Source organism: Schistocerca cancellata, chromosome 1 (assembly GCF_023864275.1).
Source record: "Schistocerca cancellata isolate TAMUIC-IGC-003103 chromosome 1, iqSchCanc2.1, whole genome shotgun sequence".
NCBI lineage: Eukaryota > Metazoa > Arthropoda > Insecta > Orthoptera > Acrididae > Schistocerca > Schistocerca cancellata.
Genome location: NC_064626.1, coordinates 1046697063 through 1046841241, shown reverse-complemented (window position 1 = coordinate 1046841241; position 144179 = coordinate 1046697063). Strand labels below are relative to the sequence as shown.

Here is a 144179-nt window from a genome sequence, read left to right as displayed (position 1 = left end):
AGGCTGTGGTGATGCAGTTGATACCCGTCATGCTGTGAAAAGTACTCCAGCCAGCTATAGTGGGGACAATAAGATCAACACTGTCAAAAACATTTTGACAGCATGTTACACTTCAGACAGGCTCTTCAGTGTGTTAAGCAGTAGACAGCTCCAGCTATTGAGCTTTTTCATGTAATGGCTCACTTATCTGCTGCATTTACATACCCACTTAATAACCAAAAATAGCTCCACTATATATGTATGGGCTAAGAACTGAAAAGGAAATGCTGGGAAGGTATAGTATGTCTGTAAACTAGAAAGCAAGCAGTGCTCATGGTGGATTAAGTTGTCTATCTCAGAAGAACATTGGAGCTGCCGTGTATGATGACTGAGGCTTGATTTCCCCTCTAGCAGTGTAGAACAGTGTCTGTCCGTATGCATTTCTTGCATTGGTATTATTGGTGACTACTATATGCCTTCCATGTAGTGTTAACACACTTTGTGGAAAATAAACATTGCCCAGGCATGTCTGTGCACTGTGTCACCAGGTAGGTATGATTTTGTGAAGGACCCTGTAGATACGTTTTGTAATGTACAGAGACAGATAGAATGGGGAATCACCAGCTTACTCTTCAGCTTGCCGACATATAAAGGAGGAAAGTGCATGGCAATAATTCAATGACCAACCCTCCAAGCTCCTTCCCCCTGTCGCACTGCCAGAACACAATTTATTCCTTAATATGGCTCCATTGCTCTTAGATATTGTATACATATTTAATATTTGTTTTAACATACTTCTGGGGCGTTGATAGGTCACATCAACCACACAAATTACTATCTTTGGGACATTAACTGCTCTGACGAGCTGCCATGTTTAATTCAGTCTGCCTTTGTACTTCATGCAGTGTTCATGTGTATCAGTCTTTATGGTAAAAAATATGTGTATATAGAATACTTGCGAACTGTTTATTATGTATATTATGATCTGTATCCAGAATCCCATATTGGTGACCTCGGACAAAAAGTTCTACGTCTTCCGCGACTTCCACACTGGTTGTATAGCATTAACAGATTTCACATTCAACGCCATGGCTGCATCACCGAAAATTCTTTACAAAGATTTGGAGGCCCAGCTCTTACGACCAGGCCAACACAACCCTCCGCTGTCGGTTATTTCACATCTAATGGGCAATGATCTACGATCTTCGATGAGGATAACCTCTACTTTAGCAACTCCACAATGACCGAGTGTTATGGGCTCAGGCTTTGTTTCGCTGAATTACACACAACAACAAGTGAAAAGTGAAGTGGACGATCTACTAAATAGTGTGACGATTGATCATCGTACAAAGTTCAAAGCGACCGAAATTCGCCACATGCTTTGATCCTCTATGTGCCATGACGTTGGTTACAGTAGTGCCGTGTGCAACACCACCATTTGTGCAAAATGCACACGCAGTTAACTATTACCAAGCTACACCAGCCTCGCCTTCCTCACAAATCAGTAACAAACATTTTTATGCATCCAGTTCGCCAGAACAAACCACCAGATTGGTGGCCCAGTTTCGCGACCACGTGGGTACGAGTGCACCCAACATAGCCTCTTCACCCATCAATGTTGTACTATGACAGTGCGACCACCAACAGGTTTCACCAGTGTTTTATGGTCCTACCACGAAGGGTGCATGGCCAGTGTGTGCAGGAAACTCTCGTTGTTGCCACTTTAAGCTCCAGGTCACTCCCCCCCTCTACCCCCCTCACCCACGGGGGGGCCTCGAGTCTGACCATGCAACCACTTGCTCCCTCCGCAGTACCATCTGCATCTGCTGCGTCGGCCTTCCAAGTCATTTCTGAGTTGGACAATGTCAGTGCTATTCCTGCAATTTCCGGTCCAGTTTAAGGGCCCTTATTACATGCCGCTTGCCCATTCGCTCCCACAGTAGTGACCGTGTCTGCCGCGTCGTGTTTTTGGGCATCTTCAGAGACATTACAACCAGCCATTTTTCCGAATGTGTGTGCTAGTAACATTTCCACTCTAGTGATGCCAGATCCTAGCATGAACTCTTGTGCAGCAGGACTGCAGGCCTTCCAAGACACACCGATGCCACCTTCTTCTCCACCTCCAAGGCCACCTACCCAAGCTACCTCCCCTATATGAGGACAATCCAGTTTCATGGTTCACACTCGTGGAGCAGCTCTTTGAGCTGCTGACTGATGACAACTCTAAGTTCCTATGTTTGGTCACACACATTCACGACCACTCGGATTTAATTTGTGATCTACTTTTGCCGCCACCACTACCAAAGTACAAGTTCGCCAAGAAATAGATATTGGACCGACTTGCCTGCTCGCCACAGGAATTGATAATCAAGATTCTGTATGAGGAGCACCTGCGGGACCACACTCTGTCACAACTTTGGCACCGCTGCAGGTTACTCGTGAGTGAACACACAATGCCAGATGTCACTCTTTGGGCGGTATGGTCTGCCAATTTACCTACCGACCTACAGATACATCTACAGCCGTACTCTTTCAAGTCTATCGGTTCTCGCCTATGTATCACAGATCAGCTGTATGCGCTCCTGCACCAGAAACATCCAGCTCATCCCCCATTGCTGTGTGACACTACACCTCCTGTTTACCGGATGTCTGCAGGCAGGAGCAGGGCCCATTCCGCTGCCACGACTTCTACACCGCCAGGCAGTACTCGTTCGCTCTCTCCTCTTTCTGAGCACTCAAGACTCACCCACACTCCATACGTCCCAGTTTATATCCCAGAACAGATCAACGAGGACAAGCCTCCCCCGCTATCACAGTCACCGTCACATCCGGTTCATCTGTACTGTTGGTATCACAAGATTTTTGGGGCTGAGGCCAAGAAGTGCAGGTTACCTTGCCAACACCCAAATGCCGACCACAGGAACTAAGTGACACCGAGTCCTGCGGGGAACTTAACAGGCATCCCCTAACATTGCACTCCATCCACTAGTCTCCTTGGCTGAGCGGTCATTTATACGTGACAGAAATTTCAGTGCAGTTTGTCTACTTAACTGACACTGGTGCTGACGTGTCTATCATACCTCGATCATTGGCTCCTACCGACTTTTCAGCGACAAAGTCTCTCCTATGAGCTGTCAACGCATCGACATTACAAACTGTCAGTTCTGTGAAAGTGATGGTGTACCAATCCCCCTCTCTGCGTTTCCTGTGGACCTTCTACATCACCGACATTGACGAACCAATTCTCGGTATGGATTTTTTGTCCCATTACAAGCTCTCCCTGAATGCACTCCAGTGTTCAGTGTTACACCACCCATCTAACAGTCAGATACAGTGCTCCGGCACCCATACTCCTCTTTCCGTTTCCGCCGCAACATGGGATTTGGTTCGCAAGTGTTCTGCCCTCATGGGCTAGATTGTGACCTGCATCACTAACCTATTTTCAGAATATGACTCAGTGGTGCACCTCCACCAGGAGAATGACGAGCTGAAACAATGGATTGCTCACACTTACAATGAGCTTGCTGCGGCCCGCAGCTCACTGTCGAAACTGCAATCCGCAGTTCCTTCACTGGATCAAACTTCATCACGAAGCATCAGTTCAAACACTCATCAGGTTAGTTCAAAACCATTCATTGCGTGTGATGATTCGTGTTCAGTGACCTCTGCACCGTTCAAGCGCCCGCTATGCACAGTGCCTCATGTTTTAAACAGTGTCTCTAATAACAGTCACTCGCGCAGCACGACCATGCCCACTACACAGACATAAACATTCCCCCTCTCCCGCACGCCAGCCAAGCAACTTGGTGGCCATAGCTGTCCCTTGAGCGACGCCAGCGCCTCTCTCGCCTGCGCCTGTTACCCAAGGCAAAGTTAACAACAGACTGTCATTGCACGCCCCACTCTGCTCTGTGCTGTGCGTGCAGCTGATCTCTACAAACAAGTGCATGCCGTGCTCGCATAATAAGCATGTGACTTTCATGCTGCCTTTTCCCACTCGCACTAGCGGCTATGCCTCATCGCGCCCATCTCATCGCAAACCTCCAAGGCAGAACATTACTCAGCCTCGTGTGCAGTTCTTAGTCTCTTCCATCACTGACGGAATGACACACAAGATAATTACCACTGCCGGCCCTCCTATTAGACGCCTCAACCCCATTATGTTGGGCGCAGCCCGGCAGCAAATTAGCGAACTTCTGGAGGCAGGCATTCTACAGCCATCAGGCAGCAACTGGTCTTCACCAATCCACCTCATCACCAAACATGACGGTTCTTTTCAAATGTGTGGTGATAAACATTTAAATGCTCGCACTGTCAAGGACAATTACCTCATGCCAAACATAAAAGATTTCACTCATATGTTATTGCACGCCACAATCTTCAGTGTGATTGACTGCAAATGTGCCTATCACGAGATTCCTGTAGCGCCAGAAGACATTCCAAAGAATGCGATCATCACGCCACTCGGTTTGTTCCAGTACAACTTCATGCCATTCAGTTTAAAGAATGTGGCACAAACGTGGCAACGTTTCATTGATTCAGTCTTATGACAATTTGAGTTCTGCTTCGCATACCTGGATGACATACTCATTTTCAGCAAATCGGCTGAAGACCACGAAGATTATTTATCCCAGGTCCTCCAGACTTTGGCATACAATGGTGTAAAAGTCAACAAAGTAAAATTCCAATTACGTCAGCCTTCTGTGACATTTCTGTACTCGCCCACCCTGATCCATCTGCCAATCTGTTCATCACTACGGACGCCAGCAACATTGTGGTCAGGGCAGTATTACAACACAGCAAAGGCAACACAGTTTCACCACTTCATTTCTTCTCCAAAACTGTCTACAGCACAAAAGAAATATTCCGCTTATGATAGAGAGCTTATGGCAGTGTACGAGGCTGTCAAACATTTCCGCACTTTAGAAAAAAAAAGTGTGTTCAAAATGTGTGTGAAATCTTATGGGACTTAACTGCGAAGGTCATCAGTTCCTAAGCTTACACACTACTTAACCTAAATTAGCCTGCACTGCAGTGTACCACCTGACCGCGTCAACAACATGTCGATTATGGTGTTAGATAATCGTGTGCTTGTACTGCTCACCGACAGCACAGACCCAACCCTCACTGAGGAATTCAACATCAAGATAGTGCACAGCTTGTCCCTCCCACAAGAGTGTGCCCCGTCATGCATTCGAGCTTTCATTTCTTCGGATGGCTCAGTCTGCATTCACGGATGGCACACTCACACACCGTCTCCTCTCCCATCATACCGCTACTCTCGAGTTGGCTGACACATCATTTGCAGAATGCACTGACATTATCCTTCTGAGTGGTGAAGCCCATGGTAATGGAAGAGCTGCTTGTTGCATTTATCAAAATTATTCTCCACAATGACCAACTCTGCGGCATACCCTTTTCACCACAATTACACAATGGCTTCAAGGTAAGATATCTTATCTGTCAGCAGGCGTGACTGGTGCTCCAAGGAGACACCACAAAACAAAATCTGAGGAGGCCGTACTGCATCATGGTCAAGGGAACCTGTCAATGAATACATGAGCAATTTCTTGGGCTGTTAATGAGTGAAACTGTAAAACAAATAATGTACCGGGTCATGCCTAACCAGTTACTTGTAAATGTGGTCACATTACAAACATGTTTTCAAATGGTTGCAGTAAGGAAACAGTACATTTGCAGACATGGGTTCCAATTCGATATAATCTACTCACTCCGTTCTAAAAGTCCTAGGAGTTTGTAATGGGAATTTATGAACACCTGTATACTGAATAACCTGAATGCTGGTCACTTCACTGCCTACATTATACAATCATTTACTGATACATGCATGTAAATGATAGTTATTGGACACCTAAGACTAAAAGACACTTTAATATTAATATGATTAGAGCATGGACAATACACTATAAAAGACATAATCTACTTCTTGTGGTGATCAACAAGATAGATATATTGACTCAGGGACTGACCACTACTGCTGAATGAAATAACCTATTCAATGAAATATTTGCACATTTATGTTTCGTGAAGAAGAGGCGGACATTTATATATCTATATGCCTAGACTGTATGTGTGAACAGTCTGTTACAATGTTTGAAGTGACAAGTATTATTTTCTTACATATTTTTCCAGTACTCCTGGATAAGATGAGACAAGGACGACATGGCTTCATTACCAATTATTTGTAAATATCTAACATGTTATTTTATTACTTGTCAGAGGTGAAAAGTTTATTTAGTGATGATGATAATCAAAGCCATATAAGGAGGCTTTGAATGAGTACAATTATCCTAGCTCCTAGTGAGTTCTAAATAAGTTTTCTGCTCAGCTTTGAGTGTGTCTGTTGTCTTTCTCTTTGCTTTTCCAAGTTCCGTACCTGGTTATAGTTGAACACTCTACACAAAGGTTGATTTTTGTCTTATAAATAGACACTGTTAGCCTGGCCTGCACAAAATGTGGTTCTTTTACAATGCAGGATTTTGTAAAGCCAGGCAAGAGTCATAAAAGAAAACTATTTTCATGATTGTCAATTTAATTCTCTGTGTGAATTATATATGGAACTATGTCAATCGTGGGAAACAAAAATGCTTGGACACTTACTAAGTTTTATTCATAATAGCACCTCTCATAGAGGGAGTTTCCAGAAAGATTCATCCAGCTTCACAAGACTGTTTCTTCTTCATGAACAAAAACAGAAGCTCAGAGTGTATTTTAACTTAGGCGTCAAAACTAAGTTTATCTCGGCACCAGTTCATGTAGCTGCTGGTAGGGGTCTCCCTGGTATAGCTAGCTCAATCGTTCATTACCCTATGTGCATTGAGACAAGATGATGGTAACACAGCAATGAAAGATGCTTTGCGTTCTCTGTTTCAAAAGATGTGATGCAGTTTCAACTATGCAGTGTGCCTTTTTTTCCATAAGGGATGTACAGGTCTCACATTGCAGCACTGGCCTCCAAGGTTACCTTATATCACAATGTGTCTGAGCAGTGACAGTGAATCCAGTCACTTCAGACAGGCTTGCGAAATTAAGGGGTGAGTTTGACTCTCGTCTCGATATTTGCCATATGTCTGGCAGAGAACATATTGAACATTTGTGAAAGATAAATAAAAACTTTGGCCGAAATGTACCTGCAACAAGTACCCCAAAGTTGTGTGAGCAGGCATGTAAAGGACACAACTTTGTACTTTTGAGAGCAAAAAAATTTTAGTGCTATGTGCAACCTAAAATTTACTCCAAGCTTGCATCTTCATTCATGTAGTCTTATTAAACAGAATAATCTTTCTAAAAGATCCCTTCCATTTCAGTTATTAAAGCTGCTACAAGTCTATATATTTTAATAAATCTTTGTTGCAGGCCTATGGAATGATTAACGAAAGAACCTTCTTATAGCTTTAAATCATATCAGAAGGAGGCCGATCTTTGGATACATGACTTTGTGGCTGCACAACAACACGAAAAGACTACAGAGGGTACAACCAACAAAAAGAGCTATAGGAATACAAAGAGGGGGGGGGGGGGGGGACTAAGGGGGGAATGAGGAGGGGAGAAAAAAGAAGAGGAAGTTGATAGTGAAGAGGGAGAAAGGAATGGGGGGGAGAAGCTAAAGGAGTTTAAATGGCAGAGAGGATAGGGTGAGGGAGAAGGTCTGTATGGGGTAGGGGGAAGGAAGAGTGTTGAGATAAAACAGTGCATAATCTGGACAGAGAAGAAGTGTTGTGGACAGAAGAGAGGCAGGAAAAGGCAAGGAGAGGCAGTCGGGGACAGCTTAGTGGATGCTTCGGCCAGGGAGATTGCAAGAGTGGGGATTGTGTTGAGAAACAATACCCATCCGTGTAGTTCAAAGAAACTTATGCTTGAACATAGTATCCAAATAACCTGCATAATGAAGCAGGTTTTGAAGTCATTTGTGTTGTGGTGCGCAGTGTGTTCAGCAACTTGATGGTCAAATTTGCAGTTTCCCACAGTTTCGCAGTGGCCATTCATACGAGTAGACAGTTGATTACTAGTCATGTCCACATAGAAGGCTGTACAGTAACTGTAGCATAGTTGATATATAACGTGAACGAAGTAGGAAAAGATAGATTGCTACTTACCATAAGGAATATGTGTCAAGTTGCAGACAGGTGCAATTAAAAGAGACTTGCATTGTGCCTGTCTGCAACTGAATGTGTCTTTTTTAATGGTAAGCAGCAATCTATATGTTCCTACATTGTTGATACTGTTGAATAGAGTTTCCATTGTTTGATACATAACATGGATGCTTTCATAATGGCTCTGCCTTTTATTAGGTAGGAAATGCCTGTGATGACTGCAGTAGGAGCTGGTAGGGTTGTGTATGGGACAGGTCTTGTACCTGGGCCAACAACATCTGTGGGGTGTAGGATTGAGATGGGTGTAGGATTGGTATAGACACACACAAGAATATTCTGTAGGATGGTTGGGCTGTGGAACACTATTTTGGGGGATGTGATTAGGATATCCCTCATCAACAAGACAGTTATACTGTTGGTCAGTGGCTGGTTAATGGACTCACTGTTGTCAGAGGAGCAGATGGCATGGGAGATTTGTTGATGAATGAGCTGGATAGCATATTGTCTGTCAGTATACGTTCTAGTAAGGTTACCAGTATGTTTTGACAACTCCTGCTTTACACTGCAGATGTGGTGTCCACAGATGGCATAGCTGTAAGGAAGAAGCTTTTGGACATGGAATGGGAGACAGCTGTCAAACTGGAGGTACTATTGGTGGTTGGTACACTTGATATGGACAGACATATTTATGGAGCCATCTGAGGGTTGGAGATCAACACCTAAGATGGTGGCTCAATGAGTTTGGAAGCACCAGGTGAAGCTGATTTGGGAACACACACTGAGGTTTTGGAGGAAAGAGTAAAGGTTATCTTAGTCGTGAGTCCATTTCATGAAAATGTCATCAGTCAATCTGAATCACACAAGAGGTTGTTGGTGTTGACTGGATGGACAGGAATGGTTCCTCCAGATGGCCCATAAATAATTTGTACAGGATGGTATCATGAGCATATTCATGTCAGTACGCAAATCTGTTTATAGCTTTAGCCTTCGAAAGTGAAATAATTGCCAGGATGTAGTTGGCTAGGAGGAGGAGGAGGAGGATATTGGGAGAGGTAGTGTTCCATGGCTGTAAGATCATGGGCATGGGGGGATGTTTGTGTACAAGGATGTCGCATCCACAGTGACCATAAAGGAGTCTGCTGTTAATGGGACAGGAACTGCAGAGAAGTGGTGAAGGAAGTGAGCAGTGTCTTGAATGTCGAATAAGAGTTTATGGACAGTAGTTTGTAGGTGTTAGTCAATGACGACAGAGGTTCTTTGTATGGGAGTGTTGTATCTTGTCACACTAGGATGACCAATAGGGAGACCTGTGACATTGAGTTTGGGGAGTAGCTAAAAGGTAGCATTGCGGGGGACTGTTGGTGTGAGAATGGAGAGAGATTCAGTTGTCAAGTTTTGAGATTGATCTCAGGGCTCAAGGTCATTCTGCATTTCCGAGGTGGGATCATGTTTGTACTGGAACAGAAAAGGGAGGTAATGACAGTGGCACGAAAAGTGCCCTCCGCAACACATGGTTGGGTGGCTTGCGGAGTGTAAATGTAAATGTACATGGAGTTGGAAAGTTGGCGGAGACCCTCGGTGACATAGTCCCTATGATTCATGACCATTGCAGTGCACCTTTGTCTGTGGGAAGAATGATAAGATCTGGATTGTTTTTCAGGTTACAGACAGCAGTATGTTCCATAGGAGTGATGTTATACTCACAAGGCAGAGACTTAGGAAAGGAAGGTGATGTCATGTTAGAAATGAGGAATTCCTGAAAGATTACCAGAGGGTTACAGGGTGGAAGGAGGGGATGATCATGGTTGGAACTGTTGCAGACAAGGTTCTATATGTAGTTTATCTTGGCTGTTGTCAATTAGGGGTTGGAAGAAAGAAATGTTTCCACTGCAAAGAATGAGTAAAGGGAAAAACGTACTTTACAAGTCAGCATGGTTGAAATTTGGTTGGTTGGTTCAAATAGGGGGGAAGGGACCATCGATATTTGGTTTGGGGCTAATGTTGTAGCCTTTAGAAAGTACTGAGACTTCTGAAGGGGTCAGGAATTTTCTGAACTTCACATAGCTCTCTATATGGTAGCCACCATCTATTACCCTTGTAACACTTCAGCCATAAATTTTCACCTGCTTATTTTCCATCTTTTTTAACAAATTTTCAGTTACTCCTCTTGTCCCTTGACCATCTAACCATGAATACCTGTTCATTCCGACTTTGCCAAATCCAAAAACTCTTCTTTGCCCTTGCCAAACTCCAATCACCCACCTTATTTCTAAAATCCTGTCTGTCACGTGATATCCCATCACATGATATTTCACCTAATGGGCTTAACATAGAATGGAAAAGCAACTAGATTACTTAGTAGTGGAAAGGCATCAGGAGTAGATGAGATACCTGTAAGGTTCTACACATATTATATAAAAGAACTTGCTCCCTTCCTAGCAGCTGTTTATCATATATCACTGGAGTAACAAAAGGTACTGGGGAAAAAAGCAGGTCATTACCGTTTTCAAGGAGGGCCTTAGGATTGATGCCCTTAATTATAGGCCAATGTTGTTGAAATCTAACTGTTGTAAAATTATGGAACATGTTTTATGCTCAAGAACTATATGACGTCTATTGAGAAAAAAAATCTCCCCTATAAAAATCAACATGGATTCTGCGACTAGATATCTTGTACAATTCAGCACACACTGTTCCTCCATGAGATCCATAGCACTGTAGACAACAGTGCTCAGGTTAAAGCAATATTCCTTGACTTCAGGAAGGCATTTGACAGTGTCCCGCACTGCAGGTTAATGGGAAAAGAGAGAGAGAGAGAGAGAGAGAGAGAGAGAGAGAGAGAGAGAGAGAGAGAGCTTATCGAGTGCCAGATGAGATTTTGTTCTGGATTCAAGACTTCATTGCAGATAGAACTAAACAAGTAACTTTTGACGGAACGAAATCAACAGACATAAATGTAATTTCTGGAGTACTCCATGGAAGTGTGAGAGGACTGTTACTATTTACAGTGTACATACCTGTAAATGAGCTAGTAAAATGCTTTGAAAGCTCTTTAAGGCTGTTTTCAGTGGTTGTGGTTGTCTATAAGAAGGTAGCAACGGTGAGAGACAATATGGATTCGCAGAATTAGGCTCAGGCAGGTGACCCTGAACCTATTAAATATAAGATATTGCGAATACATGGGTGATAAACTCCACTGCTGTACAACTACTCTATTGATGTAAAACTGCTGGAAACAATACTTACCGCAAATTAACTAGGGGTGACTATTCAGAGCAACTGTAAGTGGAATGACTACATGTAACTCATCCACAAAGGAAGTGGCTTGTGGGGTTCAACTGATTCTTGAGTATTGTTCATCAATATGGGATCCTTACCAGGTAGGTCTAATAGGATAATAGAAGAGGGGGGTGGGAGGGGGAGGGAGGGAGGGAGAGAGGAGAAGGAGAAGAAGATCCAATGAAGAGCAGCATCTTTATTAAGGGACTGTTTATTCAACATGAGAGCAATACAGAGATGCTCAACAAACTCCAGTGGCAGACATTACAACAGAGGTGTTGTGCATCACAGAGACGTTTCCTACTGAAGTTTTGAGGGAGTGCTTTCCAAAGAGAGCTGGACAACAATTACTTCCTTCCCATACATCTTGCAAAATGAACACAAAGAGAAAATTAGATCTAATACAGAGGCTTATGACAATCATTCTTCCCATGCACCATTTGCAAGTGGAACAAGGTAGGAGGGACCAGTTCCTGGTACCAGAATGGCACTCTGCGGAGTATGATGTAAATGTAGATGTGGGTGTACCATCAAAAGTGGCATCTCAGGCTGTCATCCACACTACCACAAGATTCTTCTCCTTTTCCAGTTCTATCAGTCCCTCACCCTCACCAATCTGGTCTTTCATAATCATACAAACCATACTTGACAACATCTGCTCCTTTTGCAAAATCCTTTTACTCTGTGACTCCAGTTTCTGGAATTACTCTTGTCCTCCAACAGTTGGAACAGCAATCCCAGCTCCATCTGAGGAATCTGTCCCAGTTACTTCTGACTTGTGTCCAAATGGGGCAACCTATTGCCCAAAAAAAGGCTTACTACTCTGATCCAATCCACCATCAACCACTCATAGCTCTTCGATCATGCCTTGCTGACTTACTCTGCCATCCACATCCCCGAAAACTTCGTCCACCCTCCAGAAAACACACTATTGTCAATCTATTTCCCAAAATTGTGACCCTTGCAAAGAGTCAGTACTTTCTAAAGGCCTTACTGTTAGCTCCAAACCTAATTTCAACCATTCTGGACTAGTAAATGACCTCCTTTCCTCTACTCATTCTTTGCAGTCAAAACATTTCTTTGCCATGCAACCCACTGGCAACAGCCAACAGCCAACCTAGACCCCATATAGAACCTCTTTTAACACAGTTCCAACTACGATCCTCCTCCCCCTTCACGCAGTAATTCCCATGGCAATCTTTCAGGAATTCCTCAGTTCTAAGCTGGTCTCAACTCCCTTTCTCCCTGGGGAACCCAACATAACTCCTATGGAACACACTGTTATCTGAAACAGTAAAAACAATCTAGATGTTATCATTCTTCCATCAGATAAAGGTGCCACAGCAGTGGTCATGAATCATAGCAACTATGTCACTGAGGGTCTCCGCCAACTTTCCCACAACTCTGCATACAAACATGATCCCATCCCAGAAGGACCTGAGGTCAATCCCAAAACTTGACAACTGAATCTCTCTCCATTCTCACACCAGCAATCCCCTGCAATCCTACCTTTTGCCTACTCCCCAAAGTCAATGACACAGGTCTCCCTACTGGTTGTCCCATTGTGACTGGACATAACACCCCCAAACAACAGATCTCTGCCTTTGTTGGCTAACAACTACAAACTATTGTCTATAACTCTTGTCCTTGCAGCCATGGAACACTACCTTTCTCAATATCCTCCTCCTCCTAGCCAACCACATCCTGGCAATTATTTCACTCCTGAAGACCAAAGCTATAAACAAATCCGTGGTAATGACATGGATATGCCCATGGCACCATCCTATGCAACTTATGTATGGACCCTCTGGAGGAACCATTCCTATCCATCCAGTCAACACCTAGAACCTCTTGTCTGATTCAGAATCATTGGCAACATTTTCATGATGTGGACTCAACTGCAAGGGTAACCTTTATTCTTTCCTCCAAAACCTCAACATCTATTCCCAAATCTGATTCACCTGGATATTCCAAATTCATTGAACCACCTTCCTAGATGTTTATCTCAAACTCTCAGATGGCTCCATAAATATGTCTGTCCATATCATGTGCATCAACCACCAACAGTACCTCCAGTTTGACAGCTGTCACCCATTCCATGTCAAAAAGACTCTTCCTTACAGCTATGCCATCTGTAGACACCATATCTGCAGTGCAAAGCAGGAATTGTCCAAATATACTGATAACCCTATGAAAACATTTACTGACAGACAATATCCTATTCAGCTTGTCCTTCAACAAATCTTCCATGCCATCTGCTCCTCTGACAACAGGGAGTCTGTTAACCAGCCACTGGCCAGCACTCCTCTGATCACCCAGTACCACCCTGGACTTGCAAAGATCAACACTTCCTCTACCAGGGCTTTAACTATGTCTTCTTGTACTATGAGATGAGGGATATCAGACCCACATCCCCCAATGTAGTGTTCCACTGCTCACCAAACCTATAGAATATCCTTGCCCACCCATATTCCAATTGTATTGCATTGTGTGGGTGTGGTCAGCCTAGGTGCAAGACCAATCTCATGCATTCACCCACCAGCTCCTACAGCAGTCCAAGTCACTGGCTTTTTCTATCAAATGTGAAAGCAGCCGTAACCAAGTCTTTACTCACAAGAATGGTCACTGCCAAACTGCGGGAAACTGCAGACTTGACCATCCAGTTCTGAATGTGCTGCACACCACAACACAAATGACTTCAAAACCAACTTCATTTTTGGGCCATTCAGGTATTACCTTCAAGCATAAGGTCCTTTGAACTATGCAGATGGGTAGTGTTCCTCAACACATTCTGTGTTCTCGCAATCTCCCTGGTCTAAACTTTTGCTAACCTGTTCCCTCATCATGCACTGCTTTCTCCTACCACTCTCTCTCCTCCGCTGCCCCCCCCCCCCCCCCCAATCCCATGCAGACCTCTCCCTCTCTTCACTTTCACCTTCCTCCCTTTTCTCTACTCTCTCCATTCCCTCCTCAGTTACCTCCCTCTTTGTCCTACTACAGCTCTTTCTGTTGTATCCTCTGTACTCTTTTCATGTTGTGCAGCCATGACACTTGCCTCTTTCTCATTACTGCCTCCTTGCATCCTGTACTGCACACTCCCTTCTTCCATCAGATCAGGCAACAGTTTTCAATAATAGAGTATCACTAATAGGGCTTTCCATGGCTGTGGGAGTGTACATTTGGGAGTTTGTGTGGTTGTGTGCGTGTGTGTACTTTTGCTAGAAAAAGAACTAGTGCCAAAAGCTAGTGTGAATGTTGTTTTCTGTCATGTGTTACTGAGCCCCACACATCAACCACACCCTAAAACCCTCATACTACTAGGTTCAGTAAAGGATCATCTGGGCCTTCAAAAACCAGTGGTTTACCAAATCCAGTGCCAGTGCAGCAAAGCTTACATTGGGAAACTGTACACAACATAGAAGGAAGGTGCCACGAACATAGAGGCTAGAGTGAATTATGTCAGACCACCAAATTGGCCATGGCCAATCATAGTATAAAAACTGGTCATACTCTAGATTATAACACAAAAATACTGAGGCAGCCTTTCTTGACCCGGGACTGCGTGATTAAAGAGGCCATTGAAATTAGGGTTCAATATGGTTAAATTAACGAAGACCATGACTTACACCTGAGTAACGCAGCGATCCCTGCCCTGAGCCTAGGAAAAGAAATGCATTCCCATACAGTGAGGTCTGCATCCAATAGCGATAGTCCGGACACTGGAGGCCACAGTGCGGAGCTAGATGCCCCTACCCCCACGACAATGGACAACAATAGGAGTGGTGTGGTGGAGGATTCAACAGCCAGTGTATACAGGATGCTGACAAGAGAAGAGCAGCAGTCATAAGGGCCATAAAAATATGGCAACGAGTCAGTCTGTTCAAATATTGTGGAGGAATCATGAGGGACCCATGTGGACACCTGAGAATTCTACAAGTTAGAAATACGCCCGGAAAACATATTGCTTTGGATCTACGAGCCAGAGGCAGCATAGTAGTATACCTGTATGTGTTGTGTCAATAACTCTGGCCAATAAAGTATGAGAACAGCTCCTTCAAACCATTGCAGGACTTCAAGGCTTTATTATTTAAAGTAATTTTGTATAGAACTCAAATTGTATTAGTATTTCAATATGGTAAATGCCAACTTCCATGCAGAGGCATGCATCACACATGGCCAATCTGTTCTAGCCTGCCTCAGCCTGTGCACACTGTAGAGAGCTTGCAGTATTACTTGGCCATTAGCTGTACACAAGGTGCTGTAGGGGAGGGGACAGTAGAAGTGGTAGGGGGTCCCTTTCTGATGAGACGGCGTGGTAGGGGAGATGTAGCTCTTCACACAAACACGTACCTCATGGAATTCTTAAGCTACAGTTAGCAAATCTACAAATGATCATATTAACAGGTTATGTCAATATGACAAATAATTCAATGGGCCAACCAATTTTTATTATTATTAAAAACAAGACAAGTACAGGCTACCACTGAAATTGGGTCAAAGAAAGCGATTTACTGTCACCTGCCTTGTACACTTTTTTTCTTTCTCTTGTTGTCATGTTAAAATTAGCTTCTTTCCCCAAAACAAATTGATGTTTGCACAGTTCCATCTCACTAACATGCTAATGCAGCTTCAATTGTGGCAGAATACTGAAACTGTCTATTATTAATTGAACAATTGAGGACAAGTACAGGTCAACAGCTTAAGAAAGCTCATGCTTGGTATTAAAATGAATGTAAGACTCCTTCATTTGTGGTGTTATACAATCCACACTAATTCTCATTTCACCACCTATCAATATCCATTCAACGAATTAAATTATTTCATTGAAAAAATCTGTAGTCACTCGCATATTGCAGTAGACAAAAAAGTTTCGCATGTAAGTTATGTGGCAAAATACTCTCTGCTTTGCATGCTATAGTTTGCCAAGCATTTGTTTCAATATCTCAAACCATTTGTGACATCTGAAGGATGATACGACTATTCCACTTCTACTCTTGTTTCCACAGACAATCAGAAGTGAGTGAATTATGTATAATCCATATTCTTGAATTGGCAGTAATATAAATCTCATCTCAAGTTTAAAGAAAAATTCTATATGTTACCTCCATGCCATACACAGCAATATGTGGACTAACGTGCATCCAACAAACTCATAGCGAACCCAATTTTTCATTGCAAAGTATTAGAATTTAGCACAGTACATTACTAATTATAGAAATATCATTATAGCTATGACCATTAACAAAATGATAGCCAGTTCATCATGAAGCTGACAAATGACGCTATGAGGTGAGTGAGAATCAATTTTTTTACCCAACAGTTTCTTTACAATCATTTGAGAAAGTTAGCAGTGCAGCTGCCATTCCTTATTTGTGTATGCATTTTTGCTGTTTTGAATATTTAGTTTATTGTTGACAGTCAAAAGGTTGTGTGTGTTTTTGAGTGCACAGCGAATTTTTTCTTTCGAAAAAGATGGGTCAAAAAATGTGTATTGAATTTTGCATGAAAAATGGAATAAAGGGCAGCACTGAGATTTGAAATGTTGACTAAGGCTTTTGGTGAATCTACTATGAGTAAGACAAGAGCTTAGGGGTGATAGAAACATTTCATGAGAATCAAGAAGATGCTGAAGACGCCTACCACCCTGGATGCTTAGCACATCAATTACCGATGACAGTGTGGAAGAAGTAAAAACAATGGCTCTGGAAAATCGCCAAATCACCATCAGAGAAGTTATTGATGATGTTGGCACATCTTTTGACTCATGTCAAGCAACTTTTTCAGACGTTTTGGGCATGAAACATGTAGGAACAAAAGTTTGTTCCGAAATTGTTGAATTTCGAACAAAAATTACGTCAAATAGAAATCACTCAGAAACTACTAAATGAAGTCAACAACAATCCAACAATTCTAAAGAAGATTATAACATGTGATGAAATGTGTATGTAGTCGAAACTGAGGCTCAATCGTCCCTATGGAAACTGCCTGATGAGAAAAGACCAAAAAATTCGACAAGTTTGATCACATCTGAAGATTATTCTCACTGTTTTCTTTTACTACAATAGGATACTGCATTACAAGTTCCTGCCTTGTAGTAATACGGTCAACAAGTAATATTAAGAAGTTATGTGCCATTTGCATGAAGCATTACGAAGAAAATGACCAGAATTGTGGAAAAACTACTCGTGGAAATTGCATTACAATAATAATCCCGCTCATACCTCAATCCTCGTTTGTGATTTTTTAGCACAAAACAAATCTGTTATGGTACCACAGCCAATGTATTTGCTGGACACGGCCCCTGTGACTTCTTTCTATTCCCAAGGCTGAAAAGAACCATGAAAGGATGTGGCTTTTGACATCACTGATGAGATAAAAACAGAATTGCTTAAGAAGCTGAAGGCCAAATGAAAAACGAGTTCAAGAAGAGCTTTGCATGGAAAAAAAGAGCTGGTACAAGTGTATTGTATCTGAGGAGGATTTCTTGAAAGAGACAAAGTTGATGTTGATAAATAAAGATCCTTCAAGAAAAACAAAAATTCCCATTCTATCTTAGAATGGGAATGTGAAAAAGTACTCAGAGGACACAAATCAGGAATGAAAGATTTTTCAATGAAATGTTCTCAATTGACTTTTTGCATCAGATTAGAAAAAAATCTGAACTTTGCTGTTGTAATTCTTCTAACAGTCATTTGACAGTGATTTATTCTTTCCTTAGATGTGCAAAATGAAACTACATCATAGAATAAAAGCCCATCATCCAAGAAGAGCAGATTTGGAGAGTGGGCTTCTGAGAGTGAAACAACCGATTATGCAGTATTTGAAGATGAAATGAGACTGTACCTCACGACAAGCAATTCAGACAACAAAGACCCAAATATGCCATTTTACAGTTGGAAATTACGGCATAATTCTTTCAAACTTTTGTATGCTGGGACACAGGATTTCAGCCATTCATGTGGATAGTTTATTCTGAGAAATTAGTTCAGGATCTCACACAAAGTGTGAATGATGGTAATGAGATACTGCACCAGTTAGTGACAATCAATCCTGAGCAATGACAGATAAAAGAATTAGTGACGTGGTGGTTGTAGTTAGACTGAATACCACGTCATTCAAATACACCAAAAATAAACTCAAAACACACACTTTTAAAAAAAGATAAAAATTCTCTTGATGTCTTCCTAAGAGGTAGTACGCAGTCCTTACGTATTAAATATGGAACTGTCGACCAGATGTGGTTTAGATCCAAAGAAATAGTATTAACTGCAGTTGAGCATTTTATACAAAGCAAATTAATAACAAGACAGAACAAATCCTCTGTGGTATACAAAACAGATCCAGACACCATTACACAAACAATGAAACGTTCATGACACATTTAAAAAACATAAAATCCCCAAAATTGACAACAGTTTTCAGATGCTTGAAACTTAGTGCAGACTTCAATAGGAGATGCTTTTTTAGTTTCCATAATGAAACTCCGTCTCAAAATCTACCAGCAATTTTGAGAGATTCTGGTTGTACGTAAAGTACACCAGTGGCAAGGCACAATCAATACCTTCAGTGCGGGACTGCAGTGGTACTGTTACCAACTGTGCAACAAAAATGGAGTTACTACACAGTTTTTCAAAATTCCTTCACAAAATAAGTCACAATAAGTATTTCAGAATTCGAATCAAAAACAGCTGTCAACATGAATAATTTGTACCAGGGCAAGTCTTTTGGTCTAGACTGTAAACAAGTTAGGTTCCTTTTGTAGTACACTGCACACACACACACACACACACACACACACACACACACACACACACACACCACTGATATCAATTACTAGCACGATTTTGGAACATACACAGTGTTCCAACATTATGAAATACCTCAAAGAGAGCAATCTGTTGACACACAACCAGCACGGATTCTGAAACTGTAATTCTTCTGGAACAGAACTGGCTCTTTATTTACAAGAAGTAATGATGCTATTGTGAGGGGATCTCAAGTTGATTCCCTATTTCTAGATTTCCAGAAGGCTTTTGAAACCATTCCTCCCAAGTGGCTTCTAATCAAATTGCTTGTCTATGAATCATCGTTTTAGCTGCACGATTAGATTTGCGATATCCTGTCACAAAGACCATAGTTCAAATTAATGGACAGGTTGTGGATTCAACAAAATATGAATGGATTACAATTACAAACACCTTGAATTGGAACCATGACACAAAGTGTTATGAAGAAGATAAATCAAACACTGCATTTTACTGATGGAACATCTAAATGATGCAACAAATCTACTAAAGAGACTCTACACTATGCAGGCCCATTCGCTTCTGGATTACTGTTGTGTGGTATGGGATCCTTACTTAATTGGATAGATTCATGACATTGAAAAAGTTCGAAGATCATGTAATATGAGTTGGGGTGACGACCATTAAAACAAAGGCATTTTCTGCTATGATCCAATCTTTTCAAGAAATTTCAATTAACAGCTTTTCCCTCCAAATGCTGAAATACACAAAACAAAAAGAGTTTTTCACCTCCGTTCCGAGAGTTCCAGAACCTGTACAGAAAATTGGAATAGAGATCAATATAAATAGCATTTCCGCCCTTTTTATTGCTCATGTAAACCACACATTGCATGTTGTACCACCATACAGCGATACCTACAGAGGTGGTGTCCAGATTGCTGCACACCCCAGTACCTCTAATACCCAGTAGCACGTCCTCTTCCATTAATGCACGCCTGTATTTGTCGTGGCATACTATCCACAAGTTCATCAAGGCACTGTTGGTCCAGATTGTCCCACTCCTCAACAGCAATTTGGCGTAGATCCCTCAGAGTGGTTGGTGGGTCACGCCGTTCATAAACAGCCCTTTTCAATCTATCCCAGACATGTTCAATGGGGTTCATGTCTGGAGAACATGCTGGCCACTCAAGACAAGTGATGTCACTATCCTGAAGGAAGTCGTTCTCAATATGTGCGCGATGGGGGCATGAATTGTCATCCATGAACAAGAATGCCTCGCCAATATGCTGCTGGGACTTGGAAGAGCAGTTGACTGGAATGGACAGTGTCTTGAAAGGATGATATAAGATGAACATCAACAAAAGCAAAACGAGGATAATGGAATGTAGTCGAATTAAGTTGGGTGATGCTGAGGGGAATTAGATTAGGAAATGAGACACTTAAAGTAGTAAAGGAGTTTTGCTACTTGGAGAGCAAAATAACTGATGACGGTCAAAGTAGTGGAGACACAAACTGTAGGCTGACAATGGCAAGGAAAGAGTTTCTGAAGAAGAGAAATTCGTTAACATCGAGTATAGATTTAAGTGCCAGGAAGTCATTTCTGAAAATATTTGTATGGAGTGTAGCCATGTATGGAAGTGAAACATGGACGATAAATAGTTTGGACAAGAAGAGAATAGAAGCTTTGGAAATGTGGTGCTACAGAAGAATGCTGAAGATTAGATGGGTAGATCACATAATTAATGAGGAGGTATTGAATAGAATTGAGGAGAAGAGGAGTTTGTGGCACAACTTTACAAGAAGAAGGGACCGATTGGTAGGACATGTTCTGAAGTATCAAGGGATCACAAATTTAGCATTGGAGGGCAAAAATCGTAGAGGGAGACCAAGAGATGAATACACTAAGCAGATTCAGAAGTAAGTAGGTTGCAGTAAGTACTGGGAGATGAAGAAGCTTGCACAGGATAGGGTAGCATGGAGAGCTGCATCAAACCAGTCTCAGGACTGAAGACCACAACAACAACAACAACAACAACAACAACAACATGGTTGTATTATCGGTAGGAGGATGGCATTCACGTATCGTACAGCCATTACGGTGCCTTCCATGACCACCAGGGGCGTATGTCAGCCCCACATAACGCCACCCCAAAATATCATGGAAGCTCCACCTTGCTGCACTCACAGTGTGTCTAAGGCATTCAGCCTGACCGGGTTGCCTCCAAACACATCTCCGATGATTGTCTGGTTGAAGGCATGAATCTCCTCCATGTTCAAACAACATGACTTTGGTTCACCCTGAGACACTGGGCACCTCCCTTGATGAGAGCCCTTCCTGCCACAAAGTAACAATGCGTGTGCGATCGAACCGCGGTACTGACCGGGTGGAATTACTGGAACTGATTGGCTTTCGGACTCCCTCCGTCTAATAGGCACTGCTCATGCATGGTTTTTCACATCTTTGAGCGAGTTTAGTGACATCTCTGAACAGTCAAAGGGACTGTGTCTGTGATACAGTATCCACAATCAGGATTTCTGGGAACTGGGGTAATGCAATACTTTTTTTGATGTGTGTATTTTGTTGACTTCCACCTACCTAGGGAGAAATGACCATCACAATACAGTAGGGGAAATCCAAGATCGCACAAAAAGATTAAGGTGTCCTTTTTTCCCATATACTGTTTGAGACGGAATGGTGAGAAATAGTCTGAAAATGGTTTTATGAATCCTCTGCAAAACAGTGAAGTGTGAATTGCAGACTAAATGTAAATGTATATGTATGCAGATATATACGTAGTGCCTCAGCAGAAGATAATTTCAGCTAGACATGTCAAGCAATTTCTTTTCATGATACTGTCACATTTCAGAGAAAAGGACTGCAGTATATGCTTAAAATCTGAATAACATTCTACTTCTACAAACAATGGAAAATCCAGGTTGGAATGTAACAATATTATGGAAAGGAAAGTTGCTAATTACCGTATAGCAGAGATGCTGAGTTGCCTTTGTCAAAAGCACACACACACACACACACACACACACACACACACACACACACACACACACACACACACACAGAGAGAGAGAGAGAGAGAGAGAGAGAGAGAGAGAGAGAGACAGACAGACAGTTTGTGTGTGTGTGTGTGTGTGTGTGTGCGTGTGTGTTTGTGTGCGTGTGTGTGTTGTGTGCGTGTGTGTTTGTGTTGTGTGCGTGTGTGTTTGTGTTGTGTGCGTGTGTGTTTGTGTTTTTTGACGAAGGCCTTACTGGACAAAAGCTTTATTTGTGACAATCTTTCAGTTGTGTCTATCTGCGAATCAGCGTCTCCACTATATGGTGAGCAGCAACTTTCCTTTCCGTAATATTCTACTTATACACAATTATTTGTCATCACCAAAATTACTTACCGCGAAATTGGATAGTTTGTTTGCATGTAAGTATAGGATGAATAATTATTTCATGCTTATTTATTTATTTTTAATTTTCAAACTGGTTTTGGTGCAGAGAACTTACAACAAAGAAACTCTTCTTGTTTCTTGAGACTGTTACCTAGATGGGATAATCTTTGGTAGCTACATTTGTTATGGGTGATTTTTTAAATTATATTTTGTTAAATTCTTGTATGAAATGTAGAAGTACTTGTGACTGCTTATGCTATAGCAAGATAGCTCTTGCAGTGTTAGTTTATCCTACATTCTTGGCAAGATTACATACTTCAAGATGGAGACGATCACTGCAGACATAGTTCACACAGCGAGTGTTGCATGCTTCTGGGCCAATGGGCAGCCAGCCCAGATTGGCAGGCTGTAGTGAGCTAGCAGCCTGCAGTGAGCTAGCAGCCTGCAGTGAGCTAGCAGCCTGCAGTGTATGGCTGTGCTTCCAAGAGCTGTGTTAGTAATATACAGTGAAATAAAGCACCAACAGCTAACATTTTGATTTCATCTTCTTCTTTCAAGTCATAATCACTTGCAGATGACCGCATCCATGTACCTGATGTAAGTGTGATGTCAGCTGCTGTCGGATAGTCTTTATTGTGTACTTCTTTCACACAAATAAAGGACTACAGTATAAAAACTAAATCCATCACAGCAGCAGAAGGCATGTTGCTAATGTAATGAACTGTGTACAGAGCTATCTGAACTCTATTATGGTTTGATTAGAAAACAAATTTCATAAGTGGTACCTGTTGGTGTGTTAATCTGTCATCATACATAAATATGTACTAGCTTTTTTTTTTTTTTTTTTTTTTTAGTTCCTATGGGACCAAACTGCTGAGGTCATTGGTCCCTAAGCTTACACATTACTTACTGTAACTTTAACTTACCCAAGGACAACACGCAGATCCCAACCCGAGGGAGGACTCTAACCTGCAACGGGGAAAGCCATGCAAACCATGGCAATGTGCCTACAACCGTGCAGCTGTATTAGCTTCAACTGTAATGTACAGATACATATGTGCAAATATTTTAGACTGAGGACCAAGCTCCAGAGATGCATACAATGAATGAGAAGGTGTATACATTCATTCACAGCATTAAATATAAGGGATGCCACATGAATATTGTGTCTTCGTAACTCTTCAAATACTGAAAGCTATTTGTTGCCAATTTATGCAACAAGACCGTATGTACATAGGAGAATGAAGACAAATATGGACTAATCTTGGAAGTGACAAAGAATGAGACATCAGAATTAAAATAATTTAATGAAAAATTAAATAATTTGCTTTTTACACCACAATAATTGGAAACTTTAATGATTTGTATAATGTATCATAAATATACTAAATAAATCAACAATTCATATTTTTCTATATGTATATATTAGGTACTCTGTGAAAAATGGCAATGATGACTTTCAGTATAAAAAATTTAATGAAAATATTAATAAATAATATGTAAGAATCTGATTATAAAAAGGCAGTTAATATCATTGTACAATTTTTATAAACGGTCATCGAAAAAGTTACAAGTCACACACACAGCAATAATGGAAAAGCAGTCACACACAAACATTCACACATAATACTGGACATGCAACACAATGATATTCTTATGCACCTCACTTAGCTTTTTGTAATACGAGCATAAATATCAATGTTGCTATTAACACTACTTTCATAGTCATTATTTGAACTTCCATTATCAACTGCAGTACTGGATGTGTGTCTCACTTCTTCATAACCTGGTTCAGCATTTTGTTGTGAAACATAATTTGAGATTTGCTCACTCTGTGATGTACCAAGTGAGCTGTTGCAATGTAGTTTTACTTTCTCATAACCTGAAACAGTTTCACTATCAGAGTCTCTTGCTTCTTCATTATGGAGCCTTTCATATGGAGGCTCAACACTATTGACATCGAAGTAATTAACACTTTCATAGTTAGGATCATCCTGGTGAACAACTTCATAGGCTGAATCAGATTCTCCTCCTGATGTTCCTGAAACTACAGCATAGTTAGGTTCATGAGTATCACTGGTCATACTCTCATAATTTGGTTCATCAGTAGTTAATGTCATCTCTGGTAGATTTACACTCGTGAAGCCCATATGTAAATCTGTTCTCTTCTGTCCACTGTCTGTGCCTTTGTATTCATGTTTCATACCACCCTCCTCTCTGTTGTCTGTATTGTACTGATGAGGATCAGTTTTGCGCTGTGGCCGAAGCTGTTCATAATTCGGATCACAGTCTGAAGGATTACGCTGGACCTGATGTACAACCTCATAACCTGGGTCGTATGGCATAACTAAACTATTGGGCCCAACACTTTCATAACCAGGTTCCTGTTCTTTGAAATTTCCTTGCTTTGGGAGGTGTTCATATACAGCACTCTCATTTTGGATTTCAGTTTGCACTTGGGGTAATGCACATAAATCACTGCTACTGGCTTCTTCTACTGGGACAGCTTTGCTTGTTGTTACAGTACCAAAACTGTCACTAATTGGTTCAATCTGGGTAATACACTCATTTATAGCAGTAGCTTCTGCAAGCAGACTAGTGTCTCCCGACTGCTGAGGATGTCCAGCTAGTTCTGTGGGGGTCTCCACCTGACTAGCTGATTTGTGTTTCTTCTTCATCACCTTTGCATACATTTCTTCCAGACTTGTAACAGGTACAGTATATCTAAGCTCTGGACTGCCAACAGGTGGTGGAGGTAAGGGAGAATTTGCCTGACGCTTCTCTGGTTTTGGTGAACCCAAATTAATAACAGAGCTTGTTGCACTCGATGTTGATGCTGGAACAGATGAGCACTTATTTAGAAAGTATGATAAATGTATCTCTAAAACTAAATTCTATACTATGTAATCATTATTGTGTAAACAACAATCATCTTAACAATTTCAGCCACATCTGATTGCCTATTTGACATTTATTATTGAGAGAAATTCAGCTTTCCCTAGCCATTTTGTTATCACACTTTTTAACCTTCACACTTTCTAAAATCAATGCATTTCTTATGCAAAAGATCTTTTTTATTTGAGGAACACACACTATTTAATAGATCACTGCTCATTTCTTGATATTGAGATCTTCTGACATTGTACTCTGAAAGCTGTACAGGAAATTTCACAAATATGGTACTTAAATTTTACGAAAAGATTTTTCCTTGCTGTAAGTGTATTTCACTTCTAATAACATATATTACCAAATCACATTTGTACATAAATGTTAATATTTTCTTGCTCAAAATTTCATTACCATGTGCAAGCAATTGGACATAAAAGAGAAGCCATAAATGAAACTATATCCGTTATCAAAATGAAATGGTATAAATTTAATAGAATGAGCCAAACAGAAAGTGACGTATAATGTGACCTTGTCAAGTTAGTCCTATTTCTGAACTATTTTACCTTCAATGGCCGTGTATATGAACTATAAATGATCTAGCTATGGGGAACTTCCTATCAGGAGCTCTCTCATATATAGTTTAAGATCATGTCGAAAATGAATTTTTTGAACTTTGCAATGATCTGACTAAAATAGTTGCATATGAACATTACGTAGATAACACACTTATACTGGTGGATTGTGTACCTATTGTGTATACTTATGTTGACAACATCCGTACAATCCTGATTGTCCACAGAGGGATAAATAAATAACTAAATTGACATTCTTGATAAAGCAAACAGATGTTACCAATGGTTTAAATTGTTAGATAAAGATACCACTTTCACCACACAGCACGAGGTAACTGAAGTATTTTTATTTTGATCTGAAGTTTAAAAATGAAGTTGGTGACCACCTGTTCAATAGATTCTGAAAATCCATTACATCTGACTGCATACTTCAGATAGTTCTTGCCATCCATGACCCCTTAAAGCAGCATATTCCTGCTCAGTGATTGATAGGGTAGTCAAAATCCTTTAAGTGAGGTGAATATTAATGCTGAATTACCTACGCTGAAAAGGTAGCTTCTGAAAATAACATTGACCCAACACTATAATAGAAGAAACAAACTGGGAACAGAGATCAGGTCACATTACAGAGGAGTGAACAAAAGAAAAAAGATAGGCTTACAGTTTTTTTAACCATATTAGGGTCATATTTCCAACAAGATAAGTAATTTGTTTCAAAAAATTGGGCTGCAAATTGGCTTCAGGATAGAGAATACTTTATACATGACACAGATAAGTAATTATATGTAGTAATCTTTGCAAGTTTTACGCTGAGCAAACTGGGAGAAACTTCAAAATGAAGTTTAGAGAACATGTTAATGGTAGTGAATCCAATCCCTCTCAGCATTTAGTGGTCATTTAAGAGAGAGGAAGCATCCTGTTAATGATACTGCTAAAAGCATTCTTCATTAGGAATAAAATGTAGATTATCTAATGTCCTAGAAGAAATATAGTCACATGATGAAATATCAAATGTCCTTAATGAGCAGACAGAATTAAGAAATAAGATCTATACACATAAAACTTTGACAGTGTTTTAATCAGGTATGTTAGGATTAGAGTTTTCCCCATTTTCATGCATGTAGAATTAACTAAATCTGACAACATATGTTGGTCCCTTTCTGAGCTGAGAAACTCTTTATATGCTAGAGACAGATTTTGTTACCTTACCTCCACCTCCCTCAGTGTATTGTTCATGACAGTTAACATCAGCTTTTTTCCCTTTATATAGTCCACCATTATATACCTTATATATTCTAGCCTTGAATACTATCTGTCCACACACACACACACACACACACACACACACACACACACACACACACAATATCCTTATGTTACAGACACGTATGTATACATTTATTTGTTTGCCCTCTTTCAGATACCACTGATGATGGGATGTATGCTTGAATACTGGACTGGCAATTACACATTTTTACCTGCAGCTCATCACAGTGTACAGCAATATAACATTTAATGAAAATATAATAATAGTACTTCATGATGCACATAAGTCTGATAAGTCTGATGTACATCATTGGTATTTGACAAAAAGTGGGTCAACTGCTTTTGAATTAGCAATTAGTGGCATCTCAAAATAAATGTTCACATTTGGTTTACATCAACCCAAAAATATTGTTCACTCACAATACAGAACAGTAAGTATCAAAACATCTCTCCAAAGAGCTGTATCGGTGAAAAACTGCAAAACTAGACAACACACAGAAGCAGTAAGTAATAGAGCTATTAAAAAAAGTGAGAACATGTATATAAGAAATGCTTTATCAACTCGGAATGTGAGCTGAAACTGAAATGAGATTTCTGGTTTTGTGGGTGTGTAACACTTCTAAGTAGTATGATCTGTTGAGCATTTCATATGTCATTCATAATAAGCAATAACAGTAGTATCAGCATGAATATTTTAATTACATTGTAAATATAATAAAGGGAAACATTCCACGTGGGAAAAATATATCTAAAAACAAAGATGATGTGACTCACCAAACGAAAGTGCTGGCAGGTCGATAGACACACAAACAAACACAAACATACACACAAAATTCAAGCTTTCGCAACCAACGGTTGCTTCGTCAGGAAAGAGGGAAGGAGAGGGGAAGACGAAAGGATGTGGGTTTTAAGGGAGAGGGTAAGGAGTCATTCCAATCCCGGTAGCGGAAAGACTTACCTTAGGGGGAAAAAAGGACAGGTATACACTCGCGCGCGCACACACACACACACACACACACACACACACACACACACACACATATCCATCCGCACATACCAACATACCACATGTGTGCGGATGTGTGTGTGTGTGTATGTGTGTGTGTGTGTGTGTGTGTGTGTGTGTGTGTGTCTGTCCTTTTTCCCCCCTAAGGTAAGTCTTTCCGCTCCCGGGATTGGAATGACTCCTTACCCTCTCCCTTAAAACCCACATCCTTTCGTCTTCCCCTCTCCTTCCCTCTTTCCTGACGAAGCAACCGTTGGTTGCGAAAGCTTGAATTTTGTGTGTATGTTTGTGTGTCTATCGACCTGCCAGCACTTTCGTTTGGTAAGTCACATCATCTTTGTTTTTAGATATATTAATTACATTATAGCTTGATTTCGGAATGTTACACAAGATATTGAGCTCTACATGTCTTTTAGGCATTCCTCATACAGATGGTATTCATGTTCTTGCAATCAGCAGACAACTAATGATCAACCTGTTAGGCCTTTTCTTATAATGTGCTGTGAAACTTTTATTGAGCATCTGCCTGTAAACGTTATTCACAGCATTTTACCAGAGATGGTGTTCCTGTGAAAGGGCCATGGAATATTCATCCAACTTGCTCCTGAAAATTAGTCATGCTCATGCAATATGATATTTTCAATAAACAGCATTACAGCAGGGATTTAGATAATGCAAAGAATTGCAGAATGCGTCCTGGCTGCTGTGTTCAGCTCAAAATAGAGTGTGCTTGTAAGGCGGATTGAAATAGATTCGATATCTGCAATAAGAAGCTCTTTATAAAGTTCAGTTTGTAAAATATTAAAGGATCTATGAAGATGAATATGTGTCAGTTTCTATTAAGACTACTGTGATTTAAGTGAGCACAACAGACATACTTTTTCCATGCTTTGTGTATCAGTAATTCTAAAATAAAGTACTTTTTGACAAATACATAATAATGTAATATGCAGTTGCATTCTTATAGACTTATATGTTTAGTACAAGCCAAGACTGAGGAGATATTAAATTTGTTATACTTTTTTGTATCTTGGGAAAATAAAAACAGTTCCATAATCTTTGGAAGTGGCACAATAGCTGATATTAGACAACAAACAACATTTGAATTGTTAAAGAATTAGTTTGGAATTAATTTAAAGGGCTTTTTGTATGATCATTATTTCATCCACACAAATGCAAATGAACTCCACACAATAGATTGGAGGGAGCTACTCACCAACAAGGCAAGCCAACTTGCCATTATTTGTTACCCCCAACACATTCATAACAAACCTAAAAGTACACAGAAAAAGAAACTGAACAAGAAGTCTGGCAAAATGTGTTACAAGAAACAACACAGTAATGTTACTGAACATAGTAAAAAAAAATAATCCTTAGTCTCTGTGCCACTTCACTTCACTAGAACTATCTCGAGGAAAGACAGGAAAAAAATACAACAAAAAGCACAAATTTTTGCACAACAGAAATGGCTTCAGGCATTTTTACAATTTTGGTATTGGTCAGATGTAAACAAATACAGTTATGATGCTACTTCTGACAGAGATATACCTGTGGATCTGAAAGGTTTCCACTACTTAGCTAAAAACATGAAAGAAGAGAAAGAAACCTTTTTTTAAATATTAATAAAAAATGCAGTAACATGCGATTACTGCATCTTAACCTTTCAAAATTTTTTCTGCAGTATTAATGGTTAGTTGGAGTCAATACATGAAGGTATAAAAATTTTGTATTAAGTTATTTAACGACAAAAGTCACGTAATTACCTCAACAGTTCAGCTACAGCATTTTTCATATAATAAGGAATTTTGAGAGTGCTGAGTACTGTGGTATCCCTTTGAACAGATCTGTCTTTCCAGATTACAAAATCTAAATTTAAGAATGAGCCACCAGTGTTACTACACTGCACTATACTGTCACCGTATTAGCTGTGTTATGTGATATAATTAATGCTGCAATGTTTACACCATAGACTAAGTCCACCATTATGGTGTATCCATTTTACTTTGATATATGTTAACAAATAATAAATATTTAAATCAAAATAATATGATGTGCAGGTCATCCCGCCTGCCTTGGGTGTATCGGTAGTCTTTATTGCTCATTTTAAATTTTTTTCCACTTAGGCTTTCACTCTCAATAACCATGTACCAACTTCTGTGGACTATGTACCAAGTAGAATAGTCACCCTGCATTAAGTTGCTTGATACCCAAAAATGCTCTAGCTAAAAAGTCTCTATGCATCATGTCTAAGTGACCAACAGGGAGCATGGGAGGAAGATCATATGTTGGTTTGAGACACACGTTGGAGTGTCAAACAGGAGATTGACGCCCTCTCTGGCTCTGGTTCTCAGTGAAGTATGACATCTTTCCTCTCCTCACTGTCCTGATGGGTTTCCAACTTTGTTCCGCTACCACTCAACATCTGCTTGACTAACACGACAGGATGGAGGTCTTTTTTACAACCCAAGCACCCAACTGTACTTCACATTGTTGAATATAGTGAGAATATTGACCTTAAACCTTATGTTTTATTTAAAACATTCCCTATGGATACCAACTCTATTTGAAAGTCCTGAAGCAATCGCATTGCACCTGCACAGTTTATCTTGTAGGTAAGAATACAATTGCAAAGGACATGCTGAACAGCACTGGTCTAGAACTGATGGTACATAACAACAAACATTGTTTTTAAAATTTAACAAAAAGTTTTGTTCCATTCAATGTTTTGGACACATTTTCCATGTCTCATCATAAGTCTATACAGACCTCGAAACCATAGGTTTCATAAAAGAAGCCTTCCAGGATGAAGCTTTTATTTACCTTTGGGCAGGTGGTAGCATTTCAAAAATGCAACATGCACCATTCAAGCAAATCATAGTTTTGTAAACATGTGTTCTCTTTTACGACGAAGACAAAATTTCAGTTCAAAAGAGAAGTTAACAAAAGCTGTCAACACAAAAACTGGGACACTATGACTACACAAAAGCTGAATTAAATTTTCTATTATCTTATTTTGTTTGTGTAACATGGTTATGGGTAGTTGTTACTGTTATGTAACTACTCGGAGAATTCATTTTTTTAATTGAATTCCTCATACAATGCAGAAGACTTTCTCAAATGTAATAGTATGGCACATTCTATTTCTCATATTTGCATGTACTTGGCAGATCTAAGCAAAGATGAGGGCAAGAATTTCTTTTAGTAGTTAAAGAACAATGGCATAAGTCATGTAGTTATGATCTCTCTGAATTATAATATGAATTATAATAACCATTGTGAGCATTTTGCTGATATTTTTGGAAGGACATCTAGTGAATATGAAGACATCAGACATTTAATTGTTGATGGTTGTTGTTATATATAATGGACTAATAAACATAATTAATAGGTGTTACAAAAGCAAGAGAACTTGCAAATGTATGTGGCTGCATCTCAAAATATAATTCCAACTAAACAACAGTACATTATAGTGGACATATTAGAGTCACTACATATCCTCCCCCCCATGAACCATGGACCTTGCCGTTGGTGGGGAGGCTTGCGTGCCTCAGCAATACAGATAGCTGTACCATAGGTGCAACCACAACGGAGGTTGTTGAGAGGCCAGACAAACGTGTGAGTCCTGAAGAGGGGCAAGCAGCCTCTTCAGTAGTTGCTAGGGCAACAGTCTGGATGATTGACTGATCTGGTCTTGTAACACTAACCAAAACGGCCTTGCTGTGCTGGTACTGCGAACGGCTGAAAGCAAGGGGAAACTACAGCCGTAATTTTTCCCGAAGGCATGCAGCTTTACTGTACGGCATGGAGAGCTGCATCAAACCAGTCTCAGGACTGAAGACCACCACAACAACAACAACAACAACAACAACACATTCAATACGATAATCATCAACAATGGCACCTTGTACTCTGACACTGATCATCTTTGAGAAAATGTATTATTTGTACATCAAACATTTCCAGGTTAAGAATATACAGCGTACGAGAACATAAAGAAACATTTTCTAACAGCAGAACTTGTGAGGGGTGTTCAATAAGTAATGCAACACATTTTTTACCTTCAACCAATTTTGGTTGAGAAAATTTGGAATTTGTTGTGGGACATGGAATATTCCCACTTCAGCCCCTGTAGTTTCATGAAGTTCCAACAGGTGGTGGCATTATATGTAGCCTTCAAAATGGCATCTGTAGCAGAGGTGCATTCCTAGCAGAGAGCTGTCATCAAATTTCTTTTGGCAGAAAACCAGAGCATTGCAGATATTAATAGGTGCTTGCAGAATGTCTATGCTAACCTGGCAGTGAATAAAAGCATGGGGAGTTGTTGGGTGAGACGTCTGTAATCATCACAGCAAGTCGTGCAAACCTGTGTCATCTCTCACATGCTGGCTGGCTGCACACAGCTGTGATTCCTTCCTTCAATGCCGGAATGTAAGGGCACTCATTCAAGGTGATCGACAGATCACAATCAAACTCCTAGCTGCTCAGCTGGACATGTTGCTAGTACTGCTGACACACTCATCCATATTGGGGCACTCAAAGGTGTGTGCCCACTGGGTTCTTGTCGGCTAACAGAAGATCATAAAGAGCAATGAATGGCCATCTGAGTGGACTTGCTTGTGCGTTACGAGGCTGCCTGTAACAATTTTTTATCGAGCAGTGTCACAGTGATGAAGCATCAGTTCATCACTTTGAACCAGAAACAAAACTGCAATCCACCTCTCCTCTGGAGGAGAGAGAGAGAGAGAGAGAGAGAGAGAGAGAGAGAGAGAGAGAGAGAGAGAGAGAGAGAGAGAGAGAGGGGGGGGGGGGGGGGGGAGGGGGGGGGGGGGAGGGGTTCAAAGCTGCAAGGCCTCACAAAATCTGTGCACTTGAGAGGAACTCCAAACACTTCACTGGAATGTTTTTTCACCTACCCTACAGCTTGGATCTTGCACCATCCAACTTCTGTCTGTCAGCCCAACGAAGGGTGTGCTCCATGGGAAGTAGTACATGGATGATGTGGAGGTTATTGATGCAGCAAAACGTTACCTCCAACATCTACCAGTAGAGCAGTACCATGAGGGCATACAGGCACTCCCAGTAAAGTAGTGTACGGACATCACATTGAATGGAGTTTATGTTGAAAAATAGGGTTTTGTAATCAAAAGAGAGGACAATAATATGTTGTTGTTGTTGTTGTCTTCAGTCCTGAGACTGGTTTGATGCAGCTCTCCATGCTACTCTATCCTGTGCAAGCTTCTTCATCTTCCAGTACCTACTGCAACCTACATCCTTTTGAATCTGCTTAGTGTATTCATCTCTTGGTCTCCCTCTACAATTTTTACCCTCCATGCTGCCCTCCAATACTAAATTGGTGATCCTTTGATGCCTCAGAACATGTCCTACCAACCGATCCCTTCTTCTAGTCAAGTTGTGCCACAAACTTCTCTTCTCCCCAACTCTATTCAATACCTCCTCATTAGTTATGTGATCTACCCATCTAATCTTCAGCATTCTTCTGTAGCACCACATTTCGAAAGCTTATAGTGTACTGGAATCCCCAATAAAACCAACCTGCTTTCAGAAACAAAGGTGTTGCATTACTTACTGAACATCCCTTGTACAATTTAATCCGCATTTCAGTGATTTCTGCCAGAAATTTGCTCTCTATCAAGAAGACGGCCCAGTATATATTGTATCTGCGAAAGGCTGAGAAGATCCACTTTAATGAAACATGATGAGACTGCATGAATAATAATGTTGCAACTTGTCGAGTTTTCCAAACTGACTTACAAAGTGTGCTTCCATTTCCCATTACCAGCGACTTCAGTTGCTTATTAGAAGGACTATTATTGCTCCAATTTTGATTGCCGTGACTAGTCCTATGGCAAAACACTCATGTGTCTTTGGGACATAGGCTCATCATCCAAATTATTTCAAGAGATAGCTTCATGTAAGTAACAAAGGCACATATCTATTTACACTAATTTATGCACTGCACAAAACAATAATATAAATATGTGTATCACATGGGTGAAGTTAGTCATGCCGGCTGTTGGTTAGAAATGATATACCACAAATTTCTTATTTTCAGTCATTATTACCTGCTGAAAGACACAGATTTTAGAAATATTTACCTCCTCTGCCCTCTCTTTGTTTATCTTCCCCTCCTACCTGCCCCCCCCCCTCTCTCTCTCCCCCCCCTCCCTCCCCTCCCTCCCCCCCCTCTCTGTTCACCTCTTCTTTGCCCCTCTCTCTGACTTTGAGCCTTGTTTACGGATGTTGTAAAGGAAACTGTAATTGGAAGTTGAAGTAACTTAGAATGAATGGGTAAATCGGTTGGGATAATTGGCATACAGAGTATGAGAGAGACCTCTCCAGATGCTGGATCTATGAGCTATAGTGATTATTTTTTGAACGGTTTTAATCTCTAATAGGGGTACAATTACAAATTTTCAGATAATACAGATTCTGTAGATGTATTCTAATCATAAGCAAATACGCCATAAATAAAATTTTCCTGATTACTGTTAAAAATGACTGAAGAATGACACGAAACAGTACAATGTTGTGTATACAAATTTTGTTTAAAACTATACGTACAGAGAGATAATATATATTGGAGTAATGATCTGTTTAATGGTTTAAGTGCCTTGGTATTGTAGTTTAAGCTGACTGGGGGAAAGAAAACAATACATTTTCACTTTGCAGCACAGCATTGTTTTTTCTCAGTCAGTTTTAGCAGAAAACCAGGACAGTGTGGGTTAAAAAGAAATATAGCCTATGCCCATCTGAATGTTTGTTACCATATTGCGCAAAAATTTGAAATAAATCAATCGGAAACTTTTAAAAGATTTTTGCCAACAACATTTGCCTTTTTTACGTTACACATATTTTTAAAAAATCATATAGTTTATGGCCATTCAAATGTTATTACAGTATCGTGAGAAAACTTAAAGTGAACTGATGAAGAACTTTTTGAGATTTTTGGTGGCAACATTTCCTCTTAATACATTACACATGTATTTAAATATAATATATATTTACAAAGTATGTAATCTATCTCCATTTGAACACTTAACAGAACACTGTGTAAACATTTTAAATAAATTGGTCAAGAGCTTTAAGATATTTTTGATAACAATGTGTCCCCTTTACATAACGTATAGATGTTAACATAACGTGTGTATAAAAATGGAGTCTATGTCTGTCCGACCCCCCCATGAACCATGGACCTTGTCATTAGTGGGGAGGCTTGCATGCCTCAGCAATACAGATAGCTGCACCGTAGGTGCAACCACAACAGAGGGGTATCTGTTGAGAGGCCAGACAAACGTGTGGTTCCTGAAGAGGGGCAGCAGCCTTTTCAGTAGTTGCAGGGGCGGCAGTCTGCATGACTGACTGATCTGGCCGTGCAACTCTAATGAAAACGGCCTTGTTGTGCTGGTACTGGGAACAGCTGAAAGCAAGGGGAAACCACAGCCGTAATTTTTCCCGAGGGCATGCAGCTTTACTGTATCGTTAAATGATGATGGCATCCTCTTGGATAAAATATTCCGGAGGTAAAATAGTCCCCCTTTTGGATCTCTGGGCGGGGACTACTCAGGACGACGTTGTTATTAGGAGAAAGAAAACTGACATTCTACAGGTCAGAGAATGGAATGTCAGATCCCTTAATCGGGCATGTAGGTTAGAAAATTTAAAAAGGGAAATGGATAGGTTAAAGTTAGATATAGTGGGAATTAGTGAAGTTCGATGGCAGGAGGAACAGTACTTCAGGTCAGGTGAATACAGGGTTATAAATATCTATATCTACATACATACTCCGCAATCCACCATACGGTGTGTGGCGGAGGGTACCTTGTACCACAACTAGCATCTTCTCTCCCTGTTCCACTCCCAAAGAGAACGAGGGAAAAATGACTGCCTATATGCCTCTGTACGAGCCCTGATCTCTCTTATCTTTTCTTTGTGATCTTCCCGCGAAATTTAAGTTGGCAGCAGTAAAACTGCACTGTAGTCAGCCTCAAATGCAGGTTCTCTAAATTTCCTCAGTAGCGATTCACGAAAAGAACGCCTCCTTTCCTCTAGAGACTCCCACCCAAGTTCCTGAAGCATTTCCGTAACACTCGCATGATGATCAAACCTACCAGTAACAAATCTAGCAGCCCGCCTCTGAATTGCTTCTATGTCCTCCCTCAATCTGACCTGATAGAAATTCCAAACGCTCGAGCAGTACTCAAGAATAGGTCATATTAGTGTTTTATACATGGTCTCCTTTACAGATGAACCACATCTTCCCAAAATTCTACCAATGAACTGAAGACAATTGCCACTACATGCTTGTTCCACTTCATATCGCTCTGCAATGTTACGCCCAAATATTTAATCGACGTGACTGTGTAAAGTGCTACACTACTAATGAAGTATTCAAACATTACAGGATTCTTTTTCCTATTCATCTGCATTAATTTACATTTATCTATATTTAGAGTTAGCTGCCATTCTTTACACCAATCACAAATCCTGTCCAAGTCATCTTGTATCCTCCTATAGTCACTCAACGACGACACCTTCCTGTACACCACAGCACCATCAGCAAACAGCCGCACATTGCTATCCACCCTATCCAAAAGACCATTTATGCAGATAGAAAACAACAGCGGACCTACCACACTTCCCTGGGGCACTCCAGATGATACCCTCACCTCCGATAAACGCTCACCATCGAGGACGACGTACTGGGTTCTATTACTTAAGAAATCTTTTAGCCACTCACATACTTGGGAACCAATGACATATGCTCATATCTTAGTTAGGAGTCTGCAGTGGGGCACTGAGTCAAACACTTTCCGGAAGTCAAGGAATATGGCATCCGTCTGATACCCTTCATCCATGGTTCGCAAGATATCATGTGAAAAAAGGGCGAGTTGCGTTTCGCAGGACCGATGCTTTCTAAAGACGTGCTGATGCATGGACAGCAACTTCTATGTCTCAAGGAAATTCATTACATTCAAACTGAGAATATGTTCGAGAATCCTGCAACAAACTGATGTTAAGGATATTGGTCTGTAATTTTGAGGATCTGTCCTTCTACCCATCTTATGTAGGGAGGGAGGAGGGGGAGGGTGAGGGGGAAGAGAGAGGGAGAGGGGGAAGGGAGAGGGAGAGTGGGAGGGGGAGGGAGAGGGGAAGAGAGAGGGAGAGGGGGAAGAGAGAGGGAGAGTGGGAGGGGGATGGGGAGAGGGGGAGGGGGAGGGAGAGGGGGAGGGAGAGGGGGAGGGAGAGGGGGAGGGAGAGGGAGAGGGGGAGGGAGAGGGGGAGGGAGAGGGAGAGGGGGAGGGAGAGGGGGAGGGAGAGGGGGAGGGAGAGGGGGAGGGAGAGGGGGGAGAGAGAGGGGGAGGGAGAGGGGGAGTGAGAGGGAGAGGGAGAGGGGGAGGGAGAGGGGGAGGGGGAGGGAGAGGGAGAGGGGGAGGGGGAGGGGGAGGGGGAGGGAGAGGGGGAGGGAGAGGGGGAGGGAGAGGGGGAGGGAGAGGGGGAGGGAGAGGGGGAGGGAGAGGGGGAGGGAGAGGGGGAGGGGGAGGGGAGGGGGAGGGGAGGGGGAGGGGAGGGGAGGGGGAGGGGAGGGAGGGGAGGGGGAGAGTGCACTTTATGTACTGGTGTCTAACCAATTGTGGGTGGTTGAATGGTCTGTATAATAAACACACAGTAATGCAAGGTAGGACAACTGTGGGACCTAGCTTAGAACTAAAAAACGCACGTTTGTCTGTTACGTAAAGTTCGAAACCTGGTATAATGTGTACACTTTAGCATAGCAGTTTTAGGTTGCAGGTGTTCTGAACTGTGGTTGTACTGAAGACTGGTAGAGGACAGGCCTGAAGACACTCATTTACAGCACTGCCAACATGGCAAGCAACTTCACCATAGCTGTTAGCGAATGGTTTGTGTTGTATGTTGTTCATGGTTGTCGTTTCTTAGTTAGAAATGAGTATCACTGAGTTCAATTACGACCACCAAAACACCAGAAGGGAACGGTAATATCTACGAGTGTGTGTCAAGTTTTGCTTTTGCAAAAATATAGAATACAAGTGCCAGTTGACAGTCCTGCAAGAGGGCTTGTTTCCCAGCACTGCTCCACTCCACTCCACTCCACTCCACTCCACTCTGGCAGTTGATGTTGTAGTTTGTTTATGCTGCTGCCTACTTTATAATATCTGTACTATAATGTGACTGGAAAACATGACCTGTTAATGTATTCTGAGTACACTGAAAGTCTTCCCCTAATGTGTGAATAAAGTTGTTTTCAGTTCTATTTCAATTTCAAAGCACTAAGTCTTTGCCTTCAGGCAAATAGAATTATAATTTTTTTAAAATTTTTATGACTAATCATATTAAAAAAGATGTGAATTTTGTGAAATATAGATCTTATATTTCAGCTCCCTAGGTGTTACAATATATATTTTATCAGATAAGGAATTATACTCATATCTTACCTTGACGTGAATGTGCTTGTGCAACATGTCGTAAACTGTCTACACTTGGAGGCTGGGGGGGAAATGCAGAGCTTGCTGGATTAATTTCTTCTGAATCGACCACTGGTGCAGGTGCTGGGATGACTTCAGGTACTGTTGTTTGTATCTGTGCATACGTGTCACTCCCACTAGTGTATTCCATCCCAGGATCTTCAATTGCGGCATACATTTCATCTGTATAACAAGAGGAATATGTCACATTCATTCTAAAAAAATGTAGTGTCATATTTGATGCAAATGGAGTAGATTTATAACATTTCTTTAACAGCATTGAAAACATGTAGAAATCTCATCATATGCATAATGCACAACTATTGATAGAGAAAGCTGCAATAATCATACTTCATAGCAATGAGAAGTCTGTGAATAGAATCAAATGTCTCTTTAATATGGACTACGAAATTCCAATTCTAAGAATGCAAAACTGCAGGCTTCAAGCTGAAAAGCAAGAGTAATGGTGGGTATGAAAAGCATATTTTCTTCAAGCCATGTTTTTCTAATGTCAGTAAAAAGTGAACTATTTGAGTAATAATGCTCCTTTGCCTTATTTTAAGCTTTGAACTACAGAATTAGAAATTCACTTTTTTTTTGGTACTATAATAAGCAACTCAATAACTGGGCAACTGATATTTCTTTTCCCTTTTAAACAGGAGGGAGAGAGGGAAGAAGAGAATAAGGACAATAACAATAAGAAAAAAAAGGAATGAATAGTTACAATGGTACTGGATAACATCTGAGAAAAGAAATTTAATTTATGTGTAACCAAACAAATATCTGAGCATGTAAATGATGTATTAAACATGACAATGAGTGGGAAAGGCACATGTATTACAAATTACTTGAACAGCAAGTAAAAATTAAAATTTTAATTAGTTTTGATATTTTACTGGTAAAATAACAAAAGCAAGTGGACATACAAGAGCTAGTCAGTGGCTGTGAGTCATAGACATCTCTCAGCACTTTTTATATTTGTTCAATTTCTCATCTATTAAGCCCATTTTTTATTCTGTTATTTCATTCATTATTACCATTTTAACTTCATCTATATCATTTCTTTAGGTCAACTAACTGCATGAAGGAAACTATAACTTAGCATTGTATCAAACTGCAAATTAAATTGAGAAAAATAATACAGAATGGCTAACTAGAAGTTCGCTTAAGGAACCAAAATTCCAAGTACTGTCAATAGAACCATTTGACAATGAAAAATACTATTCACAGTTTTAGAAAATTTATGTTCCTTCCTCAAGGATGAGACAGACTTCCTCAAGGAGAGACAGATTGGTTGGCACCTGTTCAACTGGCGGGCTCTTCTCAACCTGAGATATGAGTGATCTGTCCTGCACTTTCAACCTGAATCCTTCTTTCCTTCCTGAGGAAGGGAGATACAAATTGTGAGAACTTTTAAGTGTTTCTGTTGAGAGTTCTTGGAATTTCATCTTATCTCATGAAAGAAAATGCTTGTCATCACTATACAAAAGGAAAGTAGAGCCTACACTGTTCTTATTTATATGTAATTCTCTGGCATGGCCTAAATGTATTGTCAAGTGCAGTCTGTGGAGTTTCAGATGAGGTGTAGGACAGCAAATCTAAATAATTCAGTTCGAGCAAAATATTGGTGTTACAATAAAAAGAAAATCTGCAAGGATGAATGCAGACATGTCACAGCTTTCATTTCAGATCCATAGAGCAAAATCTTAAAATACATTGTGCTGTAAAGAAAAATGTGACAAAAAGCAGTGCAAAAGAGATTTGTAACATTTATAACCCAAGGAACACAATGATGATGTCATTCTGCGAGCAGTTGTCTTAGTAATATTTTTACAACCTCTAGCACAACAAAAAAGAATGTAAGACTCCAAAAAGCTTGCAGAAATCCCCTATAGGGAGACAGTATCAGAAGAACACAGCAGTGTGTTTGTGTGTGTGTGTGTGTGTGTGTGTGTGTGTGTGTGTGTGTGTATTATTTATTGGAAGGGCGAGGGAGCACGCATACACATGCATGCTATGCTCTGAAGAAGAACAGAAGTTCAAATATACTGAACTATAATGTTCAACTTCTTGCTTTGCGCTTACCTACTACTCAATGCTGCTGCTCCCATCAGTTCAAGCAAACAACAACTTCTAAAAGAAGGAAAACACTATTCTGGGTGACCATTTGTTACAATGCAACTGTAGCTCTGTGTAATATAATAATTATTATAAGTGTTTATAACACAAAAGCTTTCATCTTGACAACAATTTATTCATATATCATGCCATGCAGAGAAGTAAGTCTTTTGTTGGTAATGATTTGTTACAAACAAACTTAAACACTAGTGTTAATACATGAATGAAATCCTACAGTGGATATTAAAAATAAGCCACAAGTTGCAACAGACAGCTTAAACGAAGAGCTCAAATGCTCATGCATTAGTCAGTGTCATTATCCAAGGTGTGATTGGAAAGTTTTAACAATGGATTCACTATTGCTTACTGGTTTGGCGAGCAGTTACACGGAGGGTGGGGAGTGAGTCATTGACTTGTATTTGAACACCTTCTGACAGGAAACTGTGTTTCCTTTATTCAGTTCATTGTGGCAGCTGGTTGAGTGTGGGTCTGTTAGGGTTTGTTGCCGGATTCTATCTACATGAAAATGGATTTAAAAATTGAGCAACGAGTCTGTGTGAAATTTTGTTTTAAAACCGGGAAATCAGGTTCTGAGACTTACGAACTATTAAAAACAGCTTTTGAAGATAACTATATGAGCCAGTCAAATTTTTTTTTCTTTTTTTTTCTGGTTCAACAGATTTAAAAATGGCCTCGTTTCATTTGAAGATGAACCATGGTCCGGCCGTCCTTCCACCTCAAAAATGAATAAAGTTCATAACTTACTGCACTCTGATTGTAACTTACAATTAGGGAGATGGCTGATGAACTTAATTCAAGTTTCCATGCAGTTAAGTCAATTTTAAATGAAGATCTGAACATGCATCGAGTGTCCATAAAATTCATTCCAATAAGTTTTGTCAAGTGACCAGAGACAACACTGACTTGAAGTGTGCCACGAACTGATTAATCGGACCAAAAATGACCCAGATTTATTAAACAGGGTAATTACAGGTGACGAATCTTGAGTATATGGATACGATCCTGAAGTGCAGTCTTCACAGTGGAAGACTCAAGGTTCATCATGACCGAAAAAAGCACGGCAAAGTCAGTCAAAGGTGAAGACAAGTTGGTGATTTTTTTTTATCCTACCGGTATTGTGCATCATGAATTTACTCCTGAAGGAAATAAATTTAACCAGGAATACTACAAATGTGTCCTTGAGTGTCTGCATGAAAAGGTGCGGAAGAAAAGGCATGCATTGTGGAAAGACAGGAGTTGGGTGCTGCACCATGACAATGCTCCAGTTCATCGTGCCTTCTCCATCATTGAATTTTTGACCAAATTCAAAATTCCTGTGTTTCCACAACCATCATATTCTGATTTGGCCCCTGCAGACTTCTACCTGTTTCCTAAACAGAAATTTTCACAGAAAGGGAAGCAATTTGATTCAACTGAAGACATCCAGGCAAATATGGAAGGCGTCCTTAACACACTTCAGGAAAAAAATTTCCAGGAATGTTCCCAAAAGTGGGAACACCGTTAGAGTCAGTGTGTTCAGTCAGAGAGGGACCATTTTGAAGGAAATGAATCACAGTAGCATGTAAGTACCACCATTGTAAAATTACAAGCCCATTCTTAAAACCTTCCAATCACACCTCGTATTATACTACTCAGAGGATTTAGGCATCCGACATGTCAATAGCTATCCCTCCTCTGGATACTTTTCCAATTTTGCTCCCTCTGCATCACTTCTAACCCATTTTCTTCCCATCTTTCTTTGATCAGTTACTAAGAATCATCTCTGTTTCTAAGAGATTGGAAATCTTTTGTCAATTTCTGCATGTACCTGTTGATCAAACCATAAAGATTTAAACTTGCATAAAATGTAAGTAATGGATTTGTAAAGAGGCTACATTTAGCTGTAATGATGAACCAATAATAATAATAAATACTGAAGTGAAGCATCCAATGTTTTCCATCAAAAATATTACGAAAATCATAGATTGCTACTCACTATAAATATGACACACTGAGTTGCAGACAGGCACAACAAAGAGACTGTTACATAGGCCTAACTCTGTATTGCTGCTTTTATTCAACTTGAGAGATGCTGTATGGCTGCAGCTGTCAGACATAGTGGTCAAGCATGTGTGAGGTGTGACTGCTTGTGTCAATTTGTATGTGTTTTCTTTTCTGAGGAAGACTTTGACCGAAAGCTCAAGGTGTAACAGTCTATTCATTGTGCCTATCTGCAACTCAAAGTGTCATTAACAGTGAACAGCAATCAATCCTTTTCATAATATTGTAGACATTCAACCTGAGCTTTCAGTTGTTTAAGTTTAGAAACTATCAGTCAAGCAGTGCTTCCTACTCAGTCAATATAAAACTGGGCACATCTTCATAAGATACATTTTCAGTTCAGGAAGATAATGTATCTAGTTCTCTTCAAGTAATGAATACACATCTTATGAGCATCATTTATCACACAATGAGATCCATTATGCCCTTTACTTCCTAAAGCAACTTGAACAGACAACCAACTTCTGCAGTTTATAAAAACAAGACCTATTTCACATGCAATGCCCCAGTTTGTATCCACGTGAGATGCCTTGTTACAAAATCTGTCATAAGGACACCCTGATAGCCATTTCCCAGTACTTTAATCTCTGTTACTGCACTCCAGAGTTATCTTTTACATCTTGTATACAAATTTATAGTCTGTCCTTTCAAAATAACATTTTCTTCCTCACTAATCTTCTATTTCTTCCACAATCTACACACTACTGCTAATTTGAGATACTAAACTATTCATCCAAAAACTATTTTCCTTTCAGCCATATTCTCACTGCTTTAGTTATGGCAATTTGTTAAGTATCCACTCATCTATTCTATGATCCTTACTTTTCATTTTTGTGTTTTGAAGTAGCAGAAAAGTTGTTGAATAATATTGACAATGTGAGAAAATACATTGTGTTGTGACTGATATACAGACGCTCTAGATAATTTAGCCATCAGGTAGGCTTCTGCATTGTTTCTGCAAGATAAATGTATTATACTTTCACCAACACAGAGCAATATTCGAAAGTTGGTGTGTGTTTTAGACTTTTGATTTCTAATTAAACCAAAATGATACATACTCCACTTTTAGATAATAAAAGGGAATAGCTACATAATTACTGCAGTTTCTGAAAACACTGATTAACAAATTTTATGAAGAGGCAGCTTGCAATAGATAGTTATCTCTCTGTTGCAAGCAGAGCTGACAAGTGAATGTTGTTATACAATGACAAAGTGCTAAGAAAGGAGTATTCATAAACAGGTAGGTGCAGAGATAATATCATCAGAGAAGCTTATAACAATATCGATTCAACACTAAAAGAAGGCAGTGGAAATTCTGATAATTAGTATTCAATGTGTTCCTGAGTGTCAGTCATAATCCAACAGCCCTGCACTATAAAGACACACTTCCCTATTCTACTTTTGGACATATTTAGATTTTATTTGCAAATGTAATCAAATATCATTAGATCTGAAAGTTAACAAGAATAAAAAGGCTTGGGTATTTCTACAATAAACATATGTAAATGGCATAGGCAATGCAAAATTAATATCCTGCATAATATCATGTAGGAATAGGTTCTAACTCAGACACCACTACCTGAAAATTTCAAAAAGAAATAAGCAAGGAAAAGAATTAGTAATTAACATCAACAGGTGACATTGGCAGGATTTTGAGAACAAGGTATTCTGTAATTAAACATTCCAAGTAAGTGTGCATTTTATTACTTATCCACTGATAGGTACTCTACTCCATGGATTATTAAATGCCGCTGCTCAAGCAAAATTTTAATATCTGCTCAGACTGTAATAAATTTTGTAGCAATTGCAAATGGTATTATCAAGAATGCATGCACTTTAATTTATTTAAACTGCAACTTACACGAATAATAATCGTTTAACATGAAAAGCTGAGTACCATAGAAAGTGATCTTCTTATGAGCTACTTCTAGTTGTTTGGCTGCCAAAAAATAGAAACGAAATTTTAACTGTTTTATATTACACGACAACAATTAATAACATAAATGTAGCCACCGGTACCAAAAGACAAAAAAAGTACATTTAAATTTAATGAAAATTTGTTGGCAACCCACACACCAAATAGAGAAAGTAACAAGTTTGTGAACACACAATGCGGTATTACACACTTAAAATAAAATTGTTTGCCCATTTAGTACCTGTATCATAAAAATGCTGTTTTAAGATAAGTGCACTTAGAATAGACATATAGAGTCACCTTTATGTGATTGGAACAAATTAAGGACATACATATGTATTCATGTGACATATTTTGAAAGTACCAACTGGAAAATCCGAAGGGAGTAATATTTGTAGTAACTGCTTATGGAAAAACTTTTGGCAGTACGTAATATGCAAACTATATGTCACACAGGACATAATTTCATGAAGATAATCTCTGACAGAAAAGTCCATGCTTGAGTCAAAAACTTATGAACAACAAGATTTGTGTATAGCAGATGATAATTTGAAACAGAGTGAAGATTATTTTTTTGTGCATTCTCATTCTATAATGAAGGTTGTTGCCTCAATTCACATAATGTTGATCTGCACGCCTGGAATCACTATTTGCAAGGTGACACATTCTGGTTACAGACTGCCTCTTCAAGAATTAACTAACTAAAGTTTTGAGGTGCCTTTCTAAGTGAAAATAAATAAGTGACTTACATGTGCAACTAGTGGCTTTTATGTTGTTGTTGTGGTCTTCAGTCCACAGACTTGTTTGATGCAGCTCTCCGTGCTACTCTATACTGTGCAAGCTGCTTCATCTCCCAGTACTTACTGCAACCTACATCCTTCTGTATCTGTTTAGTGCATTCATCTCTTGGTATCCCTCTATGATTTTTACCCTCCACGCTGCCCTCCAATACTAAATTGGTGATCCCTTGATGCCTCAGAATATGTCCTACCAACCGATCCCTTCTTCTAGTCAAGTTGTGCCACAACTTTCTCTTCTCCCCAACTCTATTCAATACCTCCTCATTAGTTATGTGAGCTACCCATCTAATCTTCAGCATTCTTCTGTCGCACCACATTTCGAAAGCTTCTATTCTCTTCTTGTCCAAACTATTTATTGTCCACATTTCACTTCCATGCATGGCTACATTCTATAAAAATACTTTCACAAACGACTTCCTGACACTTAAATCTATACTCGATGTTAACAAATTTCTCTTCTTCAGAAACACTTTCCTTGGTATTGCCAGTCTACATTTTATATCCTCCCTACTTCGACCATCATCAGTTATTTTGCTCCCCAAATAGCAAAACTCCTTTACTACTTTAAGCGTCTCATTTCCTAACCTAATTCCCTCAGCATAACCCAATTTAATTCAACTACATTCCAATATCCTCATTTTGGTTTTGTTGGTTGTTCATCTTATATCCTCCTTTCAAGACACTGTCCATTCCATTCAGCTACTCTTCCAGGTCCTTTGCTGTCTCTGACAGAATTACAATGTCATTGGCGAACCACAAAAGGTTTTATTTCTTCTCCTTGGATTCTAATTTCTACTCTGACTTTTTCTTTTGTTTCCCTTACTGCTTGCTCAATGTACAGATTGAATTACATCGGGAATAGGTTACAACCCTGTCTCACTCCCTTCCCAACCACTGCTTCCCTTTCATGCCCCTCGACTCTTATAACTGCCATCTAGTTTCTGTACAAATTGTAAATAGACTTTCGCTCCCTTTATTTTACCCCTGACACTTTCAGAATTTGAAAGAGAGTATTCCAGTCAACATTGTCAAAAGCTTTCTTTAAGTTCACAAATGCTAGAAACATAGGTTTGCCTTTCCTTAATCTATTTTCTAAGATAAGTTGTAGGGTCAGTATTGCTTCATGTGTTCCAACATTTCAATGGAATCCAAACTGATCTTCCCCGAGGTTGGCTTCTACCAGTTTTTCCATCAGTCTGTAGACAATTCGTGTTAGTATTTTGCCACCATTGCTTATTAAACTGATAGTTCGGTAATTTTCACATCTATCAACACCTGATTTCTTTGGGATTGGAATTATTATATTCTTCTTGAAGTCTGAGGGTATTGCGCCTGTCTCATACATCTTGCTCACCACATGGTAGAGTTTTGTCAGGGCTGGCTATCCCAAGGCTATCAGTAGTTCTAATGGTATGTTGTCTACTCCCGGGGCCTTGTTTCGACTCAGGTCTTTCAGTGCTCTGTCAAACTCTTCATGCAGTATAATATCTCCCATTTCATCTTCATCTACATCCTCTTCCATTTCCATAATATTGTCCTTGAGAATGCCGTCCTTGTATAGACCCTCTATATACTCCTTCCACCTTTCTGCTTTCCGTTCTTTGCTTAGAACTGGGTTTCCATCTGAGCTCTTGATATTCATACAAGTGGTTCTCTTTTCTCCAAAGGTGTCTCTAATTTTCCTGTAGGCAGTATCTATCTTACCCCTAGTGATATATGCCTCAATCCTTACATTTTTCTTCTAGCCATCCCTGCTTAGCCATTTTGCACTTCCTGTCAATCTCATTTCTGAGACGTTTGTATTCCTTTTTGCCTGATTCATTTACTGCATTTTTGTATTTTCTCCTTTCATCAATGTCTCTTCTGTTACCCAAGGATTTCTATTAGCCATCGTTTTTTTTACCTACTTGATCCTCTGCTGCCTTCACTATTTCATCTCTCAAAGCTACCCATTCATCTTCTACTGTATTTCTTTCCCCCATTCTTGTCAATCGTTCCCTAATGCTCTCCCTGAAACTCTCTACAACCTCTGGTTTAGTCAGTTTATCCAGGTCCCATCTCCTTAAATTCCCACTTTTTTGCACTTTCTTCGGTTTTAATCTACAGTTCATAACCAATAGATTGTGGTCAGAGTCCACATCTGCCCCTGGAAATGTCTTACAGTTTAAAACCTGGTTCCTAAATCTGTGTCTTACCATTATATAATGTATCTGATACCTTCTAGTATCTCCAGGCTTCTTCCCTGGATACAACCTTCTTTCACGATTCTTGAACCAAGTGCTAGCTTTGATTAAATTCTGCTCTGTGCAAAATTCTACCAAGGAGCTTCCTCCTTCATTCCTTGCTTCCAGTCCATAGTCACCTACTATGTTTCCTTCTCTACCTTTTCCTACTGTCGAATTCCAGTCACCCATGACTATTAAATTTTCATCTCCCTTCACTATCTGAATAATTTCTTTTATCTCATCATACATTTCATCAATCTCTTTGTCATCTGCAGAACTAGTTGGCATATAAACTTGTACTACTGTGGTAGGCGTGGGCTTCGTATCTATCTTGGCCACAATAATGCGTTCATTATGCTGTTTGTAGTAGCTTACCTGACTTCCTATTTTTTTTTATTCATTATTAAACCTACTCCTGCATTACCCCTATCTGATTTTGTATTTATAACCCTACATTCACCTGACCAGAAGTCTTGTTCTTCCTGCCACCGAACGTCACTAATTCCCACTATATCTAACTTTAACCTATCCATTTCCCTTTTTAAATTTTCAAACCTACCTGCCCGATTAAGAGATCTGACATTCCACTCTCTGACCTGTAGAATGCCAGTTTTCTTTCTCCTGATAACGTCGTCCTGAGTAGTCCCCGCCCGGAGATCCGAATGGTGAACTATTTTACCTCCGGAATAGTTTATACAAGAGGACGCTAACATCATTTTACCACACAGTAAAGCTGCATGCCCTTGGGAAGAATTACAGCTGTACAGCTGTTTTTCCCCTTGTTTTCAGCCGTTCGCAATACCTGCACAGCAAGGCTGTTTTGGTTAGTGTTACAAGGTCATATCAGTCAATCATCCAGACTGTTTCCCCTGCAGCTTCTGAAAAGGCTGCTCCCCTCTTTAGGAACCACATGTTTGTCTGGCCTCTTTCACATAATAGTCAAATTTTGCTGTGTCATCAATGCATAGAGTCAGTAAAGGAGAGTAAGTAATAGTACTGCTTAATGTCCCATTGACAGGACAACAATTAATAATTTAATGAAAATTAGTTGGCAACCCACACACCGAATAGAGAAAGTGACAAGTTTGTGAACACACAACATGGTACTATACACTTAAAAATAAAATTGTTTGCCCATTTAGCACCTGTATCATAAAAATACTGTTTTAAGTTGAGTGGCCATTAGAGTCTGAACACGAACTACCTTATTACCCTGGAACTGCCTTTCTGGATCCCAGTATCTCTATTTCCACCACAACTTTGGAACAACTAGATGAAGTGATCTATCTAGGAAGTATATTATCAAATAATTGTTTGTCGGAAAAGGACATGGAGAACAAGATGCATGTCACACATGTCGCTTTTGGACGTCTCCTATATTAGGTTTTCCTGAATAAAGATCTGACACTATGCACCAAACTGATGATGAATCTAGCAGTTGTTGTTTTTACCCAGCTCTATGGTTGCTAATAGACTCTTAGATGCATTATGAACATCAAATGGGATGACTTTGTATCAAACACTATGGTTCTTGAGAAGGCAAAGATGTATAGACAAGAAGCCATTGTTATTGGTCATCTACTCAGATGGATTGGACATATCCAGTGGATGAGAAACAACAGACTTCCTTGACAAATTTTATATAGTGAAGTGAGCACAGGTAGAAGGCCTCATGGTGCTCCTCTGAAACTGTGTAAGGACCAACTCAAGAAAAACCTACGAGTCTAAACATTTACCCAAGTAAATGGTGCACCACAGCAGAAGATCATAAACAATGATGCACAGTGACTGCAGCTATTGTATTACATTTTGAGCAGGAATGTCGGAGACAGGAAAATGAAAAATGTCAAAACTGTAAACTTTATCAGGTTCAGCCACACCCTCTACTCTTACTATGTGCAATTATGTGACCACCCGTTTCATGCCTCGATTGGTCTGCTATGCCACCATGGGCATCTCCTTACCTGAACTGTCATGCAATAATGAAAATGCAAAAGAAAAATGAAAACTCAGACACGAGTATCAGCCACTGCCGCCGCTGATAATTGTTATGGAAACTATGCTATTTCGTAAATTTATCCGAGTGCGAGTGAGATTTATTTTTAATCTTAAACATTTTTCTTATTGTGGATTCATTGCTGTCTTTGCAAATCTTGCATAAAGATTTTATTGTGTCTTACACTGATGGTCCGGAAGTTGGCCAATAGATTAATCTACATGACTATTCTGCAATTCACACTCAAGTGCATGGTGGAGGATTCATCAAACCACTTCCAGACTATTTCCCTGCCATTAAACTCTCAAATAGCATGTGGGAAAACTTGAATCTGTTTGTGCAGGCTCTGGTTTTTCTTATTTCATTACAATGGTCATTTCTTCTTGTGTAGCTGGGAGTTAATAAAACAATTTGCATTCGGAAGAGAAAGTTAGTGATTGAAATTTCATGAAAAGATCTTAACACAATGAGAAACACCTTTACCTTTTAATGATTGTCACACCAACTACCATATCGTATTCCTGACACTACCTCCCTCATTACAGGTTAATGCAAAATGACCTGCCTTTCTTCAAACTTTTTATGTCCTCTGTCCATCTGGTGAGGATCCTACACCATACACTACACAGCAATACTCCAAAAGAGGACAGACAAGTGTAACGAAGGCAGCCTCTCTACTAGATTTGTTGCATCTTCTAACCATTCTACCAATAAAACCCAGTCTTTGGTTGTCTTTCCCCAGAATATTTTTTATGTGGTCATTCCAATTTAAGTTGTTCATAATTGTCATCCCTAGCTATTTAGTTGTGTAATTTATTGTATAAAAGAAATTTTTGGATTCTTTTTAGTAAACATGTGGATGACCTCACACTTTTTATTGTTTAGAATCAATTACCACTTCCCACACAATACAGATATCTTTTCTAAATAATTCTGCAATCAGTTTCAATTTTCTGACGACTTTACTAGACAGTAAATGACAATGTCATCTGCAAATAATCTTACGACGGCTGCTCATATTGTCTCTTAAATTGTTTATTAGGTTAGGACCAGCAGATGGCTGATGACACTTCCTTAGGGAATGTCAGATATCACTTCTGTTTTACTCTATGATTTTCCATCAATAACTATGAACTGTAACCTTTCTGATGGGAAATCATGAATCCAATCTCACAACTGTTTTGATGCTCCATAGGTACATAATTTGATTAGAAGCTGCTTGTGAAGAACGGTGTCAAATACCTTCTGGAAATCTCGAGAAATGGAATACTTTTGAGATCCTCTATTGATAGCACTCATTTTGTTTGAATAAAGCGGCAGGTGTATTTCACAAGAATAATGTGTACTGAATCTGTGCTGACTATATATCAACAGATCATTTTTGAGGCAATTCATGGTGTTTGAACGAATACTATGTTACAACATACTACTGAAAATCTACGTAAGTGATTTGGATCTGTAATTCAGTGGATTACTTCCATTTCCTTTCTTGTGTATTGATGTGACCTGTGCAACTTTCCAGTCCTTAGGTAAACAACTTTGAACAAGCAGTTATATATGATTGCTAAACATGGAGCTATTGCATCAGTTTACTCTGAAAAGAACCTAATTGGTATACAATATGAACTGGAAGACTTGACTTCATTAAGTGTTTAAGTTGCTTTGCTATATTGAGGATATCTACTTCTATGTTATTCATGTTGGCAGCTGTTCTTGATTTGAATTATGGAATATTTTAGCTTATCCTTTTTTGTTGAAGGAATTTTCGAAAAAACTGTTTTTGGCACTGAGAATAATAACATTACCACTGCTCACACACAGTGAACGTAATGACTTGTCACTTGCCACTGGCATATGTCAATTATTAAAACATGTACTTATCAGTCCATTTTTCCTTCCACCTCAATATTTCTTTCCTGAGCAACTAAATTTTCAAATACACTTTCGACCAACAAGACCTTCATCGAAAGTACACACACACACACACACACACACACACACACACACACACACACACGCGTGCGCGCGCGCGCGCGCACGCACACGCACACGCACAAAAACCCACAGTCTCTTGCAGTTGAAGCCAGACTGCAAGCAGCAGTGCATGATGGGAGAGGCAACCATGTGGTGAGGATGAGGAGGAGGCTGGGGTGGGGAGAGGGAGAGAGAGCAGGGTAGGGGTGGGGGATGGCAAAGTGCTGCTTGTGGGAACATACATGGATGAGGTGGAGAGATGGTAAGGCAGCTTGGTGTGGTCAGGAGATCTGATAGAGAGTAGGGGGAGGGAGGGGGGTAATGGAAAAGGAGAGAAGTAAAAAGACTGATGATGGGTTGGTGGAATAGATGGCTGGGTAGTGTTTGAATGAAAACAGGGAAGGACTAAATGGATAAGGACAATGATTCTACATCCATACTCCACAAGCCACCTGACGGTGTGTGGCGGAGGGTATCTCGAATACCTCTATCGGTTCTCCCTTCTATTCCAGTCTCATATTGTTTGTGGAAAGAAAGATTGTCGGTATGCCTCTGTGTGGGCTCTAATCTCTCTGGTTTTATCCTCATGGTCTGTTCGCAAGATATACATAGGAGGGAGCAATATACTGCTTGACTCCTCTCTGAAGATATGTTCTTGAAACCTCAACAAAAGCCTCTACCGAGCTACTAAGCGTCTCTCTTGTAGAGTCTTCCACTGGAGTTTATCTATCATCTCCGTAACACTTTTGCAATTACTAAATAATCTTGTAACGAAGCGCGCTGCTCTCCGTTGGATCTTCTCTATCTCTTCTATCAACCCTATCTGATTCAATCCCACACTGGTGAGCAGTATTCAAGCAGTGGGTGAACAAGTGTACTGTAACCTACTTCCTTTGTTTTCAGACTGCATTTTCTTAGGATTCTTCCAATGAATCTCAGTCTGGGATTTGCTTTACCAATGATTAATTTTATATGGTCATTGCATTTTAAATCACTCCTAATGCCTACTCCCAGATAATTTATGGAATTAACTGCTTCCCATTGCTGACCTGCTCTTTGTAGCTAAATGATAAGGATCTTTCTTTCTATGTATTCGCAGCACATTACACTTAACTACATTGAGATTCAATTTCCATTCCCTGCACCATGCGTCAATTCGTTGCAGATCCTCCAGCATTTCAGTACAATTTTCCATTGTTACAACCTCTCGATATACTACAGCATCATCCACAAATAGCCTCAGTGAACTTCCGATGTTATCCACAAGATCATTTATATATATTGTGAACAGCAATGGTCCTACGACACTCCCCTGCGGCACACCTGAAATCGCTCTTACTTCGGAAAACTTCTTTCCATTGAGAATGACATGCTGCAGTCTGTTATGTAGGAACTCTTCAATCCAACCACACAATTGGTCTGATAGTCCATATGCTCTTATTTTGTTCATTATACAACTGTGGGGAACTGTATCAAATGCCATGCGGAAGTCAAGAAACACGGCATCTACCTGGGAACCTGCATCTATGGCCCTCCGAGTCTCTTGGACAAATAGCGCGAGCTGGATTTCACACGATCGTCTTCTTCGAAACCCATGTTGATTCCTACAGAGTAGATTTCTAGTCTCCAAAAAAGTATTATACTCTAACATAATACGTGTTCCAAAATTATACAACTGATCAATGTTACAGATATAGGTCTACAGTTCTGCACATCTGTTCGACGTCCTTTCTTGAAAACGAGGATGACCTGTGCCATTTTCCAATCTTTTTGAATGTTATGCTCTTCTAGAGACCTATGGTATACGGCTGCACGAAGGAGGGCCAAGTTCCTTCGTGTGCTCTGTGTAAAATCGAACTGGTATCCCATCAGGTCCAGTGGCCTTTCCTCTTTTGAGCAATTTTAATTGTTTTTCTATCCCTGTGTCATTTATTTCGATATCTACCATTTTGTCATCTGTGCGACAATCTAGAGAAGGACCTAATGAATGTTGAGGCCAGGACTGAGTCACATTCTCCACCAGTGTTTCAACTACCTCTCATTGTGCCCTGAAATAAGGAATGTCTTACCCACCATCCTTCCCTGCCCCCTTCCCGCCCACACAGTGGTATTCCACCACCCAAAGAACCTACACAATATCCTCATCCATCCCTACACAACCCTTGCTCCCAACCCCTTGCCTCATGGCTCATATCCCTGTAATAGACTTACATGCAAAACTTGTCCTATATATCCATTCACCACCACCTACTCCAGTCCAGTCACAAATATCACCTATACCATCAAAGGCAGGGCTACCTGTGAAACCAGTCATGTGATCTACAAGCTAAGCTACACCCACTGTGCTGCATTCTACATGGGCATGGCAATCAACAGACTGTCTGTCTGCATGAAGGGCCACCAACAAACTGTGGCCAAGAAATAGCTGGGCCTGTTGCTGAGCACGCTGCCCAAAACAACATTCTTCATTTCAATGAGTACTTCACAGCCTGTACCATCCCACCAACACTAGCTTTTCTGAATTGCGCACGTGGGAACTCTCCCTGCCATGTATCATAACCTTCCTGGCCTCAACGTTCATTAGTCATTGTCGTTACCAAACTAGCCCCTCCCTGTTCCCGTTCCAGCACCACGCAGCCCTCTATTCCACACCTAGTCATTTTACTTCTCTCCTTTTCTGTTACCCCACGCCCTCTCTCTCACCTTGCGACACACTTAGCTGCCCTCCCATCTCTCCGCCTCGTCCCTGTACATTTCCACAAGCAGCACTTTACCATCCCTCACCCCTACCCTACTATCCCTCCCTTCCCTTGCCCCAGCCTCCTTCTTACACCCACCACCCTCTTGCCTCTCCCATCATGCGCTGCTGCTTGCAGTCTGGCTTCATCTGCCAGAGACTCTGGCGCGCGCGCGCGCGCGTGTGTGTGTGTGTGTGTGTGTGTGTGTGTGTGTGTGTACTTTCAACAAAGGCCTTATTGGCCGAAAGCTCACTTTCTGATAGTCTCTTTATTGTGCCTATCTGTGTCTCAGCACCTCCACTATATGGTGAGTAGCAACTATCTTTTCAAATATTGTTTTATTACTATATTTTTAGTTATTATTTTTGTTTTTACAATAATGTTTACATTTTTACTGCAATAATTGATTAACCATTTGTACTTCATAATGCAGACACAGGGAGTCTCTCTACACTCTTATTTAAACGGCTGCTGCCCGGGTAGTGAGCGTGTCACAGAGAACCATGCGGGCCTCTTTGTGGGAACGATGAGGCCACTGACCACCAACAACATTACAACAAAACCTGCATTTTCATTCAAATATATTTACAGAAGCATTACAATAGTGTGTGATATTTTCTGAAACTATTGAGGATGGACTGTTTCCACCATCCTTTCATTCCAGTTGTTTACAAATGAATCACTGTCATCATCAAAATCATAGCAGTCTAATTTTCACTTAGACATTACTCTAAATGCCTTAAGATCTTTTCTTCAGAAAGGGCTGTACATGAAGAACCAGCCATTAATTATAATCATTCTCTCAACACAATTGTTACAGTTTGATACTGTGTTAACACAGGCTTCCCTAGATGCCAGTAAAGGGCATCAATGATCTCTAGTACAATCATATTTGAGAATGGAGCACATGACAGCTATGAAAAATCATGTTGAATGAGGCCTGACATTGGAGTGCAAAACAAAATTCGCAATGTAGAGTGTCACTCGCAACTGGAGTGGAAAGGGTTACAATATATCACGAAACCTGACAGACAGCCATATGTATACATATGTGGAAAGAAGACCACAAAATAATGATAAAATTTTAAAAATTTGATTCCATCTGCAGGTTGAAACATTAATCAAATAAGCCTGACACCGGCCCATGGTACATTCTCCTTTCAAAATCGGAGGTACCTTTTTTTCATCATTTCATGTTCTGAAAGTTATGTATCAAGCCAATCAGGTGGACACTGTATTTCTCACTTTTCTAGAAGCATTTGATTCGATACTACATCAATGATTATTAACAAAAGCATTATCACATGAGCTACGATCTCAAATGAATTTGAGACAGGGTTTCTTTACAGGAGCATCCAGCATGTTATGTTATCTCAAATTACGTGTCACTGACAAATACAGAAGTAATTCTGGATATGATTCAAGAAAATGAGATGTTTGCTGCTTATGTTGTATATTAATAACTTGGCAGATAACGTTAATAGTGTCCCCAGACTTTTTACAAATGATCCAGTTATCAAATGCAGTACTACCCTACAAAAAGCTGTACAAGTACCCAATAAAATCTTTGCAGAACTTCCAAATGGTGCAAAGACTGACAATTTGCTTTAAATGTTCATAAATTTAAAATTTCACCTCACATAACACAGATATGAAGTATCCTATGCCTACAATATCAATGAGTAACAACTGGAATCAGTCAACTCTCACAAAAACCTAGGTTAATGATTTGTTGGGATATGAAATGGAATGACACACTTGGTTTTAGGTAATGCAAATGACATGCTTCACTTCATTGGCAGGGTATTGAAAAAAATTTATCAATCTACAAAAGAGATTGTTTGGAAAACACTTGTGCAACCCAATCTAGAATATTGTTTGACTGTGTAGGCCCTACATCAAATAGGACTACCACAGAATATCATATGTACATAAATAAAGGCAACACAAATGGCCACAGGTTTGTTTGACCCATGGAACAGAATAACTGAGGTGCTGAAAAACCAGAACTGGCAGGTGCTTGAAGAAAGATACCAACTATTGCATCAAAGTTTACTCTCTAAGTTTCATGAACCAGTATTAAGTGAGGCATACAGGAACATAGAACAGTCTTGTATAGATCATTCCCATACGTACAGTGGGGACAGGATTAGATTACTTAAAAGTGCACACAGAGGCATTTTAGAAATCATGCTTTCTCTGCTTCATATGTGAATGGCACAGAAAGAAACCTTAATACATGGTATAATGGAAGCACTTCACATTGGTTTGTAGAATATGGTTGTAGGTGTAGAAATGATTAAAATAACAAAGCGAGAAATAGGACCATGAAGACCTAGGGCTATTTGGGAGGGGCAACAGGTTTCTGGACAAGATTGCACCACAGCTGCACATCATCTTTATTCTTGTACACAACTTGTTTTCAGTTGTGGGCTCATTCTCATACATTTTAGTTAACATAAGACAAACAAGATCTCATATTACATTACACCTTCCAATGGTACAAGACATCAAATAACGAATCTTTCTATTTGATCAAATGATTGCTTCACACAAAAAGTTTAATTTGAATGGTCTGGAACAAAACTTTATGGTTTTTTGTATGTTACTTTAGTCACATTTCTCTCTTAAAGGTTTCATTCCTGCAACCATGTTCACACAGTCTTACGTTTTTATTACAATTGTTCACACCTACAGTTATTTCCTCCAGCCACTGCAAAGGCTAAATGCACACTATCTAGCATGGCTGATGGTGGTGGTCCATTTAAGGTTTGATTATGGCTTCTTTGAAATTATGAGCAATTAACAATGTCCAGTGTTTTTGTTGAATTTCCATATGTGTGCTTTATATCCTGGCTTGTAAAAAATCTCCTTATGCCTCCCTGTGATGTGAATAATTTTATGAAATTATGACAGACATTATTAATGTGAAACATTCTATATGACTAATGTATTTTGTATCCCTTCCCTTATTCTAGTACATATGCTTTTCTGTGGCTTTGAAATTACAATACCATATAATAATAAATTAGTCAATTTGTTTTAAATATGTATATGGGAGGAGGTACTCGTCTGTCTTCCCGCAGCTAGATTTATGTAATCGTTCTATCTTAAAGTGGACTGGGGTGTTACTCCAGACGTTTAGCAATTTTAACTGACTCCAGTAGATAAACTTTGATCATGTAGTCCAACAATGTTGAAGCTTTACAACCAGCGTATAGGGAATCAGTGTCAAGTTCTACAGAGCAAGTGTTTTACCCCAAAAATATATTCCATGAATCTACAATAAACTGGTGTCTGCAATTCTTTGTATCAGTCCTGCAGCCCTTTTTACAGATTGGAATCTGTCAGAATATTTTTCAATCATGTTGAGTGCTCTATTATTTAAGCGACCTATCCAGGTTCTTTGGTTGTTTTTTTGACTCCATGTTCATTTGTTTTTGTACCAATCATTTTTGCATCCATGTGACAATCTAAAGTAGAAACTGCGTTGCAATTTTGTATGGTGAAACAATTTCACAGCGCATCATTTAGCATTTTAGTCTTAATTTTGTCATTTTCTTTCCCATTGCTATCTTGATCAATGAGAATATGGATAGGCAACTTTGACTTATTAAAGGATTTAACACAGAACCAAAATGCTAATGATGATTACGATTTGTGGAACACAATATCACAACTAGTAGTGCGCTTAGTAAAATACTCTGACATGCATGTTATTAGTACATCAAAAACAAAATCAGGAAAATAAAATTTCACTGATTAACTTACTGTAGTCTTTTCCACATCATTCATTCTCTCATCGTTGAGTATACAAAATATTTGTTAGCCACATATGTCTTGGTTTAAAATGTACTGTGAGAAACAAATGCAGTTAAAGAGAGAAGACTATAACATCAGTTTTATATGGCCAAATGATTACTTACAAAAGGAATGGATACATCATCTAGCCTTAGTATACACTTATATCTACCGCTCAGTGATTTAGGTGGAAGTTTACATACAAAGCAAAATTTAAAAATATTTACCATATTTATACTATCATCATATTGACATGATGAGTTTGACAAATGTCCACTTTTACTTGGACAGCAGAGCACAGCAGTGATCCAACAACAACAACAAAGGAAAGCTCAATAGATGGAATAAATGCCAGGCCAAACTAAAGCAAATGTTTTGTGACAATCAGCAGCAAGTCTGCTTACAGAGACAACAGCTGAAGAGAATGGTCCAACATCATGGGGAAACAGAACAGTTCTCCGTACTAAATAGTTTGGCCCCATCCCACATTATGAATCCAAGTATGAAAACATCTCAAACTAGGTGAAAGGAGTTGCAGAAAACATGTACCATGCACTTCTTGTAAAGGATGTCATAAAAACAACAGAATTCAAGTGAGTGCACTGAGGAAACAACACACAACTGGATCAAAGAAGTATGACTCCCAAATGTGGTCCCCATGGCAGTTGTCAAATATAACCATGACCTTGCTTCTCTCATATGCCAGGTAAAGAAGGAAGAGTTATAGCATTTTATGGCAACCACAGTTGTCGAATCAAGTAAGCAACAGAAAGCAGCCATGAATGCTGACCTGATATATCTAAAGGTCTTAGATAATGTTGAAGATGAGATGTAATGGTCTCTAGCACTGAAACTCCACCACCAGCAATTATTTGTTATTTGGTATTTATCATTTGTAGAAGATTATTGAAATACCTCATGTTTGTAATAATTGTATATTCTGGAATATTTGATGTATGTATAACTGGTATCTCACTGCTGACCCTGGTTTTGGATTTTGACATGACTGTGGTTACAACAAGACAATACAAAGCAGAGAAGAGATAAGATGGCCAATAAATTGCTATCATTTTATCTATGTGCTGCAAGGACAAAACATTGTTGGGTCTTCTTGCTGTGGGTAGAATTCATAGTTGGTTCTTTTGTCATATATAGAATTCATGCAAGATCAACAGAGCCCAATTTGGGGAGATGTTACATTCACTTCGTCTGACTGGCCGAAAGTAGACTGGCATGTCGAGAACTTTCAATACGAACAACTTATCGCCTCCACTGTTACCCACTATTTCCAGACTATTTTTGACACTATGGTTCAAAAGGTAGATTACAGCATGCAAGAGGACAGCACAATGGATTACAGTGTGCCCCATGCAACTTTCTCTTCCTGTTATAAGTACAAACCAGTTTCAAATGGTTCAAATGGCTCTGAGCACTATGGGACTTAACTTCTGAGGTCATCAGTCCCCTAGAACTTAGTACTACTTAAATCTAACTAACCTAAGGACATCACACACATTCATGCCCAAGGCAAGATTCGAACCTGCGACCATAGCGGCCGCAGTGTTCCAGACTGAAGCGCCTAGAACCGCTCGGCCACTCCAGCTGGCAAACCAGTTTCCTTGAATTTATATTCACCTTGATAACCATCACCACAACCCCCTTTTTGTATACAGATAATGAATCCACATTGAGTAGGCTTTTATCTCAGCTTGATACTTCTACTGGTTAGCTTTCACAGCACTCAAGTGTGACCAAGTAAAAAATTTCATGATGTGGTCACATCTTTGCTTCAGTGTCCTCACGGTCATATACAACTCTACTTTAGTAAGTGTGAATTTGTTAAGTATGTCCTGAGGACATATTGATAATATATCATAGAGCAACCACAGTGTCTCCCTCCACTTTACTTTACATAGTAAACTACATGAGAAACACTGTGACAAACGAACAGGTGTAAAATGGACTGAAGAACACAAGCAAGATCACAGCCGAAAGATGAAAGAAATATGGGCAACCAAACAGGCAATCAAGATGAAGCCGAAGACACGAAGCCAACAAGAAGCATGGACAGAGAGGAACGGAAACAGAAACACAGCACGTGAATGAGAGAAGTTTGGGCAGTAAGGAAGGCAGCAAAAGGAATTGGCCATGTAGTTTAGTCCAACTGCGCTCTTTAAGGGCAAGTAAGTAGCTAAAATGATATAAAAACACAAACTTTCAAACACAATCTGTGCTGTGGTAAACTTAAAACCAGTTTAGGGCTCTTCAAAGACCAGGGCAGGAAATGCTTCTACCACCTACCTCAAAAGATCTTGTTGTTCAGAATAAATCTTTGAAGTTATGCTCCATTTGTGGGTCAGAAATATTACAGAATGATGGTTAGTCTTTTTTGGAGAATATAGTAAGCTACACGCATGGAACACTGTAAGGAGCTGTTACTGGATGGAGGATCTCCAGCCTCAACAAGTCTGTATATACAACAGACTAATCTTATTTTGATGAACAATGGTGATTTTCAGACATAACAGCTTATCTGAGCTGTTAACTGTGCTTCTATAACCCAAGTATCAAAGCCTAATAGAACTAAGGTACATACTCAGTCTGCTCCACATGGTGTGTGGGTGTGTGTGTGTGTGTGTGTGTGTGTGTGTGTGTGTGTGTGTGTGTGTGTGTGTGTGTGTGTGAATTATTTCATGATAAACACTGCCTTTAGACTTTTTGTCTTTAGAGACTTTAATTGTGGCACCATGTCAGTTTTTCCATCATACTTGATGCCTAAATAGTATACACTGTTTCTAGGTATATTCAGAGTCTCATATGAAGTTTTGCTATCTTAGTAAAATAAGAGAGATGATTAAAAGTTAGAACACTTTTTTATAAAAAAAAATTGCTAGCTGAATTCTCATAAGAATTTTGTCTTCAGTTCGACTGATTAATATATGTTTTAAAACTAAAGGGAGAGTAGAAAATAGAAAAAAATAGCTGTGGTTTAGAGTGACACTTAAAAAGGGAAAAAAAATCCTTGAGGGACATCACTCGCTTATTCAAATCTATCTGACAGATGACACTGAAACAGTATTTTTAAAAAAATCATTAGAGAAGCAAGAGCAATATAAATACAGGAAAGTCCCCTAAAAGCTCCATCTGTGGAACTGTCAGAACAAATTTTCCCTCCGGTACAAATGATAGAAAATCCAGGATGGAATAATGACAATACTATGAAAATGATAACTGCTACTTACCATATCGAAAGCTTTTGGCCAAACAGGCCCTCATCAGAATTACACACACACACACACACACACACACACACACACACACACAACCACAGTCTCTGGCTGCCAAGGCCAGACTCAGATAATATCATAGGGCATCCCAATGTGAATAATATCCCAATGTTATAATCCTACCTCCTAACAACGGCTCCACCACTGTTGTTTTGATTACCTGGCAGAAAAGCTCCATCAGCTGTCAGAGTCATCCATCTAGAAACCCTGCCACAGTGACTCTATTCCAGAAATCCAACAGGATTTACAGTCTCTCATCAAATCCTTGGGCCCATCCCAGAACCTCTCCCCAGAGTCCATCTCTCTCCTCACCTCTAGCACTCCCAGAACTCCTACCTTCTACTCTCTTCCTGAAGTGCATACACCCCAACCATGCAGGACAGCCCATTGTGGTCATTTACTATGTCCCCTTTGGAAGAATCTCAGCTCTCTTAGACCAACACCTTCAGTCTATTACCTGCAACCTACCCTCCTATAAAGAAGATACCAACCACTTCCTCTATTAACTCTCTACAGTTCCTGTTCCTTTAAAACATGGTGCCCTGTCCATCACTATTGATACCATTTCCCTTTACACTAACCTCCCTAATGCCCATGAACTTACCATTACTGAACACTACCTTTCCCAACACCCAATGAACCACCTCCTCCTCAGAAGCCATGACCAACTATATCCTCACCCACAATTACTTCTCCTCTGAAGGCATTACCTACAAATAAATCTGGGGTACAGCTTTGGGCACCTGCATGGCACCATCCTATGCCAACATATTCATTGGCAGTCAAGAGTAATCCTTCCTAAACACCCAGAATCCCAAATCCCTCACCTGGTTCAGATTCACTGATGACACCTGCGTGTTCTGGATCAAGGGCGAGTATACCCTATCCACATACCTCCACAATCTCAACACCTTCTCCTCCATTTGCTTCACCTGATCCTAATCACACCAACAAGCCACCTTCCTCCATGTTGACCTCTGCCTTGAATATGGTTACATCAGTATCTCTACCTATATCAAACCACCTAGCCAGCCGTGGCCATCACAACTTAGCGACAAGTGGTCCTTCTCAAGGAGTCTCACTGAGGTCTTCTAAGATCTAATTACCCTCCAAACACTGTACAAAAACAGATCTCCTGTGGCTTATATCTCGTCACTCACCACCTCCCAAAGTCCCACCATCAGGCCACAGAGGAGCATTCCCCTTGTGACTCAGTACCATCCAGGACTGGAACAACTCACATTCTCTGCCAGGGTTTCGACTACCTCTTGTCGTGCCCTGAAGTGAGGAATGCCCTGCCCACTATCCTTCCCATCCCTCTCAAAGTGGTATTCTGCCACCCACTGAACCTACATAATAGCCTCGTCCATCCCAATGTAATCCCTGCTCCCAATCCCTGTAATAGACCTAGATGCAAGATACATCATCCCACCACCACCTACTCCAGTTGGGTCGCATGCATCGCCTATACCATCAAAGGCAAGGCTACATGTGAAACCAATGTTATCTACAAGCTAAGCTGCAACCACTATGCTGCAGTCTACATGGGCGTGACAACCAAGCTGTCTGTCCGCATGAATGGCTATCACAAACTGTGGCCGAGAAAATGCTGGACCACTGCTGAGCATGCTACCCAACATGACATTCTTCATTTCAATGACTGGTTGACAGCCTGTGCCATCTGGATCCTTCACACCAACACCAGCTTTTCTAAATTGTGCAGGTGGGAACTCTCCCTGCAATATATCCTATGTTCTCCTAGCCTCAGGATTCATTAGTCATTGTCCTTACCCATCTAGCCTCTTCCCATTCCAGCACTATACAAGCGCTCTATATTCCACCAATGCACCCACAATCTTTTTACTTCTCTCCTTTTCTACTAGCCATCCCCCACCCTGCCCTCCGTCTAACCTCCCGACTGCACCTAGCTGCCCTTCTCTCTTCCACATCATCCCTGTATGCTCCCACAAGCAGGCCTACTCTGTTATCCCTACCCCTCCCTGCCCCAGCCACTTCTTAATGTCATCACCTGGCTGCTTCTCCCATCATGTGCTGCTGCTTGCAGTCTGGCCTCAGCACCCAGAGACTGTGTGTGTGTGTGTGTGTGTGTGTGTGTGTGTGTGTGTGTGTGTGTGTGTTTTGCCTATTTTTGACAAAGGACTTATTGGCCAAAAGCTCACTTTCATAGTCTTTTCATTATGCCTATCTGCGACTCAGCATCTCTGCTGTAAGGTGAGTAGCAACTACACTTTTCATAATACTGAAATGTGTCTACAGGGTGTTGTCTGGATACGAAGGTTTGTTGCATAGCAGCCTTCAGGGTCATGTTGTTGAGGAGGGAATGGTATCTCCTGAAGCTACAAGAACATGACCAAGTAACTTCCTGGAGCATAACATAATTAAGATTCCTTTTCATAATGTGTCCCAGAGTATTTTCTAAGGCAACATTTCAACAAGCAGCTGGCAATGTATGCAAGTCTATGGAGGAAAACTAATATTGCATCTTTCCTGAATCAGGAGTCTGCCATTAGCCTGGCTTAATAAAATCGGTGTTACTTCACCTCTTTTCCTATCAACTGTAAATGATTCACACAAGACTTAGTTGTTATTTAGCTGCAAATAATGCAGAACATGAACTCCTACATGGGGAAGGGTCATTTGAAATTTTTGCTGTTGGTTAGTTTCTTTAGACATTGTTTGTATTATAGGTCTTATAATTATGTGAAATAATTCAGTTTAGAGGCAATTTAACATGATTTGTATTGAAATATAGCAGTACTATCAATATTCACAGATTACTATTATGCTTCATAGGCTGGGTAGAAAAAATTACACATTGAGGTCTCACGTAACTTGAAATAGTTCTCGCTCACAACCCTCTAAAACCAGCAAATATTCATGTTTACAGTAATGGATGTGAACATGAAGTATTGCTCCCTTTGTCAGAAGAGTGCACGCATAATGCAATGGTTGGACTAAATTCCAGTTTGAAAACAGATGTAACTCAAATAATTCTCATGCAAAACACTCTAAACCAGCAAAGCCTCAAGATTTCAGATACAGCTGATGGTTGGGCTAAGACCTCGAATCATGGAAGTGTACAGTTACTTCTGTGTGCAACGCTTCGATCAATAAAAATATTTTAGAACTGTGGCTGATTTGTTTCGCATGAACATGTTGCAGAACAGTTGTGGACATCCCACAAACAAAAGATTATTCATAAATTGATATGTGTGGCAATAAGAAATATTTGTGGAGGTATATTCCATTTATGCAAGTACTTCAAAGCAGTTTGTTTAATGTCATAAGTGTTTTGCTTCTTTTATTTGTGAAGCATCTTCAGTGGCCTTTAATACACGTTCCTTTTTATACATACAACGAATGTATTATGTGATAGCTACAATATGTTACTATGTTATATTTTGTTGTGTTTTTCCTCTTGTTTTTTAGGTTACAATCAACTACTGTAGCACAAATTTTGTGATGTGAAATTATCGTTTGGTGTTTGTTACGATTTACAGTGGTGTTAGTCCACATGTATGGCTCTGGGGATGTATTCAGTTGTCTCTCTGCTCCAGTTGGCCGATTTTTGGCATTCTTTCACTCACATTTTATTCAACACATTGCAAACATCACTTGCACTTTATATTTTGTGTTGTGTTTTTGGTTTGTGGTGTTGCCAACTGTCGTTGTGTGTTTCTGTCACCTTTTTGTGTTGTGTATGTGGTTTGATATTTTCATTTGCTGTGTGTGTGTGTGTGTGTGTGTGTGTGTGTGTGTGTGTGAAAGAGAGAGAGAGAGAGAGAGAGAGAGAGAGAGAGAGAGAGAGAGAGAGAAGGGGTGGAGAAGATGAGTCATTGGTTCATGTTCATCAGGCATTCGGCAAAGGGAGAATGGCTATTTTCATATTTCCAACTTTTTATACATTCTTTATATCTAGTTTTGAAGTTCCTACCTGTCATCCCAGATATACTGTTTTACATTGTTGGTGCTCTAACTGATATATATATATACTCCTTGGTACTCTGGTTTGTCTGTTGTTTGTAAATGTGACTAGAGTGTATTTCTAGTTCTGTAAGTGATGTGTAATCCCTGTTTCTTTAATATATTTGCTATCTTGTGTGTTGTTTTGTGTTTGTATGTTAAAGTGTACCATGTTTTTCTGTTAGTCATGTCATGAGTGTTACTGTTTCATGTTTCAATGTGTCCTGTAGTGTCTACGGTGTCCTTTGGTGTTTGTGGTCTGTGCTATATTTGTTATTCTCTTTCATAGTTTTCTCTGTCGACTGGGATGTTATTTAGTCTGTGTGACATGTGTCGTAGGGCCACTAATTTTTTTATTTTGCAGTTGATTGGATGAAGCATTTATATTGTGTCCTTGGCTGTTGACTTTCTGAAGATGTCAAGTGTGTGTTTATTGTTGTCTCTATTGTTATATTCAACAAATATATTTGCTTTTGTGTTTCTTTTTCCATGGTGAATTGACTATTTTTATGTGTATTGTTTATGTCTGTCTGAAGTTTATCGATTTCCTCTGTTGGTTCATCTACCATAGAGATTATGTCATCTACCGTATTTACTCGAATCTAAGCCGCACTCGAATCTAAGCCGCACCCGAAAAATGAGACTCGAAATCAAGGAAATAAATTTTCCCGAATCTAAGCCGCACCTGAAATTTGAGACTCGAAATTCAAGGGGGCAGAGAAGTTATAGGCCGCATCTCCAGATCGAAACAAAGTTGGTCCATTGTAATATGAGACACAATTTCAGGCGAATGAATGACGATACAGCTACAGTAGTTTGGTTCGAGTCGTAAGCTTAGCAGTTAAGCTTTACCAGGTAGCCATTGTTATGCGTCAAGCGCTCCGTCCATATTTATACGGGTACCCTTCCTTTTCCACGTGCCTCGTCTTGTTTGAATTGATTGCTTATTTTTTCTTTGATCTGATAAGCGCAGTTTTCTTTGTTATAGGTGTTTACATCACTCTAAGCTGAAAACATGAGAAATAATCATCCAAGTCAGTTCACTGTTACACACTTCAACCATCTGTGACACAATTCTCGCCTTGTGAAACAAGTAGGTATCATGCTGGAAGTTACCACCCCTGTCAAGGTATACATCAAGCATGAAGGGATGTATGTGGTCCACAGTAATGTTCTTCTTTCACCAATTTATTGCAAATTTGTTTGTCGCATTCTGATAGTGCGTGTTTACGGCCTGTCGCCGCTCGCGGCAGGGCTTGCTTTTGTGCGCGCTACCGCCGCTTACAATAAAAAAAAAGTGAGGAATCGTCTCATTAGCGAAACAATGGCAAGAAACCGCTATTTGCTGTTACTTACACTGCTGCTTTCTTTGATAATGATCAACAAGAACCAAATAATAGACTGCGTATGATAGAAGATGTTCTGAACGAGAGTTTAGCGAAAATTTTTCTCCGTTTGAAAATCTTTGCATGCGCCTCTTTAGTACATTATATTCTATACAGAAATTAGAGTCATTGTAGATTTAAAAATCTAGTCAATTGCCGTGCTTCATTTCTGACTGTATCACTATTAAGCATAAGAATAATACGAATATAAACATGACATGATATGTATATTCCTCCGCGTTTGCTGTTGTCTCACTCTAGTTTCGTAGTTTATTAGGCAGATAGGACTTAAATGAGATAGCAGCCAACATGAAACAATACATGGCAAGATGTTTATATTCGTATTATTCTTATGGTGACGAGAATACTGCATGTGATTCACAATTTGTAAAAGTTCCTATTAGCAACCAACTCGTCTCACAGATAGGAAAAAAATTCAGAACGTAGAGTTGGCCATATTGACAAACATCCAAAACAGTCTTGCCAGTCGGATTTTCGTAGTACATTGAAATGTTGCTACATTCGAAGATGAACAATACGGAATTTGTATTTACTTCGTTGGATAATGTATGAAAATGCAGTGGTCGAAACTCGGGGCGGAGAAAAAAAGCTTTTTCCACCTTTTTTTAAAATTTATTTCCTGACGCAGAGGTTTTGGCACCAGTATTTATCTTTGTGCCTACAAAGGATGCCTGTGTAGTGCTACATATATTCGACGGCAGAAGTAAGTTGTGGCGGCACCCACCAACATTTTTCAGAACTTCCGCTTGCTTTGCACTCGATTCTAAGCCGCAGGCGGTTTTTTGGATTACAAAAACCGGAAAAAAAGTGCGGCTTAGATTCGAGTAAATACGGTACATATCTGTACCAGTAAACAATTTTGTATTGTTTCTTCATGATGACTATAACTAAGATTGTGTTTTCTATGTGGCTGATGAATGTGTTTGCCAATGTTCCTGAGATTGGGGATCCCATTGGAAGCCCACCTTCTTGTCAGCAAAATTCCTTTCCAAATTTGAAGTAATTTTGAGATATGATTGCTTTGAGGGATATGTGGATGATATAATCTGTATGGTAGATGAACCAACAGAGAAAATTGATAAACTTCATAAAGACATAAACAGTACACGTAAAAATAATCAATTCACCATGGAAAAAGGAACACAAAAGCAAATACATTTCTTGGATATAACAATAAAGATAGAGAACAATAAACACACATTTGACATCTTCAGAAAGTCAACAGCCACAGACACTAGTACAAATGCTTCATCCAACCAACCGCAAAATCAAATATTAGCGGTCCTACAACACATGTCACACAGACTAAATAACATCGCAGCCGGAAAAGAAAACTATGAAAAAGAATTACAAACAATACAATTCAAAGTCACAAATAATGGTTACAATGCCCATATAGTACAAAAGCTCAACCATAAACTTAAAACACAGCTAAACGAAACTAAAAACAAGCCCAGAACACAAACACCAAAGAACCCCATAAACATTACAGCACACATGGAAACACGAAACAATAACACTCATAACAGGACTAACAGAAAAAAAATGGCACACTTTAACAAACAAACACAAAGCAACACACAAGAAGGCAAATATATTAAAGAAACGTGGTTACACATTGCTTACAGAAATAAAACCACATTCCAGTCACATTTACAAACAACAGACAAACCAGATAAGTACCAAGGAGCAGATATATACAAGTTGGAGTACCAAGAATTTAATCAGTATATCTGGGAATGACAGGTAGGAACTAAGAATATAAATCAGTACATCTGGGAATGACAGGTAAGAACTTCAAAATTAGATATAAAGAACATATAAGAAGATGAAAATATGAAAATAGCCATCCTCCCTTTGCTGAACACCTGATAAAACATGGACATGAACCATCCAGCATGGAACACGACATGACAGTTATTAGAATGAATAATCATAACAAAAAGCTCCTGACATTGTATGAAAACTTCCACATACAAATAGCCATTGCAACGAAAAAGAAGGTATCCTGTGATGAAATCTATATAAACAACTACTCTCTGACCATGTTGGCCACTAAAACAATAACAAACAGATATCTAAAAGCATAACCAGGATAAATAATTAATGACTCATCCACCCCCCGCCCCCTCTCTCTCTCTCTCTCTCTCACACACACACACACACACACACACACACACACACACACACACACAATAAATTAAAATATCAAACCACATACACAACAAAAGCAAAATATGAATTATATACATGCAGAAACACACAGCGACTGTTGGCAACGCTACAAACAGAAAACACAACACAAAACACAAAGTGCAAGTGATGTATGTCATGTGTTGAATAAAATGTTGATGAAAGAATGCCAGAAATCAGCCAATTGGAGCATAAAGACTAATGAACACATCTCCAGGACCATACATATGGGCCAACAGTGCTGTTAATTGTAAGTAACACTGAACAATAAATGCAAATCACGAAATTTCTGCTAAAAATGTCGATTCTAATAAAAACAAGAGAAAAACAAGACAAAATGTAATGTAGCAATGTACTGTAACTACCAGTTAATACATTTATTGTATGTATAAAGAGAAACATGTATTACAAGCCACTGAAGATGCTTCACAAATAAAAAAGAAGTGAAACGTGTATCGAAAGGGGGAGGGAAAAAAAAAATTTCCCTCAATTAGTTGCATGGATGGAACATTCCTCCATGAATTTTAAAGCAACAAAGGAACAGTAAAATAAATAAATAAATAAATAAATAAAAAAATAAATAAATAATAATGAAGAAATATTTAGTTTACTAAAGAACTAAGTATCTTCCTGAAATTAAAGGTTCTAGTCTTTAGCAGAGTATTTGAAACAGAACATGCTGCTCTTCCACTTGATATTTATTTTGAGTGCAGCTATCCATATAATGTATATGTAGTGCCTGTCCAAATCGGTCAAAATGTTATTCAGACCATAATCTAGGCAAATTCATAATTCAGATGATAATTTTCAGTATGCTGATTAAAGTTGCATGCTTAGTTTCACTGGAAAGCATAGGAAGAGAGAGAGGGAGAGGTGCCCTCTCTGTTTGTTGCACACTCTTCATTTCGTTGTGTGGCCACGAAGTCATTAGTCCAAAGACTTGCCTTTTTCCCGCTACACCTTCCTTGCATCCTTGCCTAGATGAGTGGTTGCATTGCTCTTATTTTATCTATTGCTGCATTCATGAATTTATGTTATTAATAGTATAACTAACTTAAAAGATAAATAGTATTGAAGTTTGGACACATCAAAAATTACTATTGCTTTTGGTGCAGTTACACCTGTTTAAGTCCCAAGTTTACCATTATACTTTGGTTGCCCTAAATTTGAATAACAACAATCATCAATCAATTAAACCACTTATCAGGAATTTGCACAAACATCATCATTTCAAAAATGGCAACTGTACTTGTAAATTGATAATTCCCAGCACAGACACACAAAATAGTTCTGTAACCTTTTGTAATTTACTAGCTACTTATTAGATAAAACGAATTATAATTTACTAGCTACTTATTAGATAAAACGAATTATTGCCTGAATCTATAGCTCATCCACTCCAGTAAATTTCAATCATATAGTTTCATAAAGAAATATATATTTTCCAAAATCAAAAAAATATTCACATTCAAGTCTTTACGCAGCCTGGCCCATCCAAAAATCTTTAGTCAACAGCTAGCTATTAATAAATTAATATCTATGTAACGAGTCTGCATACCATGACCACTGTGTTAACCTCTCCATATTGATATCTGCTGTCATGCAGTAGTCAGCCTCTAGAAAGTACTATGTCAACTTCTTGTTTCAAATTTGTGCTTATTTGAGTCAAGTTAGGGAGTGAAGTATACAGAAGGAACAATTAACAATTCCAACCATCACTGTTTAACACCATTCAATATCCCGAAAAGTTTTCAGTTATGAGTCATCATACTTAAGCGCTACACACGAAGATGGAGCTCGAACCAGGTTAGTATCATCAAGCATTCACAATGACAAACTTTTGTGACACGTTAAAAACGTGTGTCAAAGACTTGAGCCCCTGTCTTTTGTGGTAACTGCACTAAAAGCTGTTGCTGTAGTAGTAATAGCTTTTGTGAAGGAAATCCAGTTATGTAGTCATTAGTCACGTGCAGTCAATGTTAAAAAAATTAGCCAGAAAGAACAATAAGCTAATAATAATACTACAACAAAAGAAAATGCATGACCAGATCTAAAACATTTGGAGACATTAAAAATAGAAGAGCTAGTCTGATAAATCAACTTGAGGAAAATTTTAAGTGTTCCTAAAGCCTCTCTCAAAAAATTGGGTAAATGAAAAAGAATGTATTAAATATTTCAAAATTTGATTGCCATCTCTCAAAATAAGGTTGATCCTCAAGACTAATTTGGGATGTCTTCTCTGTGCATTCACATAAAATCTGGGATACAGAGAGATATACACCACAAATCTAGTGAGTCCTCTCATCGGATGGGGAAATCATGTCAACTGCTAGCAGCTCACTCAGAGGCAATGCAACAGGACATCTCTTTCCCTCGGTACCTGAATACAACTTCATCATGGCTGTACAGTCAGTTTCACCACACCTAGCTTGTTCTCTTTCATTTCGAGTTACTTCTCCTCACACTGACATAAGGTCCTGCTCCTCAACACCAAGATTTAAGCGGATGTGGTTTTGCTACTACAGGTATTGTAGAGGCCTTCTTGGGTGCTGAATTCACTACTTAATTGCTCCTAATTCCCACATGCTCTGATACCCAATAGAATCTCAACTACTTTCGTAATGTTGTATGGGGGAGGGTACCTCGGATGGACCAGACAGGTTCATCTGCCGTGCACATAATAGAATGGATGTTTTTATTGACCTACAAGAATCAGAGAAGATATAGAATTTCATAGTCTAAATATGTCTGTCTGTTCCAGTCTCTGAAGATCTCATAAACCTTTGCATCATAGACCGAAATGATTTCACATATAGGCTTGAGAGAGTATGAGAAGTGCAAACTATTCAAAAGTCCAGCCAGAAATACTATCACTTCATAAACCTTTATAGAGCTATCGGATTGATTAGTTGTGTCCAGAAACATGTAAAGCAACCTCTTCTTGTTCCCTGCCTTGTTTGTCATGCCTTTGTCCTAATGGCTTTAAAGGTTGAGGTTCTCTATAGACTATCGATATTTTTGAACCATTGCAATGCTTTATGCCTACCGCTAACTGCACTAATGCTTATGGTAGTTATGCCAGGGCCAGACTGTCTGTGATGCTGGCTTGAGTAATTTGGAATGGGAATCTACCAACAGTGTGGTGGGTCATGCTTGTAATACAATTCACCCAATCCCGGACCCTGTTTACAGGGTTGCCACAACTTTCCCCGAAGTGAAATTTCCTGATTTCTCGACAAGTTGTAGCATTTTTCTGTGACAGATTTTCAGATCTCAATGGTAAGTTAAGACATAAGTTGAAAATCTGTCTTTGCTGCTATGGTACACAAAACAATTATGTGCAAACGAGGGGGGAAAATCCTTGCAAGCAGATGATGTTTCCTGATGTGAGCAAATATCTTAAGTACTAGCATCAACATCTTTTGTAATTAACTGCTTTTAGATGGAAAAAGCAAGCCAAATGTTATGTGTGTTTCATTAAGACCACTGATGTTATTTTACTTCAATAAAACAAAACACAATTGCTGACAAAAATACGCATTTCCTCGGAGATGCAAGACATTTAAAATACCTTCACTGATTCAGAAATAGCCACAGAAAGAAGTACACCTCTTGAAGAAGTGTATAAGATGGGAAAGAATTGTGTAAACAAACACTGTAGGTGATCACCAATAAAATGTTGGTTCCACTATGTTCGTTGTTGTCGGTTATTACCCACTGTGTTATACCTCTTATTTTGCAGGTACTTGTGAAGAGACAGTTGCAATTCTTGAAATCCATCGCTCATGGCCTCGGGCCTGCTGAGGAGCACCGCAGTCCTGGGTCCACGCATAAACCATGAAAATCCACTGCATTACGCCACACACAAACAGACCCTGTCTGCGGACAGAATGGTGAGACCAGATCCAATGGGCAGAGCCTGCACATTAGTGGGAACCAAATGGCTTCAGATCGGTAGGCCAGATCCGTTACAGATGCCAGCAGAAACGGCCTGCAGTTTTGGCCTGTCGGGAAATCCACTTGTGTGGCCAGCTATTCACAAGCCACAGACAACGTGTTGATGAAATGAACATTGGTGATCAACCCATGCAACAGATAACTTGCTCAAATACTCTGAGAATCAATAATAATGGTGATAGGTATCAAAACACTGTAAAGATGATTGCTGAGATGCAGACAGGCATGTAGAAAAGAGAGTTACACTCTCACAACTAAATTTTCAGCCATGGCTTTTGTTAGAAAATGAGAGCACATGCACATTTACACAATCACTTAGACACAACTCGTGCACAGATGACCACCATCTCTGGCCACTGTGTCTACAGTCTCTAAGAATCAGATCCAAACAAACCACTCCTCATGTGTTGGCAACTGCTAGGCTAGTGGAAAGAAGTGACTGCAAGCTCAGGGGAGTTGTAGGAAGGAGAGAAGCAGTAGTAATGAGGGAGTAGGGAAGTGGTGCATGTTCTCAGCTGCACTCAGCTAGCAACGATGCACGACACCTCAGTAAACAAACCATTTCATCTATCGAGACAAAAATGAGATTATTCCAGTGGGTTTTTCTTTTCTTTTTTTTTTTTTTTTTTCAAATTTCCCTGATTTCCGGAACCTGTGGCAACCCTGGTTTATGACTTTGAAAATGGCCACTTGGTTAAATGAAAGGCAAATGACATAAAACAATCCTGTTGCAACACTGAAGAGGGCATTACTACTCATATATTTTGAGGACATAATTGTTCTGACAAAAGTGGGCTCTTATACCTGACACCTAGAGTAGTCAATAAACTGCATGTATCTTCTTTTGGGTCTGAATACGCAACCCATTTATCACCTCTTCACACAGTCATTTCCTTTTTAAAAGTCATGATTTCCATAAATTGTGTCCATGGGTATGATTCAAGCTTCCCGCAAGTCTTTCAGTTTCATCCACAGTGGTTTTCCATTTTCTGTACAGCACTGTGTCAATCGTATAAGCCGTACAGTATCTGCTATTTCCCTGCCATTCAGTTATTAATTTTTTACTCACATTCATACTCAAAATCTGCATCTAGCATTTTTGTTAATGACATATTCAATCTTATTACAGCCAAAAGCAATGGCAGAACAAGCTCAAACAGCGGCGAGTTCCTCGTGTCACTGATGTTTGCTAATGAACAAACAATATTCAGTGTTCAACGCTGTTTAACTGTGCACGCGTGCACGCACACACACACACACACACACACACACACACACACACACACACAAACTACTTCTGTAAGAATAGCCAAACAGGAACACAAATTACACAACAGCAATGTTCTGTTGCAAAACAAAATACTCAATTCAGCGACAAGGACCTTTGTGGTTACTGCACCACCAAGGTACTCATTACATATTCAGTTCTTACCTTACCTTATATTCTGACAACTTCCTTTACTATCCAGTCTCTCTCTATTTTTTCCTGTAGCCCTCCTCTACATGTGTACTGCACCTTTTCATATTCTATTACTCTGTGCCCTAAACTTTTTACAAAAGATTTCTTCCGTTTAGCCTTAACAAAAATTATTTACATTTCTGTCTTGCCCTCATTAATGGCATCTTACTCCTTTTTAAATTTTCATTTTCCAGTCTTTCACCCTCTTTTTCTCTATTAGTCAGTTTGCTTTTTAACCTTGGATTACTACCAAACATTTTTTATACAGCCACTCTAACTTTCTCAAAAACATTCAGTCTGAGCATAGTATTCAGAGTGATTTAATCCTAATACAACTTTCTACTTTTTGCCCTGTCATTTTTCTCATTGACTCCTGAAAAACAAACTTGCTGTCGATAGCCCAGAACTGTGTAGCTTTAATGATATTGTTGACAGTCTTAATGTAATGCATAAGTTAAAAATATTTCACCAGTGAATCTATATTGGAACTGGCAATCTCTGTGTAAACTAGATGTTGAGCTGCAACTTCTTACTCTGCTGGCCTAAGAACATCATACTTTGTCCCTTGCCTAACTGAGAACATGGGGACTATGAAGTCTAGTTAGAGTGCAAAAGAAAATACTCTGCTAGTCAGTGTCAACATTACTGTTATAATTAATGTTTTAATAGTCCTGGAGAACAACAATGTTAACTGTTTTAAAACTAGTACAAAACAGCAATCGTTCTACTGCATGACACAAAAACTATAGCGTGATCCAACATTGACAGGCTGATCACTAAACTACTACTGCTTTCTTTCACTTGCGTTTCAGTTATAGATCCCATTGTCTAAAACATTATCATGGGAAGCAGAAGAAATTGATAAATTTGGTACTATATTAATCAAACCTTAAAAGTATCATTATGTGTAATTCATAAAATTAAATGGTGTAAGCACTGCAGAAGCCACTTTAGCTAAATTGACTTCATTCGCTTAGAGATGGCAATACTGGAAATAAAACTGACAAATGAATTAAGAAAGTACTCATTAAGTATTATAAACCGATATTAAAATACGCTAGGGCACCTATGTCTCAATCTGAACTGAATATATTGCTACATACTTTGTATTTGAAGTGATGAATTGCCTATCACTACTCATGTCAGACATTTACTGCAAAAGCTGCAGTTTACCACTCTCATCAGCACATTAAATATTTTGTTCTCAGGAATATTGTGTACACTTCTGGACCTGTTTTGACAACAGAGATACACTTAAAAGCTGAGAGATAATGAAGTTCCAGTCTTGTAAACACTTGTCAATTTCCTGCAGGATATACACAGTAAAGGTACAAAGCACATGAAATGTTTCTGTAACACTAAATTTTCTGTTATCATTTGCCAGAATATAACTAAAAATTCATAGGTTATGTGAAAAAGTGAATTAGTCTGGTTGTAAGGGTATTTCTAACGAAGTATTGCACCCTTTGGATGATCTGATAGTACCCTACCAAAGACATGCTCACAGACAATGAAAAACAGTTCATAAACAGAAATAAGTGAATGCGTGTATCATGCAGTATCATCGATCTTTTGTAACTGAATGTTTATTTTGCTTTTAACCAAATGTTTCACCCATTCATATTAGGCATCATCAGTCTCTTTTTGTTTCTCATTCTTTTCATAGGTCCATTTCTTCTTGTGTAGGCAATAAATGAACACAGTATGGATTTCCAGTCAACTGGCATACTAACTGTGCATTTCAATGCACATAACTTTTCTTTCTGCACACTACAACACATGAAAACAAAGTGTGTAGAAAAAAAGGTTATGTACAGCAAAATGCAAACTAGCTACATACAGTCGACAGGAAACCTGTACTGTGTTATCTACCAACCACACAAGAGCCAATGGACACACAAATAGAATGGGAAACATAAAAAAATCACAGAAGATGTCCAATATATTTAGGTTGGTTGATTCGGGGGTGGGGACCAAAAAATATGATTAGGCGAAACATCTTTGGTTAAAAACAAAATATACATTTGTTTGCAAAAGATAAGTATCATATATCCTTATCTACATGATAAACACAATAGAAATAGCAACTGAGGCAGAATGGCTGCAAATATTAACAATATATAAATTATCTTAATCACCTACTGATTAATCAAACCTTTTTGGCCAACTTCAGCGCGATGAACAATACAGATGACATGGCTCTTTCTTTGTGCTCAGAGACCAGAGATCTACATTCAAGTAGTTTCAAGATCACTGAATAGAACAGAATGTAACAAATGTGTAAATTTATTCTTTATTTCAAATTCTAAGAAACAAACAAACAAGTGAACATTACCAAATGGATGAAGATACATGGAATGTCCACTTTTAAAATATTGTCCACTTGCTTGTTATACAATTCCATTTCCCACATTTTTTGTAGAATGGAGTATAATTGCTGTTTTTGAGAATGCCTTGATTCATACTCTGTAAATCCTATTTCTTTTATTTAACCAGATGACAATCACAGATTATACTTACAGAACTACTGTTTTCCACAACTGAAACCGGTAATTCTATGAATAAAATGTGTGATTACAAGCTAGCAAAAAAAAAAAAAAAAAAAAAAAAAAATCGTTTCCTGGAAAAACTATGCTGAATGTTACAACTCATAATACAGGGTGTACCAAAAATAAAAAAAATAAAAAATCCTATTTGGCACATCTATATTTCTGAAACTAATAAGCATATACAACGAATTTTGTTTTCTGATGAACAGGGAACTCAAAGTTTTTATTCATACCTTTTCGTAGGTGTTCAATATGTCCCCCCTTGAGATGCACAGCGTATGTCAATTCGGTATTCGGATTGTTCCCACACTGCAGCAAGCATGTCTTGAGTTACAGCTTCCATAGCTGTTGCTATGCAATGTCTCAGTTCATTCACTGTTCTTGGTAACAGAGGCACATAAACAGTCTTTTATAAACCCCCATGAGAAATAACCATATAAAGTTTGGTCTGGTGACCTTGGAGAGGCCAGTAATGTACGGCTGAATTACTTGGTCCAGTGCGACAGATCCATTGTTCAGTAAGCCCGTTTTAAAAATTTCAGCACTTCCAGATGCCAGTGTCGCTGCCCCATTCTATTGGTGAATGAAGTCATTCGAATCAGTCTCCAACTGTGGGAAACGAAAGTTCTCAAGCATATTGAGAGATGTGCTTCCTGTGACGGTGTTCTCAGCAAAGAAAAATGTATCCTACACCTTTTCCTGTGAAACTGCACAAAACACATTAAATTCTCATGAGTCCCTCTCATGGTGTACAATGTCATGTGGCTGTTCCTTACCCATATTCTCACATCATGACAGTTTGCCTTTCCATTTAAATAGAATGTTGCCTCATTACTAAACACTAAGCATGGAAGAAAACTGTCGTCCTCCATCTTGCCAAGAACAAAATTACAGAATTACAGACATTGTCATTTGTCACCTTCACGAAAAGCTTGCACTAGCCGAATTTTTTATTGTTCATGTGTGAATGTCAATGCAACACATGTCACACGGTCATCGGGCACATGCTGAGCTGTCGAATGCACAGTGAACAGATTTCTGCGGACTCCTTGTGAACTATGGTGGATGCGTTAAACGTCTACATCAGACACTCAGGACTGGCCCAACAATATACCTTTACACAAACAACCTGTTTCTCGGAATTGTTCATGCCATTTTCCACTGCTCTGTGCTGTAGGAGGTCCCACACCATTCCTGATACGAAAGACACTCTGAACAGTTATTACTGACCTGCACCGTGCAAAACGTACAACACAAAACACTTTCGGTTGTCCTGACATCATTTTTACTAAACTGAAGTGGGCACACACTGCTGCTAATTGGTGGGAAGAATGTAAGACTTAAAAGTTTGCTCTTTCCAACAGTTCATGCACATATCTCACATAACATAACAGTTATGATTTTTTTTAAATCGGATGATTCTTTTTAATGCATCCCATACTACAGCAAGTTAAAGACCCTAACCTGAAAACTATAAATATATTTGTTTCACTATCAATAAATGAGACAATCAGTTTGCATGCATACCACACCGTACATCTGAAAGTATTAATACTGTGTATAAGTTTTTCAAAAGAGAGAACATACACAAAATAATCAGGTCTCAAAACAGAAACACGCATGTAATGAAATGGAATATACCTGAATCATCAGAAACAGTGGCATAATGAGAGTCCACCAGTTCCTGTGTCCTACTGCGTTGATTTGCCGCCTTTGTCTGAGCTTTGATTTTCGCTAGAGGTTCACGCACACTTATGCTTGTGTAGCCTTCTGAAAAAAATATTTCACAATCAATGATTAGTCTTCATAATGAAAACCAGAAACCTCTTAACAATTATCTAATTCCATTTTGGAATTTAAAAAAAAAATTAACATCTACAATATATGCCTCACACATACACATATGAAAACAAATTCAACACCACTTAAAAATACGAAACAAATCAACAACTATTTAATAATAAAGTTATCAACTAAAATCCCGCCAAGATCTCAGTGATGTAACTGGCTATCTGTTCATTGCATTAATGGTGGAAATGTCTCATTAAACAAGCGGAATCAGCACTATTAGTAGACTGCATGAATACACAATTTGGAATTAGTCATTTTATTTCCTAATTACTTCACAAATCCAATGTACTAGTCTTATCTACAACATTAAAATGCACTGCAATTCTATTACAATCACATTCAGCTATCATGGGAGCACTTAATAGGTATCACAAATAATTCTAAATAACTATTCTTGATACAACTAAGGCAAAATAATTACAAGAAATAGCCACCATCTAGCAGATGCCAAAGAAACTGTTCCAAGTAACTAAAGAAAATTTAAGATTAAATCACACACACACACACACACACAAAAACCACTGTCCCTGGCCACGAGGCCTCTCCAACTCCAACACATAAATGAACTACTAAAATGAGTCTTCAAAGTTAGTTGTAATGTTCACTTTACCATAGGAAGGTTACGATGCAGGCTGTATTTGTTCCATCATCTGCTAGAATCAATAGCAATGACTCATTCTAGTGTAATCTACATTATAGATCACATGAGTCTGAACATGTATCAAGAGCATGATGGACTGTCAGGGTCACTCTGTTGAGGTAAGCACAAACAATATAGATACAAAATAAGAGCACAGCTTCTCTTTGAAAGGGGCAAAATGACATTCTCCACTCTGAAGTTTGTCAAGTTGGATGTTCGCCAACCACTCTCCTTCCCACTTCTGTAAGATGCACCCTTAAGTCAGCAACTCCTCTGTGGAGTCTTCATTAGATAATGTATGAGCATGATCATTTCCCGGAAGTCCCATGGCTTGTTGGCAGATACAGAAATACCACAGCAATACCTTAATTGTGAAGTGGTACACTACTGGCCATTAAAATTGCTACACCAAGAAGAAATGCAGATGATAAACAGGTATTCATTGGACAAATATAGTATACTAGAACTGACGTGTGATTACATTTTCACGCAGTGGGTGCATAGATCCTTAGAAATCAGTACCCAGAAAAACCACCTCTGGCCATAATAATGGCCTTGATACGCCTGGGCATTGAATCAAACAGAGCTTGGATGGTGTGTACAGATACAGCTAGCTGCCCATGCAGCTTCAACAAGATACCACAGTTCATCAAGAGTAGTGACTGGCATACTGTGACGAGCCAGCTGCACAGGAGGCCAAAGAATGAGTCAGAGAGTAGTTTTCAATTGTCTTTCAAGTACTGAGGGAGTCTTATAGAATTTCTGGTTGTTTGAGGCTCTACATGTATGAGAGCTCTCCATATTGCTACCTTTCAAACTTCACAGGTGGGGCTAGCACTCCTGGAAGAAAGGAACTGCGGACTCACGGTTTCGCCACAGCCTGGGAGACGCTTCCAGAATGAATGTTTCACTCTGCAATGGAGTGTGTGCTAATATGAAGCTCAGGTGATAGAGCACGTGCCCATAAAATGCAAAGGTCCCAGGTTCAAGTCACAGTCTGGCAGACAGTTTTAATCTGCCATGAAGTTTCATACCAGTGCACATTCTGCTGCAGAGTGAAAACTTCAGGCTGTGGCTACGCCCTGTCTCCATTTCTCTTTATTCCAGGAGCATTAGTCTTGCAATTTATGAAGGAGAAATTCTGTGAAGTTTGGAAGGTAGGAGATGAGGTACTGATAGAAGTAAAGCTGTGAGGGCACTTGTGTAGCTCATTCAGTGGAACACTTGCCTGTGAAAAAAGGCAAAGGTCTCAGGTTCAAGTCCCGGTCCAACACACAGTTTCGTCCCTGTCTGGCACATAGTTTTAATCGGGCAGGAAGTTTCATTACCATGATACTTTGTCTACTTACAGTCACTAAGTAGTGAAGCATTTGGCTGTGTATAGTACCTGGATTTGGGGAAGCACTTTTGCATTGTGCTGGTGCATAGCTGAATTCCCAGTCTGTAAAATGGGCCACCACAGTTCATGCACTTGGGAGAGTGCTTCTTGGGTATTGGGCATCTTGCACTCAAGTGTTGAACAGTTTTACCATTAGGAATAGATGTCAAGAACTGGTGATGGAAAGCTGCAACTGCTGAGGTCATTAAGCCACCCAGTCAGTGATACTTCAGATTTGCCCATGTAAAACAGGTTGTGATCGTCACATGCAAACATGGAAATGCACTAGTAAGAGGTGAAGTGGCCTACAGAATGGACACTGTTGAAGGTGAAGGGATATGCAGATGAGAGACAGCCTATTCATCCATGGAACCAAATATTATGCGATTTAGAAGAGCCTGCAAGGAAGCAAAGATGAGAGACGTTCGTATTCTCTCCAAAAGCATTTCAGGTAAACTTTGGTAGATACAAAAAATCTTGCTTTCTACAAGAATATAACCGATTGTAAAACAGCTGTGAACAATGCAAAGGGCTCACACTTTGAAATTCATCCAGAGGATTAGAAGCCAATGTAATTTAGACGGGCTAGGGCAGGGCTTGTAAACTTGTGACTTTTAACTATTTTTATTTAATGTCACACACTCTTTGTAACAATCAAATGTAGTCATTAAACTGTTTTCTTTTCTCCTTTTTACCAGTACTACATTGTGTCTTTACTGTTATGATTACATTTGCACATCCATCTCTACAAAAGCTAAACTCAGTGAATCCAAATTATTTTTGGACAAATTATTATTGAACAAAGTAAGAGCATATGGACTATCAGACCAATTGTGTGATTGGATTGAGGAGTTCCTAGATAACAGGACGCAGCATGTTATTCTCAATGGAGAGAAGTCTTCCGAAGTAAGAGTAATTTCAGGTGTGCCGCAGGGGAGTGTCATAGGACCGTTGCTATTCACAATATACATAAATGACCTGGTGGATGACATCGGAAGTTCACTGAGGCTTTTTGCAGATGATGCTGTGGTGTATCGAGAGGTTGTAACAATGGAAAATTGTACTGAAATGCAGGAGGATCTGCAGCGAATTGACGCATGGTGCAGGGAATGGCAACTGAATCTCAATGTAGACAAGTGTAATGTGCTGCGAATACACAGAAAGATAGATCCTTTATCATTTAGCTACAAAATAGCAGGTCAGCAACTGGAAGCAGTTAATACCATAAATTATCTCGGAGTACGCATTAGGAGTGATTTAAAATGGAATGATCATATAATGTTGATTGTCGGTAAAGCAGATGCCAGACTGAGATTCATTGGAAGAATCCTAAGGAAATGCAATCCGAAAACAAAGGAAGTAGGTTACAGTACGCTTGTTCGCCCACTGCTTGAATACTGCTCAGCAGTGTGGGATCCGTACCAGATAGGGTTGATACAAGACATAGAGAAGATCCAACGGAGAGCAGCGCGCTTCGTTACAGGATCATTTAGTAATCGCGAAAGCGTTACGGAGATGATAGATAAACTCCAGTGGAAGACTCTGCAGGAGAGACGCTCAGTAGCTCGGTACGGGCTTTTGTCAAAGTTTCGAGAACATACCTTCACCGAAGAGTCAAGCAGTATATTGCTCCCTCCTACGTATATCTCGCGAAGAGACCATGAGGATAAAATCAGAGAGATTAGAGCCCACACAGAGGCATACCGACAATCCTTCTTTCCACGAACAATACGAGACTGGAATAGAAGGGAGAACCGATAGAGGTACTGAAGGTACCCTCCGCCACACACCGTCAGGTGGCTTGCGGAGTATGGATGTAGATGTAGATGTAGATGTAGAAGTACAGTCTTTTGGTTAACATAATTTTGAATGACTGCTGTACAAAGGAAGTAAGAAGTTGTTTGCGTTTATATAAAGTGTGCTGGTGCAGTCACTCCAGTTTGCTTCTGGATGCCCATTCTGTTCAATGAACACAAAACAGAATTAATGTGTTAAGTGGGCAACACAGCCTTATCTGTTGCTTGCAAAAGCATGTTTTACTATGCAGGCATACATTGTCAACTGTCAGTTTGCTTTGCCCTTTGAAAATCCCGCTCTTTCCTTACCATAGTACCAGAGGTCCATGTAGCTGTGATTGCGTTGTGTGAGTTACTACAATGAACTGACCTGAGAATATACTTTTAATATAACTGACCTGAGAATATACTTTTAATATAATAAACACATAAGATTGTTAGTTCACTAGCCAATCTGATACATGTTTTCCTAAATTACTTCACACAAATTCCAAGAAGGTTCCTAAAAATAGGGGCTGGTCATCACCTATCTCATTACCTGTTAATTATGAGTCATTTGAAAGCAACAGCTTCCACAACAGCTTCTTCTTCTTATCATCATCATCATCATCATCATCATCATCATCATCATCATCATTATTATTTAAAAAAACCACAAGTCGAAACAACAATAAAAACTATCAACACAATCATACACAACAAAATAAATGAAAACACAACTATGGAAGAGTTACAAATACTGGTTTATATAGGAGCACTCACTACACTAAATATACACACTAGGCAGAGATCAGAACCAACCAACACACATAATAAACCCACAAAACCAGCATGGCAACACAGGCTACAGATCAGACTAGAAAACCTGAGAAAAGACATCGGACAGCTAACACAATTTATAAGAAATGAAATATCAGAAAAAAACGAAAAAGGTTTGGTAAAATATCACAACAAGAATCGATAGAGCAATTAGATCAAAATAAGCAGAAATTACAAGCACTGGCCAAACGACTTAGAAGATACAAAAAAGTGAAAATAGAAGGAAACAAAACCAAACATTCAACACAAACCAAAAGAAATTTTACCAGACAATAGATAACACACACATTAAAATAGACAATCCACCAAACATAACAGACATGGAACACTTCTGGAGCAACATACGGTCAAACCCGGTACAACATAACAGGCATGCACGGTGGATACAAGCAGAAACAGACACATACAAGATGATACCACGAACGCCTGAAGTGATAATTTTGCAACATGAAGTCACCCAAGCAATTAATTCTACTCACAATTGGAAAGCCCCTGGAAAAGATAAAATAGCAAATTTCTGGATAAAGAAGTTCACCTCAACACATTCACATCTAACTAAATTATTCAACAGTTACATTGCAGACTCATACACATTCCCTGATACACTTACACATGGAATAACTTATCTGAAACCTAAAGATCAAGCAGACACAGCAAACCCAGCTAAATATCGCCCCATAACATGCCTACCAACAATATACAAAATATTAACTTCAGTCATTACACAGAAATTAATGACACGTACAACACAGAACAAAATTATAAATGAAGAACAAAAAGGCTGTTGCAAAGGAGCACGAGGATGTAAAGAGCAACTGATAATAGATGCAGAGGTGACATATCAAGCTAAAACTAAACAAAGGTCGCTACACTACGAGTACATTGATTACCAAAAAGATTTTGATTGTGTACCCCACTCATGGTTACTACAAATATTGGAAATATACAAAGTAGATCCTAAATTGATACAGTTCCTAAACATAGTAATGAAAAATTGAAAAACCACACTTAATATCCAAACAAATTCAAGTAATATCACATCACAGCCAATACAGATTTAGCGTGGAATATACCAAGGAGACTCATTAAGTCCTTTCTGGTTCTGCCTTGCTCTGAACCCACTATGCAACATGCTAAATAATACAAATTATGGATACAATATTACTGGAACATACCCACACAAAATCACACATTTGCTATATATGGATGATCTAAAACTACTGGCAGTAACAAATCAACAACTCAACCAACTACTAAAAATAACAGCAGTATTCAGCAATGATATAAATATGGCTTTTGGAACAGACAAATGTAAGAAAAATAGCATAGTCAAGGGAAAACACACTAAACAAGAAGATTACATACTCGATAACCACAGCGACTGCATAGAAGAGATGGAAAAAACAGATGCCTATAAATATCTAGGATACAGACAAAAAATAGGAATAGATAACACAAATATTAAAGAAGAACTAAAAGAAAAATATACACAAAGACTAACAAAAATACTGAAAACAGAATTGACAGCAAGAAACAAGACAAAAGCTATAAATACTTATGCTATACCAATATTGACCTACTCATATGGAGTAGTGAAATGGAGTAACACAGACCTAGAAGCACTCAATACACTTAAACGATCACAATGCCACAAATATAGAATACATCACATACATTCAGCAACAGAAAGATTCACATTAAGCAGAAAGGAAGGAGGAAGGGGATTTATTGATATAAAAAACCCACATTATGGACAGGTAGACAATTTAAGAAAATTCTATAACAAGCAGAAACTAGCAAAATACACAAAGCAATCACTCATATAAATACATCGGCTACACCATTGCAATTTCATAACCACTTCTACAACCCTTTAGATCACATAACATCAACAGATACGAAGAAAGTAATTTGGAAAAAGAAAACACTACATGGCAAGCACCCGTATCATCTAACACAGCCACACATCGATTAAGACGCATCGAACACATGGCTAAGAAAAGGCAATACATACAGTGAGACGGAAGGATTCATGATTGCAATACAGGATCAAACAATAAACACCAGATATTACAGCAAGCATATTATTAAAGATCCCAATACCACAACAGATAAATGCAGACTTTGCAAACAACAAATAGAAACAGTAGATCACATCACAAGCGGATGTACAATACTAGCAAATACAGAATACACCAGGAGACATGACAATGTAGCAAAAATAATACATCAACAACTTGCCTTACAACATAAACTTATAAAACAACACGTTCTCACATACAAGTATACACCACAAAATGTACTGGACAATTATGAATACACATTATACTGGAACAGAACCATTATAACAGATAAAACAACACCAAATAACAAACCTGACATCATACTCACCAAAAAAAAGAAGAAATTAACACAACTAATCAAAATATCCATACCCAATACAACAAATATACAAAAGAAAACAGGAGAAAAAATTGAAAAATACATCCAACTGGCTGAGGAAGTCAAGGACATGTGGCATCAGGATAAAGTTGACATTATACCAACTATACTATCAACTACAGGAGTCATACCACACAATATCCACCAGTACATCAATGCAATACAGCTACATCCAAACTTATATATACAACTACAGAAATCCGTAATTATTGATACATGTTCAATCACCCGAAAGTTCCTAAATGCAATATAACACATACTGTACAGTTAAAAGGAAGTCACGCTTTATCAAGGTCCGCGTCACTTTCCATTTTTGACTAGACATAATGTCTGAGAAAAGACATTATTATGATTATTATTATTATTAATATTTCTTTCTTTTCTCAGACGTTATGTCTGGTCAAAAATGGAAAGTGACGCGGACCTTGATCAAGCGTGTCTTCCTTTTAACTGTACGGCATATGTTATATTGCATATAGGAACTTTCGGGTAATTGAACATGTATCAATAATTACAGATTTCTGTAGTTGTATATATAAGTTTGGATGTAGCTGTATTGCATTGATGTACTACTGGTGGATATTGTGTGGTATGAGTCCTGTAGTTGATAGTATAATTGGTATAATGTCAACTTTATCCTGAAGCCACATGTCCTTGACTTCCTCAGCCAGTTGGATGCATTTTTCAATTTTTTTCTCCTGTTTTCTTTTGTATATTTGTTGTACTGGATATGGATATTTCGATTAGTTGTGTTAATTTCTTCTTTTTATTGGTGAGTATGATGTCAGGTTTGTTAAGTGGTGGTGTTTTATCTGTTATAATGGTTCTGTTCTAGTATAAATTGTATTCATCATTCTCCAGTACATTTTGTGGTGCATACTTGTATGTGAGAACGTGTTGTTTTATTAGTTTATGTTGTATGGCAAGTTGTTGATGTATTATTTTTGCTACATTGTCATGTCTTCTGGGGTATTCTGTATTTGCTAGTATTGTACATCCGCTTGTGTGTGATCTACTGTTTCTATTTGTTGTTTGCAAAGTCTGCATTTATCTGCTGTGGTATTGGAATCTTTAATAATATGCTTGCTGTAATATCTGGTGTTTATTGTTTGATCCTGTATTGCGATCATGAATCCTTCCGTCTCACTGTATATATTGCCGTTTCTTAGCCATGTGTTGGATGCGTCTTGATCTATGTGTGGCTGTGTTAGATGATACGGGTGCTTGCCGTGTAGTGTTTTCTTTTTCCAATTTACTTTCTTTGTATCTGTTGATGTTATGTGATCTAAAGGGTTGTAGAAGTGGTTATGAAATTGCAATGGTGTAGCCGATGTATTTATATGAGTGATTGCTTTGTGTATTTTGCTAGTTTCTGCTCGTTCTGGAATTTTCTTAAATTGTCTATCTGTCCATAATGTAGGTTTTTTATGTCGATAAATCCTCTTCCTCCTTCCTTTCTGCTTAATGTGAATCTTTCTGTTGCTTAATGTATGTGATGTATTCTATATTTGTGTTACTCCATTTCACTACTCCAAATGAATAGGTCAATATTGGTATAGCAGAAGTATTTATAGCTTTTGTCTTGTTTCTTGCTGTCAATTCTGTTTTCAGTATTTTTGTTAGCCTTTGTCTATATTTTTCTTTTAGTTCTTCTTTAATATTTGTATTATCTATTCCTATTTTTGTATGTATCCTAGATATTTATAGACATCTGTTTTTTCCATCGCTTCTATGCAGTCGCTGTGGTTATCCAATATGTAATCTTCTTGTTTAGTGTGTTTTCCCTTGATCATGCTATTTTTCTTACATTTGTCTGTTCCAAAAGCCATATTTATATCATTGCTGAATACTCCTGTTATCTTTAGTAATTGGTTGAGTTGTTGATTTGTTGCTGCCAGTAGTTTTAGATCGTCCATATATAGCAAATGTGTGATTTTGTGTTGGTATGTTCCAGTAATATTATATCCATAATTTGTATTATGTAGCATGTTGCATAGTGGGTTCAGAGCAAGGCAGAACCAGAAAGAACTTAATGAGTCTCCTTGGTATATTCCACGCTAAATCTGTATTGGCTGTGATGTGATATTACTTGAATTTGTTTGGATATTAAGTGTGGTTTTCCAATTTTTCATTACTATGTTTAGGAACTGTATCAATTTAGGATCTACTTTGTATATTTCCAATATCTGTAGTAACCATGAGTGGGGTACACTATCAAAAGCTTTTTGGTAATCAATGTATGCGCAGCGTAGTGACCTTTGTTTAGTTTTAGCTTGATATGTCACCTCTGCATCTATTATCAGTTGCTCTTTACATCCTCGTGCTCCTTTGCAACAGCCTTTTTGTTCTTCATTTATAATTTTGTTCTGTGTTGTACGTGTCATTAATTTCTGTGTAATGACTGAAGTTAATATTTTGTATATTGTTGGTAGGCATGTTATGGGGCGATATTTAGCTGGGTTTGCTGTGTCTGCTTGATCTTTAGGTTTCAGATAAGTTATTCCATGTGTAAGTGTATCAGGGAATGTGTATGGGTCTGCAATGTAACTGTTGAATAATTTAGTTAGATGTGAATGTGTTGAGGTGAACTTCTTTATCCAGAAATTTGCTATTTTATCTTTTCCAGGGGCTTTCCAATTGTGAGTAGAATTAATTGCTTGGGTGACTTCATGTTGCAAAATTATCACTTCAGGCGTTCGTGGTATCATCTTGTATGTGTCTGTTTCTGCTTGTATCCACCGTGCATGCCTGTTATGTTGTACCGGGTTTGACCGTATGTTGCTCCAGAAGTGTTCCATGTCTGTTATGTTTGGTGGATTGTCTATTTTAATGTGTGTGTTATCTAATGTCTGGTAAAATTTCTTTTGGTTTGTGTTGAATGTTTGGTTTTGTTTCCTTCTATTTTCACTTTTTTGTACCTTCTAAGTCGTTTGGCCGATGCTTGTAATTTCTGCTTCTTTTCATCTAATTGCTCTATCACTTCTTGTTGTGAGATTTTACCTAACCTTTTTCGTTTTTTTTCTGATATTTCATTTCTTATAAATTGTGTTAGCTGTCCGATGTCTTTTCTCAGTTTTTCTATTCTGATCTGTAGCCTGTGTTGCCATGCTGGTTTTGTGGGTTTCTTCTGTGGTTCTGATCTCTGCCTAGTGTGTATATTTAGTGTAGTGAGTGCTCCTATATAAACAAGTAGTTTTAACTCTTCCATAGTTGTGTTTTCATTTATTTTGTTGTGTATGATTGTGTTGATAGTTTTTATTGTTGTTTCGACTTGTGGGTCATTTGGCGGTCTATGCAAGAATGGTCTAATGTCTGTATTTGTGTCTTTGTATTCTATATATGTATGTCAGCTGAAAATTTTCTTCTATATCTAACATGTGTGTCACTTCGTGTTCTATTTGTGCTTGTTCTGGTGGCTGTCTTTAGATTTCGTTTTCCTCTGATTGTTTAATTGATGTATGTAGTTCTTTGTTTGTTTGCTCTGGGATGTTTGAGTCCATTACTGTATTTCTTCTTCTTCTTCTTCTTCTTCTTCTTCTTCTTCTTCTTCTGATTGCACATTACTTTGTTCCAGTATTTGTTGTACTTGTTGTTTGATGTTTTCTAATTCTGACTGGGGTATCCTGTTATTTTTGATTATTACATGGATCTGATCAGCTAGTCGTCGTTCTGTTAAAAAATTTAATTCTGGGTATCTGGTAATAAATGTTGTGTATACTTGTGATCTGTATCCAGTTGTGTTGGTTCTTAAGTTTGTTGCTTGGTAGTAACAGAACATAGGTGTTGGTTAACTTCATCTGACCATCTCATCCTCTGTCTTTGTTTTCATTCCTGCAAAACACCTCTATTTGGATTTAAATCATTTTCCATGTGGTTAGCAGTGTCATTACCATTGTGGATGGGCATAGGGTTCAAGCGTAGTCCCCGACCATGACAGCGCTTGTCCGAGGCTTCATTAGTTCTGTCCTGAACCAACTAATCACACTAAAAGTGGGGTTAGCCCTATTAGTGGTTTGTTCTTTTCGTCGCCTTTTACGACTGGCAGAACATACCTGAGGCCTATTCTTTTCCCGGGCCTCCACGGGGTTTATTATTATTATTATTACAACAACAAAAACTACTACTATTACTATTATTATTAGTTCTAATTCTTACATAGTTAACAGAGGCATTGTTGGACAGAAGTAATCACAAACAATGATGGATGACATGACACGCAGTACATACATAATAGAGGTGGAGAAGTGTATTTATACCCAAAAATGGTAGGCAATGGGATATAGGCTAACAGATATAAATAACGTTCATGTCTGACACAGGTCAGTCTTCCAACATAGAAGTTGATATCAGACTCTCAGTAAGGAGTATCCCCCTCCTCAGGCACTAAAGCACATTTTACACATATTATTTATGCTGGCTACTAAACTGTCCAGAGTCCATGGGGAATATTGTCCCACTCTTCTCTCCAGACAGTTTTCAATATTTGCAGAGTTTTTGGAGGGGGGGTTTTCATTGAGAAATATATCTGCCAAGAACATCCCATGCTTGCTCTTCAGAGTTTAGGTCTGGGGAGAATGCCGGCCATTCCATACATTCAATAACTCCACTCTCCAGCGTGTTCTACATCCCAGCAGTCCTGTGAGGGTGGGCTCTGTCATCCATAAACAGAAAGTTGGGACCAACCACACGATAAACAGACAGACATGATCCAGAATAATCTCCCTGCAATACTGCTGTGCTGTACAAATTTATGCAGTTCTGTGTTCGGCCACTGTGCATAATGCCTGCCCAAACTGTAACGCCTAGGCCATGTTGATGATATTTATGAACATTCTGTGGTGCGTAACATGTTGCCCTCTCTCCCCACTCTACTTGGTGGCCAGAATCACTCGGCACAGTTAAGCAAGATTTGTTGGAGAACTTCACTGTGGACCACTATGGCTGACCCCCAACTAAAAGATTCCTTGTACCACTGAACTCTTTCTCCATGACGGCTTGGTTGAAGTGGGATGAATTTAACAGGCTTCCGAGCGCACAAAACAGCCCAATTTAATCACCGTGAAATGGATGTGGCAAAGACAAATTTACCAGCAGTGGTTGCAAGGTCTGCAGTGGTCTACCTAGGAGTGAGTTGTCTGTTCCTTTTTGCCACTAGGTTTACGTATTGATCCTCTTGTGGTTCGGTAATCCATCTACGATTACTGGCATGCTTTCACATAGTGTTTCCACCTTCAGCGGCCATTTTTAATCACAGGATCACACTTTTGGACACGGCCATTACTGCCGCCACAGTAATGACACTGACTGGCTTCGAGCTACCCAGCTGCTCATAAACAATTGTAAGCATTCATATGATGTCTTGCAGACATGTCATACCAAAGCAAATGTCACACTATATCAGTTAAACAACAACCTTCGACAGACACTGTACTTCATAAACTGTCGAATGCATACAGAGCATTTGTGCACAGACTTCATTGCAGTTAACACATCCCACCCTCTACATTTCCTTTTATCATCATTGGTCAGGTGTTCTGTACCAATTGGCAGCTGTTCCTTATCAAGTTTCAGTTGTTCCTTAACTATTGCCAAGCAGTGTATACATAATCTGTGTACTGTTCTTCGCAAGTCAGTTTGTGAAGCCAGATTGCCAGCGATTGCCAGATCGGTATTTGGGCATACAGCCCATCATCTGTGGAATATATTTTGTAAGTCTATATCAAACAATGTGTGTGTCTCAAGTATGAAACCTTTATGATGTAAAAATTGACATAGATCTCTGTGGCGCACAGGTTTTCTTTTTTTTTTGGTTTGTGGTTTTTAGGGCGCAAAACTTCTATGGTCATTAGCGCCCAGCCCGTGACTTAAGACAGTAAAAAACCGAAATTGAAAACCAGCAGCAATGGGAACAAAGTCAGAAAATTGGAGAAACTAAAAATAGAAGAAAGCTTAAAAATCTGCTACAGAAAGGGGGTGGTTGTCCCCAAAAAAAGCTTCAAATGACTGACGTCATTTCACTGTCACTAATAAACTGGAGAACGCGGTCGGCTGAGCGCGTGTCATCTGCTAAAATCGACGATAAATCAGGCGACAGCTGTAGACGGGAGCGTAACGGATTAAAATAGGGGCATTCAATTAAAAGGTGTCGTACCGTCCACAGCTGAGAGCAGTGGGGACAGAGTGGGGGAGGATCGCCGCTTAAAAGATGTCGATGGCTAAAACGACAGTGCCCTATCCGGAGTCTAGCTAAAATTACCTCCTCCCGACGACGCGTTCGGGAGGAAGAGGTCCAAGCGCAAGGAAGGGCTTTCACTTCCCGCAATTTATTACGGGGAAGTGCCGACCAATGCGCATGCCATAAATGAGCAACTTGGCGACATAAACCGCTCCGTATATCGGTGAAGGGAAGCGACTGAATAGCTGGCCGAGGAAGAGAGAGTGCAGCCTTGGCCGCTATATCAGCCGCCTCATTCCCACAGATACCAGCGTGTCCCGGGAGCCAGAGGAACGCCACCGAGACGCCCCCCAGGTGGAGCAAGCGCAGACAGTCCTGAATCCGGTGGACCAGAGGGTGCACAGGGTAAAGAGCTTGGAGACTGAGGGGAGAGCTGAGAGAATCGGAGCAGATAACGTACTGTATCCGCTGATGGCGGCTGATGTAGTGGACAGCCTGGAGAACAGCGTAAAGCTCCGCAGTATAAACCGAACATTGGTCGGGAAGCCGAAAGCGATTTGGGGTGTCGCCAACAATATAGGCGCTCCCTACACCTAACGATGTTTTCGAGCCGTCAGTGTAAATAAATGTGGCGTCCGTCATTTGTGCACATAGAGCAGCAAATGCCCGACGATAAATAAGTGTAGGGGTACCATCCTTGGGAAATTGACAAAGGTCACGGAGCAGGCAGATTCGGGGACGGAGCCAAGGCGGTGCTGTACCCCAAGTTGTCAAGAAGGTTTTAGGAAAGCGGAAGGAAAGAGAATGGAGCAGTTGACGGAAGCGGACTCCCGGGGGTAGTAGGGAGGAGGAGCGGCCTGCATACCCTACATCAAAGGAGGCATCGAAAAAAAGGTCGTGGGCTGGATTAGCAGGCATGGAAGACAGATGGCTAGCATAACGACTCAGGAGGACTGCTCGCCGATTGGACAGCGGAGGTTCAGCAGTCTCAGCATAAAGGCTTTCCACAGGGCTAGTGTAAAAAGCTCCAGACACTAAACGTAATCCACGGTGGTGGATAGAATCGAGACGCCGAAGAATAGACGGCCAAGCAGAGGAGTAGACTATGCTTCCATAATTCAATTTCGAGCGCACTAAGGCGCGATAGAGGCGGAGAAGGACCACTCTGTCCGCTCCCCAGGAGGTACCATTCAGGACACGGAGGGTGTTAAGCGATCGCAGACAGCGAGCCGAAAGATAGGAAACGTGGGAGGACCAGCATAGTTTTCTGTCAAACATAAGACCCAAGAATTTAGCGATGTCTGAAAACGGAAGGTTGACAGGACCTAGATGTAAGGAGGGCGGAAGAAACTCCTTACGTCGCCAAAAATTGACACAAACGGTCTTACTGGGTGAGAAATGGAAGCCAGTTTCGATGCTCCACGAGTGGAGGCGATCGAGACATCCTTGAAGACGTCGTTCAAGAAGGCTGGTCCGTTGAGCGCTGTAGTAGATCGCAAAATCGTCCACAAAGAGGGAGCCCGAGACATCAGGAGGGAGACAATCCATAATTGGATTTATGGCGATGGCAAACAGTACAACACTCAGCACGGAACCCTGGGGTACCCCGTTTTCTTGGGAGAAAGTACGGGAGAGAGTAGTGTTCACCCGCACCCTAAATGTGCGCTCTGCCATAAATTCGCGAAGAAAAAGGGGCAGCCGGCCTCGAAAGCCCCAAGAGAACAGTGTGCGGAGGATGCCTGTCCTCCAACAGGTATCGTATGCTCTCTCCAGATCAAAAAATATTGCTACCGTTTGGCGTTTCCGGAGAAAATTGTTCATGATGTAAGTGGAGAGAGCAACAAGATGGTCAACTGCAGAACGATGCTTTCGGAATCCGCATTGGGCAGGTGTTAAAAGACTGCGGGATTCCAGCCACCAAGCTAAACGGTAATTCACCATACGCTCCAAAACCTTACAGACACTACTCGTGAGAGAAATGGGACGATAGCTAGAGGGGAGATGTTTGTCCTTTCCAGGTTTCGGAACGGGAACGACAATAGCTTCCCGCCACCGTCTGGGAAAGGTACTGTCGGTCCAAATTCGATTATAAAGGCGAAGGAGGTAACGCAGACTATGGGTTGATAAATGCAGCAACATCTGGACATGGATTCCATCCGGTCCTGGGGCGGAGGAGCGAGAAGAAGAGAGGGCATGTTGGAGTTCCCGCATGGAGAAAACAGTATTGTAGCTTTCGTGATTTGGAGAGGAGAAAGCAAGATGTCGCACTTCTGCTGCACGTTTCTTCGGGAGAAACGCTGGCGGGTAATTTGAAGAGCTCGAAATCTCAGCAAAGTGCTGACCCAATGAGTTACAAATTGCGACGGGGTCCACTAAGGTATCATGCGCGACAGTGAGCCCAGAGACCGGGGAGAAACTAGGCGCGCCTGAGAACCATCGAAGCCGACTCCAAACTTCTGAGGAGGGAGTGAAGGTGTTAAATGAGCTAATAAAGAATTTCCAGCTTGCCTTCTTGCTATCGCGGATGACGCGACGGCATCGCGCACGGAGCTGCTTATAGCGGATACAGTTGGCCAAAGTAGGATGGTGACGGAAATTGCGTAGAGCACGTCGCCGCTCACGTAGTGTGTCACGGCATGCCTCGTTCCACCATGGAACTGGGGGGCGCCGGGACAATTCGGAGGTGCGTGGTATTGAACGTTCCGCAGCTGTAAGAATAACGTCGGTAATATGTGTGACCTCATCGTCGACGCTGGGAAAGCGACGGTCATCGAATGTCGCGAGAGACGAAAAAAGTGTCCAATCGGCTTGGGCAAATTTCCAGCGTCGCGAGCGCATATATGGCAGTGGAGACTGCAGTCTAAGGACACATGGAAAGTGGTCACTCGAGTGTGTATCATCAAGGGCGAACCATTCGAAGCGCCGAGCTAGCGGAACAGTACCGACCGCAAGGTCCAAATGAGATAAATTTGTCGTGGAGGCAGACAAAAATGTGGGGACCCCAGTGTTGAGGCAAACTAGATCCGCTTGGTGGAAGACGTCTAGCAATAGAGAGCCACGTGGACAAGGATGAGGAGATCCCCAAAGCGGGTGGTGGGCATTGAAGTCCCCAACCAGCAAATAGGGGGGTGGAAGCTGACCAAGAAGATGAAGGAGATCAGCTCGTGCCATTGGTGTGGATGATGGAATGTATACAGTACAAAGAGAGAACGTGTATCCAGAAAGGGAAAGACGGACGGCGACAGCTTGGAAGGAACTGTTTAAGGGGATTGGGTGATAATGGAGAGTATCATGGAGAAGAATCATGAGTCCTCCATGGGCTGGAGTGCCTTCAACAGAGGGGAGGTCATATCGGACGGACTGAAAGTGAGGGAGAACAAAGCGGTCATGGGGACGCAGCTTTGTTTCCTGAAGACAGAAGATGACCGGCGAGTAGGAGCGTAAGAGGACCGACAATTCATCCCGATTGGCTCGAATGCCGCGGATATTCCAGTGGATAATGGACATGGGGTGAAAAGAAAATGGAGGAATGTGACCAAAGTTGCTGTCAACTCAAAGACTGCTCGGAGCTAGCAACCGACAGCATGGAATGGCATTCAGCCGAAGGCAGAAGATCCTGATCCATAGGTTGGTCAGGAGCAGTCCCTGCCACCAGCGATCGGCCGGTTGACCGGCCACCAGCAGTGCGCCTCGGCGACACAGAAGATGGCCGAGGGCGATTTCCGCCAGGTGGTGCTGTAGAGGGGGCACGCCTTGGCGGAGAAGGAGAGGAACTGGGTTTCTTTGTAGCCTTCTTGGAAGAATGTGGTTTAGATGAAGAAGGAACCGATGGTTGTGAAGTTGCGGTACGTAAAAACTCTTCACGAGTATGCTCTTTTTTCGAAGACTTGGCGGCCGACTTTTGGGCTCGAGATGTAGCAGAACCCGACGAAGGGTGAGCCATAGAGTGGGCAGGCGAAAGTGGTGAGGTTGAACGAGCGATCTTTGCGCTGGCCGATCTGACGACCGTGGTACTAAAGGTGAGGTCGCAAGTCTGCGTGGCCGCCTCCTTTGTTGGCCGAGGAGAAGCAAGGACAGTGCTGTATTTTCCTGTCTGAGGCACGGTGGGCTTGCGACTGGCGAATAATTTTCGAGCAGCAAAGGTCGACACCTTTTCCTTCACCCTTATTTCCTGGATGAGCTTCTCGTCCTTAAAAACGGGGCAATCTCGAGAGGAAGCAGCAGGGTCACCCATACAGTTGATGCAGCGAGGGGATGGAGGTGGACAAGCACCCTCATGGGCATCCTTGCCACACGTAACACATTTGGCTGGATTGGAACAGGACTGGCTGGTGTGATTGAACCGCTGACATCGATAGCAACGCGTAGGGTTTGGGACGGAAGGGCGAACGGAAATTATCTCATAGCCTGCTTTGATTTTCGATGGGAGTTGAACTGTGTCAAATGTCAAGAAGACAGTGCGGGTTGGAATGATGTTTGTGTCAACCCGTTTCATTACTCTATGAACTGCCGTTACGCCCTGGTCAGACAGATAGTGCTGAATTTCTTCGTCAGACAATCCATCGAGGGAGCGTGTATAAACGACTCCACGCGAGGAATTTAAGGTACGGTGCGGTTCCACCCGGACAGGGAAGGTGTGGAGCAGAGAAGTACGCAGCAATTTTTGTGCCTGGAGGGCACTGTGTGTTTCTAACAACAGGGTGCCATTCCGTAATCTGGAACAAGACTTTACAGGACTTGCTATTGCATCGACACCTTTCTGAATAATGAAAGGGTTGACCGTGGAGAAGTCGTGACCTTCATCAGACCGAGAAACAACAAGGAACTGTGGCAACGATGGAAGAATCGTCTGTGGCTGAGACTCAGTATACTTACGTTTGTGAGCAGACTTAGTGGAAGGTGAGGAAACCATTGCGGAAGAATCCCCCATGATTACCGGCGTCTCCGATGGCGCGCTCCTCCCTTGTGGGGGCCCTCTCTGAGGGCACTCCCGCCTTAGGTGATTGTTCACACCTCAGGTCACACCTTCCAACAAACGGACGGAGGGACCAATCGGCATTTTCGGAAGGTATCAGCTCGGGTAATCACCCCTCCCTGGGCCTGGCCGTTACCAGGGGGTACGTACGTGTCCTACCTGTCTACCCGGGGCGGGGAATTACGCGTTACCCCGTCACCGGCTACGCACGAAGGGCGTGGGTCGGCCTTCAGACACGCACAGGGAGGAAGAAAGAGACAGGGAAAGGAAGGAAGAGAGGTCTCAAACGCCGCAGCGGAGAAAAGGGAAAGAGAAGAGGTAAGGAAAAGAGAAGGACAAAGGAAGGAAGAAGACAGAGAAGGACAAAGGAAGGAAGAAGACATAAAAGCAAGGAAGGCAAAGAATGCAGTACATTTACGAGCGTCCGTCTCCGGACGTAGGCACAAACCATACTCCCAGATGGGGAGAAAGGGAAGGAAAGAGCCAGAGGTGAGGGGAGGAGGGGCGAAGATAGGGATGGGGAAGGATGCGGAATGGGAAGGTATGCAGCCCTGAAAGGAAGGAAGGCCACATTAGCTCGGGGTCCCGTGCTCGCTACGCACGTATCCACAAAAGAGTTGTGGACCCCCTGGGGGGGGGGGGGGGGGGGGGGGGCGCACAGGTTGCCATGTGTACATGACAAAGCTGTCAAATACTAAATGGCCACTCTTCTTGGACACATTGGACACTACTGCAATGCTCAATACAATGAAGAAGTGAGGCCACCATTTAGAATTTGATAGCTGTAATATAGCTACACACGACAGTCTGTGTACAATAGATATCTACAACAATTTTAACATTATAATGATTCATGCCCTATTTGTTTACATGTTCCGTAACCAATACCCACTTCATCTGCAAGGTCTTGAATGGTTCGACGTCGATCCGCATGAACCAGCTGTTGAAGTTTGACAACAATGTCTGATATTGTGCGGCTAACGGGCCTTCCAGTACGAGCATCATCTTCGACATCTGTACGGCCAGTCCTGAACCAAGCATGCCACTCAAACACGTGCGTACGGCTCATGCTCTGTCCCCCAAACACTTGTTGAATCATTGCAAGGGTCTCTGTAGCACTTTTCCTGAGATTCGCACAGAATCTGATACACACACACACACACACACACACACACACACACACACACACACACACACACACACACACACACACACACTGTTCTGTTCACGGAAACATCGTAAAATTTCCACACACCAAACACAGATTACTACGGAAATTACTGTGGACGCGCAACATGTCCTCCCAGCTGAATGCCACTCAGCACACTGACTCATCAGATATGCAGCTCTCGCCACCCAGCAGTGCAAAGATCTACTACTCCTACTTTCCAGATGGCAGCATCAGTCCCAAAAATTTTGGATTCCACCTCATATTTCTTTCCTTAGATGACAGTCTGGGTCTGAAGTTACTGATCTGATGTGATAGAGACTGAACACAGGAATCAAATGTGTGGGATATCTGTCTTCTCTGTTAGCTCTTGATGTATTACTGAGAGCAAAGGACACAAAATACAAAACAAATCAATACAATTCATAGTCACTTACTGGAATCCTGTGAATCTCCACTGAATCCAGGTATGGGTGGCGTCATGTAAGGAAGATCTTGATTGGCATGAATATGGCCCATTATTGCTGGAGCAGCTGGAATCTCATGAGAAGCTTGCTCCACTGGTGGAGGATTCAATGAGACAGCTCGTCGAGTCCGAGGTGGTGGAATTGGTTCACACTCTATTTGTGCTGGAGGTACTGATGAAGCATTTCTAGATAATAAAGTTGAAGTCTTGGATCAATTTTCTGCACTTCTGTAATTACTGTGGCTACACAAACACTGTAATGCCACTTTCACTTTAGTGATGCAATTACTTAACATTGAAAGAGAATGATATACGGCATAAAAATGTTGCTAAATTATTGGAAATTACTAATGCAAAATGAAAGTGGTAAGAACTTTAAATATATATTTTCTTATATTAAAAAGAAAGATGATGAGACTTACCAAACAAAAGTGCTGGCAGGTCGATAGACACACAAACAAACACAAACATACACACAAAATCCTAGCTTTCGCAACCAACGGTTGCCTCGTCAGGAAAGAGGGAAGGAGAAGGAAAGACAAAAGGATATGGGTTTTAAGGGAGAGGGTAAGGAGTCATTCCAATCCCGGGAGCGGAAAGACTTACCTTAGGGGGAAAAAAGGACAGGTATACACTCGCACACACACACACATATCCATCCACACATACACAGACACAAGCAGACATTTGTAAAGGCAAAGAGTTTCGTCAGAGATGTCAGTCGGGACGGAAGTACAGAGGCAAAGATGATGTTGAAAGACAGGTGAGGTATGAGCGGCGGCAGATTGAAATTAGAAATTAGCGGAGATTGAGGCCTGGTGGATAGCGAGAAGAGAGGATATGCTGAAGGGCAAGTTCCCATCTCCGGAGTTCTGACAGGTTGGTGTTAGTGGGAAGTATCCAGATAACCCGGACGGTGTAACACTGTGCCAAGATGTGCTGGCCGTGCACCAAGGCATGTTTAGCCACAGGGTGATACTCATTGCCAACAAACACTGTCTGCCAGTGTCCATTCATGCGAATGGACAGTTTCTTGCTGGTCATTCCCACATAGAACGCTTCAGTGTAGGCAGGTCAGTTGGTAAATCACGTGGGTGCTTTCACACGTGGCTCTGCCTTTGATCGTGTACACCTTCCGGGTTACAGGACTGGAATAGGTGGTGGTGGGAGGGTGCATGGGACAGGTTTTACACCGGGGGCGGTTACAGGGGTAGGAGCCAGAGGGTAGGGAAGGTGGTTTGGGGATTTCATAGGGATGAACTAAGAGGTTACGAAGGTTAGGTGGACGGCGGAAAGACACTCTTGGTGGAGTGGGGAGGATTTCATGAAGGATGGATCTCATTTCAGGGCAGGATTTGAGGAAGTCGTATCCCTGCTGGAGAGCCACATTCAGAATCTGATCCAGTCCCGGAAAGTATCCTGTCACAAGTGGGGCACTTTTGGGGTTCTTCTGTGGAAGGTTCCGGGTTTGAGGAGATGAGGAAGTGGCTCTGGTTATTTGCTTCTGTACCAGGTCGGGAGGGTAGTTACGGGATGCAAAAGCTGTTTTCAGGTTGTTGGTGTAATGGTTCAAGGATTCCGGACTGGAGCAGATTCGTTTGCCACGAAGACCTAGGCTGTAGGGAAGGGACCGTTTGATGTGGAATGGGTGGCAGCTGTCATAATGGAGGTACTGTTGCTTGTTGGTGGGTTTGATGTGGACGGACGTGTGAAGCTGGCCATTGGACAGGTGGAGGTCAACGTCAAGGAAAGTGGCATGGGATTTAGAGTAGGACCATGTGAATCTGATGGAACCAAAGGAGTTGAGGTTGGAGAGGAAATTCTGGAGTTCTTCTTCACTGTGAGTCCAGATCATGAAAATGTCATCAATAAATCTGTACCAAACTTTGGGTTGGCAGGCCTGGGTAACCAAGAAGGCTTCCTCTAAGCGACCCATGAATAGGTTGGCGTACGAGGGGGCCATCCTGGTACCCATGGCTGTTCCCTTTAATTGTTGGTATGTCTGGCCTTCAAAAGTGAAGAAGTTGTGGGTCAGGATGAAGCTGGCTAAGGTAATGAGGAAAGAGGTTTTAGGTAGGGCGGCAGGTGATCGGCGTGAAAGGAAGTGCTCCATCGCAGCGAGGCCCTGGACATGCGGAATATTTGTGTATAAGGAAGTGGCATCAATGGTTACAAGGATGGTTTCCGGGGGTAACAGACTGGGTAGGGATTCCAGGCGTTCGAGAAAGTGGTTGGTGTCTTTGATGAAGGATGGGAGACTGCATGTAATGGGTTGAAGGTGTTGATCTACGTAGGCAGAGATGCGTTCTGTGGGGGCTTGGTAACCAGCTACAATGGGACGGCCGGGATGATTGGGTTTGTGAATTTTGGGAAGAAGGTAGAAGGTAGGGGTGCGGGGTGTTGGTGGGGTCAGGAGGTTGATGGAGTCAGGTGAAAGGTTTTGTAGGGGGCCTAAGGTTCTGAGGATTCCTTGAAGCTCCGCCTGGACATCAGGAATGGGATTACCATGGCAAACTTTGTAAGTAGTGTTGTCTGAAAGCTGACGCAGTCCCTCAGCCACATACTCCCGACGATCAAGTACCACAGTCGTGGAACTCTTGTCCGCCGGAAGAATGACGATGGATTGGTCAGCCTTCAGATCACGGATAGCCTGGGCTTCAGCAGTGGTGATGTTGGGAGTAGGATTAAGGTTTTTTAAGAAGGATTGGGAGGCAAGGCTGGAAGTCAGAAATTCCTGGAAGGTTAGGAGAGGGTGATTTTGAGGAAGAGGAGGTGGGTCCCGCTGTGACGGAGGACGGAACTGTTCCAGGCATGGTTCAATTTGGATAGTATCTTGGGGAGTTGGATCATTAGGAGTAGGATTAGGATCATTTTTCTTCGTGGCAAAGTGATATTTCCAGCAGAGAGTACGGGTGTAGGACAGTAAATCTTTGACAAGGGCTGTTTGGTTAAATCTGGGAGTGGGGCTGAAGGTGAGGCCTTTGGATAGGACAGAGGTTTCGGATTGGGAGAGAGGTTTGGAGGAGAGGTTAACTACTACACCCCATGTTGTGGTTCCAGATTGTGTTGATTGGAATTTTGAGGTTTTGGAGGGAGTGGAGCTGGAAGTGGGAGATTGAGTAGATGGGAGAGACTGGGTTTGTGTGCAATGAGAGGAGGTTGAGGTTTGCTGGAAAGGTTGTGAAGGGTGAGTGAGTTGCCTTTCCGGAGGTGGGAAACCAGGAGATTGGATAGTTTTTTAAGGTGGAGGGTGGCATGCTGTTCTAATTTGCGGTTGGCCTGTAGGAGGATGCTCTGAACAACCGGTGTGGATGTGGGAGAGGAGTTGATGGGTGTGTTGATTGGCTGAGTGGATGTGTAAGTGAAGGATTAGGTGGGTGAGGGCAATGGATTGTTCGGTTTGGAACTGGTATAGGGACTGATGGAAAGAAGGGTTGCAGCCAGAGATGGGAACTTTAAGTGTGAGGCCTTTGGGGGTGATGCCAAATGTCAGACAAGCCTGAGAAAATAAAATATGGGAGTGTAATCTGGCTAGGGCGAAGGCATGTTTGCGGAGGGAATGTATTTACCTCCTCCTAACTTAGAGAGTACATCATCTGATTATAGAGAATCTCCAGTGGGAAAGGGAATCCAAAGCATGAGTACATTTTCATAATTCAAATACATACAGCAGTGCAAGAAATAAATAATCTTCAATCTCAGAACAAAACCTAAGGACAACTGGGAATTGAACACTAAACCCACAGATTTGTGGTCTTACTTTTGAGGCATCATAATACACAAAATCCATTTATATAATTAAATAATGGCAGCGAATATCACACCATGTTAAAAAAGTCTCAGTGTACACAAATAAATCAGTATCTCATGACACAAACTTTTGGACAAAAATATTTAGCAAACAGGTCACTTCACCTTCTTCTGTGCTGTCATGGCTTCCATGCCCCCAGCTTTCCCATTCTTTTATGCAGTAGTGGAAGGTGGTAAGTGATTTGTGAATTAAATGAAACAAAGGGACAATAGAACAATTGCCTGCAAATCTATAATAAATTACTGAAAGAATATATTTTGATACAGAATAGACAATTACACCTTTGTTATCTGACTGTTTTGTGGTTTTGAGAGTAGCTTAAAGTTGCTTGTAGCAATGCTATATACCCTACAAAAATTAATATTGCTGTACCTCACATGCTCCTCATGCCTTAATTCCACTGCACGTCCTGATGTATTTTGAACAGAGGATCCAACTTGAGCATAAGGATGTTCATCTAGAACAAATAATTGTGAAATATACATTAGCAGTCTGTCAAAAACTACATACAAGGAATTAAAAAGCTGATAATTTTCCTAAGACATACTTCGAAAAAAATGCAAACAACTTAAAAATATATACAAGGTGCACTGAAAAAGTCAATTAATGACCTCAGAAAATAAAGAAAACAGGAATTACAAATGAAATACTATTACTGTCTTTCAAAATAATCACTATTATCTACAACGCATTTCTGACTTCAGTTGTAAAGCACTGGAAAATATCAGTAAATACTACTTGTGGAATCGCTTGAAGCATAAGCCTTTCATGGCTAATTTAAGGCAGGGACACAAAAAAGTCTGCCGGCGCCAAATCTGGAAGGAGGGTGTCTAACAACAGCCACCTCGATTTGCGTGAGGAAGTTGAGCATGCAGACGTTGCAGATATCCTGCTACACATGACCACAACACTTTGGACAATCTTTCAAGAAGTGGTTACTTCTTTTATTTTCTGAGACCATTCAACGAACTTTTCAGATGAACCTTGTATGTATATGCACTCTGTGAATTGACTTTATGTATGAAAAACCATGGTACTTGAGAAAAAGGATAATACTCTGCTCCGAGAGAAAAACTGCATGAGTATTAAAGTGTTGCCAATAATTTTCATTCATTATAGTCTTGCATTAACAAAAGCTCTGAATTCTACAGTGAAATCACAAGGTTTTACTAATAAGCACAGGCTAATGGAACGTTCAAGTGGAATACAAAGAATGGAAGGAATAGACATAACAACTCACCATATAACTGAGGCACTGAGCAGTCAAGAGCCAAGTAAAAAGATTTGAAACATTACTTAGTCTTCACAAAATGTCATTCATCAGCTCTCCGCTAACTTGTGTCCCACCCACACCTCCATTCCCCTCCATGTACACCCACTCTCTGCTCCTCACAATGTCCCTCTTCCTCAGTCCTGATCCCTTCCAATCTAGTTAGTCACTTCATTGTGTCCCACACACAATCTCACAGGTGACACATTACTATCCCATCCCCTTGTTGCTTCTCCCTGCCCGCCATCAGCCACACGTCTCTATCACCCTTCCTCCCCATCCCTGCCTCTTTTGTGTCCTCTCACCCTCTTCACCTGACAAGGCACTTCATTCTAGTCAAATGGCAGCACCAATACAATGTAATCAGCCACAACCATGCAGATAGCTAAAGTGCGCGTCATTTATGACGGCGGCCAAGTTTAGGATCGTTCTGCGCATGTAATGTCACAAAACACAGTCAGCCAATGAACAGAGAACAATGTTGCCAGAGCTCAACTGCAGTGCAGGGCACGGACGAGTGTCTTCAGTTTTAGAAATGTTCAGTCATAAATAAAGTAATTGAACAAAAGCAATGTATTGATAGCAGACTTTCTTTTATAGAAAGTTTGGAAAAAGCATTTTCATACCAATTGCTTCATATTCTATTAATTAATTAAACCAAACAAGCAATAAGCCTCCTAATTCAGGCGTTAGCAAGGAAAGGTGTCTGTATCATTCTCACCAACTGCTTTTTCGCAATAAAGAACAGCGGTAATTGTTTATTTCCTATTGTACTTCGACCAAACGTGAGTAATTCGTAGTCATATTAACAGTGTTTGTCGGTATTTTGCATGATATTTTAAAGTCCTCCAGGAGAGCTATTAAATGACGAGCTGCGTTAGCATAATGGAAAAGCGTATGGCTGCCAAGCGAAAGGTTCCGAGTTCACACCTTGTTCGGTGCTTAATATTTTCTTTATTTAAAAACAATATTGAAGTGTCTTAATTCATGAATTTTATTCATTTGAATGTAATTTTTTGAAATTTCTAGTGGCAACTAAAATTAACCATACGGAAAGTATACGCTATGGACTTTTACCTCTGCAAACTCTTCAAAATTTCGTGCAATGGTTTACTACATCTAACGTTGCACAATAACTGCGTTGAACATCGAAACAAAATTAAGTCATTTCTGGGGAGAAGGTATCAGTCAAGAGGATGTGTAAAAATCAAATTTTTGGGCCAAATAGTTTTTGTGAAATCGAAAGATAAAGTGTGTCAAAGCAGTCGAAACACTATGTGTCTGCACAGGCAAGCAGTGCAATGATGACAAAATCACACACATCGCGGAATGCGGGGAGCATGTCTCTGTAGCAGCGAAAGGGTTAATGCGGCCGTGGTGGCTTTACTTCGAAAACTGCGCGCTCCCCTCTAAACGTAAGTTTGCCAATTATACTATGGCGCTGCTTCTCTTGGCGCGTACAACTGGCAACGCAGCAATCTCCCGCATCTGGGTAGGCATGCGCAAACCACCAAGATAAAAGAATTGAACTATAGTGCTCTCTCTCTCTCTCTCTCTCTCTCTCTCTCTCTCTCTCTCTCTCTCCCCCCCCCTTTTTTCTGTCTTGTTTCTGTGTTTATTGACTACTCAGCTCCTGAACTACATTATTTACATAGGTTATTAGTTTTCTTCTGTCTTTTGATTCTCTCCATCACATCTACATACAATGAGAGTATGTAAACCACCAATCATATAATTGAGCTCATATTAGTGAACATACTTGATTTCAACTTGTCATAAGGATGCTCCGACTTCACAGTTGCATAGGATGGAAATGAGTCTGCTGGCTGCAGGTTTCTCTCTGCAGTTTCTGCTAAGGTTTCTTGCTGTGAAGTGGTAGGTGCATCATTTTGTGGCAGTGGTCGAGCTACTGGGAAATATCATGATTTATTAGTACTAAAAATATTCCAATTATTATAAAGGACAGATAATTATTGTGTAAATAATCTCCATAAATATTAACTCATTTCATTATTTAAAATAGATAAGTTAAGGAGCATAAGAATACATAAACAAACATCAACTTAGTTGCTTTTCTGTTAGATCAAAGAGACTTGAGCTCCCAAATAGCAAACTGAAAATTACTCACAGAGTGGGTGGGTCACATTCTTATTTTCTCCAACTGTAGCATAAAGCTCCGAACTCGTATCACCATTTGGTTCTTGCTCCCAAAGAGGCAATCTGCTCTCCACCTGTGACCTATCCGAGTCAACAGGAATGTCTGGTAGGCTTCTATTTGCGCTAGCAGGTCTGTAAGATATTTAAAATGTCTATGTATCAATATTGTTCTCTACAGAAAGAATTATTTCATCAAAAAATACCAACTAATAAGCAGTATTCTGTTTGTCATGCTCAACAATTCTAAGGTAGCACTTTCATAACACATAAAATGTTTGAGCACTAAGCTCTTAAGATCAAAGAAATGAATTAAGTATGAATTAATACGATAGTAAAAAATACTGGGGTTATGTTACATACAATATGAAAACGGCCAAAAAATTTTAGTGCTGGTATTGAATAGTACCTAGGTACATAAGCAAGATAGTGAACATTCGTGTGTGTGTGTGTGTGTGTGTGTGTGTGTGTGTGTGTGTGTGTGTGTGTGTTTTGGGAAAGAAGTTGGGGAAGGATAAAAGGGGAGGCAGTGCTCTCACAGAAAATTGAAAAATTGACAGTGCTTGTCTTCATCATTCCATGCAAGTTCATTATAATAAGTGGTTTTCTGTCATTTTGGGTCACCTCATCAATTAACAAGCACACGCAACCATATATAGCTTCATTATCCTTCTGATACCAAGCAATGGCCCAAAAGTGAAAGAAAGGCAAAGGGAATTCAAATGATCAACCATGGTTGTTTTCATGATATAACCCCCCGACACACACACACACACACACACACACACACACACACACACACACACACACAAGCATTATGTAGAGACAGAATTCTCTCTTGAGGCTGTTTGAGGACATTAACTGAAATAATAACATAGGGGTCAATCTGCCAGTTTCAGTATTTACTGTTGATCATGGTTTACCTGTTCCACTTAAAGGGTGTAACTGGTAACAAACTGCTGGCATTTAAACTGTTTTACCCAACCATCTCACTACATCTGCAGCCTGTGTACTTGCCAATATCTGCAGGGAACCTCACTTCTGAGATTCTTTAATTTTTCTCAAAATTTAACATACTAATAAAACAAAAAGTCTGAGCCACTGATTTGGTCTCAGGATCATGTTATGAACAGACAGAAAAGTGAAAGATGCATAGAAGACAAGAGTGTACAATATATTACTTATAACAAAAAGTAACATCACATCTTCAGTCAATAACATTCACACTACCAAAATAATTTCATAACATGCAGATCTACAACAAAATCTACCTTCTACTTATATCATTAGAATCTGTAACTGGTGTAGTGCTTCGAACAGTTACTGTGGTGTCATTGAGTTCACTTGGCTGGTGATTATGGTTTAAGTTTTCTTCTGGATTTGTTATTTTCACAACACCATCAAGGCCCAGTAACTCATTCCTAGGACAGCAAAACATAAAAACAAATCACAGAAAAAGCTAATGTGCAAAATAATACACAAAACATAAACAGCATACATAGCATACACTCAATTATAAACCAATTCTGTAACATTTAAAAGGCAAAAACGATATCACACACACATAAACATATGTAGTTGGGGTGGGATAGCTGTGGAAGCTGAATGGTCAAGAAAATGTAAGTGCAACCTGGGAAAGAGAAATAGGAAATAAACTAAACAGATTTAAACAACAGCAAAATCAACAGAGACATGCATAGTGTTCTAACAAAACATTACATTGAATTACAGAAAAAGCTCAACAAAACCCAGTTTTAGTTACATATGCACAACTTTTACTGCAGTCTGAACACTCACTTAAAAACCAATGAGTCTGTTTGAATGTCATATGCACTATATAACTGGCTGATATGTTGCATTTACTTGACAATGCAGGTTCACATTCACTCTAATGAACCACTATAGTGGTAATTTTAAAAATCATTTTTTCATAATAATAATTTTGAATGAGAGCAGACAAGATTACTTAACTAAGACTACTTTCCAATCGTTGTATTAAGTCAGTACTTTATGTCTAATGCTCACTGCCAATGAGATATTAACACTAAGAGGGAGAAAGGCCAATGTGTGATATCATTTTGCACACTTCCCCCAACTCAAGTCTGTAGTTTGCCTTTTTTCCTCTTAAGTGGAATCTTTACATCCAATACAAGCAAATTTTATATGGAATGATGGGGTTGCTGAAAGAAACAGGCAAACCTCAGTTTTGACAGAATAAGTCTGGTCACATTTTTGTTGTATAGCTGAATACCCCAAGTTAGCAGCAAATAATTCCATTTGTATTGCTATACAGAACTGTCAGGTATAAAAATTGATTTCTGTTAATGTACTCATGTTCTTTCTTTGAATTTAGGAAACACATAATGTGCAACAATTAAAAATGATGCTCTTGTGGTTTAGCTCTTTTTGCCACCGCCTCCTTCACTTATGGGTATATCTAAAAGACACAACACCACTTTGAATCTTCGTATGGTGAAACTAGTCCATCTAATACAATTACACTCCTCACATCCCCCCCCCCCCTTGTTCTTATAATATACAGGTAATTGTCACGCCACATCTACATAAAATCCTGAAGATCTTACTTAGACCATATTACATTAAAACTCATTATTTAGTAGAAAATCCAGGATGGAACATACAAATATTATGACAAGACTATCACTAAGCTTTCAGCCAGTAAGGCGTCTGTGAAAAATAGACACACACACACACACACACACACACACACACAAACGCAACTCTCACACACATGACTGCAGTCTCAGGCAACTGAGGCACACTGCCCACTGGCCGAAAGCTTTATTTGTGACAGTCTTTCTGTTATGCCTATCTGCGACTCAGCATCTCCTCTATATGGTGAGTAGCAGCTTTCGTTTTCAGAATGTCATTATTTAGTAGTTCATTTAAGCCATGCTGATCCAACTAGTCTATTTAGTTTTACACAAAACCTTTTCGTTTAAGAGAGATTGGTAACCGACTTTGTTTCCAGGTTATGTGATTGCAAAAATGTTGTAAACTGATAACTGTTTCTTCCAAAAACATTTAATTATTCTAAATCTCTCATCCCCCCCCCCTATTCCAGACTTACTTTATCTGATAAATTATTAATTACTAAATTATGCACAACTAAAGTTTTGTGAAATTCTTCAATTATTTGAAATTTAAACTTCCGTTTAATTCCCAGATCTGGTGTTATGCTTCTGTTGCCTTCAATCTTCTTACTTAGATAATACATCTGGTCATCCAAATAATGTACTCATTAAGAAAGTGAATAATTTAGGTATATTAGAAACTTGAGAAACTTGCATGAAACTTGGGAAACCACCATTGTCAAGCACAATATTAATGTTGTGCTGCTTGGAACAGTCAAGTCAATTATTTATCTAGGCATAACACTACAAAGCTATATGAGATGGAATAAGCATGTAAGGATGATAGCAGGGAAGGCAAATGGTTGCAGAATTTTAGAGAAGTGTAGCTCAACTATAAAGGAGATTGCATGTAGGACACATTCGTGAGCACTGCTTGAGTGTTGCCGGCACGATAACTCAGTCAACAATGAACTTCAACGGATGTCATGTGACATCCGCAATGGGGGGGGAAGGGGGGGGGGGGAAGTTTTGGGATACCCACCAGGTAAGATTAAAGGAAGATGTCAAAGCAATTCAGAAGCGTGCAGCTCAGCTAGATTTCTTACTCATATGTTCAATCAAGATGCAAGACATATACACTCCTACCAGACAATGACTCTACAGTCAGCACGCAGTAGGGCCTAACAACGGTAATAACATCTATGAGATAAAAATCCACACTTGGACTTAATCATGTTAACATCTACAAGGAAAAAGTCTGTGTCCAGCTACCACTCAGCCCACATTTCAGTGCAAAAGTTCACCAACACGTAAAATTTCTCGTGTAAAAGTCTGATGTCAGCTTTCACCTGACTTCAATATGGGAATCTGTCTTGGAAAACTATCACTGTCAGAACCTATTACGTGCAGTAACTAGCTTGATTTAGTAGTATTATTACGAAGAAAAGTGGGCTGATCAGAACAGCATTAATAATCATATTCTTACAGACATTCAATAATACGAAAATACTGACTTTTTCCAATCATCGCCAAATTGAATTAACACAAATTAATGTGGGAGGATATCAAACTTAAGTCAATGGCGTTGTGCTTGTTATTGAAGTGTGAGACCTCCCATTAAAACAATTTCATAGTATGAGACTTCAATTTATCATGGCCCATTGAGGGCTTGCAGAGCCATAACCAGGTTAGTACTGCTCTAACTTCTTTACAAACAGAACACCATAAATACCAACAGGGTAAAATACCACACTTGCCAAAGGATTTGGTCACTAACATTCTATGGAAACATCTGTGTAGCCTGGCCAAATACGAGATTTCATTTCTTCAGCATGTTTCAACTGACTGAGGCTCAATACAGAGAATTCTTCATTGCCAGTATAATAATTTTTCCAGTACATACACCACCTGCATGTCTGGAAAGAAGCATTGCACACACGATTCTTACTGGACAACCAAGTCATATGACGTTCGCGTCTGTATCAGCATAAAGCATCACTGCAAAGTTGTTGGCTATAGTCATTTACCCTTTACAGACTGGTGCACTTTATCATAACATTAGTACTGCTGCAGGGTGCTGGAAACACCTTGAGGTTTAAGGGCCTAAATAATGTTACAATGCAATAAACCAATACTGAATTATTGTCGTACTGAACGTTAAGAACTTCCACAGGTTTACATAAATGTATTAGTAACATTAATTTAAACATAAACACCACAAATAGTACGAAAAATAGTAATATTTCTTCTTTTCTGTGCTCAATTCATACATATATATCTATTAGCTCTCTCAAATTTTAACACTGTCTACATTATCTTATGTTTCATTCTATATCATATACATGCTTTTCACTGAAACTGTCATTACAAATTGTAATCTTATGACTTAGACACATTTTTATGCACTTCACACAGAAACTTTTTGTTTTCACATCTTTACTTCTTGAGCACTTTGTACATCTTCCTTTCTTGTTTCTTTCATGATCCACATTTCTGTTTGTGAACCCTGATATTTCCGCTGAAGGTCCATTGATTTCAGCATCTTGTTTTTTCATGTTGGCCACTTTCTGTCCGATGGATTTGGGTAGGGACGTCACTCTCGTGTATAATTGACTGTATCAGCTGAACTTCCAGTTTTCATAGGAACAATCTTCTGGCATGTTATTTTTATCGTTATTTCTGGTAAATATTATTTGAGCATTTATTCCAGAACCATGCAGGATACAGAGAAATATTACACAGGGCCAGTGTCTTGTTTGACTTGGCATGGAGTAGTTAGCATATGTTTAATTCAGTGTATCAACTCTTGTTTTCATTGAATTGTACGCTGTGATAATTTCAGGCTCTTATTCTCTCCTGTGCTGTCATCTATTTTATAATTCGATTACACAGATGAGAGCAATATCACATTCTTGATCTTTTTTTGGCATATATGAAGGGACTGTCAAATCCTTTTGAAGCTACTGGTTACTTCACATTGCATCACATTCATAATTTCAGGATGAAATTCAGTTTTATATTTATGAACAGTTCCAACCAAAGTAAGCTGCTTTTTCAGCACCTCTTTAGTCAAGCTGCAACTAGTAAATCAATTGCTTGCCATCATAGTACGGCCAGTCTTCTCAACCATCTTGCTCAGGTAGAGTACCACAGCCTGCAGTCAGAGTTTGAAACTTTGTATGGCCCATCTGGTTATTTTCTGAAGTATACTTCCACAGCATGGATGTACCACATCTTGGCATCACAGAACATTAGAATTTTCTGACCATACTTTGATCGCTTGCTTGAAAACTGCACATTCCTCTGAAAGTGACTGTTCATCCATTGTAGTAAGAGGGTCACCAAGAAAGTAATGCACAATTTTTCTGTCTCCCCCCCCCCCCCTTTGCAGCCAACAACAATGGTATAAATGTGTAACTTTAGGAATGCATAATTTGAAATTTTCAGAGCGCGCGCACAAATTTTCCATTTCCTCCGACAGATAGCGTAGCTGCAACAAAGCTTTAAAATGGTGTCTGTATGTGATGTGCTTAAAAGCTGTATATTGTGATCAAATTTCTCACATCGAAAAAGAAACTGCTACGAACATTCATAAACATTTGTGTGCTGTTTATAGAGGATTTGCAGCTGACAGAAGTACAGCCAGTCACTGGGCAAAGAAGCTGAGGCTATTACAAAAAGGCAGTTCAACTGAGCTCCAAAGTTGCAGCATTCGGGGAGGTCATCCATGGCTGTCACACCCTTCAAGATGCAAACTGCTGATGTGCTCATTCATGCTGCCAAGAGAAAGCACCATCAATTCTCAAGCGTACGTGAACACATTAACCAAATCCAACAAAAACTCCCAGTGACTTAGGTGCCATAAAATTTCTGGTGACTGTTTGATTCAACATGATGACAAGTTTGAGGACTTCATAACACATCACTAAGCAGGGATGGACAGTGTTACCCCATCCACCCTACAGTCCTGACCTAGCTCCCTCAGATTTCTCCTCATTTGGGAAGTAAAGGATGCCATTTGTTGAAGATTCTGAGGATGGCAAAGAGGTGATTTGCAAAGTGAAGAAATGGCTTCATGATCAGGATAAGGAGTGGTACCGACAGGGCATACAAGCACTTTTGTCTTACTGGAAGATGCCCACAGAATGGGAAGTAAATAACATGGAAAAACATGGATTGTTTTAGAAGAAACACCATTCTTTCTTGTGTACGTTTCATTGTGTGCAGTAAGTAATTGTTGAAGAAAAGAAATGTGGAGCATTACTTTTGAGGTGACTCGTATATTAAGACACTTTAATTGTTGTTACAGTTAACCTAGAACTGTTGCTCAAATATTTCTTTAATGGGTGCAAGTTTAGCTATTTTCTTTTTCTCTTGCCACCTCTGAATGTTATCAAATCATATGCATATGAATAGGAAACAGTACACGCTCATCATAGTGTGACATATCTCAATTCCAAACCATCTGTGTACCACAGGTCCTTTAGTTTCTTATATGCAGAGTGGGTAAAACCAGACAAAATAAGTAGTCCAACACAAGCCTTAATTACAGTCATATCTGTCTCTTCGGTGTTTCATTTCTGGGCAAACTCCCTCTAAATGCTTCTTGCTTCTTATGTACACATCAGTAACGTCCACCTTTTTTTAAAAAAAACATGTCTTCTTCAAAAAACAAAAAAATGCACTCAAAGACCCATTTCAAAACTATGGCTCCACCTCTCCCATCTGGGTGATTAAGAATAGTATTCTGAAGTTGTGTCCTTACATTTTGTGGTGAACAGTTTGTCATTAATTTCATTGATTAGCCTTTTTTCCCAAGCAAAAACTATTATTTTCAAACCTTATATCATTGTTGTCACCATCCATTTCTATATTAGTTCCATGCCCCAGTTCTTTGCAATCGTCATATGATTCTTGATCTGATTTATCATATATTTTTTTCCAACAGATGGTTCTCAATCTGATTTATGTTTTCTTCTTTCACAGGGTATATAAAAAAGAATCATCTGATTTAAAAAAATCTTAACTATTATGTTATTTGAGATAAGTGCGTAAACTACGTACGAAAAGAGCAAACTCTTGAGTTTCACATGCTTTCCACTAGATAGGAGCAGTGTGGGCCCACTTCAGCTCTAGAAACAATGGTGTCAGGACAACAAAAAGCATTTTGTGTCTTATGTTTTGCGCAGTGCGGGTCAGTAATAGTCATTCAGCGTGACTTTCGTTCTAGGTATGGTGTGGACCCTCCTACAGTACAGAGCATTAGATGATGGCATGAACAATTCCAAGAAACAGGTTGTCCGTGTAAATGGAAATTGCCAGGCCATCCCCGAGTGTCTGATACTTACGTTGAACACATCTGCCATAATTCCACAAGGAGTCCACAGAAATCTGTTCGCTGTGCCCTCGACTCGACTTTCTTTTCCCACAGTTGGAGACTGGTTCGAACTTCATTTACCGAAAGGATGGGGCACCGCCACACTGGCATCATGAAGTGTGGGGGTATTTTTAAATCAAAGGATTATTGAATGATAGATTGGTCACGCCTTCTGGGATGTGTTACATCAATGTTTATACATGAAACCTTACAAAATACACCTACTACAAGCTCTTCATGACGATGACAAACAACAATGTGTGGAGTTCTGAAATTTTGTTCTTGGCAAGATGGAGGATGACAGTTTTCTTCCAAGCTTAGTGTAAAGGGAAATTGTGTTTAGTGACTAGGCAACATTCCATATACATGGAAAGGTGAACCGTCATAATGTGAAAATATGGGTACAGAACAACCATATGAAGTTGTACAACATGAGAGGGACTCTCGAGAATTTAATGTGCTTTGTGCAGTTTCATGGGAAAAGGTGTATGGTCTATTTTTCTTTTCCAAGAACGCTGTTACAAGAAGCTCGTATCTTGATATGATTGAGAACTTTCTTTTCCCACAGTTGGAGACTGGTTCGAACTTAATTTACCAAAAGGACGGGGCACCGCCACACTGGCATCATGAAGTGTGGGAATTTTTAAATCAAAGGATTATTGAATGATAGATTGGTCACATTGGACCAAATGATTCAGCCTTACATTACTGGCCTCAAAGGTTACCGGACCTGACTCCATGTGATTACTTCTTACGGGGGTTAATAAAACACTGTTGATGTGCCTCCTTTACCAACAATAACGAATGAACTGATACATCACATAACAGCAGCTGTGGAAGCCGTAACTCAAGACAAGCTCGCTGCAGTGTACGAACAATCTGGATACTGCATTGACATATGCTGTGCATCTCAAGGGTGGCATATTAAACACCTAGGAAAAGGTATGAAAAGAAAACGTTTATGAGTTTCCCCGTTAATCAAAAAACAAAATTCATTCATTGTATATGGTTATTAGTTTCATAAATACAGATGTGCCAAATCAGATGATTCTTATTGATACACCCCATGTATTGAGTTGTTACAACACAGTGACAGAAAGTGAACTGACTAACTTTTATTTCACTTGGAAAACAGTGAGAAAGTGGTAATGGACAACAATTGTTTTACTTAATGTAACATGAAATGCAGCAACAACAAAACAGCTCTTAAAAAAAAACAACTGAAAATTGATACTCTTTTCATTTTTGTCACAGTAAGATTGGTATGTGGTTTTCTCAACACCCCAGAGTATGTTTTGGGCAATCTAACAACAATGATAACTGAAATTTAACAATATTATGAGAAGGAAAGTTGCCATCCACCATGTAGTGAAGCTGTTGAGTCGCAGATAGGTGCAACCAAAAGACTCTCACAATTAAAGCTTCCAGTCATTAAGGCCTTCGTCAACAACAGACACACATACGCACACCCACACACACTCATGCAAACGCAACTCACACACACAAGTTGTGCAACTTTCCTTCTCATAATATTGTTACATACATGCCATATTGGATTTTCCATTGTTTGGTAAATAAAATTTAGCATATTACAATTTAATTATTTCTGCAAGTGCCAGACAGAAAACTAACAGGAGTTTTAGACAATTATGAAAAACAAGAAAAGTAACACAAATGAAATTCTATAAAGTTATTGCTGCATATGCTCTTGTATATGGTTTTGAATTATGAACAATAATTAAAACACACACACACACACACACACACACACAGGTAGCACGGATGAATTTCATGAGACATGTACGGGGTTATAATAAAATGGATAAAACAAAGAGAGAAACAATAAGATCAGATTTTAAAATCTTTTCAGTTAATGACAACAAAGAAGGGAATGGAATGAAATGGAAGGATTATGTTGACAGAATGACAGAAAATCATTCTGGCCTGGGATGCTGGAGTTGGCGGTTGTGTGCTCATGTGGTGTGTGTGTGTGTGTGTGTGTGTGTGTGTGTGTGTGTGTTTTACTGATGAAGGCTTTATGTGAGGGTCTCAATTGTGCCTGTCTGCAACTTGTCATCTCTTCTTTGCAGTAAGTAGCAATCTGTCTTTCCCTATATTGTTGCTATACCTGCCTGGAATTTCCATTGTTTGAAAATAGGCTGATTATATACACAAATAAAAAACCTCTTATGAGGTGGCTGTATGATACAGATGAGACTGGAACAGGTGACTATAATACAGAGATGATGAAAATTTAACCTTATGATAAGGGCAGTTTTAGTGTGTGTGGTGTTCACAGCACCCCACACCCGTACTAAAGTGTTAAAAGTAGCCCTTTTTGCTTTCTCCTTCAATGAGATGATGAATCATAAGTTCCCACAATTGAATAAATTAGAAAGTTCGCATTTCCCAAACACAGCAACTGTTCATATACTTTATCCATATACTTTACATTTTTCTAAACAGGCAACATAAACTTACTTAACATGGCAAAGGAGAATCAATCTGTGGCAAGTAAGCAACAAAAAATGGCTTCATTTTATTTATGTAGAGCAGCAGTACACACATGCACACACAAATATGTACAAAAATAAAACAGGAAAATAATGGGCACAAGCAAAGGCTACTCATCACATTAAGAATATGTTAAATGTCTAAAACTTGGGCCAATTTATCCACCATTAAATCACCAGATAGAGAGACCATGGCCTAATGATTATTTTGAGTTTATAACTGCTTCATATGGAAATGTAGAACTAAGGCATTATAAACAACACTATAAAAGAGATGGAATTCATTGTACATTAACACAGCATTGGGCAATAGATGTAGGTGCCAGAATATAGAAATCATTACAATACCATGTCAAATATGAATATGGCACATTATGCGAATCCACAGATGGAAGAGAAGGAAGAACATGGTTATGTTTGTTCTGAAACATGGGTTTAGAAACATCAGACAAAATCACATAGCTGCCAACATCTTAATCATTGTTCCACCTTTCTCAGTTTGAAAACATAATTTAGATGATGCTTGTATCAACTCAATGATTTTCTATAATCTGTGTTATTACTATTGTTGTTTTTATTGTCACTGTTGTCAAACTGAAGACTGGTTTATCCAAGTTACTCTATCTTGTGCATAACTCTACACCCTACATCCATGAACCTGATTACTGTATTCAAGCCTTGATCTCCCTCTACAATTTTTACTTGTCACTGTTCCTTCCATTCCCAAACTGGCAATTCCTTCAAACCTTAGAAAGTGTCCTATCAACATATCCATTCTTTTAACCAAGTTGTGCAATATGGCTCTTCACCTGGCAATTTGATTCAGTATCTCTTCACTAGTTATCTGATCTCCATTCTTCTGTTGCACTACATTTCAGAGTATCTATTCTCTTCAAGCAGTTCTTTGTTTTATTTCCATGTAAGCCTACACTCCTAACAAGTAATTTCAGAAAGTATTTCCCAACACACAAATTTAAATCTGACTACACTTTGCTGCTAGTTAAAATTGCAACCCAGGAATGACAGCAAATAACAAAATTTTACTTATTGTGTTTACACAGTATAGTAGGGAGAAGAAATGATTAAATTTGTTGGTGGTTTGGTGGTACACAAGTTGTGTGATTTAGTACACAGATCTGAAAATGCCAGCAGTAACAACGGCTCTAACCTGGCTGGTCAGTGCGCCAAACTGAGCTGGACGAGAGAAACAGATATGATATTTGATGCTGATTCATTTCTATACTAAGATTTGTCAACAGCAATGGTGTAATGCCAGTTTCCCAGCAATCTGTGGCCAGATACTTCCAATGAATGAGACATCTGTAGAACATGCTGGCCAGGGCAGGAGTAGTACAGCTTCTATAGAGAAGCACGACAAATTTGACAAATTGTGGTCTTACGTTATCCTGTTGAAAGATAATGTCACAAAGGCCTCAAATATAGACCACTACCACTGGCCTTAACACTTCAGAAATGTAATGGCTGCAGTCCAAATTACAGGCTCTGTAAACCAGAAGTGATCGTATTCATGTAGTAAGTTTGATACCCATCATGCCATGATTTATCAGACGGTGGATCATGTTTCTAGCCAGTGGCACCCCCACGCATCATGTAATGGGTCCATATGACAATGATGAAAGCAATCTAGCAATATTAATTCTCTTTGGAGCAGAATTGGGACTCTTCTCAAAATACGACATGGTGCCACTTGTGTGTTCAGTGCTTTCATTGGGTGCCCCACTGTTGGTGGCCTCTCTGCTCTGAACAACAATGTTCGGCTTTCTGACACGTCTGTGGTGATCCAGACATTGTCACACTGCACATGTGGATACTTGTCTTGCTGCAAACAAGTCATTTTCTTGCCTCAAGGCATCTGACATGGGTGTACAATCCTGCAAAGCACTTGAGTATGCTCCTCTTGAACCCATCATTTCCATTCTCACATGACAGTGGTGAAATCCTGACCAACACAAGTGACAATACCATGGAATGGTAAACTGCATTCTTAATAGACCACAGGGGTACATTGAAGGAGCCTTCCCGAAGATTGTGACAGCAAGATACAAACGAGAACCACAATCGGGCGCACCCCGGGCAACGTTGATCTATCAGCGGCTAATCCTTCAACAACCGGAACGGACTTCTGAGAAAACGAAGACCAATAATACCCTACCCAAATGGTCTTTTCTATGGCCACTTGTGACAATGACAATAAACATTGAAGGAATATCGAGAGACAAAGAAGTTTTATTATCTGACTTGTGTAAAGAATATCAATGTGACTTTCTCCCGATTCAAGAAACTCATTGGGGCAGCACAAGACCCACACCCAAAATAGATGGAATGAAGATGATCTTGGAGAGACTACATGAACGGTACGGTAGTGCTATCTTCGCCAGGCCAGGAATTAAGAGTCACTTCTGCATCACTGACTTACAGGCAAGACATTGAGATATTAACCGTCCGAACTTAGCAGTATAACGTTACCTCTGTGTACAAACCCCCAGAATCAGATTTTGTCTTCACTGATCCTGGCAATTTCAGTTACCAAGACTTTAATTTTGTATTGGGCGATTTCAACTGTCAGAGCACTACATGGGGCTATAAAGAAACTAACAGCAGGGGAGTGGAACTAGAGACTTGGGCTGATGTACACGATCTACTGCTCATACATGACCCGAAACTGCCAAGCTCCTTTAATAGTGGCAGATGGAAGAAAGGGTACAATCCTGATAACATCTTTGTTAGTAAGAAACTCGCTGGCCAATGTGAAAAACTGAATGGAGAGCCAATTCCCCATACGCAGCATCGGCCCATAATTTGCACGGTCAATGCGGTTGTTAAGCCTGAACAAGTTCCTTTCAAAAGAAGGTTCAATTTTAAAAAGGCCAATTGGAAGAAATTTAGAGAGCTCATTGATGTAGAAATAACAAAAATACCCCCACAACTTGAGATGTATGACTCTTTTGTCAAACTCGTTCAGAAGGTGTCTAGGAAAACAATAACACGAGGATGCAGAACACAGTATACTACGGAACTGTCTGAGGACGCAAAGCCACTACTGGAAAGATACCAGAAGCTCTTCGATAACGGCCCATTTGATGATGAGACACTTCTAGCAGGCGATGAACTCATGTCAGTCATAGCTGAGAACCGCAAAGCCAAATGGTGTGACCTCGTGGAGAACCTGGACATGAAAGTGAACAGTAGGCGGGCTTGGAAACTGCTAAAGAACCTTAACGGTGACGCCACAAAGACAAATGATAAATTTACTAACGTCACGGCAGACCAAGTCGCCACGACACTCCTTATGAATGGCAAAACCCACAGCAGAAAGTACCAGAAACCATTAGCACGTGATCTGGCAGAGGAAAATCATCACCTCGAGGCACCATTTACAATGTCAGAACTTACTGCAGCCATTTCCAGCTTGAAGATTAACAGAGCTCCTGGTATCGATGAACTTAGAGTTGAGCAAATTAAAAACTTTCGCAGTAATACCCTACAGTGGCTGCTAGATTTGATAAACGCATGTGTAGAAAGGCTCCATATTCCAAAGATGTGGAGGAAAGCCCGAGTGGTTGCACTTCTGAAACCAGGAAAGGACTCTGAGGATCCAAAAAATTTCCGACCTGTGTCTCTTTTATGTCACTGTTTTAAGATCTTGGAACGCCTGATGCTAAGTCACATAGAAAGCATCTTGGAACAACAGATCATCCCACAGCAGGCAGGTTTCCAACCAGGCAAATCGTGCTGCAGTCAAGTCCTGAACCTGACCCAACACATGGATGGGTTTGAGAGGAAAGAGATCACGGAAGTGGCATTCATAGACCTTTCAGCTGCATATGATACTGTAAACCATCGGAGGCTCCTTAGGAAAGTATATAATGTGACAAGAGATTACCATTTAACATCACTGATAGGCACTATCCTGCATAATAGGAGATTTTTCGTCTGTTTCCAGGGCAAGAAGAGCAGGTGGAGAAATCAGAGGAATGGCCTACCTCAGGGAAGCGTCCTCACTCCAGCTCTGTATAATATATATATACAAATGACCAACCAGTGCCAAATATCACGCGCCAATTTATGTATGCCAATGACACTGCAGTTGCAGCCCAAGGTAACAATTTTATGGATGTAGGGGAGAAATTAACCAGTTCCTTGGAAGCTCTCTCCCAGTATTCTGGGGCAAACCACCTAAGGCCGAACCCTTCCAAGACACAGGTCTGTGCATTCCATTTAAAGAACAGGGAGGCAAATCGTGAATTAAATGTAATATGGAGAGGTGAACGTCTCGAGCATTGTAAAACGCCCAAATATCTTGGTGTCACGTTGGAATGCACACAGACCTATAAACATCATTGTAATGCCACAAGGGAAAAAGTCTCAACTAGACACAACATCATCAGGAAACTAATCAGCGGATCCTGGGGTGCATACCCAAAAGTCCTGAGAACTTCGGCCCTTGCGCTCAGTGTGTCAGCTGCAGAATACGCCGCTCCAGTATGGTCTGCATCAACACACGCGAGAAAAGTTGGTGTCGCGGTGAATGAAATGGCACGGATTGTTACCGGATGCTTGAGGCCAACCCCAGTGCACAAGATGTACATAATCAGGGGGATTGCACCGCCCAATATACAACGTGACATCGCTGCCAAAGTTGAAAAAAACCAAGCAAGAAAAGGACATGCGTCATCCTTTATATGGACACCAGCCTGCTGACTGACGGCTTTGTTTGAGGAAGAGTTTCCTGTCACGTACCCAAGCCTTGGAAGGGTCAGCTGCAGAGAATCATTTGAAAAGGTGAGAAATCGACCTGAGAAACCACCATAAAGATGTAAAAGAAGAACTGGCACCTGGTGGAGAACCCTAAACCGTTTGAGGGTAGAAGTGCCAAAGTGCAAGACAAACCTGCAGCAATGGGGTTTCCTAAAAGAGAATGAGAACACACACTGTCTGTGTGACTCTGTCCAGGATCCTCAACACCTGCTTATCTGTCCATATTTAGACCAGCCCTGCACAATGAATGACTTATGGGAGGCAAATGACAAGGCCATATTGGCTGCTGATTTTTGGAAATCTGAAGTCTAGTTCCGGACACGGAAAGTAAGTAAGTAAATAGACCACAACCCTGCCACTATCACATTCTGGCATGTGCTGGTAGATGTTTCCCTCCCCTTATCTACAGAGTTCTCTACAGACAACATTGGAAAAGATAGACTGCTACTTACTGTAAAGAAGACATGCTAAGTAGCAGTCTACCTTTTCTTACATTGCTGATATTCCTACCTGGAGTTTCCAGTTTGAGTTTTCTATTGAAATTCTCTTCTTTCCTAGCAACCACTGTAACTTCTTCTAATACCAAACGAGGTTTCAAAATCATTTGTATCATCTCCATTATTTTATTAGTATCATTATTGCTAATATTATTGCAAATTATTATTTTTGTTTTATCATCATCATCATTATTGCCAACTATCATTTTTATTAATAATGCAAATTATAATAATTGTGATTTTTATGTAATATTTTTGCGTGTGTGTGTGTAGTTCCTCGTCAGGATTCAGAGAGGGCCTTAAGGCCCTAATCTGGTCAGCCTAAATAAGAACTAAGTAATTAAAGGTATTCACACCATCTTTTCACAAATTAACAACATTCAACTAGAATTTTTGAATAAGAGATCAGGTGTGTAAAGTTTCTTTGTATACAGAATATGGATGGTGTTACTCCTACCAATTGTGTGTGGCTGCACTGAAATCTGCAGCATGTAGTATATTTCATGCTAAATTTGAGATTTGTTGTGTGCTATCTTCATGCTGTTGGAATTTTAATGTCCAGCACTGTGCATAGTTATGTTACCACATTTCTCCTCAATTTCCTTTGGTGCTTGCCCACTATACATAAATAATAGCCAGAGGCTTATACTACAACCTTCTCACTCCCTTCTCCATGGTCACCTCCTTTTCAAGTACACCAACTTTTAGAACTACAGTCCGGTTTATGTACAAGTAGTAGATAATCTACTGCTTCCTGTATTTTATCCTCAGTAGCTTCAGAATTGCAATACTGATCTCAAAATTCCAAAGGAATGTTAGTTAGGCCTTCCACCGTATTTGATTGAAAGCCTTCCAAAGCTCTGTTCAACTCTGACTCTTAATATTGAAACCCTTATGTCTTTCATATTACTATTTCTTCTTCTCTCATGTTATCAGATAGTTCCTTCTCCTCATAGAGGCCTTCAGTGTACTCTTTACACCTATCTGGTCTTTTCTCTGTGTTAAACAGTATGATTCCTACAGCACTCCTAATTTTGACAGGTTTGCTTTCAATTTCACTGAAGGTTGTTTTACCTTCTCCATATGCCGAGTTTGTCATTTCAACAACTCTTTTTTTTCTTTCATTTCTTCAAATTTTCCTGCAACCACTTTGCTTAACTTCCCTGCAAATCATATTCATTTCATTCCTAAGTGACTTATATTGCTGTATTCCTGTTGTTTACTGGGTATTTTTGTACCGCCTCCTGTCATCGATCAACTGAAGTATTTCTTTGGTTAGTCCAACTTGAGGTTTCTTCAAACTTACCTGCTTTACACCTATACTTGTCTTTCCAGCTTCTCTTATTGTTCTTTTTAAAGATGCCCATTTCTCTTCAATTGAGCCACATACTATGGTATTAATTATCACAATATCTATAGTCTTGGAGAACTTCAAATGGACATAATTATTCCTTAGTAATTCAGTATCCCACTTTCTCCCTCACTGACTCTTCCAGATGATTTCTTAAGCTTCAGCCTACCCTTTCTCATTACTAAATTGTGATCTAAATCTACAGTAGATCTGCTCCTGCTTATGCCTTAGAATCCACTATCTAACTTAGCATGACAAGTGACACAATTTTCCTCTCATGGCATGATTCCAAATGAACCCAAGCTCCTGTTCTGTCTGCACCTCCATACTACTTTATAAGCTCCACAGCAACTCTCATGTGTGTCTGCTTTGACTACTATTCTTGGACATACTGCAGAGAATGCCTTATCCACCATCTACACAACAGATCTTCCTGTTTTTGCAATGGAGTGTGCACTGTTATGAACCTCCCCAAGAGCTGAAAGCAGTACCAAACCCTTTTGAGTCCAAGTTTATGTCCCAGTCCAGCAAACACTTTTAATCCATCAGGGAACATTCGGTAAAAATGCTCATTTAAAATAGACTAACACTATTAATTGTTAACTTCTAGTAACAATGTGTTATTACGAATTACTGATATGGTGTCACCAACATACAGCTGCTATATTTTTTTATATGTTGCAGAATTTTGCAATCAGGTTTTCTTCACAAGAATAGAGCAATTAGCAATTAGCAGTGATCATGACATGAGCTGAGAAAGTTTGTGATGTGCTTAATTTCATTTCCATCAGTCCTTTACCACAGGTATCTGCGTGGCACCCTCCTACGCCAGCCTGTCAAGTTCAAATTCATTGATACCTTCACAATTTGCACCCAGGGCCAAGACATCTTATCCTCATTCCAACACATTCTCGATGTTTTCTCTCCCATCTCCTTCAAACTTGGTCTTCTTCAACCCAACAACCACTTTCCTGACCATTGACCACCTCCTGATGGCTCTATCTCCAGCTCTGTCCATTTTAAGCCCAAAAACCACCAACACTTCCTGCATTTTGACAGATGTCACATCTTCCAAACCAAAGTAATTGCTCCCATACAGCCTAGCCACCCATGAACAGTGTATGAGCTGTGGCGAGAATTCCATTGGCCAGTATGCTGAAGGTCTCACAAGGTCTTCTCAAACAAATACTTTCCTCCAAACCTAGCGCACTAACAGATTTCCTCACACTCCCCTAACCTTCCCCCATCACCCCCAAGAATCAGCTGCAAAGGTGCAACCCTCTCTTCACCCAATATCACCCGGCACTGGATCAAATAAATCACGTGTTTTGCCAGGGGTTTTATAATCTATCTCCTGCCCTGAAATGACGGACATTCTTCCCAGGAACCTTCCAACCCCTCCAAAAGTGACACTGCATCAACCACCCTACCTACACAAAATCCTGTTTCATCCTTATCACACACCTCTCCCAACCCTTGCCACAGGGGTCGTAGCCCTGTAGAAGATCCAAGGTGCAAGACTTGCCCGATCCACTAAACCAGCACATGGCACTCCAGTCCTTTCATAGGCTTAGCCTATCCCATTAGAGGCAGGGTCACCTGTGAAAACAGCCATGTCATATACTGGCTCTGCTGCAATGATGCACAGCATTTTTGTGGACATGAGAACCAACCACCTGTCCACCATAATAAGTGGACACCACCAAGCAGTGGCCTAGACCAGAGTTGACCTTCCAGTACCACGATACACTGCTGAACACAACATAATTGGATTTAACAGCTGCTTCACAACCCATGTCGTCTGGATTCTTCCCTCCAGCGCCACCTTTTCTGAACTATGTAGATGGAAGTTATGTTTGTAACACATCCTTTGCTCCCACAATCCTCCCAGCTTCAATTTCTGATAACTCACTGACCCCACATCCACTGCTCAATGGATGCCTTTCCTCTGTCCTGTTATCCCCTCCAAATCCATACTTCCATATCATCTTCTGCACCTGACGCACGTCAGCAGATATGGCAATGGTGTGCCACATGCCTATCCCTTGCACCTGCCATCCCTACCTCCAGAAGTCCAATCCTGCACAGGTACTGCCTCCCTTGAAGCCATTAGCTACTCATCCCCAATCCCTTCTCTTCTTCCCGCCTCTTCCTCCCTCTACCCATTCCATCTGACAACCGCCACCCCAGTCCACTAACCGAACTGCAATACTGTGTACTCTAGCTCATCACAGGGTTTCTTAGAAAAGCTAGCAAAGTTTTCATTCTCTACTGCATGTGCCTGTCTACAACTGAACACTTCTGTTATTTAATGAGCAGTCTCCTTTACTCCTAAATTATTTTATCATACTACAATATTATTAAGTCATAGCTCAAAGGTTCAACTCATTCATCAATCACTTACACAATGTGATGTGAAGAGACAGACTGCATGTAGAGTCATGTATAAGTCACAAGATATAAGTAAAAAATAAAAAAAAATTAAAAATCTAACCACTATCAACAGAAGGAATAAGCAAATGGTAGGAAGTCCAGCTTGGAGTATCAACAATATTATAAAAAGGGTAGACAGCTACTCACTGTAAAGGTGGCATGTTGAGTTGCAGACAGGCACAACGAGATGATTACAGTCACACAAGTAGGCACACCTGATGCACGCATGCCCTCTATCACTGGCATCTGTAGCCAGAATGCCACTATCACACTAAATGAAAGCAGCAATCCAGGTTGGGGTGGGAGAGGCATAGCACTTTTTCAGATTCCTCCAGTCCCTGTCCCTCACAAACCTGGGGCTACAAAAGCACACCTCCATGGCATGGGCAGAGCCACATATGCAAGATACTGCTACTGTGCAATCCCTACTACATACATCATATCTCTGAAATTGAATCTGTTGCTCTCCAGCACCTGGAAGACTATTACAGACACCACCTCCATAAGGTATGCAACCTGCTGCCTTGGGGCACCACTGTCCAACATCTATCCTACCCATAGCGTTACTCCTCATCAACACATCATAGCACCCAGACCCTGCCTAGTTGACCTTTTCAACTTACCATAGTCCCCAAAACTAACTACTGAGATGCCATTAAATCAAGAGCTGAAATAATTTCAGAACACTGATGTAACCTTTCCACCAAAATTCTCAGCCCCACAGAAGTTTCAGTCCTATCCAAAGGCCTCACCTTCAGTTCTATACCCAGTTTCAACCCGCTTGGACTTGTCCAAGACCTATTGTCCTCCTCCCAATTCCTGCAATGACAATACCTATTTGCCACAAATCCCTATAACCAAAGGCAACCTAATCACAACGTTAAACCCCACCTCTTCCAGTTCATAGCACCACCCAAGCATGATTCCACCCACCACCGAACCCTCTGCACCCATCCAACCACCCACTTGTTACCTTCCAGGTATTTCTTACCTCAAACTTGGCCTCACCATCCTTCCCCAGGTACCGTCCTAAGAATGTCACCTTTCAGCAAAGGAATGGACAGCAATCCACAGCCTCTAAACATATCCTCACCTAATCATTCTACCTGCAGACAACAGTTCCACAACTGTCATCATGAATCTCTGTGACTACATGGCAGAAGACCTTCGGCAATTATCTGACTACTCTAACTACGACATTGTAATTCTGTCAGAGACGGCAAAGGACTTGGAAGAGCAGTTGAACGGACTGGACAGTGTCTTGAAAGGAGGATATAAGATGGACATCAACAAAAGCAAAATGAGGATAAAGGAATGTAGTCGAATTAAGTCGGGTGATCCTGAGGGAATTATATTAGGAAATGAGACACTTATAGTAGTAAAGGAGTTTTGCTATTTGGGGAGCAAAATAACTGATGATGGTCGAAGTAGAGAGGATATAAAATGTAGACTGGCAATGGCAAGGAAAGCATTTCTGAAGAAGAGAAATTTGTTAACTTCAAGTATAGATTTAAGTGCCAGGAAGTCGTTTCTGAAAGTATTTGTATGGAGTGTAGCCATGTATGGAAGGGAAACATGGACAATAAATAGTTTGGACAAGAAGAGAATAGAAGCTTTCGAAATGTGGTGCTACAGAAGAATGTTGAAGATTAGGTGGGTAGATCACGTAGCTAATGAGGAGGTATTGAATAGGATTGGGGAGAAGAGAAGTTTGTGGCACAACTTGACTAGAAGAAGGGACCGGTTGGTAGGACATGTTCTGAGGCATCAAGGGATCACAAATTTAGCATTGGAGGGCAGCGTGGAGGATAAAAATCGTAGAGGGAGACCAAGAGATGGATACACTAAGCAGATTCAGAAGGATGTAGGCTGCAGTAGGTACTGGGAGATGAAGGAGCTTGCGCAGGATAGAGTAGCATGGAGAGCTGCATCAAACCAGTCTCAGGACTGAAGACAACAACAACTAACTATGAACTCTACCAGACTGATTCCATCCCAGAACTCCAACATAATCTCCAATCCATGCCTGAAGCCTCAAATCCTTCCCAGAACCTCTCTCTCTGAAACCACTTCCCTTCTCACCCTTATGACACCCTGCACACCCACATTATACAGGATCCCCAAAATCCACAAATCAACAATCCTGAACAACCCATTTTAGTTGGTTATTGTGCTCCCACCGAAAAAATTTTGGCCCTTACCAACCAACACCTCCAACCAATTGTCCAACATCAAAGACACCAATCACCTCTTTCACTAACTCTCCACCATTTCCTACCCCTTCACCACCTGCTATCCCACTCATCAATGCTGATGCCACTTCCCTATACACTGGCATCCCTCTTGCCTGAGGTCTTGCCACTACTGAACACTACCTCTTCCATCATCCTTCAGACTCCAAACTCACCACCTCATTCCTCAAACACCACACTAACTTTATCCTAATGCACTATGATTTCTCCTTTGAAGGGAATGTATCAAAAAATTCGTGGCACAGCCATGGGCATCCACCTGGCATACTCCTACGCCAACCCATTTTATGGAACATCTAGAGGAAACCTTCCAAAACCCTAAATCCCTGGTGTAGTTCAGGTTCACTGATGATATAAGCAAGATCGGGACTCAGGGCCAAGACATCCTATCCTCATTCCTTCAAAACCTCAACGCATTCCTCACATCTGGCATCTCTGTCCACATTAAACCCATCAACCACCAAAAGTACCCGCATTTCTACAGCTTCCATCCCTTCCACACCAAATAATCCTTCCCGTACAGCCTTGCCACACAGGGATGGCACATCTGCAGAGACAAGAACTCCTTTCTACAGTATGCCGAAGGACTCACAAAGGCCTTCCCAGACAGGCACTATCCTCTAGACCTAGTCTGCAAACAGATTTCCTATGTCATTTCTCCACATATCCCTAATCCTCCCACCACCCCAAAGAACCAGCTACAAAAGAGAGCCCCCTTCATCACTCAATTCCACCCTGGACTGAAACAACTGAATGGCAACCTGTGTCAGGGCTTTGCTTCTCGAAATTATGGACACCCTACGCAAGATCCTTCCCACCGCAAGATCCTTCCCACCCCTTCTAAAGTGGTGTTCCATCACCCACCAAACCTCCACAACATCCTAGTCCATCCCTAACCATTCTCAAAGCCAGCCTATTGCCACAGCAATCTTATCTCTGTGGAAGACCCACGTGCAAGACCTGTCAAATCGACCCACTCAGCAATTCCTATTATTCGAGTCCTGTCACTGGCTTATCCTGTCCCATCAGAGATCAGACCACATGTGAAAGCAGCCATGTGATATACCAGCTCTGCTGCAATCACTGCACAGCTTTCTACATTTGTTATGACTATCAGTCAGCTGTCCACAGGATGAATGGCCACCATCAAACTGCGGCCAAGAAGAAAGTGGAACACCATATGGCACAACACAGAGGTGCACATAACATGCTCGACTTCAATGGCTGCCAAGTCATTTCGATTCTCACCTTCACCACCAGCTTCTCTGCTATCAAAATCATCCTAGCCTCAACCTAAAGTAACCTACTGCCCCCACACCCACCACCCAATAGTTTCTGCCTCTTGTCCTATTGCCTTCACCCAATTCACATCCCAACTGTCACTGAGCTCTGCTTAATATTCTAATAATGATACTGTTTATACTTCTAATACATAACATAAGTTGTTTGTAGCCTAGATCTGTGCGGTTCTGTTGAAAGATTTCTTCTCAAATCACATAACATGTGAAATGGCACAATGTTAATGCGGTGGATTTTCATTTGGGAGGAGTGGAGTTTGAACTCCTGTCCAGCCATCCTCACTTGGGTTCTCTATGGTATCCTCATGCTTCTAAGGTGATTGCTGGGATAATCCCATTGAAAATGCCATAACCAATTTACTGCCGTATCCTTGCCTAACCTGTGTATACATTACTTCTGTAATGAAACTGACAAGTCCTACATTGCAATGCCACAAGCTCGAAGGACAACTAAATTAATAATTTCCCATGCTCACTTAATCACTGACTTATTTTTCCTTTCTTCACACATAACATGAAAACATCGTGACTCCACAATGAAAGTGGTTTTTGGATAAGAGTTATGTAGTGCCAACTCACATCTAGATCTTGCATTTTTCATAAGGGGAGGGGGGGGGGGGCTGGAACTATAAACACTAACCAGTTTTTACTACAACACCTACTTCATACTACATCAATAGCACATACACTGTAATCAATGTACCAGAATTACATGTTCTCTTTTTTTACTGTTTCATGTATTTATATTGCTGGTGTCATGAGGTAATTTAAGGATGATGACAAATGCTTCTTGTCATGCAGTAACAACGCATTTAAGTCGATTGCTTAAAGTTTTAACTACTACACTACAATACTAAACTGGAATCACCTTATATTACTTTAACGTAAACTGTCAAACCATTTTTTTTATTTTTAATATGCCAGTATCCTGTTTCCTATCACTTTAGTGCAAGTTAAGCAGTAGGCGCTTTCACTATGTATGTATTACCAGTCAATATTTGTTTACATTACGGCAAATGATAAGCAATGATGGGCTATTTGCTGTACTAGCCTACTGTATATATTTTTCAAAGTTAAAAAGAAAGGAAAAAGTTTTACAGGTGCAAAAATATTAATTATGACCATTTTCGAAGGTATATCGAAAGATTCGATAATATAGTCAAAGGCTTTATCCCTAAATCGGTCACACCTCATGACAAAACTATTGAAGTGCCACTGTTCTACCAAATGTTGTTATCTTACTTGGGAACGGTCTTCCTGCATCCACAAATACACACTGCTAGGGCAGCGACTAGTGGAACAACCACGCCTATCGACATCACCCATGTCGGCCAGATATCAATAGGTAACATCCTGGAACAGGTAAAATACGTGAAGAATGCTGAATTACGATAGATATTCTTAAAATTATAAACGTAAACGATCTCACCTTGCAAAATCGCCAGCATAATTAGGCTAGTCACTGTATTTCAATACCAGCAAATGAATCATATCCGGTATCTGAAAACTCGCAAGATGCCATTCTCCCTGAATGCAGGTACTGTAGTCGGTATTCTTCGCCCCTTATTTTCCGTCGATGCATTATCGTTAAAACACTTGAGGGTCATATTTACGCTAGTTTGACAGGTGCATGATCATATAGCGGACATGTCGTTTGTTTACAGAGTTTAGGAAGCAGCCTAAATTTTGTTACTTGAGATAACACTAATCAGGCAAAAACTATATGTCTTTCTAAAAGCATAAAGATGAACTACGAGGTATTAAAACAAAGATAAATAAATTTTACAAACGCAAAACATTTGTGACCTGTATAAATACAAATCGACGTAAAACACTACACAGCCTCGAAACTCATTCGATATGATATCGACGACTACTCGTTGCGATTCCTGAATTCCGAAGTATCCATCAACAGAGTTGTTCATGTTGAACTGTCGAATCACATCGTGACGTTCATCAAAAACTTTCGGTTTGATATGTAGTTTTAGAGTTCATTGTACTGTCATCACTAAGGTAGCAAAACAGGCATAAGAAAAACAGAGATTATAAGCTTCCGGCAATTAATAAGTAACGGAAAATACTGAACGCAAAATTAAGTAAGTGTCCTGACATGTTGAGAAAGCTTCAGAAGTATTGCAATATATAAAGGCTGTTGCGTGCGTATTATTAATTTATACTCAGTATACTTGTGTAGGACCTCTACTGTAGGGTAACAAACATGGCACAACAAACCTTTACATTACATCCTCCAGAATCCCACACCACACATTCACCGACCACAGTTTTTGGTGTGCAGCTTGCTGCAGTCAACATGGATTTTTAGTTGCCCAATAATGCCTGTTATGCAAATTAACATTTCCAAAATTCGTGAATGTAGCCTCTTCAGTAAATAAAATCAAATTAAGAAGTGTCAGCCCTCTGAATCAGAAGCTGAGCCCATCAGCAGAGTTCAATGCGATGCATACAATCCGTACCAGATAATTCTTGGTGGAGACTTATATGGTAAGGATGATATTTATGGTAATGCAGAACACGAACAACACTACTCTGGCCCATTACAGATTCCCCAGCGATTTGACGCGAACTAACAACTAACACAAGGATCTCGAACTACAGTGACATGAGTACCATTTTCCGTTTCCTCGTTAGTAACTTTCCTTTGCCGGATATTTTTCCGATGTGTTAAAGATCCAGTTGTTCTTTATTTATCCTACACATATTTAAATGTACGACGTGTCGGGTGAGTTCATTAAGGATATCTTTCAGCGTATAAGTCACTAGCTCTCGCTGAATTTCATTGGCATTCTCTGTAAATGAGCAGCGTAATGACTTGTTCTTCGAAGGAATACATCATTCACACTCGCTTGATTCGACGATACTAGTCTTATTGTTCCTGTTGCGAAATACCTGTGCATTAAGCAGTCAGTCTTCATCTGACTGGGAATTAATTACATGTGGTGTTCCTCAAGGTTCCATTTTGGGTCCATTGCTTTTTCTTGTGTATATTAATGACCTCTCATCTGTTACATTGCCAGATGCTAAGTTTGTTTTGTTTTCAGATGATACAAACGTTGCAATAAGTAGCAAATCAAACACAAATTTAGAAAAAGCAACTAATCAAATTTTCACTGACATTAATAAGTGGTTTAAAGCTAATTCTGTGTCATTAAACTTTGAGAAGACCCACTACATGCAGTTCAGAACCTGTAAGAGATTTCCTTCCAGCATGAGTATAACATAGGAGGACATGCAGATTGAAGAGGTTGACAGTGTTAAATTTCTGAGATTACAACTCGATAATAAATTCAGTTGGGAAGGGCATACCACAGAAACGCTTAAGCGCCTAAACAAGTCTGTATTTGCCATGAGAATGATGTCAGATGTAGGAGATATAAATGTAAAAAACATGCATACTTTGCTTACTTTCATTCTATTATGTCGTATGGGATCATATTCTGGGGCAACTCATCAAACCGAGCAAAAGTTTTTAGGGTGCATAAGCGTGTGATAAGAATCATTTGTTATGTAAATCCGAGAACATCATGTAGAAATCTTTTCAAGGAATTTCGTATTCCAACCTCTGCTTCTCAGTATATTCATTCCTTAATGAAATTTGTTGCAAGTAATACATCTCTATTTCCAACCAATAGCTCAGTCCACAGTATCAATACTAGCAATAAGAAGAATCTACATAAAGGCCTAAAATCACTTACCTTGTTCCAAAAAGGGGTCCAATATTCGGGAACACACATTTTTAATAAATTGCCAGCAACCATTATAAACTTGGTTTTAGATAAAGCACAGTTTAATCAGAGTTTGAAAGACTTTTTGATAGGCAACTCCTTCTGCTCCGTAGAGGAATATCTTAACAGAGACCGTTAAGTCAGCTTAAGTAAAAATATCTGTTATATTTCAGTTTTGACAATACTTGGTCACAACAGTCAAGATTAGATAGTTTGTGTATGATAAATTTATTAATAATACATAAAAGTGTTTCATTCTGACAGTGCGTTAATTCTGTAAATATTAGCTGTCCCAGTTTACTGCATTCTATTAATTTATTTTCGACTGTCTCCTGACAAATGATTAGGATAGTAAGTATTATACTCAAATGTTTTATGTTTTTATGTCATACTTTCTGGCATGTTGCACACCCAAGAGAATCATCTCATTTTTTGGGTCTATGGAACAAAAACTGAATCTAATCTAACCTAATCTGTTAGTGTTGTATTGCAAAACTGTCGAATGGTGTTTACATATCAATGGCATATAAGATGGATACGCCATATTCGGCGAATATTTACTATCTGAATGATATACGAGAGAGAATTGTCAGAGCATGTCCTTGAATAAGTACCGAATTTATAAGAAATACCACTCAATCCACGATAAGAAGATTGCAGCACTGCATTGATACCAATGGACATCACCTCAAACACCTTCTATAAATTGACGTTCATGCCAGCTTTTTGACCTTCGTTGACCTTCAAAGACCTTACTGTTACACATCATTGGATTCGTATCGATAGCACTATCAGGAAACAGGTACTGAACTATAGCATCCCATTTAAAATAACAAAGTTGACCTTCATATCTCAGACGTGAACCCATCTAGCAACAAAAAACCAACATCATATTATAACCCCCTTTGTCCCATGCAACATTTGTCCCACAAACTTTTCAGCTACTATCATACTTTAAGAGTTATTTTAAGTGGCAGTAGTTAGTGGCTCACTCTGTCTATTTGCTCATTTATCAAATAGTCTGCCAGACAGGCAACCAGCACTGAAATACAAATTAAAAGAAGTTCTGATGGCAACTCCTTCTACTCAATAGAAGAATTTTTAGATATGAAGTAGTAATATATATATACATATATTTCTCCACCCTATATATATACAGGGTGAGTCACCTAACGTCACCGCTGGATATATTTCGTAAACCACATCAAATACTGACGAACCGATTCCACAGACCGAACGTGAGGAGAGGGGCTAGTGTAATTGTTTAATACAAACCATACAAAAATGCATGGAAGTATGTTTTTTAACACAAACCTACGTTTTTTAAATGGAACCCCTTTAGTTTTGTTAGCACATCTGAACATATAAACAAATACGTAATCAGTGCCGTTTGTTGCATTGTAAATTGTTAATCACATCCGGAGATATTGTAACCTAAAGTTGACGCTTGAAACCTCCGACGTTCAGTTGCGTGTTGTAACAAACACGGGCCACGGTCGGCGAGCAGCGTCTGCAGGGATATGTTTACGATGACGACCGTGTTTACGAGTGTGGCTGTAGTGCACTGTTGTGGTTTGGTCTAGCTGTCGCAGTGTCCGCATGTAGCACTTGCTGCTATTGTTATTCTGCATTCGTCTCTGCACGTATACCAACTGTAGTACACCGTGTTACCAGACATCTGTGATAGTGTAGTGTTGTAGGAACTGTGACCATGGTGTATTCGAACTCTGAAAAGGCGGAGATGATACTCATCTATGGCGAGTGTCGACGAAATGCAGCTGAAGCCTGCAGGGTGTATGCAGAACGGTACCCGGACAGAGAGCATCCAACGTGCCGCACATTGCAAAACATCTACCGCCAACTGTATGCAACAGGTATGGTCGTAGCACGCAAACGGGTCCGTAACAGGCCTGTCACAGGAGAAGCGGGTGCAGTTGGTGTGTTAGCTGCTGTTGCCATGAACCCACACATGAGTACACCGGACATTGCGAGAGCCGGTGGACTGAGTCAAAGTAGTGTCATGCGCATACTGCATCGTCACCGCTTTCACTCGTTTCATGTGTCGTTACATCAGCAATTACATGGTGATGACTTTAATCATCGAGTGCAATTCTGTCAATGGGCATTAACAGAGAATGTGTTGCAGTTCTACCTGTTTACCGATGAAGCGGGTTTCACATACCACGGGGCAGTGAATCTACGGACATGCATTACTGGTCCGTGGACAATCCTCGCTGGCTCAGACAGGTAGAGCGACAGCGACCGTGGACTGTAAATGTATGGTGCGGAATCATTGGCGACCACCTCATTGGTCCTCACTTCATTGCAGGGGGCCAAACAGCTGCAATATACATCGCGTTTCTACAGAATGATCTGCCAACGTTGCTCGAAAATGTCCCACTGGAAACGCGTCGACGTATGTGGTATCAGCATGATGGTGCACCTGCACATTCCGCAATTAACACTAGGCTGACTCTTGACAGGATGTTCGACAGGCGTTTCATAGGACGTGGAGGACGCATAAATTGGCCAACCCGTTCTCCTGATCTTACACCTCTGGACTTCTTTCTGTGGGGTACGTTAAAGGAGAATGTGTACCGTGATGTGCCTACAACCCCAGAGGATATGAAACAACGTATTGTGGCAGCCTGCGGCGACATTACACCAGATGTACTGCGGCGTGTACGACATTCACTACGCCAGAGATTGCAATTGTGTGCAGCAAATGATGGCCACCACATTGAACATCTATTGGCCTGACATGTCGGGACACACTCTATTCCACTCCGTAATGGAAAACGGAAACCACGTGTGTTCGTGTACCTCATCCCTCATGGTAATGTACATGTGCGTCAGTGAAAAAGACCAATAAAAAGGTGTTAGCATGTGGACGTAATGTGCTGTTCCAGTCTCTTCTGTACCTAAGGTCCATCACCGTTTCCTTTGGATCCCTACGTAATTTGGTGCTCTCCGATACACACGATCGAACAGCGGAGGAGTGGTACTCAAGCGTCAGCTTTAGGTTACAATATCTCCGGATGTAATTAACATTTTACAATGCAACAAACGGCACTGATTACGTATTTGTTTATATGTTCAGATGTGCTAACAAAACTAACGGGGTTCCGTTTAAAAAAACGTAGGTTTGTGTTAAAAAACATACTTCCGTGCATTTTTTTATGGTTTGTATTAACCAATTACACTAGCCCCTCTCCTCACGTTCGGTCTGTGGAATAGATTCGTCAGTATTTGATGTGGTTTACGAAATATATCCAGCGGTAATGTTAGGTGACTCACCCTGTATAGGCTGGAGAAAAATTGTGTCATGAAATTTTAACCCTTAATGGCTGATGCCAGTAGGAACCAAAATTACTGATGTGGTGTTGGTCGACAACAAACAATTTTTAAAGTACGGAAAGTTGGCGCCACGCACTCCGATTGGCCATGAGATTGTCCTGTTGCTGGATGCCCTGGACAATGCATGGCATAGGTGATGTGTGTGGTCCGAAGCGAAGCTTATGTGTGAATACCTCTGACATTTGTGTCACGTTGGGGCAGTGAAGGGTGAGGAGCATTTATATGTATCAACCAACAACCATAGTGTTGCCCGTTAACTGATAAACGGGAACAGGGCAATCCCATGGCCAATCAGAGCATGTGGCAACAAGTTTCTATAGTTCAAAAATGCTGCACTGTCGACCTACACAACATTACTAATTTTGGTTCTACTGGCATCAGCTAGTAGTAATACATATATAGTAGTAATACATATATTCATATCTAAAAATTCTTCTATTGAGTAGAAGGAGTTGTCTTTCAGTAATTTGTTGATAAATGCTGGTAGCCTATCTGTCAGACTTTTAATGCTATTTGGTAAATGAACAAAGACTTTTGTGGCAGCATAATTAACCCATTTCTGTGCCAAAGTCAGATTTAATGCAGAAGTGTCAAAATCATCTTTTCTTCTAGGGTGTAGCTATGCACTTTGCTATTACTTTTTAATTGGGATGTGTTATTAATAACAAATTTCATAAGAATATATGTATTGTGAAGGTAGTGTGAACATCCTGAGTTCCTGAAATAAATGTCTGCAAAGTGAACTGGAGTGTGCACCAACTATTATTCCGACTACACGTTTTTGTGTACTGAATACTGTTTCCCTTAATGATGAATTACTCCAAAATATTATGCCATATGAAAGCAGTGAATGGTAATAGGCATAATAGGCTAATTTTCTGATATGTTTATCACCAAAATTTGCTATAACCCTAATAGCATATGTAGCTGAACCTAAACATTTCAGCAAATCATCAATGTGTGCCTTAAAATTCAATTTCTCATCAATGCACACACCCACAAATTTTGAATATTCTGCCTTGGCAAAAGACTTCTGTTCAAAGTCTATATTTATAAATAGAGTATAGTGCGTTTTCTCAAAATTTTGTGAGAGTCCATTTGCAGACAACCACTTAGTAACTGAAAGACATTATTTACAATTTCCTCTGCTGCTTCTTGTTTATTGGGTGTGATCGACATCAGCAAAAAGGACTAGCTTTGCATCTTCATTAATGTATATTAAGAACAATAAAGGACCTAAGACTGAGCCCCGTGGTACACCGATCTTGACACCTTCCCAGTCAGAGAGCAGACTATCCATACAGTTAATTTCAACCTTCTGCGTTCATCCAGTTAAATATAAATTAAGTAATGTGTGCACTGTCCCACTCATACCACAATACTTAAGCTTATATAGCAGAATTTCATGATTCACACAGTCAAAAGCGCTTGAGAGATGACAAAGAAATACCAATGGGTGATGCTCAGTTATGCAAAGCATTTAATATTTGATCAGTGAAAGCATATACAGCATTTTCTCTTGAAGAGCCTTTCTAGAACTCAAACTGACATTTTGTTAGTACTTCATTTTTACAGATATGTGAAGCTACTCTTGAATACATAACTTTTCCAAGACTTTTGGAGAAAGGTGTCAGAAGAGAGATTGGGCAGTATTTGTTTGCATTTTTATGCAATGGTGCAATAATAGCATATTTCAATCTATTTTGAAAAACGCCCTGTTTCAGTAAGCTACTACATATCTGTTGGGAACAAGCTTCTAGTACTCCATTGGAAATGCCATCAATTCCATGTGAGCTGTTGCTTTTGAGTGAATATATCATTTTCCTAATTTTAACAGGAGAGTTGAATTGAATTTCAATTTTATCAAATTGCATAGATATTGCCTCTTCCTTGAACAGACTTGCATTTTCTAATGAGCTGCTGGATTCCATTTTCTTTACAACATTTAAAAAACGATTATTAAGAATATTTTCTGCTTTTGACTTTTTGTTAACAAACTTTTCATTCACTGTAATAGAAATACAGTCTTCCTGTGCTCTTGTTGCCCTGTTTCCCTTTTTAACAATATTTCAAATTGTTTTAACTTTATTACCATAGGTGCTAATCTCAGATATGATGCACATCTTCTGGACATTATAATAACTTTTCTTAATACAGTGCAGTAGCTTTTATGATGTTTCCCTGATTCTATATCATTACTCTTTCTAGCAGCAGATACATTTCTCTTTTCTGTTTACAAGATATTTTTATCCCTTTAGTAAGCTGTGGCCTTTTCGAATAGTGTCTTCCACTTATGTTTCACTGTTTTCTTAGGGAAACTTTACAAGGATACTCATAAAGGTATCATGGAATAGGTTAAATCTTAATTTAGCATTAAGTTGCCTGTACATCTCATCCCAGTAAACTGTTGCAAGCTTTCCCTAAAATTTGCAATTGTTAACTCATTAAATGGAATACACTGTTTTGGAGGACTGTATTGCGTTACTGAATGCAGCTGTGTCATATAGTGTAACTAGTTGTGCATCATGATAAGGAAGACCATTCAAAAATGGTTCAAATGGCTCTGGGCACTATGGGACTTAACTTCTGAGGTCATCAGTCTCCTAAAACGTAGAAGTACTTAAACCTAATTAACCTACAGACATCACACACATCCATGCCCGAGGCAGGATTCGAACCTGCGACAGTAGTGGTCGCGCAGTTCCAGACTGAAGCGCCTAGAACCACTCGGCCACACCGCCCGGCAGGAAGACCATTCTTAACAGGAGAAGTTTTTATTTGATTAAATTTGTTTTGGTCTATCAGTGTGCTGCTTTCTTCTACTACCTGAGAAGGAAAAACAATAACTCATGTCAGATTGAAAGAATCAAGTAATACATCGAAATCATGCTGTCTATCAGACTCTTTCAGAAAATCTACATTGAAATCCTCACAAGCAATAATTTTCTTCCCTCTGACTGACAGTACAACAAAGAATCCGAGTTTTCCAGAAATTTCCCAATGGGGACCTATACACAGCTACAGTACCAATACTTAGTTTAAGCTCACAGGGACATGCTTTTGTATGTTGCTCTACACACAATTGTTTAGTTCCTAAATTCTTCACACTGTGATAAATTTTAATATATATGGCAACTCCTCCTCTCTCCATAGTGTCTCTACTTACATGTGTTGAAATCTTATAGTCACCTTCATTTACCTTTTCCATATTTGTGACTATATGATGTTCAGACAGGCATGGTACATCTGTTCCAGCCTCAGTTTCTAAATCTTCTCAACAAACAAGAAGCTCATCTATATTGCTATTTAAGCCCCTGACATTTAGATGCAATATACTAACATTATTTTTCACTATACTTGTATGAGAATCTTGTGGTATTTTAACACATCTAGTACATGCCTGTCTGAGTTACTCATTAATCGTAATTTCATTTAATGGTTAATCATAACTGACTCATACCTTTCCTATTGACATGCAGGCCATGTCTTGTGAAGAATCACCTACCAATAGGTCAAAAGGAAACAAACCTATGCCTGACATAATAGCCACCTGAAGCAGCTGATCTAACTCCATATTGACTCTCCTGAAAGAGATGTTCAATTGTGGTCGATCATACTGCATGAAAGTAGGAACCAAGCCAACGTTTGTATGGTTCGTTGAAGATGCTATTTTTTTACAAGGTCACACTCAATATTATAGCCCTGATCCCTGTCACTACATTTAAACCCCATCATCATCATCAGTGTTCTGCCTAAAGGCAGCTTTTCACATGGTAGTTCTCCAGGCTGTCCGGTCTTCTGCCATCCTCTTCAGGTCTGCATAATTTCCTCTTCCCTTTATTTCGTCTATGACCTTGCATCTCCTTCTTCTTCTAAGTCTTCTCCCACAAACCAATCCTTCCATAGCATCTACTAGCAAGGACTCCCTTCTCAATGAATGCCCAACCAGTTCTTTTTCCTTTCTCTTACAACCTTCAGCAGACATCTTCTCTTACCAACCCTTTCCAATACTCTTTCATTACTCACTCTTTCCATCCAGCTTATTCTCTCCATTCTCCTCCACATCCACATCTCAAATGATTCTAACCTTTTTTCATCCTCTCGTCTCAGAATCCATGTTTCTGCCCCATATAGTGCCACACTCCAGACAAAACATTTGGCAAGCCTTTTCCTTAGTCCTTTATCTAATTTGCCACATCAGGGTCTCCTCTTTCTGTTGAATGCCTCCTTCGCTATGGCAATTCGAGTTTTCACCTCCTGGTGACATCTCAAGTCTTCAATTATTGTGCTTCCGAGATATTTAAATTCATTTTATTGGCTAATGGTAGATTGGCCTATTTTAATATTGGACAGTCTGCGTCTTGTACTGATGACCATACTCTTTGTTTTTGCATCCCATATTTCACACAAGCTTCATTCAGATCTTTGAGCGTGTTATGGTTTGAGGGGGCAGTGCACAAATGGTTTAATTCATACTTAACTGGAAGAATGCAGAAAGTTCTAATAAGTGGTTCATGTAATGCTAAAACAACAGCTGATTCCTCAAACTTGGGGTCTATCAAGTACGGGGTCCCACAGGGTTCGGTCTTAGGTCCTTTACTGTTCTTGATATACATTAATGACTTACCATTCCACATTGATTAAGATACAAAGTTAGTTCTTTTTGCTGATGGTACAAGTATAGTAATAACATCCAAAAAACAAGAACTAAGTGATGTAATTGTAAATGATGTTTTTCACAAAATTATTAAGTGGTTCTCAGCAAACGGACTCTCTTTAAATTTTGATAAAACACAGTATATACAGTTCCATACAGTAAATGGCACAACTCCAGTAATAAATATAGACTTTGAACAGAAGTCTGTAGCTAAGGTAGAATTTTCAAAATTTTTAGGTGTGTCCATTGATGAGAGGTTAAACTGGAAGCAACATATTGATGGTTTGCTGAAATGTCTGAGTTCAGCTACGTACGCTGTTCGGATTATTACAAATTTTGGTGATAAGAATCTCAGTAAATTAGCTTACTATGCTTACTTTCATTCACTGCTTTCGTATGGCATCATATTCTGGGGTAATTCATCGTTGAGTAGAAAAGTGTTCATTGCTCAAAAACGTGTAATCAGAATAATTGCTGGAGCCCTCCCACAGTCATCCTGCAGACATCTATTTAAGGATCTAGGGATCTTCACAGTAACCTCACAGTATATACATTCACTTATGAAATTTGTTGTTAATAATCCAACCCAGTTCAAAAGCAATAGCAGTGTGCATAGCTATAACACCAGGAGAAAGGATGATCTTCACTATGCAGGGTTAAATCTGACTTCGGCACAGAAAGGGGTAAATTATGCTGCCACAAAAGTTTTTGGTCACCTACCAAACAGCATCAAAAGCCTGACAGATAGTCAACCAACATTTAAAAATAAATTAAAAGAATTTCTAGATGACAGCTCCTTCTACTCATTGGCTGAATTTTTAGATATAAATTAAGGGATGGGAAAAAAACAACTTAAACATTAGTGTCATGCAATATTTTGTGTAATGTAATATCTTGTACAGACATCTTTTACTAACCTGACACTTTCCACATCATTACGAAGTGTCGTATTCATGATCTATGGAACAAATATGAATCTAATCTAATCTAATCTACTGTCCGCTCACTTTCTGCCACTAATACCACGTCATCAGCAAATCTTATACATTCTGTTCTCTTTACACCAATACATATTCCTCTTTTCCCATATAAACTTTTCACAATAATCCCCTCAAGGTATACGTTAAACAACAGTGGAGAAAGGCAACAACCTTGTCTGACACCTCGTCCAATGCTGCTTCTTTCTGACATTTCATTTCCAATCCTTATTCTTACTTTCTGGTGTAAATATAGATTCTGTATCAGTCGTCTCTCTCTTTCCAATCTACTCCTTTCCTCTTCAAGATATCCATCAGCTTGTTCCACTGAACTCTGTCAAAAACCTTTTCTAAATCTATAAAAACAGCAAAGATTTCTCTACCCTTTTCCATATATCTTTCCCCTATAGTTCTTAGCAGGCCAATAGCATCTCTTGTCCCTTTTCCTCTTCTAAATCCGAACTGCTCCTCTGCAATCCCTCTATCCAGCTTGCCATATAACCTTCTATTCAACACTCTCAGCAAGACTTTAGCTGCATGAGAAATTAGACTGATGGTCCAGTGCTCTTCACATTTTTTAGTATTTCGCTTTTTCTCTATTGGTATCATAACTCTTGCAGCGAAGTCCTCAGGCCATTCCCCTTTGTAATATATCTCGTTACAGAGGTAGATTATTTCTTTTCTTGCCTTGTTTCCCAGACTCTTCAACAGTTCTGCTGGCAAATCATCTATTCCACATGCCTTCCTATTCTTCATCTCCTTCAGCGCCTTTTCTACTTCTGCTTCCAAGATGGTAAATCCCTTTCCATCTTCCGGCACATATTGCTCCTCTTCAACCTTAATTTCGCTATGCATTTCATCCCCCTTATACAGACATTCCATATATTCTTGCCATCTGTTCAAAACCTCCTGTGGTTCTTCTGCTAGAGTACCATCCACTCTTTCTATTTCCATGTTATTCCTCTTTCTTTTGCCGGCCGCGGTGGTCTAGCGGTTCTAGGCGCGCAGTCTGGAACCGCGCGGCTGCTACGGTCGCAGGTTCGAATCCTGCCTCGGGCATGGATGTGTGTGATGTCCTTAGGTTAGTTAGGTTTAAGTAGTTCTAAGTTCTAGGGGACTGATGACCACAGATGTTAAGTCCCATAGTGCTCAGAGCCATTTGTACCATTTGAACCTCTTTCTTTTACGATCAAAAACCATCTCACTAGCCAGTCTATACATCATTTCATACTTTCCCTCTCTCTCCATTTTCTCTATTTCGTCGCATTTCTGTTTCATCCATTTTCTCTTGCTTCTTCAGTTTCTCTTCTTAATTCATTGTTCAGTTTCCTGTACCTCTTTTTTGCCTTCTTCAGTTTCTACACTTTTCCACTTTCTGCGCTCTTCCATCTTTTTCAACATGTTTTCTGTTATCCATTCTTTCCTGGTGTTTTGGGATACTCTAATTCCTAGTACTTCTTTGGCAGAGTCCATGAGTACTTCCCTCATTTTTATCCACTTGTCATTAACACTTTCATCAACACTACCTCTTTGCCATTTTTCCATAAATCTGTTCTCCAAATCTGATGCCTTTCCTACCCCTTTAAGTCCTTCTATGTTTAGTCTTCCCTTTGCTTTACCTCTCCAGACTTTTTTCAACTTCACTTGTATTCCTCCCATCACTAGGTTGTGGCCTGAATTTATATCCGCTCCTGGATAAGCTTTTTTGTATCAGGATGTAGTCCAGCTGATATCTTTCCCTATTCAAATTTGATATCCATGGGTAACGTCTCCTTCTGTGGTGTTCAAATAATGTGTTACCCACTGCTAATGAATTTTCTTTACAGAAACTAATTAGTAGTTCACCTCTCTCACTTCTTATTCCTAATCCAAATTTTCCTACTGTATCTTCATCTCTTCCTTCACCCACCACTGCAGTCAAGTCCCCCATGATGATAATGCAGGCATTTCTATTTTCTTTCTCGATGAGTTCTTGTATTTTCTCATAATATTCTTCCACTTCCTCATCTCTGTGCTGGCTGGTTGGCATATATACTTGTATTAATACCAAATCTTTTGAACTACCCTGCAGTCATATCATCATCAGTCTTCCATCCATGCATTGTACCTTCATTACCTTATTTTTCAACTTTTGCCCTATCAATACTCCTACTCCGTTTTCACCACTCTTGATTGCCCTGAGATAAAGAGTTTAT

The 144179-nt window shown here is 40.1% G+C and overlaps 1 protein-coding gene across 3 annotated transcripts; it reads right to left on the bottom strand.

The window, feature by feature from the left end:
* Positions 1 to 23844: 23844 nt before the first annotated feature.
* On the bottom strand, positions 23845 to 131106 carry LOC126090309 (uncharacterized). 3 transcript variants are annotated; one of them, XM_049906977.1, is made up of 10 exons: positions 130680 to 131106; positions 130493 to 130603; positions 107428 to 107577; positions 106131 to 106291; positions 105762 to 105911; positions 103105 to 103189; positions 98893 to 99107; positions 78853 to 78981; positions 38719 to 38931; positions 23845 to 25349 (listed from the first exon to the last, which is right to left on the bottom strand). In XM_049906977.1, exons 2-10 carry the CDS (start codon positions 130600 to 130602, stop codon positions 24181 to 24183), a joined length of 2382 nt encoding a protein of 793 aa, XP_049762934.1. In that variant the 5' UTR covers position 130603; positions 130680 to 131106; the 3' UTR covers positions 23845 to 24180. The 3 variants fall into 3 exon arrangements, with proteins under 3 accessions (XP_049762934.1, XP_049762935.1, XP_049762936.1); XM_049906978.1 differs by having other exon boundaries at positions 105762 to 105908; XM_049906979.1 differs by lacking the exon at positions 107428 to 107577.
* Positions 131107 to 144179: the final 13073 nt, after the last annotated feature.

Coding starts and splice junctions, on each gene's coding strand:
- LOC126090309 (XM_049906977.1), bottom strand. CDS start 130,602: ATGTTACCTATTGATATCTGGCCGACATGGGTGATGTCGATAGGCGTG. Junction 107,578..130,492: donor TGCAGGAAGACCGTTCCCAA/GTAAGATAACAA, acceptor TTGCTGTCCTAG/GAATGAGTTACTGGGCCTTG. Junction 105,912..106,130: donor GAATGTGACCCACCCACTCT/GTGAGTAATTTT, acceptor GATATTTCCCAG/TAGCTCGACCACTGCCACAA.